The 101,396-nt window shown below is 45.4% G+C and overlaps 1 protein-coding gene across 6 annotated transcripts; it reads left to right on the top strand.

Annotated features, from left to right (window-relative positions):
• Positions 1-8,755: 8,755 nt before the first annotated feature.
• Nf2 (NF2, moesin-ezrin-radixin like (MERLIN) tumor suppressor) lies at positions 8,756-92,125 on the top strand. Of its 6 annotated transcripts, none has more exons than XM_063272883.1 (18): positions 8,759-9,377; positions 35,431-35,556; positions 37,609-37,731; positions 39,963-40,046; positions 49,152-49,220; positions 51,344-51,426; positions 54,165-54,240; positions 55,699-55,869; positions 57,524-57,658; positions 62,542-62,616; positions 63,719-63,832; positions 67,332-67,454; positions 68,779-68,996; positions 70,729-70,834; positions 73,601-73,728; positions 76,134-76,299; positions 77,789-77,833; positions 89,823-92,119. In XM_063272883.1, the coding sequence occupies exons 1-17, from the start codon at positions 9,264-9,266 to the stop codon at positions 77,822-77,824; spliced, it is 1,947 nt and encodes a 648-aa protein (XP_063128953.1). In that variant the 5' UTR covers positions 8,759-9,263; the 3' UTR covers positions 77,825-77,833; positions 89,823-92,119. The 6 variants fall into 6 exon arrangements, with proteins under 6 accessions (XP_006251250.1, XP_063128953.1, XP_063128954.1 ...); XM_063272884.1 differs by having other exon boundaries at positions 77,789-77,848; XM_063272882.1 differs by lacking the exon at positions 77,789-77,833.
• Positions 92,126-101,396: the final 9,271 nt, after the last annotated feature.

The raw sequence follows: 101,396 nt of genomic DNA, 5'->3' as shown, positions 1-101,396 counted from the left end.
CTTGCAAACCCGGTTCCCCAAGTTAATTGGTCAATAAAAGGCTAAAGCCTGTGATTGGGCAATAGATAGAGGTAGGCAGTTACCTGTCTGGAGGTCACAAGTAGAGAGAAGAGAGGAAGAAAGGACTCCGAGAGAAGAACGGAGTCACCAAGAGAGAGAGATGGACCGCAAGCAAAGGGGAAACAGCAAGGAACATATGGCTGGGAAATAAGTTAGAATAGCTCAAAATCTGCCCAATCTAGGCTATAGCTTCTAAAGAAAATACCTGGGTTGTGTGTGTTTTATACAGGCTAGCTAGAATTCACAACTCCTTTTATACCCAGCTACCTATGACACTGGGGGTTGAACCTAGCATGTTAGGCAAGTGCTTCACAGTCTCAGCCCAAGTCACACGTTCTTGCTATATCCCCACAGCTGTTCTCACACCCCTGTGTTCCAGCCATCTTCCTGCGTTGGCCTCTTTAATATTTAGGACCATAGGCCTACACTGCTTGCCTAGCTCCAGATGCATAAGTTTGTGATTGTGATTCTGAACACTGCATTGTAAAATGTCAACATTAAGGCAAGCTAAATGAAGGTATGGGAAATTACTGTTTTTGCAATGTTGAAACTTCACATTGGTTTATTTACATGTTTATTACCTGGGTAGTATCATTTTGGCTCCTGCTTCTTTTTTTTTTTAATTAATTATTTATTTAATGTATATGAGTACACCGTTGCTGTCCTCAGACACACCAGAAGAGGTCATCGGATCCCATTACAGATGATTGTGAGCCATCATGCACTTGCTGGGATTTGAACTCAGGACCTCTGGAAGAGCAGACAGTGCTCTTAATCACTGAGCCATCTCTCCAGCCCTGGCTCCTGCTTCTTTTTTTTTTTTTTTTTTCTTTTTCTTTTTTTCGGAGCTGGGGATCGAACCCAGGGCCTTGCGTTTGCTAGGCAAGCGCTCTACCATTGAGCTAAATCCCCAACCCCCTGGCTCCTGCTTCTTAAAACAAAAACAAACAAACAAACAAAAACAAAACAAAACAAAAAACCCTTCATTTTCTGTGAAGTGGTGGTGCACACCTTTAATCCCAGCATTTTGGATGCAGATGTAGGCATCTGTGAGTTCGAGGCCAGCCTGGTCTATAGAGTGAATTCTAGGACAGCTGGGGCTACACAGAGAAACCCTGTCTCAGAAAACAAACAAACAAATAAACAAAAACAAAAACAAAAAAAATACCCAACACCAAAATCACTTAGTCATTGATATGGTATAAAGCATTAACCTAAGAAAAACAAACAAGGGGTTGGGAGTGTAGGGCTTCCTTAACATGCACAAAGCCCTGGATTCTGTCTCCTGGGCCACATAAAACTGGGTGAGGTGCCACAAGTCCATGATCCCAAGACTCGAGAGGTGAAGTCAAGAAGATCAGTTCAAGGAAATCCCTCTGTCAGTTTGGGACCAGCCTGGGCCAAAAAAAAAAAAAAAAAAAAAAAGAAGTCCTCTCTCCCCTCCTCCACAGGATTTCTCTGTATAGTCCTGGCTGGCCTTGAACTCACTCTATAGACCAGACTGACCTTGAACTCACAGAAACTCACCTACTTCTCCCTCTCAAATCCTGGAACTAAAGGCATGTGATTCCCATTGCTCTACCCAAACAGACTTAAAACAAGATATTTATAGATTTAGAAATAGAACTGGCACAATGACTAAACAGCAAAGGGTTGGGAAAAACAATTGAAAAGATTAACAAGGGCAGAAAAAGTACAGTGCAGTCAACCTTAAGAGGCCCTGAGTTTCCTAATAGCAAAACCCAGGAAGAAAACAAGATTGCTTACCTGAGTCCTGTGTAGCCCTTAGAAAAATATAACATAGAATATATTCTTTTTTTTAAAGATTTATTTATTATATATAAGTATACTGTAGCTGTCTTCAGACACCAGAAGAGGGCATCAGATCCCATTACAGATGGTTGTGAGCCACCATGTGGTTGCTGGGATTTGAACTCAGGACCTCTAGGAAGAGCAGTCAGTGCTCTTAACCGCTGAGCCATCTCTCCAGCCCTGGAGATATATTCTTTTTTTTTTTTTTAAAGATTTACTTATTTATTTTATGTATCTGAGTACACTGTCACTCTCTTCAGACATACCAGAAGAGGGCATCAGATCCCATTACAGATGGCTGTGAGCCACCATGTGGTTGCTGGGATTTGAACTCAGGACCGCTGGAAGAGCAGTCAGTGCTCTTAACTGCTGAGCCACCTCGCCAGCCCTGAGATATATTCTTGACATTTACTCTTTCTTTTTTTTTTTAGCTTGTTGGTTTTGGTTTCTTTGAGACAGGGTCTTACGAAGCTTCCTTTGATCTGTGCGGTGCCTCTGGCCTTGGCTTCTCAGGTGCCGAGATTACAGGCAAACAGCACCCAGCTCACTCCATGTTAAGGACTAGAAAATCAGCAAATCACAAAAGAGTAAATAGTTACATGAATGCCACAGACCAGTGGATTATACATGTTCAAATCTGTTTTGCTTTCTGGTCACATCAAGTTCCCATTGTCACCCATGTAGCAAGCTGCTACAAACCCAGTGACTGAAAATAACTTATGCCTATAGTCATCCAGCATCATCAATGTGTGTAGCCATTCCCAGGCTTAGCTTAGCATGGAATTCTCCTCACAGAGCTGCAGGCATTGTGTCAAGGAAACCATGGTTTTTGTTTGAAGCTTTCCTTGGAGCTCATATTGCAGTGAAACCTCAAAGTCAGGACTGCAGGACTGAGAGCCTGTTTTCCTTAGCCGTTGGTCATGCCTAGGTCCCTGAGGCAACCCAGAATTTCTTGTTCTGGGCCTCGTGGGTAGTTTAAAACGTAAATATCTGCTTTCTTTCCAGCCAGCAGGAGTATGTTACTCTGCCTTCTTTCATCTTCTCCTTCTAGATCCCTTTAGGAGTTAGTTCAGGGTGCTGGATAGGTGGCTTGCTACTCTGGCACAGGACCCAGGTTCAGTTCCCAACACCTACATGGTAGCTCCCAGCCACTGTAACTCCACTGCCAGGATTTGCAACTCTCTGTGCCTCAGATAAAATAAAAATACGTAAATCTCTTTTTGTGTGTCTGTTTTAAGTTCATCCAAGCTAGCATTTCTCTCTCTCTCTCTCTCTCTCTCTCTCTCCCTCTCTCTTTCTTTCTTTCTTTTTTCCTTCCTTCCTTTCCTTCCTTCTTTCATTCTTCCTTTCTTTCTTTCTTTCTTTCTTTCTTTCTGTCGTTTTTCTCCCTTCCTTCCTTCCTTTTCTTCCTTTCTTCCTTTCTTCCTTTCTTTCTAAAATAATTATTGCCAGATGGTATTGACACACACACACCTTTAATCTCAGTACTCAGGAGGTAGAAGGAAGATGAATCTCTGAAAAAAATACATATATATAATTTTATGTTTATGACTGCTTTGCCTATATTCCTGTCTTTGAACCAAGCATGTGTGCCTGGTATCCTTTGAAGCCAGAAGAGGGCATTAAATGGCCTGAAACTGGAGTTACACACTGTTGGGAGATACTATGTGGGTGCTGGGAACCAAACCCAGGTACTCTTCTCTTTAACCACTGAGCTACCTGCCCAGTCCTCATTCTTTTTCTAAAGAAAGGGGCTCACTATGTAGCCCTAGCTGGCCTGGACTCACTATGTAGAACAGCCTGGCCTCCAACTCACAGAGATCCACCTGCCTCTGCCTCCAAATATGGGATCCCCTTTTATTTTTATTTGTCTGTTTGTTTTTGTTTTATGTTTATTTTTTTTTCTTTTTTTTTTTTCTTTTTTTCTTTTTTTTCGGAGCTGGGGACCGAACCCAGGGCCTTGCGCTTGCTAGGCAAGCGCTCTACCACTGAGCCAAATCCCCAACCCCTTTATGTTTATTTTTATATTGCTTTTTTAAGACAGGGTTTCTCTGTGTATTCTTGGTTGTCCTGGTGTCCTCTCTGTAGACCAGGCTGGTCTTGAGCTCACAGAGATCCATCTGCCTTTGCCTCCCAAGTGCTGGGTTTAAAGGTGTGCACCACCACCCGGCTCTCTGCCTTCTTTTCTAAGACTCTTAATTATTTATTCTTAGACCATTTCATACATGTGAACAACATCTTTGTTCATATCCAGCCCCAACTCCTCTCTCTAGACTTCCTGAAAGCATTCCCTTCCCCTTCCCTTTTGGGAGAAAATGTCTTGCTTCTACAGCACAGGCTGGGCGCAAAGTTGATGCCATATTTAGTGCCTCAGCCTTTTGACTGGAAGGATTACATGTCCAAACCACTAAACCTGGTTTCTATTTTTAAAAGATCTTACATCGATTACTTGGAGAATAATGTAAACCACAATGTGTCATTCAACAAAAAAGCGAACGGGTCACTAAAAATACAAGCAATGGGGGGTTGGGGATTTAGCTCAGTGGTAGAGCGCTTGCATAGCAACCGCAAGGCCCTGGGTTCGGTTCCCAGCTCCGAAAAAAAGAAAAAAGAAAAAAAAAATACAAGCAATGGAACGTGTTAAACTCACTACATGGTTGGGGATGACCTTGAACTTGTGACTCTCGTGTTTTCACCTCCTGAACACCAGGAGCGTAGGTTACCTGGCCACAGGCCAGGACTTGATGTGTGCTATGCAAGCACAGTATCAGCTGAACTACATCACCAACCTCTTGAAGCATATCTCTTCTAGGAGTGTCCACTGAAAGGATTCTCAGCTCGGGCTCACTGTGCTGTCCCGCCTGGCCTGGAACTCATAAGGTCCACTTGCCCCTGCCTCCTGAGTATTAAAGGTGTGTGCCACCAACACACACGGCCATATCTATTTTGTCAAAGGTACTTTGTTTTTTAATTAAAAAAATTACGCGTGTAGGTGTTTTGCTAGCATGCATTTCTGTGCGCCTGGGACCTGAGTTGGAGAGAAGAGGACATTGCATCTTGTGGAAATGGAGTTACAGATAGTTTGAGTCACCATATGGGTGCTGGAAAGCAAGCCAGGTACTCTAGAAGAACAACATTGCTTGGTTGTTGTTGTCAATATATATATTAGATAGGGCCTTTCCATGTACTCTATGTAGCCTGGGCTATCCTAGAACTCAGTGTAGCTGGCTTGGCCTTGAAGAACACAGAGACTCTCCACCTCTGAGCTCTGAACTTCTTTGTCCTCTCTCCAGCTCCTATTTTATTTTGTTGTTATTTATTATTGTTGTTGTTGTTGTTGTTTGAGGCAGGGTTATTCTGTGTAACCCCGGCTGTCCTGGAACTCACGGAGATCTGCCTGCCTTTGCCTCCCGAGTGCTGGGATTAAAAGTGTGCAACCACCAGGGCCTAGATTCTTTTTTATGTGTATGGGTGTTTTGCCTGCATGTTTATCTGACCACCACAGTCGGATGCCTTGGGACTGGAGTTACAGGTGGTGATGAGCCACCATGCAGGTGCTGGGAATTGAACCTAGGTCCTCTGCAAGAGCAGCCAGTGCTCTTAACCACTAAACCATCTCTCTTGCCACCTCACCCATTTTATTTTTATTTTTTTGAAAAAGAGTGTGTGTGTGTGTGTGTTAGTGTGTTGGTACCTGTGTGAGAGTGCAGGGGCCCAAGGAACCCAGCAGAGGGCATCAGGAGCTGGATTAATAGGCTGTTGTGAGCTACCCTACCTGCGAGCTGGGCATTGAATCCAGAGCCTGTGTAAGAGCACTAAGTGCTCTTAATCCTCGAGCCCCCCTTCTACTCCCATTATATCTATATTTTATTCCTGCCTTTCACTTTTGCAGTTCAGAACTACCTGTCTTACAAATGGACATCTTCCCGGGAACTTTAAATGGAGTATTTTGCAGATTAGCCCCCAGCCCGGCACCTAGGAGGTCTTCTATAAAAATGAACGATTAGATCGTCAGCCCTATGTTTTAGTTCCCGCTGTGTGATCTTCCTCTCACTGCTCCTCAGTGCGGTCGGTCGGTCTCGAGATCACTTATTTACTGGCAGCATCTGTGCGTTATTTGTTGTCTCTGCAGGATGCCCAGGGAAGAATCCAACCCGGTTCTCCGGCCTGCAGGGAAGCACTGAAGCCATGAAAAGAAAGGTGACTCTGGCCAAGCCCATAGCATCCTCAAGGATCACTTTGGTGGCAGCCTCTCTGGCGGGTCCAGTCAACAACTGGCCCTGGCTGCTGTGTCCTAGTCCTCCTGGGATCTCTCGCAGAAGAGCAAGACTTGTGCTCCAGGGCGGCTCTAGCAACGATGTCTAATAAGTACCACAGAATTCCAATCGTGTTATCTATGTATTGCTTCTTAAACTTTTATGCATATAAAATGGGCTCCATTATGACCCATTTTGGTACCTATAAATCCTTAGGCTTTGTCCTTGTTGGCCCCATTCCCAGTCCATATTTTTTTGAAGCTGCAACAGGGAGAGTTTAGAGCACTACATAGCACAGTGGTAAAGCCAGCGGTTCTGGCCCAGAGCAGGGCTAGGTCTCATTTCTAGCTCTGTCTCTCAAGATCTGGGTCAAGCATGAGATGCTATCATACTGGGCCTTGGTTTTGCTAAGGTCAGAGCAGGGAGGATGCTACAGAGATAACACTTACGGGGTGCTTATTGTTTAGTCAAAATACACGCAGTTGTCTCCGTGGGACCACGAGAACCAGTTAAAAATAGAATTTAAGGGGCTGGGGATTTAGCTCAGTGGTAGAGCGCTTACCTAGGAAGCACAAGGCCCTGGGTTCGGTCCCCAGCTCCGAAAAAAAGAACCAAAAAAAAAAAAAAATAGAATTTAAGCTGGGCTGGGGTGGCATGCACCCTTGTTCTAGCGCTCAGGAGATAGAGGTTGGTGGACTTCTCTGAATTCAGCGTCAGTCTGGTTTACGTATTGAGTTTCTGGACAGCCAGGGCTACACAGAGAGACCCTGCCCCCCACCAAACAAAACAACACATAAAACTGAACAAGGCCAACAAAACAAAACCCTCCCCACCAAAAAAACTGAAGTCAAGCCAGGGCTGTAGGTTTTTGCTTTTGTTTTTGTTTGTTTGTTTTTTCCTGAGACAGGGTTTTTTTCCTGTGTAGCACTGGCTGTCCTGTAATTCTGTAGACCAGGCTGGCCTCAAACCCACAGAAATTTACCTGCCTCTACTTCCCAAGTGCTGGGATTAAAGGTGTGTAACCAGGGCTATAGTTTTAAGACATTTCAAAGGCTGAGGTGGAGGACATGTTCTAGGGTTCTCCAAATAACACAGGGAGACCCTGTCTCAAAAGCAGACAGACAAAGGTCAGAAAGGTGGCTTAGTGCTTAAGAGGACAAGAGGACCTAGGTTCAGTTTCCAACGCCCGTGTGAGAGCTAACAACTGCCTGAATTATAGTTTCAGGGTGGAGTCTAGAACCCTCTTCTGGCATGAGTGCCAGGTCTGAATGGGACGCTCGTGTGTGCTGTAAAACACTTATACACAGAAATAAAAATTGTGGTGGTTTAAATAAGAACGGCCCCACAAGCTCATATATTTGAATGCTTGGTTACCAAGGAGTGGCCCTGTTTGAAGGAATTAGAAGGATTAGGAGGTGTGGCCTTGGTTGGGGATTTAGCTCAGTGGTAGAGCGCTAGCCTAGCAGGGGCAAGGCCCTGGGTTCCGTCCCCAGCTCCGGGGGGAAAAAAAAAAAAAAGGAAAAAAAAAAAGGAGGTGTGGCCTTGTTGAAGGAAGTCTATCACTAGAGGTGGGTTTTGAGGTTTCAAAAGCTTTTGGCAAACCCCACTGTCTTACTTTCTAAGCCTTTAGATCAGGATATAGCTAGCTCTCAGCTACCGCTCCATTACCACGCAAACTACCATGATCCCCACCATGATGATAACGGGATAAACATCTGAAACTGTAAAAAAGCAAAAGTCCCCAATTACATGTTTTCTTGGATAAGAGTGGATGTGGTCATGGTGTCTCTTCACAGCAGCAGTGACTGGGACATGTGTCTTTCAAACAAGTAAAAACTCTACAACTCCCCAGATAGTTGAAATTCTCCTAAGCATATTATACACTTGATGACATTAGGTACTGCAAGTATGAGGCTGGAAATTAAAAAAAAAGAAAAGAAAATTAAAGAAAAAAGAAAAAAGAGTTAAAATGAAAATTCTTTCACTTTTCTCACTCTTTTTGATCTACTTTTAGCCTAGTTTCATAGGATTCAACCTAGTATGTGTCAGATACCCCCCTAAAGCGTTCTTTATGTATTATGCAAGTTTCAACTCCTCAGCCATTTTGTAAAGTAAGGACAATCATGAATTCATGAATCCTGCGGTAATTTCCCTTAATGAGAAGCTGAAGGATCAGGCGGGCAAGTCGGGGCAATTTAAGAGGCCTTCCTTCCTACGTGTTTTTAAAGTTTGAAAAATACAGGTCAGTACATGTAATTAAGTGTCAAAAATTAATTTCGGCCGGGTGTCCCAGGTACGACTGATGCTCTGGGGCGACGCACTTCGATGGACGGAGTCTCTCACTGACCCGCGACAGTACCTCGACAGTACCTCGTGCGGTGCTGTCCGGGCCTCTACAGGTTTCCCGGGAAAGGAGCCGCCTGCACCTCCTCAACCAGTCTTGCTAGAGTAGGAGTATACTTTACGAACAAAAGCGTTCGGAGTGACCGCCTCTCCAGCCACTCAACGCCGAGAACAGACCGGCGGCCCTGGTTTAGTGCAACTTTCAATTGGTGGAGTAGGTCTAGAGGAGGCGGGACGAAACGGAAGTCCCGCTTCCTTGGGCGTTCCAGCCAATCACAGAGTCTTGAAAAAATGGGTTAGGGTGCATCAGTGTGTAGCGTTCTAGGAGTCCTGAGGGCGGGGCGGGGACCCGGCGGGTCGCTGAGGTGGGGGTTGGTAGAGGACGCTTCCCGAGGGCGCGCGGAGCGGAGCCGGTGACAGACACGCACGCGCGTGTGCGCTCCCAACTACTGCGCGGCCCCGCGACCCCCGTGGGTCGCTGAGAGGCCCGGCGTCGGCGCCACTGCCGTCTAGGATTTCTGTCTAAGAGGCGTCCCCGGCGTCCCCAGCCCGAATCTCCAAGCTCCGGGCCGCGCCCGCTCTTGCCGGCGTCCCGTACCCCCAGCGTCAGAGCCAGAGCCGGGTCCTCGCGGCCCATGCTGGCCGCTGGGGACCCAGGCAGCCTAGGTCTGTCTCCTGCCGGCCAGCCGGCCACCATGGTGGCCCTGAGGCCTGTGCAGCTACTCCAGGGGGGCTAAGAGACCCAGAACGCGGGCCTAGGGGTAAGGGGGTCCCAGGCCAGTACCCCGCGCCATGGCCGGAGCCATCGCTTCCCGCATGAGCTTCAGCTCACTCAAGAGGAAGCAGCCCAAGACATTCACGGTGCGGATCGTCACCATGGATGCCGAGATGGAGTTCAACTGCGAGGTAACCGGTCGCCAGCCCCGACGGGCTATGAGCGGAGAGCCGCGGGAGTTCTGCTTGTCTGGCCGCGGCGTGCGTCCCTACCCATGGGGTGCCCTCGCTGCGGTGACAGTCGAGGTGGAAGCTTGAAGGATTCCGTGTGTTTCATCTGGAGCCGGAAGCGGCTTTCTAGGGCCAGATTATAAGCTAGTTGTTGCTTTTTTTTTTTTTTTTTTAAAGTGGGTCTCTTGGTTTTGGCATTTCCTGAAGGTTGTTTTTTTCATTCATTTGTTACTGGAAAACTCTGGACTCTTCTGTAGTAACGAACTGGTTTACAGTGTGTAGAACTCGCGCCTAAAACTCCAGGGAGTTTTTCACTAGGTAACTGTGTTCCCTAGGTCTTAAAAGTTACACCTAGTTTTATTGGAAATTTGTACTTTTCCCTGTTCCAGATTTTTAAGTTCTTGGGAAAAACTCTTGGAGGAAAGAATGACTTACACTTACTTTCCCTAGTTTCTAACATGGTGATAACAGCTATGACTTGTTGAAGTGTGTGTGTGTGTGTGTGTGTGTGTGTGTGTGTGTGTGTGTGTGTGCGCGCGCGCGTTTTAAGGGGCTTGTGCATGCTTTGCAGGCATCCCATCACTGGGTTGTATCCACAACACTAAACACTTGCTAAGTGTCAGGCATTTACACATTTCACTCTCAAGAAACAAACAAAGAAAGCAACAACAGAAAAGCTAGTCAGATAGGTATCTGTGACTCTAGGATATACTTGATTTGGTTCTCTGGCCTATTGGTTCTAAAAATCTTTGGAAACTCCAAAGTATTAGGGTTTTGTGTGTGTGTGTGTGTTAATGAGTTGGATGACATTGCCAGGTTATAGTATTGTAGTTTTAGAAATCAGCCTGGTTTCCAGAAAGGATCTTTAATTGGGACTTCTCAGTTCTTCCCTTAAGGTGGAACTGAAGGTTAAGTTGATCTCTATTAGTCAACGACTTAATCAACAATGCCTATATAGTTGAGTCTCCATAAACTCCTGAAAGGATGAACATGTGCTTTAGGAGTGGGTATAAACTCTGCACTGTTTCCCGTATGCCTTACCTGATGGATTTAAAGACATCTTGTAATAGCTTGTGCCCCTTGTAATATCCTATGAAAAAAATAGGTAAACATGAGTGTTTTTTAATAAGTTCTGTGAGGGAGTTGTGGCCCTTGAGTTTGTAGCTTCAGAAGCTTGTGATTGGCCTCAGAGACAGAAGGCAGTCTTGTGTTATTGACACTTTTATCAGTGAGATATAACTTTCCAAGAAGAGTGTGTCAGAATTGAATTGAAGGGTATTCATCTGGTATCTGATGGCAGAGTTGTTCGATTGGTTTATGGTTGAGCGAAACCCCCATCTTTCTTATTTATATATTTATCTGTTCATTTTTTAACACATATTTTCAGCCAGGTGTGTCTACACACACCTGCAAATGCAGCGTTTAGGAAGCAAGCCAGAGAGGATTGTGAGAGGTCAAGTCCAGCTTGGGCTACAGAAGGTGGTGAAAGCCTCTTTTTTACAAGGTGGAAAAAAAAAAAACCCTCAATTTTTCCTTTATGCAGAATACCTCAAGATTTTGAACTTTAGACTGAACTTTGAGCCAGTATGATACTGACTCTCAGGCAGTGACAGTGAGTCAGGTGTGGCCAGCTTGTTTCTACACATGGCTACCTGGTCAGTCAGTTCAGCTGTGTGGGATTCTGTTGGAATGAAGCTCTTGAGCTTTCCTCTTCTATAGGATTGACGTAAGCAGGACAGAATCACAACTCCACTGACACACTCAGCCACAACTGGTAAAGACACTTCTCAAAACAACCTTTGGAAATGGTTGTAATCGTGACCACCAAAGGCAGCAAGAATGGGGACACAGTAAGGAGAGAGGCGGTAGTTGGAATCAAGACCGTTGATGCTGCTCTCCCCTTCCGGTGACATAGATTCCTCTACTTGTTGCTGAGGCTAAGTCCTAGGAAGTGCACTTGGATCATAGGGCCTTTTTTTTTCTATTCAATTACTACTTGTGGAACAGGATGTGGTGTACTGAGGTAATTTAGGACCTAACTGCTCCAGCACCAGGTGGCTGGTTATTTGATGGTAGGGAAAGCGAGTTGCAACCTCTCCCTGCTGTGTTTTTCTACTAAAGACTCAATCCTCAATTTGGTGGGGAGTGGGACAACTCAGAAAAAAGCTTGCATTAACTCCTTACCTATTTCTAGAATCCTGGTTCAATGACTTTTGCATGAGGAGTGGACCAGGCAGGACTTAAAGTTGCTGACTAGGGGTGTAGCTCTAATAGAGGACATAGAGAGCTCTATAGAGCTCTAATAGAGCACATTCAGGTGCTCCAAGAGTCAACCCAAAAAACAAGCAAAACCCAGATTGTCCTAATCTTCCCCCAAAGGAAATAATTCACCAGAAGCACAGTGGGAAAGTCCATACCTGAAGGCAGTCTTGAGAATACTAGGTGTTAGTGCAAGAAGATTGGATTGTTTGAAGATACAACCTGGACTACAGGTTTTCCAATTTGCAAGAAATTATTAGGGGATCCTCCTTAGGTAAGCATGAATATCAAACATTCACCTCAGGAGCAGTTCCCTCAGAGTAACCATAATTCAGTCGACTGGTTTGTGTATGAGTTGTGCCTTAGGGCATTGTTACAAATGTTACAATGTAACGGTTGCATGGTCATGGAAGAGAAGACTAAAACCATGTCATTCAAGGTAACTATCCAAAGCAACACCTCCCTGTGGAGAAATAGTATAGGCTTTCACACTGTGTAGATAGATTTTTCTTAAAATCATTCAAACAATAAATAGTAAGACTTAAAGATAGATTTGATGGTCTGTGTCTATAATCTTAGCACTTGGGAGGCAGAAAATGGAGAGGTCAAGGCCAACTTTTGCCTCAAAAACTCAAGGACAGTGATAGAGTGCTGCCCCTTCCTCACCACTGCCCCTTCCTCACCAAATAAAAGCCTTGACAGGGGCACTTGAGTCACCAAAATATATTATCTGAAATGTCCAAAACAGTAAAAACTGAGATATTCGAAGGGACTGGAAGGTATGGCCCATGCAAGGGAAGATGTGAGGATGCTAGCTACAGAGGTAAGAGTGAGCAAGGGGTCAGATTAACAAAAAAAGGCTTTGGGGGAGATTGTGCAGTCCATAAACTGCTTGCCATGACAGTATGAGGATCTGAGTTTTGATCCTGAACACCTATGTAAAAGCTGTGCTGGAGGCGGCTCATTGGAGCTTGCTGGGCAGCTGGTCTAACTAAATCATTTAGCCCCAGGTTCAGTGAGAGGCCTTGCCACCAAAAAAAAGGGGGGGAGATACTTGATATTGACCTTTGGCCTCTGAATATCCATATGCACTGTGTACCACATATGTACACATCTATACACACACACACACACACACACACACACACACACACACACACAAGATTTAGCCATTATAAATATATTCCCAGAACTTAAGGGAAGCACCAAGTAGTAAAGAAAGGTACCGGGGCTGGGGATTTAGCTCAGTGGTAGAGCGCTTACCTAGGAAGCGCAAGGCCCTGGGTTCGGTCCCCAGCTCCGAAAAAAAGAACCAAAAAAAAAAAAAAAAAAGAAAGGTACCATAATACTGCCAAATCAAAAGGAAATTCCTAACGAGAGGAATTATAAAAGAGAACCAAGTGAAAGTTCTAGAGCTGAAAAGTACAGTAGTTGAACTAAAATACTCAGTAGAGGGACCCCAGTTATAAATTTGAAATATGAGAAGAAAGACATTGGCGGCAGCAGCAAATGACTTTAATCCTAGTACTAGGGAGGCAGAGGCAGGTGAATCTCTGAGTTCAAGGCCAACCTGGTCTACAGAGCAGGTTCTAGGACAGCCAAGGATACACAAAGAAACTCTGTCCTAAAAAACAAAATAAAAAAAAATGAATAAGACAAAATAGAAGACCAACTAAGAATTATATCTAGCAAAGTTGGATATAGTTTGGTCATTGTAGAGTGGTGTATGAAGACAACAGATAACCAAAAGGAGGATTTATTGCTCAAGGTCCTGCCTTACAAGAAAGTGTTAAGGCGTTCTTTAGGCTGAAAGTAGGAGACCTCAGACAATAATTCACATGAGAAAATAGTAGAGGTAATTATGTGATTGTCCAAGTGCATATAATGCTGGGCATATAGCATGTATGTATTACACATGAGCTAACAATAACACAGAAAAGATGTGTTGGAACAAAGCTATAATAGACTGAGGAAATGACTACAGATGGAAAAAAAATCTCTGTAATAGTGAGTTACTGTGCGTGTAAATTTGATAGTGTATATACTAATACCACAGCAGAACATTTCTGACTCACTTAAATTAGTTTAAACCTGAAGTTGATTTTAGTAAGTCAAGATTATATGATAAGCTTTAGAGCAGCTACTAAAAAGATCTAAAACTATGAAACCAGGGGTTAGAGAGAAGACTCAGTGGTGAAGAATATTCACTGCTCTTGTGGAGGACCCAGGTTTGCTTCCCACTCCCACATGGTGGCTCTTAACCTCCTGTGACTCAGTGCCAGGGGATCTGATGCCGTCTTCTGGCCTCCGTGGGCATTGCATGCATGTGGCACACTTATAGGGATGTTATAGGCACGCTTACAGGTCCTGAAGATAGGACCTCATGCCTGATAGCAAATGAGAGTCCACTGAGTTGTTTGTTCTTTTTGGAGAAATAAGCAGCCCAAGGTTTCATATAGGCCAGGTTGGCTTTGAACTTGGTATCTAACTGCAGATGACCTTGAATTACTTATTTCTTGCTTTTATTTTCCAAGTGCTGGGATAATAGACATGTGTCTCCATGCTCAGCTGGAGAGATGCCTCAGTGGTTAAGAACATGTCCTGGCTGGTCAAGTGGCATACACTTTTAATCGCAAAAGGCACTTTAATCTCAGGAGTCAGGGGCAGAGTGGATTTGAGAACAGCCTTGTCTATATAGTTCCAGAATAGCCAGTGAGACCGTGTCTGGGAAGAAAAAACAACAACAACAACAACAAAAAAAAAACCAGACAATATTCTTCTGCAACTTGCAGAAGACCCTTTGGTTCCTATTTCTAGCACCATCTGTAACTCTAGTTCTAGACAGATCCTATGCCCCTAGCCTTCATGTGCACTTGGACTCACATACATTCATATCCCTACATTTATATATAATTAAAAATAGTAAAAGCCATCCTTAAAAACTGATATGTAGATGAAAAAAAATAACAGATAGTATGTTCAACTAGGGTGTGGTGTCTCAGTTTAGCACTACTGATGTTTGGACTGGGTAATTTTTGTAAGGGGAAGCAATACTGTGCACTGCAGTTTTTTTTTTTTTGTTTTTTTTGTTCTTTTGAAACAGTGTTTTCTATGTAGGACTTCTTTTTTTTTTAATTTATTTATTTCATTTATATGTAGGACTTTTTAAAAATTTCTTTATTTAATTTATGCGAGTACACTGTAGCTGTCTTCAGACACACCAGAAGAGGGCATTGGATCCCCAGTACAGATGACTGTGAGCCACCATGTGGTTGCTGGGAATTGAACTCAGGGCCTCTGGAAGAGCAGTCAGTGCTCTTAACTGCTGAGCCATCTCTCCAGCCCAGATGTAGGACTTCCTGGCCTGAAACTTACTCTGTAGTCTAGACTAGCTTCAGACTTGTAATGATTTCTGAGTGTGGATTACAGGCTTAGGCTACCAGACCTACAGGCATTATAGGATATTGATTCAAGTCCTCCAGCTTTTGATCCTTTCCACCCACCCACCCATCCATCCATCCATCCATCCATCCATCCATCCATCCATCCCAAGGAGAGACAAAAATATTTTCAAACATTAAATGTCCACCCCTGGGGGCTGGGGATTTAGCTCAGTGGTAGAGCGCTTACCTAGGAAGCACAAGGCCCTGGGTTCGGTCCCCAGCTCCGGAAAAAAAAAAAAAAAAAAAAAACTTTAAATGTCCACCCCTACCACCTCCCCCTCCCCCCAACGAGAACACTGTGCGTGTCTGTAGGAAGGGATAATAGTAGTAGCAGTTAGAGAAGCATAACAGTATAGCAGCTTTTAAACTTTTATGTATTTATTTTATTATATGTAAGTACACTGTCTTCAGACACACCAGGAGAGGGCATCAGATCCCATTACAGATGGTTGTGATTCACCATGTGGTTGCTGGGAATTGAACTCAGGACCTCTGGAAGAGCAGTCAGTGCTCTTTTTTTTTTTTTCCTTTTCTTTTTTTCGGAGCTGGGGACCGAACCCAGGGCCTTGCGCTTGCCTAGCAAGCGCTCTACCACTGAGCTAAATCCCCAACCCCTCAGTCAGTGCTCTTAACCACTGAGCCATCTCTCCAGCCCAACTTTCAAACTTTGATGGCACACAGATGACATGAAGATGGCAATGAAACCTGGGTTTCTCTGTGTAGCCCTGGCTATCCTAGAACTGGATCTGTACAACAGTCTGGCCTTGAGCCCAGAGAGTGTCTCTGCCTTCCCAAGTGCTACCACCACCCAGCCAAGATGTTGCCAATGCTGCTGGTCCAGTGAACACAATTTGAGTAGCAGAACAGTAATAGAAAGCACATGGAGTTTAAATAAGATAGACTGAGACTTAAAGTTCGCCCTTTTCCCTACCCACTTCTGCTTGGACTGAGCTTTATAGACCTCAGTTTCCACATTAGTAAAGTGGGACCAATAGTACTGACCCTGCACACTTGCCACAAGGATGTGTGATGCGTAGTCTCCCCAGAAAGAGGCAGCAGAGAGGCTGTAGCTGGCCTAAAGTAGGAGGGTTGCATCACTTTGAGCACTTCCCTGTTGCGGTTTTTGTTGTCATTGCATCTTCCTAAGACTTCAAATTATAGTGGAAACACCGCTTATAAATGATGTTTGAATATTTTGTTAAAAGTAATAATAGTTTGTTCTGTGGTATTAGAGCTCAGAGAAGCAAATCGTCTCATTCTCTGCCATGTCTTTGTGCCAAGTTTATGCAAGGGTTTATGCAAGGAGATGGCAGATACCTTAGGGAAAAAGAAAGCCAGTATTTGTAGAACTCTTGGCTTTGTTAAGGTCAAATGGCAGTGGCCTTCCCAGAAGGACGCGACTTTGGAGCCGGTGGTAGCTGCCATGTGAGTCATGCTCCCTTATGACAGAACATTCAGGACTTTTGCTGCAGAGATGGGGTGGACTCTCTTGATCTATTTGCTGCATTGCACAATTGGCTTGTTGCTCTAGAAGATTTTTCCACTTGAGAGATTTGATATTTGTCATCTTGAGAAAGTGGATGCTGAATGTAATTTGCCAGGAGGCTAAACGGTTATGTTATTTCTTATCTAGGCTGGAATTTTACTCTAATAATTCAATCTATCAGTGAGATGAGTCAGACATGAAAAATTTCTCAAAATTGAGTTGTGGGATATTCTAATACTGTATTACGTAAAAAACAAAGCCTTCTCATGTTGGTTGGCTTCTTAAATGTTTTTACCACAACCAAATGGGGTTATGATCAACTGAATGCCAACATTACAGGTCATTATACCATATAACAAGTAGACATAGTTTGTCCATAACGGAGAACCTTCAAAGAGGGGAAAACAGAAGGAATCATTCTGATATTTCTAGTATAGTCTTTATTCCTACAGAAACATAGGCATATAATAACACAGAATTATGGTTGCTATTTTATAGGTTGTAGGATATTAGAACTGCATGTGTGTGCACTAAGGACCTGTTACAGGACAAAGACTGTTCTTCTCTTGCCACCAGTGTCCTATGGATAAGGCAGTGATTTGAATGGTCTGTGGTCTGAACAGGTCAGAAGAAGGATGAGCTGGTGGGGAGGCAGGCAGCATTCTGGTTAGTGCTGCTGTTTTATGGACTTGGTCCCTGCCCTTTAGTGGGATGAAGAACTAGGGAATAGCAATGACTGCTTGATGTACAGTACTCAGTGGTTAAAATGCATGATTCCATTTGGTACAACAGGGCTTCATTTATTCATTCAAGAATAAATAGCCTGTGTTCCCACACAGGCTAGGTAGTCCCCATCACCTAGTAGTGATCAAGGTGTTTGGACATGCGTGTTATTATTTACTTTGTTTCCAATGGGGAAACAGGAGTAGACAGGATAAATAGCTTACTTAATGTCTCAGTGGAACCACTGTTGATTCAAGGAGGACACATCACTAAAACCACCAGCCATATTATGTCCCAGTCAACAGTGCTCTACATGGGTGGTAGTGTCCCCATAAGCTTCTGACAAAGCTGGAAGATTTCTGTTGTCTAGCATTTTTGTTTAATTTTAGGATTTTGTTTTATTTTGTTTTATGAGACAGGGTTTCTCTGTGTAGCCCTGGCTGTCCTGGAATTCACTCTGTAGCCCAGGCTGCCCTTAAGCTCAGATATCTCCTTGGTTCTGCCTTCTGAGTGCTGGGATTAAAGGTGTACGAACCTACCACCACATGGCTAGTTTTGTTTTTTGTTTTTTAAGCTTACTTATTTATGTATATGAGTACTCTATCTGCATGTACAACTTCGTGCCAGAAAAGGGCATCAGATCCCATTACAGTTGGTGTGAGCCACCATGTGGTTGCTGGGAATTGAACTCAGGACCTCTGGAAGAGCAGCCCAGAACTTTTAACCACCGAGCCAGCCCCTAGTTTTAGTTTTTTATTTTAATTAAACTTTAAAAAAGTATTACTGGCATGAAAGGGCATATATGGAAAGTCCACGTATGGTGGCCAGATGACTGCTTTTGTGGACTCCGCTCTCTCCTTCCATCTTTACATGGGTTCTAGGGCTGGGACTCAGGTGTCTCAAGCTGGCCTTGAACTTGCAGTGTAGCAGAGGATGACCTTGAATCATAGACTGGGGGACTTGGTCCTTGGTGCTGCCTCTGAGGAACTCATTCCTTTACTTCTCTCTTGGACCATCTGTAAGATGGGAATAATTGTGATTTTCTTGTAGGGAGTTATTGGGGAAAATACTAGGCCAATACCTGGCACAAAGTAAACGTGTACAAGGGCTTTTGAATAAATGGAGCTATGTCCTGAGCCCCTGTCCATTTCTTTGATTCTTTCAGCCTCTCCTACACTTCGTCACACACACTTTGCTCTGAGCCCATTGGCCCAGTTCCTCTCTCTCAGCTTCTGTTCACAGAGCCTCTGTATAGGTCTGGAACGCCCTTCTCCCTTGTGGCCTGGCACAAGGACACTAGTAATTCATGTATGTGCTATCCAGGCTTTCTTTTGTGCTGGGTGTCAGACTGCTGCTGAAAGGTGGGCCTGGGATTTGAATGCAGGGAACCAGTCTTCCAGGCGTGTCAGTAGGAACAGGCAGCCCTTTCTCTACCATGTGTGACATTCTGTAGGAGTCTCCAAGTGGAAAGAAGGAAACTTAAGTGTTTGGTAAATAGGAAAAGTGGAAATAACAGTCTGTCGAAAGAACTTATTACTAGAGACAGCTTATTTGTCTTTGTCATTATTTATTGAACTTGGTATAAGATTCTATCTCAATGCCATTTTGTAAACGTGCCAGTGGGCTTAGATTTTGTTGGGTAATGACATGACATCTTTGCTGTATTGCCTTGATGTCTGGTTTGTCCTTTGGATCACCTGAGCATTTTTTATAAGAGAATCTTTTTCAGTTGCCCATGATCAGCTTGGAATTCATGCTTTTGGCCTAAAGTAAAGCTTATTTTGCAATAGTTAAGTATTTTCTAGATGCATATTTCACATTCTTTATGGTCAGAGTGGTTCTTCCTTGGTATTCAACCTGTCCAAAACATGTGGTGTGCCCACAAAGATATCAACTGGTACCTTGTTTCTTTTTCTTTGCCTATTGGGGTTGGATCCCAGGGCCTGCAGCATGCCAGACTAGCTCTTTACCAAGGCCCTACACCCCCAGCATTGGTTTAATTTTCTTTAACATTTTAGAAGTTCACCTTTCCCTTCCCTCCAAGTGTCTCCATTAGTTCAGTTTTAGAGGAACCCAAATTGAGACTGACAGAATACAGTTTCTGTACAGTAAGAGGAAGAGGACTGCAGGCACATTGAAGTTCATGGCTCCTTTCAGAGTTTTAGAGGAACTCCTATGGGGGTGAGGGGGAAAAGACATGGACAGACAGACAGGGAGACCGACAGACTGAGAAACTGAGGAAAGGTACTAGTTTTTCAAGGTGTTCATGATCCAGATAGAGAGAGATGGAATACATAAGTTTTTGTATATGCAGATAAACAACAAATATTTGGATTTGAAATCACATTAAAATTGGGATAGAAGCTGTGTAGTGTGACAGCTACTTAGGAGGCTGAGACAAGAGGATTGTTTGAACCAGGATTTTGGGACCATCCTGGGTAACATAATACGGGTTTGTCCCTTTAAAACAAAACATAACAACAAAGAACAACCTTTCTTAGAAACATGAATATCAGTGAGTGCTGATACAAAACTAGACAGATGTATGGGTCTAATGTGTACCAAGGTCTAGCAGGGAGTTGGCTGGGCAAACCTGGCTACAGCTGGGCTCTGGAGGGCTACACAACTTCTCCATATGTGGTTCTCTGTCACGTGTATAAGATCACCGAGAGCCCTGAGTTGGGCTCTGAACATCTGGTGTCTAGGCTGAGCTCTTTTGGGCCCTTGAACCTCCTCCCCTAGTTGTTCATCTAACACTAAAGAGAAGAAGTCACATTTCAAAGGCCCTTAGCATCAGTGTCTGCCTTAGGACAGTGATTCCCTCCTTCCATTTTTGTGAGACAGCATCTTGCTGTGCAGTCTCAGCTGGCTTCTTTCTGGATCCTTCTGCTTTAGCCTCCAGTGTGCTGGGATTACAGGCATATACCACACTCTCAGCTTCTTTCTTTCTTTTTTCTTCTTTTTCTTACTTCCTTCCTTCTTTCTTTCTTTCTTTCCTTCCTTCCTTTCTTTCTTTTTTCCTTTTTTTTTTTTATGACTCCACTAGTGATTTGTGCTAGTTCTATGCTATTGTCTGAGAACATTGTTTGGTACTTATTTAGTTATAATTTCAGAGTTTAAAGCATTTGAGACTTAGAACTGCATTTTCTCAGAGCTACTGATCGTTCTAGCTAGCTGGTGAGGCTTCTCTGGTTTTCAGGATGATGTGTTCTATCCTCCTGTGTGTGCTTGTGTAGCTTAGAGTCTAAATCCACATTTTAGGAATACTTTTAGTATACAGAAAATTGTTAGTAGTGCTGGCTTCAAGAAGTCAGCTTGTTTTTATTGTGTTGGAGAGGGAAACCTACCATAGGCAAGCCCTCCTCTTTCTCTGAGTGACATCTCAGGTCTTAAACCTAAACTATAATAGTAGAGGGTTCTGAGAGGCTCAGTCTGCTTGTCCCAGTCGAGTCTCTGGCACCACTAGGTGGAGACAGAGACCGAGTTTGCTAAGACTTTTTTTTCCCTCTGCCTATTCGGGCCAAATAAGGGAAATTCACAGAAACTCTTTGTCATCTTGTTACCTACGGTCTTCGGACTCCAGTAGTTTGTTAGTGTGACTTTCAGATAACACTGAATCAAAGTAATTATGTATGGAACAGGAATTGTGGATAGGTCTGCCATTGTAAATTCCCCAGCAGTGCCTTTATCTGCTATTTACTCTTGCTGATTTCTGATTAAGTCAGTTTCATAAATATTTTTGCTAAAGTCTTCAGACCTTAGTACTTCTCACCCTTCTACAGAACTTTTTATCAACTCTACCCATTACTGTACTTTAGTATTGCTAAGGTCAATGTTAAATCTTAGAATCAGTGACTGGAGAGATGGCTCAGTGGTTAAGAGCCCTGGCTGCTCTCCCAGAGGTCCTGAGTTCAATTCCCAGCAACCACATGGTGGCTCTCAACCATCTGTAATGAGATCGAATGCTTTCTTCTGGTGTGTCTGAACACAGCTACAGTGTACTCATCTACATACATACATACATACATACATACATCTTCAAAAAAACTTTAAAAAAATCTGAGAATCAGAGACAGAATGTTTAAATTTTCTGGGTGCTGCATGAACTGGTTTTCATGAACTGATTCTGTTATCCAGTAGTTTGTTTGAAGGGCCGGAATGCTCTAGATTGGACCCATGCCTACCTAACTGTTGCTTTACTACTGAGTTTTGTCCCAATTACTACTGAGATGTTTTGTTTGTTTATTTGTTTAGGCTTTATTTTTGGTTCTTTGTGAATGTCACATTATATGCCTCAGTCCTACTCATCTCTTCTCCCTTTGTACCTGCTCTCTGCTTTTGCAACCTCCCCTCCAACAGAGAAAACAGATCTTATTGTGGAAGTTGTAGTGTGTCACAATGAATCCCACAGTATGTCCTTTTGTCCATACTTCTTTGCTTACAAATGTTCATTGCAATGACTTGGTCTGGTATGAGGCCTCTGGCTCCTGCTACTCGTTGAGTACTGGATCCTCACTGGGACTCTTCTCGGATATCCTGTTGTTGCCCTGTCATGGATTTTCTGCAGTTTTGGATCTGTAGGACCAGCCCCTTCATGTACTCCAGCAGTTAATTCATTGATGGGGTAGATGTTGGGTAGGTCATTTCAAAGCCCTGTGTCTGGACCTGAGAGGTGTCTGAGCTGGTCAGCCCACCAGCTCTCCTGCCCTTGGGGTCAGCTTATCCTCAGCTCCCACATCCAGGGCCAGCTCTACTGTGCTGCTCTGGTGAGGTGCAGGTCACTGAGAGGTTTTTTTTTTTTTTTTTTTTTTCTTTTTTCTTCTTTTTTTTTTTTTTTCTCAGAGCTGGGGACCGGACCCACACTGAGAGGTTTTTAAGTACTAGAGATTGAACCCTCGGCCTTGAGCATGCCTGATAATTGCTCTTCCACTGAGCTATATCTCTAGTCCTTTATTAATTTTACTTTTTATTTGGAAGATAGGGGTGTCAATAGTGGTTGTCTAAATAAGCCTTGAACTTATAATCTTCCTGCCTCAGCCTCCCCAATACATGCCATTGTGAGAGAGGTCTGGCTTAGGAGCTTTTTTTTTTTTTTTTTTTTTTTTTTAAATTTACAATATCCGAGAAGGAATAACCATTTAGATAATATTTTGCCATGGGTTGGTTGTATTTGATAGTCTGATAATTTTGCCTAATGTTGAGGCACATGAAATTTTGCCTTGTTGAAGCTAGATAGATGTTTCTGTGACTAGGAGTGCTGGCTACTCTTCCAGAGGACTCCAGTTTAATTCCTAGCAGCTACATGGTGGTTCACAACCATCTGTAATTCTAATTCCAGGGGATCTGATGCCCTTTTACAGGTACAGGAGTATGTGCAGGGAAAATACCCTTCACGTAATTTTATTTATTTATTTATTTATTTATTTATTTATTTATTTATTTATTTATTTATTATATATAAGTACACTGTAGCTGCCTTCAGATACACCAGAAGAGGGCATCAGATCTCTTTACAGATGGTTGTGAGCCACCATGTGGTTGCTGGGAATTGAACTCATGACCTCTGAAAGAGCAGTCGGGTGCTCTTAACCGCTGAGCCATCTCTCCAGCCCTTCTTTTCTTTTTTATTTGCAGGGGAGAGTCTGAACAATACACATCATGCATGTATTTATTTATTTATTTATTTATTTATTTATTTATTTATTTATTTATTTTAGCTTTTTGAGACAGGTTTTCTCTGTAACCCTGGCTGTCCTGGAACTCACTCTGTAGACCAGGCTGGCCTTGAACTCAGAGATCCACCTGCCTCTGCCTCCTGGGTGCTGGGATCAAAGGTGTGCACCACCACTGCCTGGCTCTCCCAATTTCTTAAAATTAAATTAAATGTAAAAAAAAATGAGCGTTGTATCTTTTTTCCTGTTTTTGTTTTGTTTTGCTCAGTCTCGTAGCTCAGGCTGGCTTCAGGGTGTCCTTTATCGTTCTGCCTCAGCCTCCTGGCGAGTGTTAGGGATACAGGCATCAACACCTCTTCTGGCTTAGGCTTATGTTTTATCAGTACCAGACAATCCTTACAATAGTAAGGATTGTTATTTTCGGTATGTTAAGTATTGTAATCATTGCTAATTGCATATTCTCCACAGCATGTTATTTGATGAAAATTTTACTTTTCAGCAGTATTTATAATTACCATTTTTGTTGAATTAGAGAGTTCATAATACAGTCTATGCAGTCAGGGTTTTTCTTTTTCTTTTCTTTTGAGAATGTGTCTCATGTATCTCAGGCTGGCCTTGAATTCATAATGTAGCTAAGGTTGGCTCAAACTCTATTTTCTTTATTTAAAAAAAATATGTACATTTTTATGTATATATATGTGAGGGTGTCAGGTCCCATGGAAGTGGGATTACAGACAGCTGTGAGCTGCCATGTGGGTACTGGGAACTGAACCCAGGTTCTCTGAAGAACAGCCAGTGCTCTTGTTTTTTTCTTTTTTTTTTTTTTTTCTTTTCGGAGCTGGGGACTGAACCCAGGGCCTTGTGCTTGCTAGGCAAGCGCTCTACCACTGAGCTAAATCCCCAACCCCACAGCCAGTGCTTTTTTTTTTTTTTTTTTTTTTTTTGGTTCTTTTTTTCCGGAGCTGGGGACCGAACCCAGGGCCTTGCGCTTCCTAGGTAAGCGCTCTACCACTGAGCTAAATCCCCAGCCCCACAGCCAGTGCTCTTAACCTCTGACCCATCTCTCTAGTCCCTGTTGGCTGAAATTCTTGATCCACCTGTGATGGGATTACAGGTGTACAATACCATTCTAGCTATATAATCCACTTCCGCTTGTGAGCCATAAGGATCATATTAGCAGAGCCCAGTGTAAGGGAAAACGTTCCAGAAAGTACACATCAATGAAGCATTAAGTATTAGTTACATTCTTAGAAATGATTTTAAGTGACCAGAATGGGTTGTTAAAAGATTGACAGAAAATTATTCCAACAATGAAAAAAGTACTATCTGATTTACACAAAAGCATCTCAAACTCGTGGACTCAGAGGGTGACCACTTGATGACTGCAGAGGTTGAACCCTGGAAGAGGTTAAGTGACTTACTCAACACAGCGGGTTGAAGTGTTTATGGCTGTTTGACAGAGCTATGATTGCTCTCATGTTGTGAGCTAACATCCTCAGATGGATACTGTCTTCTTGGCTTTTGGAGGACAGGCTCTATCTTGCTTTTAAAACTCTATAATTGTTTCCTTTTTGCTTTGTCATCTGTTTGTTATCTGACTTTGAAACAAGTACATCCCCCTTGCTCCAGCACAAAATCTTGAGGTTACACAGTCATGGGGGAGTTAGGCCTACTTAAACTAGGTCACTGAAGTCACAGGTTGGTTGTGGTGGTAGGAGGAAAGATCTGGAATATTGATCTCTGGGCTCACTGCTGATCCAGTAGTCACTCTCCATTTGGGTAGGGAAGATGCCAGCAATCACAAAGACTTTTACTCCCTAAAAACCAGTAACTTATTTTGTTTTGAAAGACTAAAGACTGAATCAGAGTTTAAAACCTATATTTTGTGGCTTCCTAAAGTGCTGTGAATTGTTTCTTCCTAGTAGTGCCTTTTGTTCTGTGGAAAATTTTCTTCTTTGGTTCTTTGAGGTTTAGATTTCTTTGCTAAGGTATTTTTAGAAAAAGGGAAACAGTATGTGTCACCAAAGGGGGAAATATGTATCTTAAGGCCTAGTTGTGTAATTAGAATTTTAATAAGGAGTGTCATAAATTCTTGCTTCATTGCAATCATTACTTAGGAGTGTTCTACTCAGAAGCTCATCTAGCTATCATCATCATTATCATCAGCATCACCAGCCAACCACAGCACTTATGGAGTGTCCACAGATTGTGCAGCGCTTGTTTATATTCTGAGAGACTTAAAGTAAGAGTGTGCGTGCGTGTGTGCGTGCGTGTGTGCGTGCGTGCGTGCGTGCGTGCGGCATACCCTTGGCTTTAAAGAATTGGTGGTCTGTAGAAGAACTGGAGAAAAGACTGGAATCTTGGGAGAAGATAAGCTGATTTTTCCAATATGTGAAATACGTACTAACTTTTGCATGATTTTGGGTGGATGGTGAAAAGAATTGAATAGTTCTTAAAAAGGTGTAGACGCATGTAGCTTTGCTGACTGGGGTATGTGTAGACTGAGTTATAATAAGGTCAGATAATTGGTTGAAGGAGAGAAAATGCAATTGCTGGAAAGCCTTGCAGCAAATAGTCCCCAGCTCCAAAAAAAAAAAAAATAGTTTATATATACTGAGCACAATAACAGATGATTGGAGGACTGGAAGAAGAAATTAATTGCTAGAGTTGATTATAGCAGAACCTGACAGGGTAGGAGATTGGGAGTAGGCTCGTTTGTTTTTGGTTATTTGGTTGGTTTTTAAGACAGGGTTTCACTATGTAGTTGGTCCTAGTTGTCCTGAACTCGTTTTATAGACCAGCCTGGCCTTGAACTCACAGAGATCCACCTACCTTAAGTGCTAGCTAGTATTAAAGGCATGCTCCACAGCCACCAGGCTAGATTGGTGAATTTTTAAAATTGTCTTTTTTTTTTTTTCTGCAAAGAGAGAGTTTTAGCTTGTGATAAGGGATATAGGCTTCAGGACTGCAGAGCAGCCAGAGCAAATCAGATTTTCTGTTTTGTTCTTGTTTCTATTTGTAGGATTCCTTGTTCCCTATGGTGAGTAGTAATGTCCACATGAAGGGATGTGTCCCTTAGTTGCAAGACCAAAATGCGGGCTGTTTTTGTAGTTTAAATTCAAGGGACAGGAAAACCCTACTTTTGTGGTATAGTCTTACTCCTTTTGTATTTTTCTTTGATTAACCAGATTTTAATGAAGTTCATTTTTCACCTATCACATAGCAAGTTATCTGTATAATGTTAGGGAGCAGGTTGCTGGGGATTGATATGCTTATGTCCACCGAGTTGCACTCCTGGCCCCTAATAACTCTCCATTGTGTGTGTTCGTTTTGGCTTTTGATTTTTTGAGATGGTGTTGCTTTGCAGCTTTGACTGGCCTACAAATTGCTATATAGAACAAATCTTCCTACCTCACAGGATTTATAAGGAGTGCACCACCTGGTTGGTCGGTCTCTCTCTCTCTCTCTCTCTCTCTCTCTCTCTCTCTCTCTCTCTGTGTGTGTGTGTGTGTGTGTGTGTGTGTGTGTGTGTGTGTTCTGGCCTGAAACAGACACTTAGAGATCTGCTTGGCTCTCTGCCTCCATGTACTGAAATTAATGCTGTATGCCAAAATGGCTGTTGCAATCTCTCTCTTTTTTTTCAAACCAGATAAATAAATAAAAGTTGTATTAAGACTTGACTCTTATACCAACATCTTAAATTCACAAGCCTTCTTTAAATTTATTCTCATAGGCTATTTATGACTATAAACGTCTGTTGTGGATAAACGTGGAGAAGAGAATCACATTCATCTTGAGCTTTCCATTTCTGAAGTAATGGCACACACGGGGCACAGGCCCTGAGCCAGAGAAGCCCAGTCCTTCTGTCACACTCTCTGTAAGGAATCTAACCTTTCTGCAGTTCTTATGGTAAATGCCAGAGCAGCTTGTGAGCTAATTGGAAGGATCTGATAACCAAATGGGTTCTCTGGTTCCGCTTCTCTCTCTCTCTCTCTCTCTCTCTCTCTCTCTCTCTCTCTCTCATATCAATAGCTAAACAGGCGCACTGTGTGGCTGCTGGCTGATGGCCCACCTTCATGTTTGTGAAAGCCTTTATCCTGGTTCTTTCCAGTTCCGAGTTGTGTGTAAACTCTGAGGTGTTCTGTGGGTTCTAATTCTTTGCCATTCACATCTAGCATCCCAGTTGGGCTTACTTCCAGAGTTGAACCCTTGTTTTGCTGTGGCCTTTCCTCAACCTGTGGCCTAGTTTCCTCTCATCCTGCAATGTAGTATCAGTGTGTACAAGGAGTTTGATTGTCAGGGGCTGCACAGTGCTATCAGAGAAAAGAAAAATGCAGCGTCGAGACTGACAAAGTCAGAAAACAAATGGCAGTGTCAGGATTTCATAAAACCCTGGCCAACTGGTGAGATGGTTGTCCCGGCTAATAGACTCCAATCAACTCCCCGGTTATTGGTGCCATTTGCTTCCTGTAACTGAAAAGTGCTGCATTCTAGCTATGTTCCCGCAGTGGAGGGTGAGTGTTCAGTGCTATTTACTTAAAACATTCTAAAGTTGATAAATGACAAGTGCTTCACTCTGGGTAAAGCTTGTAAATCTAATGCCTATAAAAAATAACAAGCCGACAGCACTTAGTCCTGTTTATAAAGTTCATACACATCTGTCTTTGATGCAGGCGCAATATATATCCATGACATCACACTGTGGCCTGTTACCATAACAGCCGTAGCCCTGCAGCTTCCCAAGGCCCTCCTTCCAGCCCCTCTGCCTGGAGAGCACTGTAAGGATAGGAGGCCTGCAGAGGGCATGTGTCTACCTAATGAGGCTGGTTTTCCACTCTTTTGTGCCTTTCTTTCTTTTTTTGCAAAGCACCCTCCTTCCTTGTGCAAAGTGAATGCCTGCCTCAGCCTTTTCCTCTTCTCTAGTTAAGACCGGGGAAGAAGGCTGCAGAAGTTGAACACTTTAGCCAGATGGAAAGAGATAGGTTTAAATGTACACCTCAGGAAAACCAGAGACTGTTCTATTTTTGACGAACTGTTCAGAAAAGATGATACACCTATACTTAAAAAAAAGCCTACAAACACCACACACTACACAGCTTGGCTCCTCGACTTGAGCAGGGGTGGTGAGGGAATAAAGAAAGGACAGACACTAAAGAAACGGTCAAGATGCACAGAGAGGCTGGGGTGCATGGCTGTGTGTGCTCTGATGGCACTGCGCTGAGTGTGACAGACTCTGCGTTTATGTGCAGCACAGGGTGAGTGGCTAGTCTGTGGGACATGCCTGGAGACAAGAAGTCTGAGGCTGGCCATATCCAGGGGGAGGAAACTGTAGTTGCTAGGTTTTGCATACACTGGTCAATCATTTTAAAATATTGGTATTTGGAATAGAGGAAGGCTTTGAATTGTAAGCCTCACAACTGTGGGAAGGCTTTCCCAAATTGCAGTGGGTCTGAGGTATTGATCCTTGATAGGCATGGCCATGTTAACAATGCATACTCAAGAGTTCATCTGCTATTTGCATGTTCACTCATTTCATGCTTCCTCAGCTCCCTGCATACAGGACTGGCAAGATTTTCAGTGGTTAGAGTTCCTTCACAACCTGAACATTTTTTTTTTATTAATTTTTATTTTGTGTGTATGCATGTTTTGCTTGCATGTGTTGTACGTGCACTGCATGTATATATGCTGTTCACAGTCAGAAAAGAGTGTCAGCATCTCTTGAAATTGGAGTTAAGGACAGTCGTGAGCTGAGCTGCCATGTGGGTGCTGATAACACAACCTGTGTCCTTTACAAGAGCAGCAAGTGCTCTTTACTGCTGAGCCATCTCTCCAATCCCCCTGATGATCTGAATTTGGTCACTAGGGTGCACATGGTGGAAGGAGAGAACCAACTCCCTAAGCTAAGCTGTCCTTTGACCTCCTCGTGTGTGTGTGTGTGTGTGTGTGTGTGTGTGTGTGTGTGTGTGCGCGCGCGCGTGCGTGCGCGTGCGTGCGCACCCCTCCCCAAATAAATGTAATTTAGAGATTATTTTAAAAGTCCGTAGGGCCATCTAGTGCCACCAGGATGATTTATTTGGCAGGTAAAGGTACTTGCCACCAAGTATGATGATCTCAATTCAAAAATTTTGGGGCCCACATGGTAAAAAGAAAGAACTTAACGAATTGTTCTCTGACCATATGCATTCACATATGTGTATATACAAATAAACCAAAACGTAACAAAGAAAGAGAAAGGTCTGTCATAATATAAATGTAGTTCTGAAAGGCTGTGTGTCATCAGGGGTTAGAAACACTGTTTTTTTGTTCCACAGTACAGGCTAGCCCAGAAATTTGTGTCCATCTTCCCAAAGGGCTGAGATTATAGGGCTTGTGTCATCAAGCCCTGGCTAGGAATGTTTTAATAGGAAAATAAATAGGAGACACAGCCCATTCATCCTAGCTTCTACTCCTGCTATTGTTAAATGCATCTCTGCTTTGATCTAGCGCCCTGACACAGCCTGGTCCCAGGTCAGTGCAGAATGAGAATTGTCACATGGACCAGGCCAAAGCTACATATTCAGCCCTGCATTGAACATTCAGTGCTACAGATTGGAAACCATGCTGTTTGTCATATCCTAGAAAAGTACAGAGAGCATTCCTTTACTTTGCAACAGCTTGGACCCAAGTAGACACACTGTTCCTTCAAGCTGGCATGACCTTCCTTTTGTCAGCTTTCTCCACGAGACCCAGCTCAGCCAGTGTCTCCTCAATGAAGCCCCCCTCCCTCAAGCCTCCTAGGCTTGACTTGTGTTCCCACAACAGCCTGTTCTGTTACCACGTAGCAGATTCGTTTTTCCTTATCCATTTACCTGTCTCCCTGTCAGAAAGGAACAGGGACTGCATCTTGTCCTGGATTCATCATTAATCTCCTGTGCTGAGCACAAAGACTAGGATGTAGTGGGTGCTCAATAAATGTTGTCAAGTGAGTGATAGTGTGGTTAGTTCGATGAGAATTGGGTACCCTTTCCCATCTGTCATCCATCACTGTGGTATGAAGTGGGGCTGGGAGGCTTTAAGCAGCACACCACTTAAGAATCAAAGGAGGGAGGCAGAGTGAGAATTAACAAGGGCTACCCCTTATTGAGTGTTTATTTGCTCCGGGCCCAGCACTGTCTTAGTCTTTTTCAATGTATGAATATACTTAATCCTTAGATCAATCTGCCAAGACAGGTTCTGCTTATTCTTCTTGTTAAAGCATAAGGAAGTCAATAACTTGCCCAAGGTCACACAGCAACAGCACTTGAGATAAATACTGGTGGCAGATAAGTCACTTATCTATACCTTTTTGCCTGGTTCCTGGAAAGAAGCCCTGATTTTTTTTTTTTTTCTTTTTTTTCGGAGCTGGGGACTGAACCCAGGGCCTTGTGCTTGCTAGGCAAGCACTCTACCACTGAGCTAAATTGCCAACCCCAGAAACCCTGATATCTTGAGGTATCCAACTTGTGTACTGATTTAACTTGCCTTCTGTATGTCTAGAATAGTACCGGTTGTGTTCTATCCTTAGGAGCCTAGAGGAATAGTCACCAGAGTATCTTCTGGATTCTGTGGATTAGATGCCACCAGTAGAGTTAGACAGTTGAAAAAACATCTTGTTTAGATGCTGAGGATTTTGTTGTTTTGTTGATTTTTTTGAGACTACACTATGTAGTCTTGGCTGAATTGGAATTCACTGTGTAGATCTGCCTGCCTCTCAAGTGCTGGGATTAAAGGCATGGACTATTACACCCCATGCCTGTCCCTTGTTTTTGTTTTTTTTGAGTCTTACTATAGCACTCAGGCTGACATTGAACACAGTCCTCCTACTTCAGCTTCTTGAGTGCTAGGATTACAGGTCTGCCAGTAGTTTAGTTCTCATTTTTTTCATATCTGATTGTGTGTGTGTGTGTGTGTGTGTGTGTGTGTGTGTGTGTGTGTGTGTATCCATGTGTATCCCAAGTGCAGACATAGGTGCCTCCAGGCTGGCATGACATTTTGACCACAAGACTCTGCTCAGCCAGTATGTCTCCTCAGAGAAGACCACTTCCCTCAGGTTTCCTGGGCTTTAAGAGAAAAACTCTTTTCTCTTGCCACTAGTAGGTCCTGAGGATCAAACTCAGATGGTCAAGCTTGGTGGCAGGGTGCCTTGACCTTTGAACCATTTCACTGGTTACTTTGGTTCTTTTGTAAATTCAGAAGTATTTTCCAATAAAACTAAAATATTTCATTTCTCCTAAGGACCCGTTTTTGTTCTAGACCTTTGTATAAACTGTTCTCTCTGCAACACCCTTTCTTTTTTTTTTTTTTTTTTGGTTCTTTTTTTTCGGAGCTGGGGACCGATGCAACACCCTTTCTTGCTATCATCTTCTCCAAACCCAATCTTGCTCTTGGCTTCTATTTTCTACCATGTCATTTCTGTGAAAAGGGAATTTCTTTCTTAGGAGTCCCAACAGTCCCTGGGTATCCCTGTCATATCAAGTGTTTCAGTGTTGTTCACTGTGTTGATCATCTGTTCTTGACTGACTTCTGCTCAAAACTACAAAGTGCAGACTTGTCCCTTGTTACCTGTTGGTTCTCTGTACCTTGGACTGTCCTCGGACACAATGTGTGTTCACTGTACAGTTGGAGAAGGAATGGTTATATGGGCTATGGTCTAAGCCTCTGAGCCTTGGGTTTTAACATGACCTAGTCAGTCATATTAGACAGCTGCTATAGGATGTGTCTTGTGTACTCTGTAGTCTCCATTGGTCACCGGGGATGATGACTAATGCCGCTCCTAGTTAGAGGTGCCTACAGTCTACAGAGACCTTCAGATGACAGTGAGTCATCTGAGCGTCAGCATAGTGCGGTACCAGACAGAAAAATTATCATGCTCAGCCAAGTCAGCTTGTACCCAGAGAGCCGAGCCTCCCTTCTACAGGAACTTGACAACTCTCTAGACCACCTCCGGCCAACAGTTCTTATGTGTGCAGAAACGGAAATTCACATAAGGAAAGTAAAGGAAACCTCATGCATTTGAGAAAGAACGTGTTGAAAAGCATGACCGTTTATAGGGTAACATGTGAAGATTAACCAAACAGAAAACTTGTAGATCTGTTTTGTTTTTATTGTTCTTGTTGTTTTGAGTCTCTCTGTATTGTTTCAGTATTGTTCACTTAGTTGTCCAGGTAGGGACAAAAGATTTGGAGATCACAGAACTGGGTCACACAGTGTGAGACTAGGGGTTTGCCTACCTTGGATCACCATGAGAAGAAGGGCCAATTGGTGGCTCAGTTGCTCAGGCTTACACCAAGGGCAGGAGTTCACAGTGGGTGGGTGCTGAGGCTCATTTTAGTTCTGACAGTCCATGATCCTTTGCACGATGTCAAAATATAAGTAGGAAAAAATGTAAGTAGGGCATTCTGAATTGTTCTGAGAATTGTTCCTCTTCACTTTATTGCAAGCTCCATGGGGGCAAAGACATTGTCTTTTTGCATTTAACAAAAATAGGTCTGCATTTTTAAAAACAAAGAAGTAGTGGCGCATACAGGATAAGTTAGTACAGTAGTATGTTAAGGTTTGCAGCTCTCCAGGATGCAGTCTCATTCACTGTCCCCTTGGGAGCTCTCCTTACAGTCCTCTCTCTGCTCAGCCTGCTTGTTGGCAGCCCTTTGTGCCAAGACCTGGCCTGGCCATGGCGCTGAGTTACGGTGGATCAGAAGTGATGTCCTGATCTTCTTGGCCCTTGGATATTTAACTTCTTCAAGTTAACGCCTGTCCTTTAGTGGCACATTATCTTGTGGCAAGGTAGGCATTTATAATTTATATACTGTGTCCTGCTTAGAATAGAGACAAGAGGACAGTCAGCATCCTGAAGCTTCCCGTTTTCCAGAATAACTTCCTTAGTTAAATCTGCTTGTAGGAATTAAGACCTTCCAAGGATTTTTCTTTTTTTAATGATTTTTATCAAGTCTTTTTTTTTTTTTTTTTGGTTCTTTTTTTTGGAGCTGGGGACCGAACCCAGGGCCTTGCGCTTCCTAGGCAAGCGCTCTACCACTGAGCTAAATCCCCAACCCCTCAAGTCTTTATTATATACACTGTCGCTGTCTTTAGACACACCAGAAGAGGGCATCAAATCCTATTACAGATGGTTGTGAGCCACCATGTAGTTGCTGGGAATTGAACTCAGGACCTCTGGAAGCGCAGTCAGTGCTCTTAACCGCTGAGCCATCTCTCCAGCTCCCTTCCAAGGATTAAAGAACCTCTCTGTCCAGTTGTTAAATGGGTGCGTCTATCACCTGGCATTGTAAAAGGGGGAGAGCAGTTGGGATTTAAAATAAAACTCATTTATTTTTTCCTATTCTAAAGATTTATATCATTAAGGTATTCTAGGGACCTCATTATAGTCAGAGAGGGCGTGGGGCTAAGGTTACAGAATAGATAGTATAAGTGCCTTGCTTGGCAAAAGACCAAAGTCAGTAAACCACTTACGTGCCGAGGTCTTGGTGTTCTACCATTTGGGTTGCTGATTCTGGCTGCAAACAGAGAGATGGCCTCTCCTGTTGATTTATCTGCAAAGGACTGTTCATTCACATCTATTAAAAATAGACTGGAACTGGGTGTGTGGCACAGTAGTAGGATACTTGCCTAAGATGTACAGACCCTGAGTTTGATCCCTAGCACTTGGGGTGGGGTGGTAAAGGGGTAGGCATGGCTGGTGGGCAAAGGTGCTTACCATACAAGCTTGTATGTAGAAAGGTGGAAGGAGAAAACCATGTTGTCCTCTGAGCACACAAGCATTGAGGTCAGCCTCTGCTTCCTCACCTTGTTTGTGCTGCTTTAGTTTTGTTTTGTTTTTTTAGTTTATTTATTTAATGTATCTGAGTATACTATCTTCAGATGTGAGTTCACTGTCTTCAGACACACCAGAAGAAGGCATCAGATCCCATTACAGATGGTTGTGAGCCACCATGTGGTTGCTGGGATTTGAACTCAGGACCTCTGGAAGAGCAGTCAGTGCTCCTAACCGCTGAGCCACTTCATGCTTCTAATTTTACTTCTTTGTTTCTCTCTGTCTCTGTCTCTGTCTGCTCCCCGCCCCCTCCCCCCCGTATGTGGGTCGGAGAGCAGCCTGGGCAGTCAATTCTCATCCTCTATCATATGGGAGGAGGTGGTCAGACTTGACAGCAAGAGTCCTTATTCAGAGAGCAATTTCGTGCCCCCCTCCACGCTTTAAGCTAGATGCCCACTGGGCCTTGAGTTCCTTTATTAGGCAAGTGTGCCACCCCTTACCCCACCCCACTCCACTCCTTCCATGCTGGGATTACAAGCAAGGGCCACCACAACCAACTCTCCATGAGTGCTGGGATCAAACTCAGGCTCTCATGCTAGTGTGACAAGCTCTTCACTGATTGAGCTATGTCCCAGTCGGTAGAGGTTTTCTAATGGGGGCGGGAAAGAAGCAGATGCTTCTGACGTCAGATGATTCCGTCATTCCCTTACATTTGAATCTTGGTTAGTCATGCATGTGTTTCATATGATCATAACTGTGCTCAGGCGGTGTTGAATGTTATCTGAGGCATGGCATGGGGGTAATTGGAATGAGTAACCAACAGTGGCTAAGTGATAAAGGAAAAACTAGTGGCTTCACTCACTCAGCTGCCCTGCGTCCTCTTACCGACGAAGATGTTTGAGCTTGCTTTTTCCAGCTTCACCCTTGAGTAGCAAAGAAAAGGTTTAGCAGCGATTCTTCAAGTCCTTTTGAAAGTGAGGCTATGGAGTAGACATACCATAGTATATTTGTGTTTTTTCATTGTGTGGGTTTGAACACTGAATGTTTAGAATTGTTCTTTGTGACATGAGCAACTGCTTGGGTCTAATGAAGCATCCTGATAGAGACCTGCAGTTGGCCTATGAGTCTCTCATGTTCTTCTGTTCTACAATTTGTGACTTTGTCACAGTTTCCACATATTTAATTTTTTTCTTAGTAATACTAGCTTTTTAAGTTAAAAAAATACTTAACCTTTTATCAAAAGACAGAGTCACGATTTAAAACAAAAATCAGCAAAAAAAAAAAAAAATCTCAAGGGAGTTAGTGTCTCACAAACTCACCATCTTCCTGGGCTAATTTGGGAGGCTCGCCTCTCCTAAATGAGGCTGCTTATTTACCAGGTTTCCTGAATTAGCAGCTCCAGGGATATTGAGATCTTATGGAACTGTCCAAGGAGATATTGTGTGTGCTCCGCTGCAATTAAACCATTAAGCTCTAATTGGTATTTTCCCACTCATGGTTTTGTGTGGGAAGCATTAAAATTATTTGGGAATTTAGTGTTCATCAGCCATTTTGGTGACAGGAGAGTACTGAGAACAGTTGTGTGTGTGAGCTGATTATGATTTTTGCTCACAGCATCCTTCCCTGTTGCTTTGCTCTATTGCAGATGAAGTGGAAAGGGAAGGACCTGTTTGATTTGGTATGCCGGACGCTGGGGCTTCGGGAGACCTGGTTCTTTGGACTGCAGTATACAATCAAGGACACGGTGGCCTGGCTCAAAATGGACAAGAAGGTTGGGCTAGATCTCGGGGAAGCCAGTGGGGGAGGCTCGTGCTTTCTGGTTGTCTGTTTGTTTGTTTTTTCCTGAGCATGCACTTACCTCATTGTTGAGGTGAGACAAGGACGTGGCAAAAAAAGGAACAATTTTTTAAATGAAGTCATGTATGTAGAAAACAGGTCCTATGGGCCTGTCTGTCCTCCACAGCCTCGGATATTGAACCACCAGTTAGGTTTTATGGATGACATTACCACTGTCTTTGTACTTTAAAACAACGACAGCAATTTATGTCTGAAGGACATTTTCCTAGGGCTCTTGTTCTTTCCAGTTGTTTTTTTTTTTTTCATTTTCATATAATTTATTTATTTTCCTGGTTTTTGTTTTTTAACAAGTCTTTGAGAACATCAGGATCCTACTGACTTACCCATTAATAAGGAATAAAGAGCCAGAGATGAAGGGGAATGAGCTTCTTCCTCAGAATTCTCTGTGGCTTCTTTTTTTTTTTTTTTTTTTTTTTCTTTTCTTTTTTTCGGAGCTGGGGACCGAACTCAGGGCCTTGCGCTTGCTAGGCAAGCGCTCTACCACTGAGCTGAATCCCCAACCCCTCTCTGCAGCTTCTTAAGTATGGAAAGGTTTGGGGTTGGGGATTTAGCTCAGTGGTAGAGCGCTTGCCTAGAAAGCGCAAGGCCCTGGGTTCGGTCCCCAGCTCCGAAAAAAAAGAACCAAAAAAAAAAAAAAAAAAAAAAAAAAAAAAAGAAATCTAGGTTTCTAGCAAACTGAAGGTGATTTGGAATGGATATGACTTAAGGAAGCTGCCCTTTAAGGGGTTCATATCCTCACACAGAGACATGCCCATCCATTTTCCTGGCTACCCAACAGTGAAGACTGCTGGAGAACAGGGCCTGAGGACCCCTGATTCCCAAGGTCAGTTCATGTCTAACTCTGACCCTAAATGTTACTGCTATCAGTGTTACCCCCAAAGTTATCCACTGCATAATATGATGACCAACAAAAGTCTCTTGTCTTACTAGTATTCAGTGAGGTATTCAGATTGTGTTCACAGCATATACGTGGTGAACTCCTTCACGTTTAGAACTCCTGTTGGTTGTCAGTTTCAAATTGTCACTCCAGTGACAAGAAACTCAGTGCCACAAAGAGCCAGTGTCTAGGAGAGCAACCTAGATTAGGTTTATTTTAAATCCCTTGGGGACTGCCACCGAAATTTGGGCAGGCACGTGGGGAGTTATATATCAGCGACGGGAAAGCTTTCTGTATCTTTTTATGATTCTCAGCAAAGTGAATTTTAAATCATACCTGAGTGTTAGCCAAATGGATATTAGATGGGGGCATCAGGAGTCATAGAACCTGCTGCTCAAAGGAAATGAATTATGACACATGTTCATGGAGCCTGGCTGCATGTTTATGTCCTGAAATGAAATTCACTCTGGAGACCAGATGGTCCAAACTTTTCAGGGGGTGGGTGGGATTGTTAGAAGATTAAAGGCGGACGGTGGTTTATTTACTGCACTGCAAGCATTTTGTGGACATCTCTGGAAGATTCCAGGAACAAAGCATTGTGATGATGGATATGTTTCACTCCTAGTATTCATAACATGTAAATGATCTCACAGAAACCTAGTTTACTGTGTTTAAGCTGTATTCCAGTGGAACCTATTAGAGTGGGCAGTAAGAAAAAAAGAATAAAGGAAGATGTTGTTTCTGATTTTTTTTTTAAATCTTCAGTCTTCCATAAATGATAATGCCCAAGATCTTTGAGTTATGGTTTCTAGTTTGTAACTATTTTCTGTGGTTTTGAGAATCCTGGTGCTGTCACTGCAGCTCCGCTCACCCGGTGAGTTATTGATTGATTTGGTTCAGAACCCCTATGTGAAGTAGATATTGTATCCTGCTACGGTTGGCTCTGTGAATGCTTCCAACTGTAGAAACACAGCCTTTAGGAATGTCACAGGGGAAGGGATTTTCTGCCTTCCCTGCAAAGCATGCTTTGAAGGCAGTACATGAAGAAGAGAGCCAGCACAGCATGTCTTTTGCTCTGCGATTCTGCAGGTGTTGGATCACGATGTTTCGAAGGAAGAACCAGTTACCTTTCATTTCCTGGCCAAATTTTATCCTGAAAATGCTGAGGAGGAGCTAGTCCAGGAGATCACGCAGCACTTATTTTTCTTACAGGTACACTAGCCGTGCTATCTCCCCTCCCTCCTCCCTCCATTCCAAGAGGACCAGTTCAGGTATGGTTTCAGAAGCAGACCAGGGCAACCCCTTGGAATTAACCACAAACACTTCCACACGGCAGAAAATGTTCTGCCTCCAAATAGTCCTTTGGTTCAGTAATGGAAAAAAATCTTCAGAGTAGAACTGGCCGAGCAATGAGGATTGGTGTCAGATGAGACCGCTGAGGTGTGATGATGAAGAATAGACAGAGACCCAGGATAAACCCTCCGTGAAGACGGACTCCTATTTCTTCTAGCTAACTTCAAAGATTTCTGACGTTATAAAGAAAAGCCCAGGTGCTTAGCAAGAGTTCCTTTAAAGTTCAGGATCTGGGTCATAGAGGCAGGGCTTCTGAATAGCAGTGCCTCTCGGTCTGTCCCTCACCTAAGGTGTTTCATTCAGCCTGCTCTGCTACTCTGGGTATGTGCTTCCTTTCCTCCTGTACTGGAATGCCAGCCGCTAAAGACAGGCTCCCTGAAATGCACTCGGTATTCTTCAGCTATGGTTGAGCTTCATGGCTGGCTGTAGTGACTGGCATGCTGCTCATGTGCCTTAAAATGCCCACTGTCCCGGATGTTGAGGATTGTAACAGGCCATTAATTACATTGATTCCCCAGAAGTCCGTCTGTGATCTTTTACACAGTCTTTGTACTCTGGAATCTCTGTGTACTGTGTTCATGATACAGCATGTGAAATGTAATATTACCCTCCAAATAATGTTGTTTAACTACACTGCCAAGGCTGGCCTTGAGCTTACGATCCTTTTCCCTCAGCTTCCCAAATGCAGGGATTATAATATGTGCCCCCATGCCTGGTCAAATAGTTTCTTTCACCAAAGAGATCTCTGTGTGTGTTTTAGGTTAAAAGGTAGCCCTTTCAGATTGTTTTTGTGTTATGGTTGCTTTTTTATCTCTTTGTAAAGAAACTAGGAGATTTGAAGGTTTCACTGCTTCAGAACAGCTTGGCTTTCATTTTTTCTTGGCTTTAAAGCCTGGGGAAAATTGTGTGTGTGACTGAAGCCACATAAAGATCCTTTGGGGGTTGGGCTGTAGCTCTTGATAAAACGCTTTCCTTGTATTCATGAAGCCTTGGGTTCCAACCCCAGCACTGTGTAAGCAGAACATAGTGTGCTTTTGTAGTCCACAGGAGAGTCAGATGTTCAGGGTCATCTTCTGTTATACAGAGACCTCAAGACAAGCTTAAGCTACATGAGACCAGACTACCTTAGTGTTATAAAAATGGCTTTCTTGTGAGTACTTGAGGCAGCACCTGTCCCTCTTGTGACTTTGACTTGATTTTCCTTCAGATTGAAATGTTAGATTGTTTTTGTGACCAAGCAAGGCAACATTTACTACTGTGAATCTGAAAAGACGGTTGGCTTTGTTAGTGTACCCCTACTTCATGCGGCCTTCTTGTCCTTGTGTCTGGAACAATACACACTGCACCACTGTAAGAAATTAGTTGTAATGAGATATGTTAACTCAACATTATGGCTTAGGAATTATATTTCCTGAGCCTCATGTGTACTTAAAAGTTGAATCGATCAAATTTTATTGCTTCCTTTTTCCTTAGAGCAGCACATTGGAAGTGATGACTTTTTTCTACAGTCATAATTTAGTAGCCTTGGTGACTTTTGTCTTGTATGAAGATTTGAAAGTACATTCTATCTCCTGCAGTACTGTGAGTGCGTGCACAGGGGCCAACACTGATAAAGTGCAGTGACCCGCAGCTCTTGTCATAGCCACCTTGTCAGTCTCTGCTGTAATCAAACAGATCTTTTTGGGGGGACCTGGGGGAGAGGTTTTTGTTGTTATTGTTGTTTGTTTGTTTGGTTTGGTTTGGTTTTTTGAGACAGTGTTTCTTTGTGTAGCCCTGGCTGGCTGGAACTCACTATGAAGACCAGGCTGGCCTTGACCTCAGAGATTCACCTGCCTCTGCCTGTGTCTCCCCAGTGCTGGGATCTAACACTAACACTGCCTGGCAAGCAGATCTTACTGACTTTTGTGCAGCTGTCTTACTGAAAGCTTCTTAGTGGCTGAACTCTCAACTGGTCTGCAACATTAAAATAAAGTTCCCTTTGTCAGGAAATCATTAACAGACTGCTTTGGCAGCCCTCATTTAGAATACCCTGTAGCCATCTGCTGTCATCCACACATGCCATTGCCTATCTCCCTCATTTCCCCTTTCAGGTGAAGAAGCAGATTTTGGATGAAAAGGTCTATTGCCCTCCTGAGGCGTCCGTGCTCTTGGCGTCATATGCTGTTCAGGCCAAGGTGGGTGCAAAGACGTGTGCTCTTCCTCTTCAATATTAACTCCACAGGATGGATACAGACTTCCACAGCTTTGAATTTGGGGAACTTCAGAACGACTTGCCTCCAAAAATGAGATGCCATGAGACTTGGCCATCTATTGTTGCTGCCTCAGTGTCTGTATATTTCGTATATGTGCATATGTGTTGTGTACTATGTGACAAGCATATCATTCTAACGACTTACAATTCATTCTAAGTGAATTCATTTAAAAAGATGGCTTTTCTGTGTAATCTCATTGTGCACATGTGGCTCATTAAATTCATCACATCAGCTTCATTCTATTAGTCAGGAAAAGTGAATTTATGGTCTCTAATTATGATCAAATGAGGCCTTTAGGTCAGAAAGACCCAGATCCTCCATCCAAACTCATCTTTCCAGAGACTACGTTCTTAGAAACCACACTCCTGGGGAGGTCCTGGTGGGCATGTTTTGTGTGTGTGGCTAAATACTGCAGGAGCTGGTTCTGCTGAGCCTGCTGGGCCAGTGATGCTGTCTCATTAGCCTAAAATCATTCATTTTTGCATAGACAGCAGACCAGGAGTTGTGGGAGAGGAGCATCTTTGAGTATTGGGTTTTCGTCCCATCTTATAAGGTCGGATAGAGTTTGAGCAAGAGTGTTTCATGACCCTTGGATTTCCTACCTCAATCACTTTTTTTTTTTTTCTTTTTTTCGGAGCTGGGGACCGAACCCAGGGCCTTGCGCTTGCTAGGCAAGTGCTCTACCACTGAGCTAAATCCCCAACCCGCCTCAATCACATTTTTAATGCAACTTCAGATCAAAACTAGGAATGACTTGCTTGTCATTTGGCTTGGGAAATGGGTTTTGAAATGTGTCTGCTGGTCAGGCCAGTAGAAGCACAGTGAGTTTAATCATGTGATGACTCATTAGTCTGCTGAGTAGTCACTGGGATGGAACATGGGGCTTGTTAGCTGTCAGATTCAGGCACTGGAGCAACTCCTGCCCTTGGTGATTCTCCAAGGTCATTGGTACCTTCACAGGTAAAGCTAGAGGCAGAGTCTATGGCTTTAGAATAGTATTTTATGCCTCCCTTGAAAAAGGAGTAATTGAGAAAACAGAAAATGGGCAGTGGTTCAAGTACAGCATATGCTCCTTTTATGTTTTGATCAAGAATATTAGTAAAAGGACAGAGGCGTCCTTTCAGTCCTGGTGGTGACGAAACAGTCATCCTCTTTTTTGTTAGATCCATGTACATGCCCCAGGGTTGACCCCTTCCTGCATGCTTTCTCCTGTCTGACTCAAACTCTCAAGGGTACTACTATCTCAGTCTCAAAGGTTTTGGGTCACCAATTCAAAGGCCACCTGTGTGGGGGCAGAAGGGTGTAGATCATTTTTCAAGGAACCAGCAGATGTTTGCTTGAACAGATTTCACTGTAGGAAAGCCCTACTTATTTGGCTTCTGCCAATTTAGAGATGAAAGTGATTCACAGACAACATATGTGGTTCATATGGAGGCGGGTGCTCTATTTTTTCCGGTGTCAAATTTAGGAGTCTTACAAATAAAGGTAATCTATCTTTTAAAGTCTGTATCTGGGCTGGGTGTGGTAGTGCACACCTTTAATACTAGGCAGACGTCTAGTCAGGTCCCCACGAGCTGCAGATAAAGAGAAAGACCCTGTTTGCATTCGGGAAGCCAGGGCTTACTGTAACTGTTACCAGTTTCTCTTGGACTTCTGCTTAATAGTAGGAGGGTCTTTAGGGTAGGCAACCTCTTTGTCTAACAAAGTTCAACAGACTGTTTCAGAAGATACTCTGTGTAGTATTTTCTGGAAGCCAAGGGTTGTACAAGCTTGTTTTCCTGGTGACAAGATTAAAGGTTAGAAGAGATGACTGATTTTTTTTTCAGAGTCACAGTCCTTTTACATTATCTCTGTGTATAAGTCTATGTGTGGGAATGTGCATAAGTATGTGTGTGGAAGGTGTGGACTGCTTTTTGTTTGGTTTTGTTTTCCTGGCAGGGGACTGAACCCAAAGCCTCACACATGTGAAGCAAATGCTTTACCTGCCTCTTCATGAAGAGCGAAGCAGACTGGGTTGGAGGGAGGGTAGAGCCAGGCTGGAAACCTAGGTGTCTGGGCTGCCTGACCCAGCACTGTGCTCCTGCCCCTCACTGTCTAGTGAGGTCTGTGGGGATCAGGCATTAACTTTCACTAAATTCTAGTTTTGTTTACAAGATAAAAGAACTTTCTCTGAACTTCAGTAAGCCATACTGTCTTCTTCTCTTATGTACAGTTTATTTTCTGCCCAACCCTTTTGAAACAGAAACTGTAGAAATATGGAGGGGAAATGGGATTGAACTCATTAACACATGGAATGTAATTATATGCAAATGCATTCATTACAGGATTTCAGCTGTTGAAATGATAAAGACACACTTAACTCCAAACCATAAAGAAACCATTAACTTCAAGGTGTAAATATAAATAAATTTAATCACTGGTTCAGTTAACAAGAACCACATGTCTTGGTTCAAGTTTGAGTTATGCTAGAATCAAAAGGATGTACGAATCACATGATAAGTGAATCAATCTTGCAATTTTTAAGCCACCTGTTGGATCTTATATAAACAATTTAGTGTTTCAAATGTGTTTTCCTTTCTTTCTGAAATATGTTGTTACTGAAAATTACTAGAAGACAATAGGATAGTATTTATGAGTCTTGCTGCTGCCTGTGAACTCTTAACATTCAGAAGGAAGGAAAGAAGAGTGGAAGATAGAGTTGGAGGTGGCCCAGCAGTTAGGAGTGCTCACTGTTCTTGACTCGGACCTGTTTGCCTCTCAGCATCTGCAGCTCACAACTGCCTGTAACCCCACTGCTCTTTTCTCTCTTTGAGGGAGGGTTCCTGCATGCAGATGGCACACATATACTCACTCACAAAGGCTCACACATGCACATAAATTAAAAATAAAGGAATCTGGCCAGGCATTGTGGTGCATGTCTTTAATCCCACCACTTAGGAAACAGAGATGGAAGTCACTCTCAGAGTTCTAAGGCTAGCCTGATCCACTTACCCAGTTCCATGACAGCCAGGACTGTCTTAGAACCAAACAAAAACCAATGGGACTCTAAAGTATCAGGGGCAGTAGCTTTTCAGTTCTGAATATGCAGTTGGGTTAAGAAGCTGAGTGTGTATAGAAGCACAGTGGAGGAGCTGAAGAGGGACGCTAAGGGAGCGGCTCGTGAAAGGTCCTAGCATTAGCTGGTGGATGTGCTGAGCCACTGAGGGTTCGTGCTTTGACGGAACTTTTGGTGGCTATGTAATGGACAGGTTGATTGATCAGGCACACACCTTTACTCCTGATACTTAGGAGTAGATGTAGATGGGTCTCTGTGAGGTAAGGCCAGCCTGGTCTACATAGCATATTCTAGGCGAGTCAAGTCTATAGAGTAAGACAGGTCTAGAGACAGCGAGAGCGATATATCTATTAAAAGTGACTGTTTTAGGCCCGTCAGGTAGTGGTTGGATATAGGAGGGGACTAACTTAAAACTGAAGGGCTAGGCATGGTGGTGCATGCCTTTAATTTTAGCACTTGGGAGGCAGAGGCAGGTGGATCTCTTGAGTTCTAGGCCAGCCTGGTCTACAGAATAAGTTCCAGGACAGCCAGGGCTACACAGAGAAACCCTGTTATGAACACTTCCCACCTCCACCCTCCAAATTGTCTGTTTCATTAGAGTACTTGCCTAGCATGCACTAAACCCTGGGTTTTATCCCTAGCAGCTTGTAAATGCAGAGTTGTGGTATATGTGTGTACTCCCAGGCAGGAGTATTAGGAGTTGAAAGCCTTCCTCTGTTATATAGCCAGCTTGGGTTGAAGACCAGCTTATATGATATGAGATTCTGTCTCCAAGTCAGGATGCAGACATATCTTTAATCTCAGCATGTGGGAGGCAACCTCCATCTCTCCGAGTTCAAGACCTGCCCACCTGTTCTGCATAGTGAATTCCAGGCCAGCCAGAGCTACACAGTGGGACTCTGTCTCTAGAGTTCAGTAAAGTTTGCATATGTAAAATTTTTTTCAAACGCTACAGAAATGCCCTCTAGAACTGTGTTCCAGTCTAATTCCCAGCAGCAGTATGTAAGAATACTTGCCTTTACACATTCTTTGCAACAATAGATACAGTCAGTCTTTTAAAGTTTTGCTGACCTGTTTCAAAAAATTGGCTTTAAAAAAAAATACATAAAGCGCAAGGCCCTGGGTTCGGTCCCCAGCTCCGAAAAAAAGAACAAAAAAAAAAAAAAAATACATAGTTTTGCTATGGAACTAAGAATCTCAGGGTTTAACTGGCCGTCTGCTCATTTTTCTTCCTCTGCAATGGCGGTTCATGACTTGCCCCTTTTCTAGGGTGTTTTTGTCTTTTTCTGATTAATTTATAGGAGCTCATCTATAATGATAGCAGCCTTTTGTCTGCTATTAGGTGTCAGGTTTCAGAATGATCTCACCAACCACTGTTGCGCCCTCCTCTGGCACTTTGATGGGTTTGTGTTATAGGTTTAAGTCCTCGATTCCTGTGGAATTATTGACTGTATAGTCGGAATCTTATTTTACATAGATGGATAGAAAGAAAGAAGAAAGAAAACCTATTCAGAACATCTGGTCTGGTTTTTCATTGAATGTACAGAGAGGAGTTTGGTACGAACTTAAGTGACTAGGCCTAGTAGTTCCTTGGGAGTCTGAGGCAGGAGAATTGCTTGAGCCCAGGAGTTTGAGAGTAGTTTAGACAACATAGGGGTTACCTAACTTTCTGCAGATAGAAAAAAGAAATACTCACAGGGTTGTGCAAATGGTCAGCTTTTGATTTTGTAGTACTGGAGGTCAGACTCCATAAACACTCTGCTACAGCCCCAAAGGAGCAAAGGCAAGCATTAAAGATTATTTACCCCACAAAAGAATTTGATCTTTAAAAAAATGTGATTGTATATTTATATGTTTATTATTGTGTGTGTGCGTGCCTCCCATAGCATGCATGTGGAGGTCAGAGGACAACTTACAGGACCCAGTCCTCTCCTCTTCCCCATATGTGTCCTGGGGATTGAACTCAGGTTATCAGACTTGACTTGACAACAGGCACATTTACTTGCTGTGGCATCTCACAGGTCCATGCTGGTTTGTGGGGGTTTTGTTGTTATTGTTTTTTGGTTTGGTTTCTTGGAGACAGGGTTTCTCTGTAGCTCTGGCTGTCCCAGAACTCATTCTGTAGACTAGGCTGGCCTTGAACTCAGAGAGTCATCTCCCTCTGCCTCCTGAATGCTGGGATTAAAGGCATGCACAACCCCCTGGAATTTTTTTTTTTAATATTTAAAAAGTTACATTTATTTATTTTGTTTGGCAGGATTGGGGTGTGTGATGGGACGCAATTCCTGTACCAAGGCATGGATGTAGAGGTCTGAGGACAACTTTCATAAGTCAGTTCTCTCACTTCACCATGGGTTCCTGGGCTAGACATACAGTTATTAGGCTCGGCAGCGAGCACCTTTAACCACTGAGCGATGTCGCCAACCTAGTGGTCGCATATGGGTGTTTTGCTCGAATACACATCTGTATACCATGTGCGTGCAATGTCCAGGCCAGAAGAGAGCATCGGATACCCTGGAACTGGAGCCACATACGGTTGTGATCTGCCATGCTGGGAGTAGAACCTGGGTCCTCTGCAAATGCAGCAAGTGCTCTTAACCACTGAACATTGTCTGCAGTCTACCCCACCACCCCCAAGAATTTTTCTCTTAATTGTCAGTTTCTCAAAGTGATTGACATTTGCTTAGCTTGTTTTAGTTTTAAAAATTGAACATGGGTCTCTTGCATGCTAAGCTACATCACTGATCTACATCCCCAGCCTTCCCCTTCTTGAATTTTTAAAAAATTTAAAATTTTATTTTATGTCCGTTGGTGGTTTGCCTGCATGTGTGTCTGTGTGAGGGTGTCAGATCATGGAGTTACAGACAGTTGGAGCTGCCATGTGGGTGCTGGGAATTGAACCCATGTCCTCTGGAAGAGCAGTCAGTGCTCTTAGCCATCTCTCCAGCACCTCCCACCACTTTGTCCCATTACTAAATTTAAATTCAAGTGATTTATAAGGGGCAGGGTAAGACCAGGTTTTATGGCCTCTTAAATGTAGGCAGTTTAGGGTTGGGTTTTTGGTTGTTGTTTTGTTTTTTCTATTTAACTTTTTTTTTTTTTCTTTTCTTTTTTTTGGAGCTGGGGACCGAACCCAGGGCCTTGTGCTTGCTAGGCAAACGCTCTACCACTGAGCTAAATCCCCAACCCCGTTGTTTTGTTTTTTAAAGCAGGAATGCCAAATGATGACTATAACGTTAAGCACAGTCCCACCTAGCAGCAGAGCTTTGAAACTCCAGGTTTCAAACTGTCAAAGTAAATTCACCTTGATCTAATCAGAAGCTTCTTTTACATAAAAAGATGAGGAATAGTCATTTCCTTCTATAGAGTGGTATAGCTTTCTTTTGTATTTACTGCCACAACACCCACAGTTTCCCCTTTGTTTTTTTTTTTTTTTTTTTTTTTTTTTTTTGGTTCTTTTTTTCGGAGCTGGGGACCGAACCCAGGGCCTTGCGCTTCCTAGGTAAGCGCTCTACCACTGAGCTAAATCCCCAGCCCCTCCCCTTTGTTTTTTAAACAGACATTTAAATAGACATCAAGGTAGCTTTAATGTTGGGAGAGGAGTTGGCTCGGTGAAGAAGCTCTTTGAGCAGACTCTCCACTGCCTCTGCATTGCTCAGATGTAATACATTTGATCAGTGTAGTAGCTGGGAGCTTGGTATAATTTAATAATGGGGGTCGTTAATCTTGCAAGCCTTTGAGCCCTGAATTTACAACTTTAACTTTGCATATCTGCTTACTTTTGCATTAAAATTTGGTTGGTGAGTGTTGGAAGGCTTGCAAATCCAACTAGCATGGCTCTCGGTCATAACCTGTGTAGTCCTCAGTAACACAAGACACCATAGTGCTCATCCTGACTTTCCAGGATCCAGCACCGACTGCCCCAGATGCTTGCCTCGATTCCTTTACTGTTTGATCCTTGCTTTATAGGCAAGGAGCTGTGCTTAAGAGAGGTGCCTTGTAGCAGCACTCCAGAGCTTTTTCTCCAGTGCTCTCATTTAAGAAGGAACTTAGACTTGGAAAGATTCTATTTTATTTTATTTTGAGACAGGGTTTCTCTGTGTATCTCTGGATGTCTTGGAACTCAGTCTGTAGACCAGGTTCATCTCTAACTCAGATCCACCTGCTTCTGCCTCCAAAGTGCTGGGATTAAAGGCGTGTGCCACCACCATCTGGCTTTTTTACATTTTTTTTTCTTTTTTCTTTTTTTCGGGGCTGGGTACCGAACCCAGGACCTTGCGCTTCCTAGGCAAGCACTCTACCACTGAGCCAAATCCCCAACCCCTGCTTTTTTACATTTAAAGAAAATTATTATTTTGTGTCTATGAATGTTTTGCCATGGTATTTGTGTGTGCACTGTATGCATGACTGGTGCCCACAGAGGTCAGAATAGGGAGCTGGCTTCCCTAGAGCCACATGGTGGATTATAACCACGTCCCAGCTACTACACTGATCACATGTATTACTTCAGAACAATACAGACATAGTGGAGATTCTGCTGAAAGAGCTTCTTCACTGGACCAGTTCCTCTTCCACCAATAAAGGTACCTCGGTGTCTATTTTAAAAACAAAGGGGAGTGATCCTGGTTCATTTCCCAGCACCCACTAGGAGGTTCATCACTTCCTCGGCACCAGGCACACATGTGGTGTGTAGATGCTCATGCATGCAGAACAATCATACACATAAAACATAACTCCAGTTCCAGGGAATCTGATGTCTTCTGGCCTCCAAGGACACCAGGCACACACATGGGGCATAGACACACATGCAGGTGAAAGGCACTTGCTGCCAACCTTACAGCCTAAGCTGGATCCCTGGAACTTACCTGGTGGAAAGAACGAACTGACTCCACGGAAGCACTGTGGCATGCACCACCCCCAAATAAATAAATACATATAGAAGAGAGCGAAACCATTGACTGCTGACTGATAAGAGATAGGCTTTGTGCTAGGCTCTATTTAGTTTTCTGTCTCTCTCGCCTATTTAGTTTTGTTTTACTTTGAGACAGGGTCTTACTATATAGGCTGACTAACTGCTAACTCATAGCTGCCTCTGCCTTCCAACGGCTGGGACTAAAGGTGTGCACCACCATGCCTAACCACCGTGCCTAACCAACCCAGTTTCTTTTTATATCTGGGGCTGGGGGTTGAACCTAGGACTTTCAGCATGACAGGCAAGTGCTGTCCTACAGAGCCAGATCCCAGCCCATTTAAGTTTGGATGATTCTCTGATCTAAGTTTTCTGGGAAGGAAAGGAATATTGTTTTTAAAACCCAGACAATAGACAGTAGAGTTGCTGCCCTGGAGGAGCAGTGTAGATCGCTGGCCCCCCCTGGAGGAGCAGTGCAGATCGCTGGCCCCCCAGTGATCAGCTCTGCAGCTCTGCCTCTATCAGGTAACTCTTTATTTTATTTGTTTCTTTGTGCAATAGGAATGGCAGTGTTGATATCAGAGCTTTCCAAAGCAACTTTCAGAGCCTTGAGCAAAAGTTATTAAAAATATTGCTTGCATTATCCTGGTCCCACCTTGCAATTGGCTCCAGTTGCCCGCTACTTAGAGGCGTTTGTTGGCGAGGCTCTTATCATACTTGGTAATCACAACCTTCACAGATGTGCTTTGTTGTTCCCTTACAAAGCTAATGTTTGGAAGCACTGCTTTCTTTGAGGGTTGGGAAACAGACGACATTTCCATACAAATGTCACATTCCTATTAGCACGGCACCCACCCATCCCTTGTGGGATTTTGCAACTCTGCTCATAGATGTAACCAGCTTTGTATTTTCTTTCAAGGATAACAAACTGGCAAGGTTGAAATCTTGTCATCAGAATTGAATTGCTGTCTGGAACTGGGAGGAGGGTCCAGTCGAATTGAGCCTTGATCAGAAATGACAGTAGTCCTTAGCCTCAATCACCCACTCTTGCTTTTCTTTCCAGTATGGCGACTATGACCCCTCTGTGCACAAGCGAGGATTTTTAGCCCAAGAGGAATTGCTTCCGAAAAGGGTAAGAAATCAAATTCTCTAGTTGGGGAAAATATAGCATATGTGGCTGAAGGAAAGCCACTGAGGAGTGCTGGAAGTACACAGCAAGCATTTGCAGAAAACTGTGCAGAATCTTGAGAAAGACTATGGAATCTTAGCTAAGCATATCAGACTGTGTGTGTGTGTGTGTGTGTGTGTGTGTGCTGCATTCCTGTGAGTGTGCAGGTGTGTGTTGTGTGTGTGAGTGTGCAGGTGTGTGTGTGAGTGTGCAGGTGTGTGTGTGAGTGTGCAGGTGTGTGTGTGAGTGTGCAGGTGTGTGTGTGAGTGTGCAGGTGTGTGTGCAGGTGTGTGTGTTGTGTGTGAGAGTGTGCAGGTGTGAGTGTGCAGGTGTGTGTGAGTGTGCAGGTGTGTGTGTGTGTGTGTGAGTGTGCAGGTGTGTGCTTTTACACATGCAGAGCTACCACTGTCTACCTCTATTGTCCTTTCCTTACTGTCTTGAGACAGGGTCTCTTGCCTGGAAGCTCTCATCAGCCTAGGCTGGCCAGCCAGTGACCTTTCTTTTTTTTTTTTTTTTTTTTTTTTGGTTCTTTTTTTTCCGGAGCTGGGAACCGAACCCAGGGCCTTGCGCTTCCTAGGCAAGCGCTCTCCCACTGAGCTAAATCCCCAACCCCCCACTGAGCTAAATCCCCAACCCCTAGTGACCTTTCAAGATCTGCCTGTCTAAGTGCTGTGGTTACAGGCATGTGTACAGGCATGCCTGAGCTTTTTTTTCAATGTTTTTATTCTTTGAGAATATATATTATATTCATATTATATATAATATATAATTAATTTATAATATATGTTTTAAAAAAAATTTTTTTTGAGACAGGGTTTCTTCATGTAACCCAAGCTGTCCTGGAACTTACTCCATAGACCAAGCTGGCCTTGAGCTCACAAAGATCCGCCTCCCTCTGCCACTTATGTGCTGGAATTAAAGGTGTGCACCGCCACTGCCACTACACAGCTTCTTTGGTCATAACCTTTCTCCTCCCCCAACTTCTCCCAGGTCCTCCCCTATCTCCTTACCTACCTAACTTCATGTTCTTTCTCTTAAATAACAACAACAAAAATAGTGGATTCCTTTTTTTTTTTTTTTTTTTTTTTTTTTGGCCACCTACTTCTGAGTGTACTGCCTGTGGTGTGGTTGATACACCCAGTGGTCATTCCACTCGAAAAAGTTTGATTTTTCCTCTCCCAAGAGCTATCAATTCCTAATAGCTTCTTCATGTGTCTCAGTACTGGGGACTCAGACTGAAGCCCCCTTGTCTGTGGAGCAAGTACTTTTCCATACTGAGCTTTCTCTCTAGCCCCTATTGTTCTTTGTGACAGGTTCTTGCTCTGTAGTCTAAGCTGGCTGTGGACTCACTATCCTCTTACCTCAGTTGGAATCAGTGTGCACCTAGCAGTTCACATCTGAACTCCCAGTATTGGAGGGGCAGAAGCAAGAGGATCACGAGGTTAAGGCCTGGCTGGGCTACAGAGTGAGGTTTGGTCTCGAAACAAAAATAGCAAGAGTTTGTAGAATTAATGTTGAAGTGCTGGTTGGATGGGGCGTATAGATACTTTTCTGGTGTGGCACTTTCTGCAAATGTTTGAGTGACCTTGGTCTAAGGGAGCCATGAGCTGTTTGGGGTGAAGATGAGTCTGGGAAGGGCCTTTTAATCCTCCATCTTGTTGGTTGTGTTTGGCAGACACAGCAGCCTCTGGCTGCTTCCCACCTTACAGCCCCACTTATCATCTGTCACTGGGTACAAAGCCCTTCCCCACCCTCCCCTGCCCTCCTGTCCTTCTGTGCAGTAGATGCCAGTGAGTAAGCCCTGATTGATCTCCTGTTGGCGTGGTCCCTGGGAAGAACAGCCCCAGCAGCAAAGGGACACTCCGGGCTCAGGAGTGCACTCAGGCTCGAGGAGCCCTGCAGCTTGCAGGCTGGCCCTCTGGTGGACCGGTGCTTGTTTACATACCCACCTCTGTGTGTGACTCCCGCATGCAGCTTTTTAAAAATAGCTCTGTTGTTTTGTAAAAATAAACCATAATTATAAAAATGGCAAACAAAACCCAGACTTGCTTTGCATGTGGGCTCTTCTTTTGCTGTCTTTTTGGTAGGTGATAAATCTCTATCAGATGACTCCGGAAATGTGGGAGGAGAGAATTACTGCTTGGTATGCGGAGCACCGGGGCAGAGCCAGGTGAGGCTGCTTCATCCTTGGTTTACATTTCTTCGTGCCTCATCCCTACTCTTAAAGAACTATAAACTAGGGCATGCTCGTTGGACAGAGTGCAGTCCTGAAGTACATGAAAGGAGAATCGAGAGCTGGGATAATGATGCTCTTCAGTTCTGTGTGCAGACTTAGTGTAGTGTGTTGCTTAAAAAAAGAAAAGGGCACATGACAGTCTGGCCATGTAGCTCAGTGGTAGAGTGCTTGCCTAGCATGTGCAAGACCCTGCGTTGAAACCCAGGATGTACAAACCTGGTACAGTGGCCTTCTAGTTTGCACTCTGTCTGAAGTCTGCTGTGTTTGCGTTTAGACATGTGTTGATGGCACTTAGAATATCTGCCTGCTTTTCACTTTCACGGAAAGCTCTGCAGTGCACAGTCTCACGTTGCCACACAGTTCACAAATCCAGAGGGTAGATTCTTGGAAACAGTTGGTGGTGAAAGGAAATGAACATTTTGTGTTTTGACAGGTGACACTAAATTGTTCTCTGAAAACATTTTTACCTTTTGGCCCATGTCTATCAGCAATATTAGTAGACTGTTTCCACCACTCTGTGTTTTTAGTCCATCTACAGTTTTACTAAATTAAAATTAAAACACAAGCTGGGTGGTAGGGGCACAGACATTTTATTCTAGCATTCAGGAGGCAGAGGTAGTAGGCCTTCTCTGTGAGTTCGAAGCCTGCCTGGTCTACAGAGCGAGTTCCAGGACAGCCAAGGCTACACAGAGGAAACCTGTCTCAAGAGAAAAAAAAAATTAATTAAAACATTAAAATGTGTGGCTTGTTTTAAGTATTCCCTTGGTAGCTTTAGATATTGGTCATCTTTATACCAGGCACCCTACCCCCGGCCTTCAAATCAGCTGCCTGCTATATTTTTCTTCAGATTTATTTTGTGTATATGGATGGTTTTCCAACATGTATCCCTGTGTGCCATGTGTATGCTTGGTGCCTGAGGATGGCCCTGGAACTGAATGGTTGTGGGTACCAGGAATTACGCAGGTCCTCTGGAAGAACAGTCAGTGCTCTTAACCACTGAGCCATCTCTCCAGCTCCTGTATCTTTATTTTTTTGTTCATACCCACAAAATAGACAGATCATGAGTATACGGCTTGATTATTTACCAGAAAATGGTAAGGAAGAAATAGACCATGACTTCTCAGTTTCCTTCCTCCCCAAAAATAACTAGTTTACCAAGAAAGCTTTTTCTTTTTGAATCATTATGTAGCTCTTGCAGTCCTGGAACTGACTATGTATTCTCCAAGTTGGCCCTCACCACAGAAATCCACCTGCCTCTGCTCAGTGCTGGGATTAAAGGCTGTGTAACCATGCCCAGCCCAGTTCCCCCAATTTCTTTTTTTTTTTTTTTTTTTTTTTTTTTCGGGAGCTGGGGACTGAACCCAGGGCCTTGCGCTTCCTAGGCAAGCACTCTACCACTGAGCTAAATCCCCAACCCCCCCCCCCCCAATTTCTAATTAGTGTTCCCAATGATTAGTGTTACCCATTGGTTTTTCTTTTCTTTTTTTACTTACCATTGTTACTATTTTGTAGTGCTGAGGTTCAAATAGGTCTCTCACATGCTCCACAAGTAACTGTTCTGTCACTGAGCTACCCCCATAAGCCACCATCACCCATTTTAAACTTTAAATAAATGAAGCCAATTTCTATTTTTAGTGCCACCTTTCCCTCCCGATCCTCTTGTGAGGTCTGAGTACATGTAGCGATATTTTCTCATTTTCATGACTGCAGAATTCCAGTATATTAATATAACAGATTATTATCCCTGCTACAGTTGAAGGACTCTTAGGTTGTAAGGTTGTTTCTTGGTTTTTGCTGTTATAGGTAATGTTGAACAGTTTCCTAAAGTAATTGAATCAATTTGCATCTGCAGTGTGTATGATTTCTGGTCCTTCCACCTGCTGGCCAATACTTGGCATTCTCTCAGGGTGAATTTTTTAAATCCATTTGAGAATGTTTTGAGATGAGAGAAAGGACAAGGACAAGGTCACAGGGAAGCTTGAGTTAAATTACTTCAATACTGTTGCCTCTCGGAGGGTTTTCTGCAAGTCACGCTGCATCAGAGCTTGCTTTAAGCTTGACTTACAGCACAGAAGTGTTCACCTACTGGCCTGGGTCTTATGGCCCTTGCCTTAACCTTCAGCAGTAACCCAAGAGATAAAACCAGGAAAGGAGGCGCTGTCGGCAAGCTTCTAGAAAAGCTTCTTTATTGAAGCCTCTAGGTTAAGAAAGTCCACAAAGATAAGACAATGACTTAAATCATTTGAGGCCAAAAGAACACACTGTAGCTTTGCTTTTTCTTCTTGCCAATGCTCGGGATGGAATCTAGGGTTTCGCACATGCTAAGTGAGTGCTGTACTCCTGAGCTGTACTCCCAGCCCCCACGTCCCCCCCCCCCTTTTTTTTTAAATCACTTGAGACAGATGTCACTATTTACCAAGGCCAGAGTGTGAAATTGAAGCCAAGAGTCAGTGTAATGAGTCTGTTTTCTTATTTTCACGGGGATGGGAAATTCTGCTTGCGTTTAATAAACTCTGGGTTGAGAAAAGTGTTGCTGGTGTCTGGTCTGTTTCATCTGCTGCAGGTCTCATTTATCTCACCATAGGCATGCTCAGAATATTTGGCTTGGCAAGTGTCTGTCCTTCATCCTTGTCACTTAGCCCTAATAATGGTATCTTCCGTTCTCCTCACAGGGATGAAGCTGAAATGGAGTATTTGAAGATAGCTCAGGACTTGGAGATGTATGGCGTGAACTACTTTACAATCCGGGTGTGTTGACTCCTTCCCAAGGTCCCTGGCAGTCAGAGAGGCCACATGGGCAGATGGGTTACTTCCTCACCCCATGGTAGTTAGAGTCTTTTATGGTTCAGTAGTGAAGAAGAAAGGGGGAAGATGGGGGTCCAGAGGCTGGTTTTTCATTGGGGCTTCAAATTAGGTCAGAGGTAATTAAGTGTCCGTGGTGCCCTGAGGGACTTAGGCCTGGTTCTCTTCTCAGCCGGACCTGTTGGAATGCTGGCCGTGTAATGTTTGATCATTCTGCCCTCTTGGGAGATTCAGGGAGCACCTAGAAATACTGTCTTTCCCAGGGGCCCCCTGAAAGTAAGGCTGCTCTTAGAGATTCCTAATTTGTTTGGATGGAACTCTTGTTCTCACTGTGAGGCTAATTAGTTTTCTATTCAGACCATTAATGGTCCCCAGGCCTCTGGGAACCCGGGCCTCTGCAGAGAAAGGTATTTGTGTTCTGTTCAGGTGGGGCCCTAGAGCATGTTTCTCTCCTGTTGGGGGATTTGGCTGCCAGTTCCAGCATATTCATGGCTTCTTCTAAGACATACATGCAACATACCAAAGCTTTTCCTCATTGGTGGATGAGTGAGTGTTAAGTAGCTGTTCAGAGGTCAGCTGCAGCATCCCCTTTACCGTCCAGCGTACTCTGCTTCCCTTTTTGTGTCCTACAGTCTCTATGTTAGCTTTGAGTAAATTGAATTAAGCATGACTCCAGTATTCTAGGATAGCTTTCTACACAATTTGTTTCCTAAATATAGGTTTTTGTGGATTTTTTTTTTTTTTTTGCATCAAAAACGGCACAGCGAAATGTACTACTGTAATAATCAAGTGCCTAAAAAGATACTTTATTTGCAGCAGGACCTGAGTTCAGTTTCCAGCTCCCAGTTTGGCAGGCTCACAACTGCCTGAAATTTCAGCTCTAGAGGGATCTGATGCCTTTGGCCTCTGAGGGCACTTGCAGTTATGAGCACATACACAAAAATACGGAACTAAAAAAAACCATAATAATAAAGACAAATCTTTAAAAAAAAAAAAAAGAATGCAGAAGGTTGTCTCTCATGTTTCTTGAGAGCCAGTGAGACGGAGGAGTAGATAGGCAGTTGCTGCCAGGCCTGACAATGCGGAGTTCAGTCCATGGAATTCACATGGTGAAAGGAGAGAACTCTTGTTCTTCCTGGGAGCACACTGTCCTATGAGCTTCACATGTGTGCTGTCCTATAGCATGCATTCATCCAACACTCACAAATTAGTAAATATTAAATAATTAAAAGCTTTATTACTTTGCATTTGTCATCTGTTTCTTTGAGGTTAGACTGATTTAATGCATTTCTCAACTTCTCTTGCCCACCACCAACATTAATTGTTTAAAAGAAAAAGCATTTGCAATCCTTAGAAAATGAGTTTCTTGTGCTGGGCAGTGGTAAAACAGACTTTTAATCTCAGCACTCAGGAGGCAGAAGCAGGCGGATCTCTGTGAGTTCGAATGTGAGTTTGAAGCCAGCCTGGTCTACAGAGTTGAGTTCTAGGACAACCAGGACTACACAGAAAAAACTCTCCAAAACCAAAACAGAATTTCTTGCAAATTTATTTTACTTAGAGGAAGAAGAAAAGTATGTATGTATACTTTGTTATATCTATTTATTTATTTGTGGTGGTGGGCAGAAGACAGCATGTGAGAGTTCTTTTCTTCTACCAAGTGGGTCCTGGGTCAGACTGAGGTCAGGTTCTCAGGTGTGTCAGTAAGCAAGCTGCTTCACTAAGCATCTCAGCAGTCCACAGCCAGCTCCTTACTAAGGAGTATTTCTACATTAACCAGATGAGCATTTACTCGTCTTTGTATGTTTTTTATGTTGAACAATAGACAAAGTTAAAGATACTTTGTGACTTTATGTTAGACTTCTTAAATTCTATCATTAATTAGGGAAGATAAATGATTAATACATTTTATTTAACTGATAGATCCTTGTACATATTAATGGAGTACGGTGTGATTAAAACAATTTCAGAGCTGTTAATTACACTACCATCTCTAGTCTCTAAAAGTGTCAGGGTCATAATGAGAGCAGAGGGTGGAATCCTTTCTATTTTTATTCAAACTAAATTATCAGAAGCATGAGGAAATACCTTATTTTCTGTAACAGGCTATAGCGATGTGAGAATACAAGCCTCACTCAGTCTGTCAGCACATCAGTTTTAAAAGCTTTGCAAACAGAACGCTCTTCCGGCTAGGTGGTAGCGCCTGATTTCAGGTGTTAGAAGGAGTAGAGAGATTTGTCTTCTAGTGCTCACCTCCCCCTCTAACACCTGCTGTTAGATTGGTACTTCTAGTCACAGCCCAAGCACCATCTCAGTTTGCAGATCTGCTCTCCTTCCCTGGAGTCTTTTCTCAATTTCCTTGTTGTCAGCAAGGGGTAGGGAGCTGCAGTGTCCTTGTGTGTGGGAGTAGTTCCAGCTCTCCCCGGCCTATGAGGACGGGGCAGTGACTCCACAGCTGGTCAGTAGCTTGTACACTGAGCCTTGACTGAAATAACTGTTGACCAGGACTGCTCTCAAAGGTGTAGCATTCATGTAGTTAACTGATGTTTTAAACAATTTAATTGAAGTGTAATTTTTATATAATTTATTTTTTAATTTCTTTCAGTGTTCAATTATCAAGCATTTGAAACATATGGGAAAATGAAGTTTTTAGTGAATGTCACATATACCTACCACCTAGCTACTGCAGTCAATACCACATTGGGGTATTAAATAGTAAAACTTCATGGAGCTGCATTTTAACCTACAATGAGACTGTTTAATTCCTAGACGTAAACATTTCTTCTAGAAACGCACCAGATCTCACGTGTGTACTGATGAAGATCAATCCAGGGTTCCATACACACCTGACCCTGTGATGTAAGACTACTACCATCTCCTGTAATGGGGAAACGCTCAAATGTGGATTTTGGCTCTCCCTTTGATAATCAGGTTACTTAACTAGTACTCACAACATTTAAATTACCATTTCTTTAGCCACCAAGCCAATGACAGGAGTCTGAGTCCACAGTAATACTTGCAGGGGACACACCAATCATAAAAATGGTATTGTTTTGCCTCTGCTTCCTCAAATCAAGAAGCTAGAAATCTCTTGGGGTTACAAGAGAGCCATGATTTCTGTTGGGACTTGTTGAAACTTGTCAAATATAACAGTGTGTGCCAGGTTCTTTAGAAAGTCGCGAAAAGTCCCCAGCTGGAACCTGACAAGAGCCACTCTTCATTGGCTCTGCAGAATAAAAAGGGCACAGAGTTGCTGCTTGGAGTGGATGCTCTGGGCCTTCACATCTACGACCCTGAGAACAGGCTGACCCCCAAGATCTCCTTCCCGTGGAATGAAATCCGAAACATCTCCTACAGCGACAAGGAGGTAGGACATGTCTGTTCTACAGGTGCCTGCAAAGGGTTTCTGTTTCTCCTCTTTACCAAAGCTTCCAAGCCAGGCCATCTCCTTGTTGGTGGAAGTCCTTTAATTCCCAGGCTTTAGAACTCTGGTTGTTGATTTTTAAAGTGCTTACAGGAAGTTTTGACATCCTTTTTTCTAAGAGCATGGCTAAACCCTACTATTGACTAACAAGAGAGTGAGCAGCTCAACCTGTCAGGGCTAAGCCCCAAAGAACAGAAAGAAGGAAAAAAGGAACATTTTCTGATTATTTGGCTTTCTGTTTCTTTGTATTTTAAGTGTGGTCTGTATTAAGCTCCCTGTGTACTGTGTTTGGTACATGTAGTGGAAAGCTGTGCATGTGTACCTGCATGTAAAAAAATTTTTTGTGGGGGGAAGAGGGGGCTGCTTTTTGTTTTGCTTTTTAACTGAGTTTCACTATGTAGTCCTGGCTAGACTTGGACTTGCTATATAGACCAGGCCAGCCTTCAACTCTGCTTCCTGAATGCTGGGATTAAAGGCATATACCACCATGCCAGGTTGATAGCTATATATTTATAAGGGGTGTGTTAGTCAAGATTCTCTAAAGAAACAACTGATGGGATGAATGTGCATATTAAAAGAGAATTAGACTGGCTTATAGCATGAAGTCCAAGTACTCCAACAATGGCCATCTCACACTGGCGAATGGAATGGAGAATCCAGGAGTGTCCAATCCACAAGGCTGGATCTCTCTTCAGTCTCGGTCTGTATTTAAGACCTGGAAGATTCCTGAAGAGCAGCTGTTTAGTTTGTGCTGTAAGCCCAATGAAGTTGGTTCTAACACTGTACGGAGTGAATGCTATAGCAACAGGGTAGATGAGCTTGCTACCAAGGGAGCCAAAGCAAACTCCTCCTTCTGTGTCCTCTTATGGGGCCGCTAGAAAATATGGCCAGATTTAGGCTTCATTATCTGATTAAGAAAACCCCTTGGGAGGGGTTGGGGATTTAGCTCAGCGGTAGAGCGCTTGCCTAGCGGTCCCCAGCTCCAAAAAAAAAAAAGTTGAAAAAAGAAAACCCCTTGGGGCTGGAGAGATGACTCAGTGGTTAACAGCACTGACTCCTCTTCCAGAGGTCCTGAGCTCAATTCCCATCAACCACTGAGTTGGGATCACAACCACCTGTAATGGGATCTGGTGCCATTAATGGGATCTTCTGGTGTGTCTGAGGACAGCAACAGTGTATTCATATACATAATTTATTTATATGAATGAAGATAACAGGCTGCCATATTTCTAAGGGTTACTTGAGAATAAAGTTTGAGGGACTTAAATAACATTAATTGGGTTAAAATATTTCTATGTAGTGCAAAATGGCCTATACTCCTACCTAGGCCTCCTAAATTCTGGGCTTACAGGTATGAACCACAGAGTTGATTCACATATTTCCATATAAGATGACTTTCTCCAAATGCAATAGTCCTGTTTTATGTATTAATTCTGTTTATGTTTACAAGATGGTGCTGGGGATCAAACCCAGAGCCTTGCTGCAAGGCAGTTATATTCCACTGAGCATCTCCCTGTCTTCCTACTCATTGATTTTTAAAGAAATGTGTTATTAATTACTACTACTACTACTACTATTACTACTACTACTACTATTACTACTATTATTTTGTTTTTAGAGACAGTGTTTCTCTGTGTAACAGCCCTGGCTGTCCAGGAAGCTCACTCTTTGACTATGCTGGCCTTGAACTCACAGAGACTCACCTGCCCTTGTTTCCTGAGTGCTAGGATTAAAGGCATGCGCCACCATGCCCAGCTTAAAGGAATTGTTGGACTTCATGCCAGGCAAAGATAGAGCAAACAGAGATGCAGAAAGTGAAGTATTAGCTCTCAAGGAAGTCTGGTTCAGAATGACTTGACTGCTCTAGTGCGTAAGTGCAGTGTGGGCTGTGAGATGGCCCAGCGAGTAAAGGTGCTTGAGACCCTCATGTTGGAAAAGAGGATGAAGTCCTACAGGTTGTACTCTGATCTTCACAGGTGGGCCGGGGAAGGTGCCTTCTCCTTCCATAAATAAATGAGTGAAGTGGAAGGGCTGGTAATGTGGTTGCTCTAGTTCTGTATGTGCTAGCCCTGGCTGTCTGATCAAGTCCTCAGAATTAACTTACTGTAAAGGCAGGGATACATTCAGTATCCATGTCACCAGAAAACAGATACACTGAGATCTTGTGTCTGATGAGGGAAGTGACGAGGACTGGGAGCTAAGGTGCCTGATGCCAGAGCTCCTGCTTATCAGAGTGGCCCAGAGTCTGGACCCTAAGAACGCAAGACACCAGGCAGGAGGCAGGCCTAGACAGTGAATAACAGGTATGGTTTATGTTGCCTGCTTTTGGTTTGGTTTGGTTTGGTTTGGTCCCCCCCTGACTCTCTTGACAGAGTTTTGCTGCATGACCTCTTGTCTCAGTTTTAAACGTTGGGGTTACAGGTGTGCATCATCACACCAAATTCAAAATGAACTGGCTTGTTTTACATTTATTTATTTACTTACTGGAGGAAGGGGTGTAGCATGTGCCAGGGTGGTTGTGTAGAGGTCAGGGGACAACTTGTTAGGAGTCTTTTTCTCTCCTTATATTATGTAGGTCACAGAGATGAAACTCAGTTTTGAAGGATTGGTGACACTCACCTTAACCAGCTGAGCCATTTGCCAGGCCAGTTGCATTTCTTAATCCTAGCATTCTGGCTGTGGTTTTTATAACTGGTTGTCCTGGGACGTGAGCCTTAGGTAGCTCTCCTCTTCAAGTTCTTAAATTGGAAACTCCACATGACTTAACATAGTGGGCGTGTCACAGTGGAACTGTTGCTTTACCCCTCAATTTCACAAAGGCTGTTCACTACACATCACATATATTTGCACATTAAATTTTCAAATATGTGTTTTTCAGAGAGCACAAGGATTAAGGTCCCCTGGTATGACCTGACACAACAAACTAATGTGCCCTCTCTAGGGGTAAGAGACCATCATGTTCCATCACATCAGTTCCTTATGTGGCAAGCAGACCCCAAGCTACCTTGGCATGCCATAATAGGAAATAGTTTTGGGAGTCTCTATGGCAGTCGTCCTGCTAAAACAGAAGTGTTGGTTCATTTTGATTCTTCTGTATGGTCTGGTGTGAAAAACAGAGCCTGGGGTTTCCCTACTACTTGTGTCTTCTTACTGACAGCTCTAGGGTTCTGTAGCAAGGCTAGAAATAAGCTTATGAAATTCATAAATAATACTCCATACCAGAGGAATACTATGACTAAATTAACTTGACCCAAACCCAAACTAAGGACTTTCTTTCTTTCTTTCTTTCTTTCTTTCTTTCTTTCTTTCTCTCTTTCTCTCTTTCTCTCTTTCTCTCTTTCTCTCTTTCTCTCTTTCTCTCTTTCTCTCTTTCTTTCTTTCTTTCTTTCTCTCTCTCTTTCTCTCTCTCTCTTTCTCTCTTTCTTTCTTTCTTTATTTATTTATCTTATTTATTTTTGGTCCTATGTGTGCTCATTTCTCGTTGGACAATATAAGCATGTAAAGAAATACCTTCCCTGTGAGTTTATTTGCTAAGCAACTCATTCTTTTTGTTTTGTTTTTCATTTTATATTTTGTGGTCCTTAGGATGGAAGCCACATACAGGCAAGAGCTGTACCTCTGGGTTAGTCTTTTTTTCCCTGCTTTGCTGGGGTGGCCATAAAATTCTTTCTTGGGAATGTGTCTGCACTTTTACAATGTTTGTAGCATATGCTAATTGTATAAAGTAATGGGTGTCATTATGACGTTTTCATATGTGCATATAAAGTACTTTGATCTAGATAGCTTGTTTCGTTTTGTTTTTGATGTGAGTCTTGCTATGTATTCCTGACTGACCTGGAAATCTATATAGAACAGTCTCGCTTTGAACTTGTGATCTTCCTCCCTATGCCTTCTACCAGTATGACAGGTATGTGTTACCATATCCAGCTTAGAGACACCTTCCAGGGACATCCCTGGAGTCGAGGATCATTCTGGTCTCCTCAGTGGTTGGAGTAGCAGTCGCTGAGTTTGTGTTTCAGTTTCCCTTGCTACATTGTCACTTGCTTTTCATCTTGATTTCAGAAACTACGCATTTCTCTTTTAGAGCAACCCCTTTTCTTCACACTATTCCTTCCCTTACATCTTTGACCACTGACCATGTTCAGAAATTACAGGAACTTGCTATATCGTGTCACATCCATTTTAAGCCCTCTGACTTTTTTTATTCTTCACCACCCATCAGCCTTCCTGTTTAAGCCTGCCGTATCATTGCAATTACTAAAAAGCTAATAAGGTTAACATCCCTGCTCCTTCCCTCTCACCGCCGCCGCCTCCTCCTCCCCCTCCCCCCCTTACTTTTCAGTGCTAGAGACTGAATTTATTTATTTGTCCTGTCTAGAATGCCCCTCCTTTGTATCTTTGCTATTCTGCCATATACTTCTAAGACCTGCCATTTGGACTAGGTGAGCTCCAAACCTATGAGATATTTGTGACATGTCCTACCAATGAGACACTAATATATGGTGTTCTCATACTAATATATTGAGTATATTGTTGGATTAAGCCCTACTGGACTGTGAGCTTTCTGAAGGCAGGGAGCTTTGCAGGGTGGCCTCCAGAGCAGGCCCATCCTGGGTTCTAACTGCAGGACTCCACTGACCTTTCCTCACAGCTGCCCAAGGTGGTCAGGTTATCAACTTCTGCAGCCCCAAACTTGGTACCCTGTGCTCCTCTAACTCATCCAGGCCTTATTCCTAGCACCAAGAAGCTAGGACCAGAGGCTGTGTGGTTGCTACTTTTGTGGATTTTTAGTTGGTGTCACAAGAAACTGTACTCTTTTCTTTCAGTTTACTATTAAACCACTGGATAAGAAAATTGATGTCTTTAAATTTAACTCTTCAAAGCTTCGTGTTAATAAGCTGGTAAGTTGAAACCCTGGTTTTCATGACAGAATTAACTTTTCTGAGAAATTGAGTGTGTGTGTGTGTGTGTGTGTGTGTGTGTGTGTGTGTGTGTGTAATTTTGCCCTTTTTTAAAAAGCCTCTCTACCAGGGATCTATCTGGCCCTAGTTTCTCTTGCTAAGAGATGTAAAACGATATTTGACCTAGTAAATACTTTTCTCTTTAGTTTAACCTACAGAGTTAACAAGTTAACTTTTTTTTTTTTTTTTTTTTTTTTTTTTGGTGTGTGAGGGGGCGGGAATGGAGATAGACTCTATGCTTTCCTCGTGCTCAGAAACATTCTACCACTGAGGTATATCTCAGCCCTCCACTTGCCATATTGATTTGCATTTTATAATTTCTAATGAAGTTAAATCTATAATCTGTTGACTAAATCTAATTTCCTGTTTAAATTCTTGTCTCATGTCTTGGCCATTTTCCTCTTGGGTTGGTTGGTTGTTTTCTTTATTAATTATTATCATCTTTATTAATTATTATCACCTTTATTAATTATTATCATCTTTCCTTGTAAGGTTCATCTTCCTTCTATATGATGTCATAACAAGTAAATTTTACCTTTCCTGTCAACACTTTAAAAACCTCTGTCATTTGTTCCTCTGTATTTATTTTTTATTTGAAATCTTTCCTTTTTCAGATTAAAAAAACAAAACAAAACTCTATCTTCAAATCTTTCAAAGTTACCTTTGAAACTGGAATCAGCTTTTGACATGAGGGAGAAGGCCCAAATATTTCTTTCCGCATGAATAGCCTTTGACCCCACCCAACTTTTTGGTTGGTCTTTCTGTCCTCTTGATTTGCCTTGCCATACCTTGGCTTAGGAGACTGTGGTATGTATGTGGGTGACTAATGGTGGCTTCTCCCACTTGAGATCTTTACTCCTGGATTCCCTGAGGCACTTGTATATGTTTCCAGAGAGCACTGGAAGCGTCAGCAAGGCTTTTGTGTTTTATTCCACTTTTGGTCTTCCCCAGGTTTACAAAGCCAGGATGCTATGACATTGTGGGCTGGGAGGCAGCCAAGTAAATTTACATGCTTAATATGTTTTTATTTCCTTGGCCACAGATTCTTCAGCTGTGTATTGGGAACCATGACCTATTTATGAGGAGAAGGAAAGCTGACTCTTTAGAAGTTCAGCAGATGAAAGCCCAGGCCAGGGAAGAGAAGGCAAGAAAACAGGTGAGAAGGTCTTGGTTGTCTCACTTGGTTTGTGTATGTGTGTCTATGTGCTCTTGATTTGGAGACCACAGGTCAGCCTGGGGTATCATTTCTCAAGAGCCATCTACTTTGTCTTTTGAGGCAGTGTGTCTCAGTAGACCAGGGACTCAGTGATAAATTTAAGCCAGCAAGCCTAGGATTCTGTCCGTCTCTACCTCCCCAGTATGCTGCCATGCCTGGCCTTTTTCCTGGGTGCTAGGGATCAAACCCATGTTTGCCTAGCAAGAGCTTTCTTAACTGAGATTTCTTCCAGTCTGTAGTTAGTTTGTTTGTGTGGGACACATTCTTGCTATATAGTTCTGACTGGCCATGTACACTCTGGCATTTAGTCAGGCCTCAAACTCGAGACAGTTTTCTTGCCTCAGCCTCTAATTCAGGGATCACTGACATGTGCCATCATGCCCAGCTCAGGTATGACTTTAGGGCAAACACGGTGGCAAGCTTGGCGTTGTGCATTTGATACCTGAAGGCCCTCGAAAGATGGAACAAGAATTAACTCGACAGAATTGTCCCCTGACATCCACCCCTGTGCCATAGGACATGCGCCACACATGCTTTCTCATACACATGACAATAAAGCAATACCTTGCTTTAGGGGTTGGGGATTTAGCTCAGTGGTAGAGCGCTTGTCTAGCAAGCTCAAGGGCCTGGGTTCGGTCCCCAGCTCTGAAAAAAAGAAAAAAGAAAAAGAAAAAAAAAAAAAAACCAAAACAAAACAAAAAAAAAAAACCTTGCTTTAATTGATATTGCTTTTGGTTGGTCTTGGCCTACAAGGTAAGGGATGGCTGTTGCCAGCTAGACTCTTTCTTTTCTTTTTTTCGGATCTGGGGACCGAACCCAGGGCCTTGCACTTGCTAGGCAAACGCTCTACCACTGAGCCAAATCCCCAACCCCGTTCCGGCTAGACTCTTATGGTTATAGATGTACCTGCTCTTATTACATTGCTAATGCCTGGATAGTGGGATGTCAGCTATAGAAACAAGCATGTGGGCTGTTAAGATGGCTCAGTGGGTAAAGGTTTGCTACCAAATCTGACAACCTGAGTTTAATACTCAGAGTGAGGTAGAAGGAGAAAACTGACTTCTACAAGTTGTCCTCTGACTGCCACATGCATACTTACATATACAAATAAATAAACATAATAAAAAGTTTAAGGGAAATTCATACTAAGTTCTAATTTTAACATATCTTAACATAATTTTAACATATCTTTTAAAAAAAAAACCAAGAACATTTCTGTACTTCAAGTGTGATCATAGACTGGGAGTCAGGCGTGGTTTTGTCTCTGTCTGTCTAGCTGTCTTTATTGTGGGTCTCCTCTGCCAGGTCAGTGCCCTTTCTAATTAGATGGTGATAGAATACAGGGCAGCATTTCAGTGTGTGCTGTGGAATGCTAATTAGGCTCTCAGCTGCAGTCTTCACTGCAGGTCAACCTGGGTACACGTGGCTGGCCCTCCGAAGGGGGTGCTGTAGCACCTATCCGCAGACTCTCAGGCCTTCTCTGCTCACTGACATCCACAGCTGAATTGAGCCTTCCTGCTGCGAATATCAATTGTGCTTGGGATGAACTGTTTGATAGAGTAGCTGCAGCTGCGCTTGGTCCCCCTCAGGACTTGAGTGCTCAGAGGTGTAATAATTAGTCTGTGTGGTATTCTCTGATTTGGGAGCCACAGAGAGGCTGGCTCCAAGCCCCAGGCTTTATAGAGAAATGCCCAATTTGAGCCAGTGAGCTGTGAGCTTGCCCTCTGTTTGTTGTCTGGGAGAGTAGGCCATCAGTTTGCTCTTTAGGGTGCTTTAAGAGTGATGGTGTAGGTTCTGTTGATCAAAAATGTGCTACTGAGCTACCATGGGGTGTAGTGATGACTTAAGAAGCATGCTCTTGGGGGCCCGAGAGAAGGCTCAAGGGTTAAGAGCACTGTCTGCACTTCTTTTTTTTTTTTTTTCTGGAGCTGGGGACAGAACCCAGGCAGGGCCTTGCACTTGCTAGGCAAGCGCTCTACAACTGAGCTAAATCCCCAGCCCCCTAGCTGCACTTCCAGAGGTCCTGAGTTCAATTCCCAACAACCACATGGTGGCTCACAACCATCTGTAATGAGATCTGATGCCCTCTTCTGGTGTGTCTGAAGACAGCTACAGTGTACTCATATATAATAAATAAATCTTAAAAGAAGATTGACTTGACTCTTAAGTAGAGAAAAGTTTAGAAATTAAACTCTAAAGGTATCAAGGGGAATGATGACCCCTGAACCCTAGCAGAGCATAGTGCAAATGCCACCTGACAGAACTTGGTGACCTTGCAGCTATATCTGTCATTTTGTATATGACTCAGTTTCCCTATCTGTCAAGTGAAGCTAGTGATGCCTCTTTCCAGAGGACAGATTGCACCCAGAAATCCTCTAAGTCATAACGTGCTTTAAAAACAGGAAGTCCTTTATTATTAGTGTTAAGGCTTCATGAAAAGTACAAGGCTGGGAACTGGGGACAGCCTGGTCCTTTTTTTTTTTTTTCTTTCCCAAAAGGAGAATGGAAATTGTATTTTAGTGGAAATTGAAGAACAGGTTGCCAACCTGTTCACTGAGGTCAAGAGGAAAATCAAAGAACTTTATTGCTTGTCTGTTTTGCATTCTTTCAATTAAAATGTGCTGAGGGGCTTCATATTTAGAAAGGGCAACCTTGTAGAAGTAGAGTTTGGTGAGATTGAAGCACAAAGGAGTAATTAAACATGATTTAGTTATCTAAGGCAGAAAATAGTACATTGGTCACTTCTGGCTTCTGCTTTCTGAACTCAGTGTCCTGGAGTCACAGGGAACTGTGCTGTCTTTAGTCTTGGTCCTCTTATTAAGCTTGGCAAGTGGCCCAATTAACACTGTGATCCAGAAGGCTAGGGGTGGCAGTAGAGACATTGTACTGTTTCCCCGAGGATGGATCTGTGTTCCTGTCTGAGTTGCCTCTACATGGGGCTGTACAAGACTGTGCAAAGCCACTGCAGCTTCCTGCTGGGACATTCTGTGTGGGAACTGTCATTCTCTGTAAGCAGAGGGAGAAATGGTGGCATTGTGGACAAAATCGTGTGTGGGGACTAGAAAAGTCAAGGTGTGGCTCATCTGAAGAGAGGAGAGACCCTTCTGGGCCCTTGTTTTCCAGAGGAGGCACCTGTATGGAGAATAACTGACGCTCACGGGGCAAAGCTATACAAGGGTTCCCAGACAACAGAGCACTGCAAGGGCAGGTTATATCCTGTGCAAGAGTGCACTTTTCTCTACATATGGTGACTGAGTTTGGATTTTGTTATTTGTATTTCTACTGGAATTTATTTGTACAGCTTTAAATTCTGCAGTTAGTTTAGGACAGAGGGCAGCAGGCAACAAGAATGGCCTAAAGTGAACACAAGAAAGGTCCAAGGTAATGAAGAGAGAGGCTCCAGAAACTGGCCGTTCTCGACCTGTTCTTTTACCCCTAGATGGAGCGGCAGCGGCTGGCTCGAGAAAAGCAGATGCGGGAGGAGGCCGAGCGCACGAGAGATGAGTTAGAGAGGAGGCTCCTGCAGATGAAAGAGGAAGCAACGATGGCCAATGAAGCTCTGGTGATTTCCGAGGGTTAGGGCTCCTGGAGGCTACACGGGCACTTGTGGACGTAGGCCTCCTGTGGGTCATGAATTTATTTCAGTTTTTTTTTTTTTTTTTTTTTGTTCTTTTTTTCGGAGCTGGGGACTGAACCCAGGGCCTTGCGCTTCCTAGGCAAGCGCTCTACTACTGAGCTAAGTCCCCAACCCCTTATTTCAGTCTTTAGAACATCAATGCCTTCTCCCTTTAGAAAATTTAGGATCCGTTCATTTGTAGCCAAACTCTACTTTCGCAACTGAGTTACCGTTGAATCAGGGACCTTGGCCTTGGCCCTACCAACTCTCGGGGAATAACACCAACCATTATCTGGGAGTGGTCCTCTGCTTCAAGGATATAGAGTCCCTGTCTCTACTGCTAGCTGCCAGCAGCACCACTCCAACCTTAAACATGTCCTGGGGCTGGGATGTGGCTCAGGGGCAGAGCTCTTCTCTAGCATGCCCATGGCTCTCTGTTTTTATTTATTTTTATGTCTTCGTTTGGGGCCAGGGCTGAGTAGGAAGAGGCAGGTTTCCGATATCCCAGACTTGACTTTGAACTCATTATATAGCCAAGGATACGCTTGAACTCCTGATCCTCCCTGCCTCGTTTACAGTGATTGCATAAAAGGCACACCTGCCACGCCCAGCCTACCTTGATTCTCTAGCACTGCAAGAAAATAGTCTCCAGACATTTTCATGGCAGTGGGCATTACAGACCTGCTTTTGAGTCACTGACTTAGAGGGTCAGGACCGAGTTTTAAGTTGAATACTCCCTCACAAGCATACCTTTAGCTGCAGTGCATTCTATACACAAATGCTTTTTCCTTTCGGTGGGCCCTGCAGGGCCCTGCAGAATACTTGTCAGACAGACCCGGAGTGTCTTAGCGGGAATCGCAGGAAGGTTAAGACTGGCTCTTCGCTGCTTGAGAGAGTTCAAGAGCACTGGCTGCTCTTCCATCGGACCCAAGTTCAATTCCCAGCGTCCACCTGGCAGCTCATCACCTTCTGTAACTCCAGCCCCAGGAGATCCGATGGCCTCTTCTGGCTTCTAAAGTTACTGCATCTGCATGTACAGGTGCACAAACATTTATGCAGGCAAAATACCTATATACATAAAAATAAAAGTTAGAATGCTAAAAATAAATAGAAAGACCATACTTAGGTTTTACATGGGTGCTGGGGATTTAAAACCAGGTTTTGTTGCCTGTGCAAGGAGGCCAGAGAAGCAAGTGTAGTGTCTGAGACTGCTCTCCCCACATGCAGCTAGGCACTGAGCCTATGCTGTCTGAAACACTTGCCTTCTCAGATGCGGTCTGAGGAAACAGCTGACCTGTTGGCTGAAAAGGCTCAGATCACAGAAGAGGAGGCCAAGCTTCTGGCTCAAAAGGCTGCAGAGGCTGAGCAAGAGATGCAGCGAATCAAGGCCACAGCCATTCGGACAGAGGAGGAGAAGCGCCTGATGGAGCAGAAGGTGCTGGAGGCTGAAGTGCTGGCGTTGAAGATGGCTGAGGAGTCAGAGAGGAGGTGAATGGTTGGTTGTCATGGGCACTGGGACTTGGTAAAGGGTTGTTTACCTGGTTTTGACCCTACGGGAGCTGGTTGTAGCATCTTCAAACTTGTCTGTTGTGGAACAGGACTATAAGACATCTTCCTTGACAGGCTGGTGGGATTGGAGCTGGGGGGTGTGGGGCATAGAATATAGGTTTCCAGAGAATCTCTGTGTCGTGCCTCCACAGCACACAGCTGTCCTTCTAATAGTGACGTTTGTGTGGAACATGTTTAAGCCCATTCATAGACTGCTTTGACCAAGTTGCTGCTTCAGAGAGGAAGAGGCTCTTCAACATTAACAAACAGTGTGTGATGGTCAGGTAAGGCCTGGAGAGACAGCTCAGAGGTTAAGAGCACTGGCCATGTAATTCCAGTTCCAGGGGATGTAACCTCCTCTCCGGCCTCCATGGGCACCAGGTATGCTCATGGAACACATGCAGGCAGATACCTTTATACATATTAAAATAATTTTTTAAGGGGAGGATGAGGGCAGGGAGATGGCCTACTCAGCAAAGTGCCTGCTGCACAAGTATGAAGACCTGGATTTTTATCCCCAGCACCCACATAAACCTGAGCCTCAACACAAGAGTTGAGAGTGAAGCCTCACTAGCCAGCGTGTCTAATTGAATTAATGAGCACATGCTTAGTGAGAGACCTCCACTAAGGTGGGGACCAGTAGAGGATTATAACAGGCACACAAGCACACCCACCCGCCTACCCTTGGTTTTTTTCTCTTTTGATATAGATCAGTGGGGCAACTATTTACTTCAAAGGGAAACTAAGTACCCATTTCCCAGTGGTTTTTTAGGCAGTTAGGAGAGCAGGGAAGCTGTGTTTTTTGACCAGGTTGCTGCAGCTTGTAGCCAGGTTGAAGGGTAGAACTGTTGTCTGTACTCTTTAGACTATTCTAGGCTCTGAATTGTTCTAGTCCTGCAGCCTTCCGATAAACACTGGCATATTCCCCACGGCATCTGGCTCTGTTGATTTAGAGCCCTTGAATTTGGCTCTTAACTAGGAAAGTACATTCACTACACTTTTTCTCACCACTGTCTGCATGTCACTCTGAGAATATGGTTCCTTGATGCCTGCCCACTCCAGGCCCCTTTCTGTGTATGGGTCTATTTCTAGGGCTAGACCTCTGGGCAAGCTTTCTGTGCTACTCCTAACCTGTAGAGCAGGGCTTGTGATACTCTTCTTTGCCCAGCCAGACCTCTGGGTCCTACCCACTCCTCCTCTTCTCCATCTGTTTTGTTGTTGTTGTTTTGAGACAGTGTTACTTTATAGCCCTGGCTGGCCTGGACTCAGTCTGCCCTCAAACTCAGAGATCTGCCTGCCTCTACCTTCTAGTGCTGGAGTGAAAGGCATTGGATACCACACTTGTTATTTTTGTTATTTTGAGATTGCCATCTGCCTGTGTTGCCCGGCTGACCTCTGATTCCTTGGCACAGACACAAACTATTACACGTTTCTGGCTTGCAGAACTGCCACTTTGGTTGTTTCCCACCAGTGACCCCACGTTTCAGTCTAGCTTTACCTTTAGGATAATCGGTTCTCAGGAATACTGTTCTTACTTTAGAAGTTCTGGCTTCCTGTATGTCCCTGTCACCATGTCCTGGTTTGCCTTTTTCAGTGCCATGTACAGGGTTAATCCAGGCCATCTCCCTGACCCCTTCTTTGGAGCTGACTTTTTTTTTTTCTTTCTTTGCAGGGCCAAGGAGGCTGATCAGTTAAAGCAAGACTTGCAGGAAGCCCGAGAAGCAGAGCGAAGAGCCAAGCAGAAGCTCTTAGAAATCGCCACCAAGCCCACATATCCAGTGAGCCTGGGCTCAGTCTGGCAGCTTTTGGCTGATTTAGTCTGGCAACTTTCCTAAACCTCCAATCCAACCCTTTAGTTTACCTCACATTGCCTTCTGGGCAACAAAGCAAGTTCAGGGCATGGATAGGACCTTCTTGGTCTGCCATTTAGCCTTAGGCTGACCAGTCAATTACCTCTCTTGGTACTTAGATAACAGATCATAGGGCCCTTTTCAACTTTCGAGTGTTTATGACTCTGCTATAGTCTACCCTCAAGAGAATTTGCTGTCTAGCTCCCTACTGCCTAGCTAAGTGTAATCTTCAGTTGTTGGTATATACTATATGTTACAGTGTAGTTCTGTGAAGGGACTGAGTATACACCTCAGACCTCAGAGTGAACTACTGTTGTGCCAGAACCAGCTGTCAACCTCCAATTTGGGACAGGTAGGATGACATGTACTAAGTGCAGTCACAAGACAAGTAGACCTTGCTCCCTTCTTTTCTTCTGTACATTCTACTCTGCAAAGTTTTCACTCACTTTTCTTCTATTTATATAATATCATCAACCGGAAATCTCTATCCTGACAGATATGCACAGGTGCCCAGACAGCCCAGCCTTGGAGGCAGAAAAGCTTGGCATGACTGACTTCTGCAGAGGAGCAGGGAAGAGAGGATGGAATATTCTAGGCAAGGATATAGTATATTTACACCACAGACTCATAACTCATTCACACATATGTTACACGCATACTGCATGGTTGTATACATGACAACACACTGTACATTGGTACACATGGTACATTCACAAATGGCACAGGTGCATTTAGGACGCAGAGACCTAAGAGCCCAGGGTTTGAGTTAGAGTTTGCCATTGCCACGTGTCCTTGTTATCTATCCCTGGGTAACAGATAACCCCAAACACCATTATTTGTCTCTTGGGCATGATGTGTTAATCAGGCTCATGTCTTCCCTCATGATCTCTCAGATGGTCAGTCAGGCGGCAGCTGAAGCTGTGGCAGTCTGAGCACTCACTCACCTGGGCTGTGCACCCGAAATACATGTGTCTAAAACAGACAGCTGTCAGAGCAAACATCACAAACCCCCTTCATTTTGCACTCTTCCTTAGCAATGTGCTGCAGGGGAGGATACACCAGTTGCTTCCTCAGATCACATTCCGTGGGTGGATTGTAACTCGGCTAGCCAGTCCCTATAGATGCACTGAACATCCCTGAACACATAGTTTTGCACACTATGTGACAGTTTTCATAGAATCAGTTCTCATAGGACTGTGAGGTCGGATAGTTGTGACACCTGCCAAGGAGGGTGTGCCAGTTTCTGCTCTCATTAAAAGGGTAACAGCTAGTGTTCTTCCTTTCTGGGAATTTTTCTGAAGTATAAGGTAAATAGACCTGCCTCAATTCTAACTGTCCAACTTGATGAAGTGTCGCAGACCAGACTCATTTACCCAGCATTCAGCCCTGAAAACAGTGTGTGTAGGACCTAGATACCCTGCTCAGGGCACACTTGACACACTCCATATATCCTACCTTAGACCTCACTGCCATAAATAAAAGTTGAGAGGCTCTGTTCCTTTCCAAACACTGTCCCAGACTCGGTAAAAGATCCAAGGATGAAAAAGACAGTCTGCCCACAAGAGGTTCACAGACATAGAAAGAAAACAGGCATAACCATGAGGGCCCTCTGCGGTGACAGAGGAAAGGGCTGTGCAGCACTGTGCACATCATGCTGAAGAACTGCCAAGGGTAGAGGGTGGGGGATCTCAGGGGCTTTGGTAAGAGACTGGAAGAGTTGAGAACTTTGAAAGGGGAATGGAAGTTTGCTGGGAGTTACGTCCTGTACCTGCAGTCCTAGCACTCAGAAAGCTATCACCAGTTTGAGACCAGCTTGGGCCATGTGGTGAGATCCCATCTCACAAACGAGAAGAAACAGAGAGGCTAGGGCTGGGGATATAGCTTAGTGGTGGAGTGTTTACCTAACATGCACACTCCTAGTTTTCTACAGAAAACCAGGGAAGGAGGAAGAGAAAGGAGAGCGGCAGGAAGGCAAAGAAAGGTCATGTGCTAAGTATGTGGGATAATGAGCAGTACTTTGTCTGACTTAACAGGACAAATAATGAGGGCACTAGAGAGGCAGATGGGGGCTGTAGGTTAGGTGACCTTTTGTTCTGGGCGAGAGGGTCCTGAAAACAAGTCAGCTGATTTCACCTTTCAAGCACTGTTCTGAATCTAAGCCTCTACCATACTAGCAAAGCCTTTCTGGTCCAAAGCCAGTCTCTTACCAGCCGTCCCACAGGGGCACTTCAGATGCCCAGTGCTTTTTCTTGGACCCCTCTCCCTGCCTACCATCATGCCTCTTGTCTGGCACCCTTCTCCTGTGGCTCGTTCACTGATCTGCAGGAAGCAGGACCCTAGCAGATCCCTCTCACTCCTCAGCCTCTGGTGCTCCTCTGGCTCATGTTCACTTTATTAAACTGTGAGGGTTTGCAAACACATCTGCTTCCTGAACAAGACTTGATCTGCTTATAGCCAGGAAGCCTGTCTTCTCTGTCTCCAACTCCTACCCAGTGCCTAAATGAGTTTCCTAAATGAAAAGCTGAGGGAAAGTCTGTGTTTGATTCAAGGAACCATAGAAATGATGAGATTTGAGGAGAGAAGGGTGACTTGTCTGATTGCGGTTGCTTTGGGACCACTTAGCTGGCAGAGTTGACTGTAGAGGGCTCTGTCTATGTAATTTAAACACCCTAACAGGAGCTTTCTCACTGACAGCCCATGAACCCAATCCCAGCACCACTGCCTCCTGACATACCGAGCTTCGACATTATTGGTGACAGCTTGTCATTCGACTTCAAGGACACGGACATGAAGCGACTTTCCATGGAGATAGAGAAAGAGAAGTATGTACCCTCTGTGCCTGCTTGGGGCTGTCATGGTTGTGAGTGAGACACAGTCATTACCCCTGCAAAGGTGTGCTCTGTTGTTACCCTCTGGAGAACAAATTAGCTAATTAAAAATTAAAGGCAACAGATCAAGGCAACAGTCAGGGTCCCGGGATAAAACTAACACTTGATTAAGATGGTGGCCTAGAATTTATAATGTTTCAAGCCTTGACTGAAAAGTAAGACTGGGTTGTAAAAAGTCCCGAGTTAGACTGTTGTTCGCACAGTACCAAACTACAGTTTTCTTCTGGTCACGTTCTTTCTTCACCAATGGTTCTAGAACAGTGGTAAAGAGAAAAAACTCCTAGGCTGAGCAAAGCGAGGGGCCAGAGGAGACCAGTTATCCTATGCCGCTTCTGTCAAGTCCCTCCCTTCCCTTTTTGGTCAGCAGAAGTGCAGTAGAGATGGAGGGAGGAGCCTGTTGTAGACAGAACTTAAGTAAGATCACGCTGGTTTCTTGAGCCAGAAGTAAACTGGTTAATAGTGTACAGCTGGCAGAGATCATGTGACACTATGGATCGACACCTGTGTCAACGCTTTTTAGTGTTTGCCTCACTCCCACTAATTAATTAACAAGCATCCCACCGGTGTCAAAGGCAGGTATTAGGGACTGGGTATGTAGCTTAGTTCATAGAGTGCTTGTCTGACATACACAAAGCCCTGGGTTCAGTCTCTAACAGGCGTGAGTCAGGTGTGGCAGAATGCACCAGTAATCCCAGTACTCAGGAAGTAGAGGTAGGAGCATCAGAATTTCAAGGTTATCTTTAGCTACATAGCAGATAAGTCTGACCAGGACTGCAGGGAGGCGAAATCTCCCAAAACATTAGTGTTCAGTTATGTGAAAGAGACTAGACACAGTTTGAGTTCACTCAGCATCACATAGCTAAGGAGAAACAGAGCAAGGACTGAAACCCCTTACTCACCGTGGTACTCAGAGTAGCTCTGAGGCCAGCGTGAGCCATTCTGAAGCAGACTAACCTCCTTTGATCCTTCACACTAAGAGAACAGCTAAGAGGTGGTCCAGAGCTATTGCTGAGTGTCCGTCTGAGTTCCTCTCTCCTTGTCCAGATGTACATGTTCATGTGCTTGTGATCAGTGTAGGGCCACATCCTGTTCTGGGTCCTGGTTTTTTATAGTTTGTATTTTCTTACTATCTTAGTGTGTTTCTATTATAACAGAATACCGAAGCTAGAAATCTTACAAACAACAGAAATTTACTTCTCATAGTTCTGGAGACTTAGAAATTCAAGATCAAGGCATTGTCAACTCAGAGTTAATGAGAGTGTTCCTCCTGGTTTATAGATGGCAACTTCTCACTGTGTGCTTGTATTCGCCAGTGGGGTCTTTCCCTCCTCCTCTCCCTCCTCCTCTCCCTCCTCCTCTCCCTCCTCCTCTCCCTCCTCCTCCTCTCCCTCCTCCTCCTCCTCTCCCTCTTCCTCCTCCTCTCCCTCCTCCTCCTCCTCTCCCTCCTCCTCTCCCTCCTCCTCCTCTCCCTCCTCCTCCTCCTCTCCCTCTTCCTCCTCCTCTCCCTCCTCCTCTCCCTCCTCCTCTCCCTCCTCCTCCTCTTCCTCCTCTCCCTCCTCCTCTCCCTCCTCCTCTCCCTCCTCCTCCTCTTCCTCCTCTCCCTCCTCCTCTCCCTCCTCCTCCTCTTCCTCTTCCTCCTTTTTTTTCTTTTAAGGATATACGTCCCATTACGGGCTGATGAACTAATCACTTCCCAGGGTTTCATCTCTTAAAGCATTGGTGAGTTGGCTGCAGCATGTGAATGAAGGTGACACAGACATTCAGCCTGTGGCTCTTTTTTCTGTACAGGCTGGCAGAGCCCATGGACTGGCTACCGTAATTCCTTCAGAATATTTGTACATTAGTGTTAGGTAGTTCATGTCTTGTGGTTAGACACTTGAGCCTCTTCAGGTAAAAGCAGAGATCTATGTCTTCCCGGTGTGGGCTGAGTGAACGCCTACCATCCTTCTCTGAAGGTTTCAGAAGAAGTGGGAGGGAAGATGTGGCTACTGGCAGAGATCTCGGTTTACTGCTTTACGAAGAAGGGTGGGAAGAGAAGAGTATCTGTGGCTCAGGAGTCTTGTGTGCTGTGATTTTTCATACAGAACCAAAAGCAGCCTGTGGCAGGGTTATTTGTAGAGCACTCTGAAAGTTTATACAGGTTTTCTTCCTACCCTTTATTTCTTCCTGAGAGGATGCCCTGTGATTGCTGTCCCACCTGTACTGATGGGGAAAGGGATCCATAGCAGTGAGTGGACAGCCCACGCTCCCTGGCTGCCACTGTGAACACCTTTAAGTTAGGGCTCTTCTCTGCCCTGCTCAGTGTCTGCCCTGCCATGATCAGTGTCTTTTTGCCACAGAGTGGAGTACATGGAGAAGAGCAAGCATCTGCAAGAACAACTCAATGAACTCAAGACAGAAATTGAGGCCTTGAAACTCAAAGAGAGGGAGACAGCCTTGGACATCCTACACAGCGAGCACTCAGACAGAGGCGGCACCAGCAGCAAGCATAACACCATCAAAAAGGTGCCTGGGGTCCCCTGAGTCTGCTGAACAGGACACGTGAGACTGGCATCTAGTTTCCTCATGAATCCAGTCGTTAGACTGTTGCCTGTTGGCTTAGTTAAGGGAATTTTTCTACTCCTGACAGAAAGAGAATTTCATCTGCCATTGAGGTGGAGGTCGAGCTTATGTTAAAAGCTCTGATGAGATGAACCCTTGTTTGAGGATGGGTTTGGATCTATCACTGGGCACTAAAGTGGTTCTGTCTTTAAAGCCAAGGGGACTTATGCTCAAGGAGCTACCTCACCTGATGGGAATCACAGTGAATTAGAGGCTGTTGAATGGAGTCCCTTCCAGTATTTTGTGTAAGGCCATATTCTGAATCTCCAACTTTTTAACACTTAAAAGGAAGTATATGGGAGAGCCTTGATGTTTAAAATAATGAAACTTATTTATGAGGCTCACAGAGTCCCATTTTTCTCTCCTGATATTTAGAGTTCTCACCTTTTTAAGGGTTTAGAAGTTACTAAGAACTCATTATCAGCCCAAGAATGTATGTGTCTCTTGTTTGAGCAAAGCAGAAAGATTTTCTGGGAAGTGAAGACTCTGCTTTTAGCTGATCACTCCTATAAAACAGGTTATAAAGGGATTGGTGTGGCAGCACACGGTGGTAATGCTAGCATTCAGGAGGCAGAGACAGGAGCATTGTAAGTTTAGGGCCAGGCTGGGCAATAGAACAAGGCCCTGACTCCTTTTCCTTGAGATTGGATGGTAGCTGATCTGGTTTAGTGTCACTCTTTACTCCGGTCTGTAAAGCAATCTCCAGCTCAAGGCCTGTGTTTTCAGTGATTCAGCTGTCACTGAACAGCCTAAGAAGCCTAAGTCTGCCTGCCGTCTCTGGTCTGTGGTTGGGAGCCCTACTTCTGCTGAGCATTTCACAGTGGACGCCACGTAGAGAAGGCATTGCTGCACTCCACACCTTCTTCCCTCGACTTCTGTTGTCTTCTGGGTCTCTTGTTTCAAACAAAATTATTAAACCTTAAAGGGGAGTTTGAAACGAGGCATGGTGACCCACAGAACTCAGGAGGAAGAGGAGGAGGCAGGAAGATGAAAGGTCATTTTTGGCTGCAACAAAAATTCATGTCCATCCGGTGTTACATAAGACTCTGTCTCATAAAAGTGGTGGGGTAGATGAGGGCAAAAAGGAGGCTCTTAAGCTAAAACATGGGCTAGTGAGCCAGTCAGCCCTTAGGGAGTAACCTTCAGACCCCTCATCCTGCTTCCTTGTCACCTGGCATCCTGAGCAGTCTCCTGTGCCACTGCTGCTGTGGTGAATTGGGCTCTCAGCTACAAACGCCTGGAGTGCTGAAAACCAGAGGCCCAGTGTTTGTTGAAGCTGTTTCCTAGTACATGAGGTCACTTGTCTCAATTTCTGAGGGTTGCAAATGGCACATGTGGCATTTTGATTTCACAGGGTATGTCTTTGTTTTTTCATTTTATTTTGCTCGTTTAGCCTCAAGCCCAAGGCAGAAGACCTATCTGCATTTGAGTCCTCAAAGTAGGTTATTCCCAGGTATTCTGTCTGTGGTGATGGTCCTACCGTCTGTAATACTAACCCATGCATGAGCTTGCCTGTCTCTGTCCTTGGGCCGCTCGGAGCCCTCCCGAGGGCAGGTGAAGCCTGGGGCCTGGCCACAGCATGCTTTGAGGGTGAGAGCAGGCATCCGCCCTGGGGGCCCAGATCAGTCTCCAGGGCCTAGAAGGCTGCCTCATTCTGAAGAGCATGTCATGGGGCTGCAGGACCAGTTGCTTTGTCTACTTGATGTCACTGGTTGGGTTGGGGAAAGTCATGACTTCCTCCTTTCCACACAGATCTATCTCCAAGTCCCTTGTCTTCTTGGTGGTATACTCCTTGATGGATAACTCTAGCATGGAGGTGGGAGTCGGTTCTGATGCTTTTAAGACTGATGTCTCTTGTATAAGATCACTCCTGCCCTGTACGGGTGTGCGCTGCAAACCTATCACAGCTGGTGGCTTCTGGGCGTGGGTCACTCATTCTCCTTTTCCCTCAAGCTTCCCATTCTCTGCACACCCCTCTTCTTTCCTAGGGCAGCAAACAGAACACTGGTGCATCTTTAAGCCAGTTGCAGTAAGTTGGCTGTCCCATGGCTGCTCTAAAGGCCACTTTGGCTTTTGCCCCCTACTGCCTGGAAGGAGCTGTGCATGGACGAGCTGGTCTGCAACCGCTCCATTGCAGAGACCCAGGAGATGATTTAGCAGCATTTGTGTTGAGTCAGTTAATTAAAGCATTACAGATTATTCTTTCAGTATGCCTAGGCAGTAGAAGATTATCAGGCCTGATATTAAAATGTAACCCTCCTCCCATTACTGCCTGGTCCCTGTCATACCCACGCCAGCCTGCCTCTGACACTTGTGACGGGTACAGGCTATGTCATTAGCATCCTCACTGCAGTCAAGTAAAGAACCTCTGAACCCTCTGCTCGGGACATTTCTATCTGTTCATTGTCCCGGCAGAGGAGGTTAGCTAAGTCCCAGGTAGATCTTTCATCAGGTGAATGAGAGCTCACAGAGGCTCCAGGGACCCATGACAAGAACACTAATTTTGACTGTCATTTGAGCCTGACTGAGTGAATGGGCTTCTATTTTTTCAGCTTCATGCCCGCTTTGGTGGTGTTACTCTGACATCATGCAGTGTGTGCTCTAAGCAGAATGTGGGAGCAGGCGGGCAGGTGACTCTGCCCAAGTGCTGACCCCATGGCACCAGAGCACCCACGTGGATCTGGTTAGTGCAGGGCAAGTAGAAAACCTTGATTTGTTTTAGCTCACGCAGCAGATGTCCCCTTGGTGTAATTAGGCAGTTTCACTGAATGTGGGCTCATCTGTGTGTGTGTGTGTGTGTGTGTGTGTGTGTGTGTGTGTGTGTGTGTGTGTGTGTGTGTGTTATAAAATATTTGCACTCTTCAGCATCCTAAGTTGGACCATCAGTTCTCACTGAATTGTTATAGACAAAGGGAGTTTCCTTTTTAGTCAGCTTTGTGTTGTTTTAGACATATAGCCATGGCCCGTAATGGCATGTACCCAGTGACAGATTGAGTGCACAGTGGTGGGTCTTTAAGTTTGTATTACCCAGTGGCATCACAGCCATCTTGGTCTATGATTTTCCCTTAGTGATAAGATCATCGACCAACACATTTCTCACAGCATGGCCCAATAGGCAAGTAGCTAGTGACTGTATTTGGAAGCACTTGTTCACTCATTCATTCATCCACTTATGTGAGTGCCTTAATGTGACAGTAAGTTGTTTTCAAAACAGGTTGCTAGGCTCTATTTAATTAAGAATTCTGATAACCCAGGGTTACTAAAAGCAAGAACTTGTCTTTCAATATGATACAAGTTCTTCTCAGCAATTTTAGACTAACTACTGGTGGGTTTGCTGTTCAGGAATTCTGAGGAATGTTTCATTTTCCTAGGTAGTGACAGTCCCTATAGCTAGTGGCTAGTGCTCCTGATTTATGGTCACCTGCCTGTGTAGAGGTGGCTCTTAAGTCATTCCTACTACTGTCTGAACCAATGCTAGCCTAGCAGAAAAGTGTCCCTTCTGGCTTTGGAAGTGTGGGTGCCTAGATGTCAAGGGAGGGAGTTGCATTTTGACATTGGGGAGTAGAGATTGCTTAGAGAGGTTTCTATTGCTTTGAAGAGATAACATGACCTTGTCAACTCATAGGAAGCATTTAATTGGGGCTTGCTTACTTTCAGAGATTTAGTTTAGTTTGTAATCATTGTGGCAGGAAGCAGGGCTGCACACAGGCAGACGATGTTTGAGAGGTGGCTGAGAGTTGTACATTTCAGCAGGCAGCACTGGACCTGGTTTGAGCATTTAAAACTCTAAAGCCCACCCCACTGACACACTTCCTTCAACAAAGCCAGGCCTACTCTAACAAGGCCACACCTCCTAATGCCTGATTCTCTCTAGAATTGGAGTTACAGGTGGTTGTGAGCCACCATATGGGTGCTGCAAATTGAACCATTGTCCTGTGGGAAAGCAACCAGTACTCTTGACCACTGAGCCATCTCTCCAGCCCCTGTCTTTTTGGTTTTTTTTTTTTTTTTTTTTAAATTTTTAATCTAAGCTATGTGTAGAGAGGCGTTCACTAACTTGATCTATCTCAGTGAGAAACTTGGTTTTTTTAAGAGACAAGAATCCTTAGCTAGGTGGTGATGACACACACCTTTAACCTCAGCACTCAGGAGGCAGGGACAAGCAGATCTCAGAATTCAAGGCTAGCCTGGTCTACCAAGCAGGTTTCAGGACAGCCAGGGCTACAAAGAGAAACCCTGCCTCAAAAGACTGGGGTGGGTGTGGGTGTATAAATTTGAGCTTTTACCTGTTAAAGATAAATCACAGATAAATCAAACCTGGCAATGGCTCACACCTATGGACCAACTTCTTAAGAGACTGAGGCAGGAGGATCACAAGTTCAAGGACAGCATCAGTAACAGTAGGATAAAGAAAGGGGACAATGGAAGAGTGCTTGCTAGCATGCATGAGGCCCCTGTATTAGATCCCAGCAGTATAGATATCAAAAACATAATCTTCTGCCACATGCAATGCCACAGACCTTTCATCCCAGGCAGGCAGAGCTTGGTAAGTTTCAGGCCAGTGGAAATACAGAGCGAGTGTCAGGACTTGGCCAGGATTATACAGTGAGACCCTGTCTCAAATCCTCCTTTCCTCCTCTTCCTTCTCCTCCTCTTCCTCCTCTTTATTCTTCCTCCTCCTCCTCCTCCTCTTCCTCTTCCTCCTCTTCTTCCTCTTCTTCCTTATCTTCTTCTCCCTCCTCCTCTTTATTCTTCCTCCTCCTGCCCCTCTCCCCCTTGTCTTTCTCCTCCTCCTTCTCCTCCTCTTCCTTCTCTTCTTCCTCTTCTTTCTCCTCCCCCTCAACCCCCAGGATTGTTGTGAGGTTAAATGAGGGCAGTCACACGAGGCACTTAGTGCACAGTGAGGGTTTAATGATATGAAAAGGAGCATCTGCTTGTGGACCGGTGATGAGGGAGGGAGGAAGGAGGAGGTAACATGGGTTGCACTACCTCATTTAAGCCTATAACTGGTGGTGAGCGTTAGGTGTGTTGAGTGATGTGATAGAGGTGAAAAACTAGTTTTTCTAGCTCCTTCTCCAGTTGTCTTTGGGCCTGCAAGCTTATGTTTTTTTTTTTTTTTTTTCTCCTCCTGCTCATCTGATGTCCCTACATTTTCCACTTTTCCCAATTGATGATCAGTGCAACTGGTGTGACGGGGCAGTCAGCTGCCCTGGGGAACCAGGATTCACTTCATTCTCAGAGGGAGTGAGATGTTCCTGGCATCTGAGCCCTTACAAGTTACAGAGTGAACCCAGCAATCCAGCTGCGTGAGCACACAGGGCACCGTAGGCCTGAATGTTTGCTCTTCAGAGCCATGGTGTTCTGGTCACAATGATGGCCAGGGGTAAGTTAGCTCAGCTGCCATCCTCTCGAGGTGAAAACATCTTGGAGCAGGCACATTTCAGGGCCCCCCTGTCATTCTCTCACAGTTCTTTAATTGTGTATTTTTACTTTATATGCATTGGCGTTTTGGTTCCGTGTATATCTGTGTGTGGCATCTCTAGTTCCCCTAGAAGTGGAGTTACAGACCGTTGTAAGCTGTCATGTGGGTGTGGGAATTGAACCCCAGTCCTCTGGAGGAACAGTCACCACTCTTAATCTCGAGGCCTCTCTCAACATTGTTAATTCAGTCTCCTGGTCTGGAGTTGATCCAAAGCCAGCAAACAGTCCTCATTTTCATGCCTGTGACCTCCTCCAGTGGAGCAGAGGCTTCCAAAGGAAAGCGGTGGATGAGAAGCTACGGAGCTGTGGGGCTGAGAAAGGTTACTTCATTTGTAGATGGTTTTGACTGCGTTTCCCACTGTGGAGGAGCAGGAAGGCAGGGCTTTGACGTTTATGGGGAGCCCAGCTGCATCTCCTGGATCAGGAAGACAGAAAAGTCTAATGTCATCTTCAATTTCTGCAGAGTCCTTTGGAGATTTAGGGCTTGTGAAATGAAATAGAACACTTCAGGCACCTGGAGAAGTGATAAGTCACAGAGAGAAACAAGATCTCCCGTGAAAGGTATCTTCCTCCATTAAAACGAGTAAGCAGGGCCTCCCTGGTTACCTCTGGTGTCCGTGGCCGGTCTCATTACTTGCTGCTAAGTAGTTTATTGCACAGTTCCTATGTCTAGTCTTCATTGTACACCTGTGGGCCAAGTGACCCCGATTGCTTCAGAAATCAGGCATCCTCTGGTACCACATCCTCAGATTCCACGAGCATCCTTTATTGCAGTCAGGGGAGAGGGAGAGAGAAGTGGGGTGGGAGCAGCAGCGAAGCCAGACGTGGGCACCGAGCACCCGGAAGGAACTGCACTGCCACAGGACCCTTTCAGCTCCCAGGCTCTGTGGAAGCCTTCAGAGCTGGTCTGCTTTGGGGTTTTGTTTTTTGAGACAGGGTTTCTCTACATAGCCCTGGCTGTCTTAGAACTCACTTTGACCAGGCTGGCTTCAAACTCACAGAGATCCACCTGCCTCTGCCTCCTGAGTGCTGGGGTTAAAGTCGTGCGCCACTACCACCACTCCTAGCTTGAAAGAGCTCCTTCCTCTTGGGCTGAAGCGCTGACTCGGCACTTAAGAGCACTGACTGCTGTTCCAGAGGAGCCAGGTTTGGTTTCCAGCACCTACATGGTGGCTCAAAACCATCTGTAACCCTGGCTCCAGAGGGCCGGCCATCTTCTTTTGACTTCCTTGGGCACCAGGCATATATATACATAGACACACATACAGGCTAAACACTTGTTTAGGTAAAATAAGATTGAAAAAGAGAATCCTTTTCTTGGTTTGCCATCCTGTGGACTCATTCCTAAAAACCATTTCTAACACATGAGTTTCCAAGGGTCCTGTGACTGCTGATGGCTCCGGTTTTCTTGCTTGTTTCTGGTAGGTCCAGATAGAAGGGTCAGCCAGGCACCATTTAAGACTACAGGGCTAGGAAGCTTTACCCTGTAAAGGAGTTTGCTTTGGGAAGTGTTGAGCCTACAAGCCCTGCCTTGTGGCCTAGATGTTTTATGACTATTTGAAAGTGCCTGCGGCCATTATTGGGCCTTATTTGATGCAGTAAAATATTCCATTTGGCCCCTTGGCTCTGAAGATATGTTTCGTTTCAGCACAGTGCTCCCAGGGCACCTGATTTGTTACTGCAACAGTGGGAGGGAAAAGCTGGGATGCAAACTCATTCTGCAGGCTCTGGGTTCTGTTCTTATGAGCCTTGCCATGATTTCTCTTTGGAGATTGGCAATTTAAAAGGAGCATCAGTATATCTGGACCTCTTTCTTAAGGCCCTCACCCAGAGTGCTGGGTAGATCGAATTTAGCCTCTACCTGCCCAGTGAGGTGAATCAGGCCGATGAGTTCATTCGTCAGGTGGAGGAACGGTAGCAATAGCCCTTCCAGCATCCTAGGGCAGCAGAGACACAGGCAGACATTTCCAGGCACGGTGCTGCTGCTTTAGGTCCCCAAGGATTAATACAGATCCATTCCCCAGGGATTGCCTGAGCAAATTTCTCTATAAAGGAATTTGATTTGTTTCTTGGGATGGCTGTGGCCCCTCATTTCACTTCTGTTTAGGGATAGGCATGTATACAGCTCTCTATGTGCACATCATGAAGACAGCATTTGGGTGCAAGACGTTACTACCGAGACTGCAGAAAGCTCAACATGCCCAGTTATAGTGGTGCCCTCCCTCTGTTGGCACGTCTACCTTGGCTCTGGGGGTTTAGGAAGGGGAATGAATGTTTATCACACCCCACACAAAGATCATGTTGAATTTGCTGGTGCTGGCTCTGTCACCTTTCTGCTCCAGAGTCTGCTTGTTCCCTGCAGGTCCTCGTGCCGAGAATCTGCATGTCCTTTTTTATCTCCTCCCTCCCCCGCTCCTTCGTTTTCAATATGTAGTGGCAAAGAGGACGTATAACATGATTTTAGGGCTTGCATTTCAATTCCACTGCATTTTTATGGGCCGAGCTGAGTCCCAGCCCTGGGAGTTATTAGGTTAGTATCTAAAATGGATTCGGCACTATGGGTCTTATTATTTAAAATGAATTAGACAGCCCCCTCCCACCTGCATCTTCTCCCTGGGGATAAGTGGATTGAGGCGAGGCCCCCAGAGACTAGTGTAAGGAATCCTGGTGCCCTGATTAGTTTTGTTCTCTCAGCTTAATTGTAGAGCTTCCTTTCTCCCCACTGATAACCGAAGGGCTCTGTCCTGTCCTGTCTGCCTCTCCACTCCCTTTGCATTAGGACAAGATTGTCACAATACAGCCTTGTGAATCAATTTTCTTTCTGTGCTGATGAAAGTGTAATTCATTCTTAATCAAGCAGCCTGGCTTCATGCTGGAATACATTTAGTTACCCTCCTGTCACTCTGGGAAATGGTACCCCAAAAGGACTTTGGAGGAGAGATGGGTAGTTGACAGTTTACCGTCTCACAGTGGATTTTCCAGCAGGGGGCACTCTTATCATCAATGTTGGAAGAACCCTTGTAGTTAGAATTTAATGTCCTAGGCCATCAGATGTCAACACTGGTCATAGGTACCTTCTAGGCTGCTGTCTGCCAACCCTGGAGCCGTTTCTCAGGAGCATCAAGCCCTTTTTGAAGGTGGGAAAAGCCAGTCTTTTGTTGTTTTGTTTTGTTTGAGACAGGGTAACCTCAGATTCAAAAATCTTTCTGTCTCTGCCCTTCTTTTTTTTTTTTTTCTTGGTTCTTTTTTTTCGGAGCTGGAGACCGAACCCAGGGCCTTGCGCTTCCTAGGCAAGCGCTCTACCACTGAGCTAAATCCCCAACCCCTGTCTCTGCCCTTCTAGTGCTGATTTTTAAAGGTTAGTGCCAGCAAATCTGGCCAATTTTTTTTTTCCTTATATTTAGTTTATTTGCTGTGATGGGAGTTAAACAGTAGGCCTTGAACATGCTAGACAAGTGCTTTACCACTGACCCAGCCCCAGTCTTATCTTTTTTTTTTTTTTTTTAAGGACAGTGTCTGCCCAGGCTCACCTTGAACTTACTGTTGAGAATACATTCGTCTCAGCCTCCTGAATGCTGGAATGACAGGCATGTGCCAATGTGCCTGCCTTAGCTTCTTGTCGTTTGTTCATTTGGTTTCATTTATTTGGTATTTGAAATAGGGTCTGGCTCTGTGGTTCTGGCTGGCCCGAACCCTGCTGTGATATGCCTGCCTCTCCCTCCCAAGTGCTGGGAATACAGGTGTGCATGCCTCTCCTTTTATGGAGACAGATTTATCTCCCAAACCCACACTTGTTTGGATTTGATGGTTTGTCCATTTTTGTCATTTAACAAATAGTTTGGGGAGCAGAGGGGGCTTCACTTTGCTGAGTGGCTCTGTCCTCTCTTTCTGCAGCCTGGTCATTTGTGGATAGGAGGGAAGGTGGTTCTGCCAGGGTCTGTCTGTGTATGCTGAGATGGGAAGGAAGATCAGAGGCCCACATGATTAAAACAAAGCCACATAGATCTGCTGCAGAGAAAGAAAAGGAAGTTGGTCTCTTCAAATTGGAATTGGATTAGTGACAGACTCGAACAGCCGGTTCAGTCAAGAGAGAACTTAATTCCTCCTGTATTATTCACAGGGCTGATTCTAATCAGATGTGAAGAGACAGCTGGAAGAGAGCAGCAGGTCAGCCCAGTGCCTAGTGAGGAGGCTGCATGTTCTTTTAGTCATCTTTAGGGAGGGAGCTGGCAAGAGCACATTGGGTTGGGCTCTTTGAGCAAGTTCCTCGTGGTTTCTAGCCTTCCCAAAGGAGCAAGGCCTGATTGTCCAGATGCCTATATTGACCTTGTCTGGCTCTAATGTGGGTTTTGAAGGTGTCTGCATGGCAGAGTATAGCAGAGTGGTCACTGCTCAGCACAGGCTCAGCTAGCTGGCTTATAGATTCAGAGAGGACACCAGACCTAGGCAGATCCCAGAATTGACCCAGCGTGGAACCCAGGACCTGGTAGCATATCCGTGTCATGAGCATTTTGGCCTCACTGCCTGATGAAATACAGGGCGGGCTCTCCTTATCAGTCTGCTCTCCCAGGTATCCTAGTGGTATGAGCAGAGTCTGCACCCACATTAAAGGGGTCTGCCTCCACAGCCACAGGGAGCATATTGAACTCTGGGATACTGCACCACACATTCAAATGATGGATCTCCACAGCCAAAAGCACATGTGAATGCTTTATCTGGGATTCCGCACCCCACATTTAAGGGATCCACCTCCACAGCCAAAGAGTGCACATGAACTTTATGGCTGAGGTTTTTGGTTGGTTGGTTTTTCAAGATAGGGTTTCTCTGTATAGCTCTGGCTATCCTGGATGGAACTTAACTCTCTAGACTGGGCTGGCTTCAAACTCAGAGATCTGCCAGCCTCACCCTCCCAAGTGCTGGGATCAAAGTTGTGTCCCACCACCCCTGACCCCTCAGCTGAGGCTGGAATCTTAGGGAATGGCTCCATGGCGCTCTCAGGATCTTAGAGGTGTTGCTGTGCTGTGTGCATAAAGAGACAGTCCTGTTACTGGACAACAGGACAGCCCAGGTGCTGTTGTGGGCTGGTGGATATGAGGAAGTTTGTTGACTGGTATTAATGAAGGGCTCGCCATGTTCCACTTTGTCTGAGCTGAGCCTTTCCTTTCATGAGCATCTCCTGCTTGATGCTCTTAAGTGTGGAAACCAGCCTTCTAGGATGACCCTTGCCTATATCAGAGACAGCAGGTGGAAATAGATCTCCTGGGTCAGCCTGCTCACAGAGTGCCCAGCCAGGAGCACAGTCAACAGAAACAAGTGGCAGTGCCCCAAGACAAGAGCTTCTTAGGTTCTGGAATGCCTCCTTCGTGGGGCTCAGCAGGTGTCTTGAGTGCATACTAAAAAAGGAGGCTCAAGGCTTCTCCCTGAATACCCTTGACTCACAGTCTGCCTCCCTCCTGCATGAGCTCTGCCCTCCAGTCCTGCCAGGAGGAGGGCATTTGATGTCTTAAGATAAAGGATACTGCTGAGGGAGCAGTCAGAGGGTGGCCACTGGAAGCGTTCCAGCAGTGGGAAGTGAGCACACACCGTAAATTCTTCAGACTGGGTTTCCTGATGGCATTAGTGCCAAGAACTGCGTGGTAAGAGCAGAAGGTGGGATAGCCTGTCAGGCCTCCCTTTGTACAGGGTGGTGACCGTAGGAGGCACTCAGTTGCCCTATGCAGTGGGTTTGTGAGCCTTGGGGCCCTGAAACGCAACCCCTGCATGTCTCGTAGTGTTGGCTGTGCTCTCAGCCTGTACTTGTGTGCACTGAGGACAGACACCCTTCTGATGAGAGAAGAGGCCATCTTACCCTGCAGTGCAGCCCTAGTGGGATTCTGGTAGGATTCCCTCGGAGAGAGCTTTGCACCCTAGCAAGCTCATGCTTGAGTACCTGGAATCCGATGCTGCCAAAACCCTCCCCAAGCACCTTGAGGGGACAGCCAACATGCTTGGGTAGTGGATCCAGGAATTCTTGGAGCCAACATTATTGAAACAGGCAAGAGACTTTCTGAGGCCCCCACTTCCTGGGCGTCCTGCCTGGGGAAGCAGCCAGGCCTCTCAGGGCAGTGTCTATCCTGACTCAGAGGCTGGCACGGTGCGTGGCCCTTCTGCCTGAATCTTACCCTAACCAGGACTCTGTTCTGCTGCCCCTAGATGGGGTTTGATGCCACCGTTAGGAATGCTAGCTGACGGGTTCTCAGCATGAGCCAGGTGGGTGATGAGCATGGTCTCTGCCCCCCTAGGAGAGAGCACTGCATCACCCTGTGTTACAGTCGTGCTGCTATAGCACTGTGCAACACTCACTGAAACTGGCCATGGGGATGGCCTGTCCCTGCCTGCAGCTCCTTATCCCAAGAAACCGCCTGAGGTTGGCCCAGAATTGTGGGGACAACTTTTGATTCCAACCCTTCCCAGAGAGGGTTTTTGTCCTAGATCGCTGGCACCATCTTCTCCTTTACTGTCCTGGTCCCCATTATCACAAGGCACACCCCGACTGGCCCCTCTCTGCTGGCACTGCAGGAGAGACCAGCCAAATGCAGTTCCCGTCTGAAGGGTGTTTGCCTGAGCAAAGAAAAGCTCTCTCCATTCCTGGCAGAACTAGGCTTCCATGGAGCTTCTGGAATTGGTTCTGCTGAAGAAAACAGCTCAGATGCCTCCTTGCATTCAGCTTGTTAGTCAGGAACTTCAAGGCCAAAAGATTTGGCAGGATTTAAAGAGTCGGCTCTCAAGCTGTCTCGTTTTGAGCACACTAATGCTGCCTGTCTTTTGATGGTAAAGTGGGTTCACAGTCTCCCTCTCCTGCCCTTTGTAGAGCTTTGGTAAGCACTGCAGACTTTTCAGAGTCGGAGACTGCTGAAGGGCCAGACCAGCTAGCCTGTCCCATTGCTTCCCAGCAGAGGAGCGATGTGCAGAGAATGCTGGGGTGTTTACTGAGGCCACACAGTGAGCTGGAATGGAAACAGACAGCCTCGTGTCTGTCTCCCATTTAGTTACAGTTGTGGCCCATTTCTCATTCAGTACACTCAGTCAACAAACTCTTCTCCCACCCAGAGCTGAGCACTAAGGTGAACGTTTTGGGGAATGAAGATGGACAGTGTGCAGCTGCTGACACACACTTCTTTCTGGGAAGGCCTGGGGCTGCGTCAAGAACATATAATCTTGCCCCAAGGGCGCCAGTTCAGCAGCAGCTTGAAATAGGTGCCTATGCCAGATGCGTCTGTCTGAGGAGAGGCTGGGAGACAGCCCGAGTCAGGGACTTGAGTGGTATATCTGCCTCTGCTCTTCTCCATTTTCCCAGCCAGACCTGCTTGGTGGTATCCTGAGAGGTGTTGGGGTGACCTGTCAGGCACTGCCCAGTGCACCTGTCCTGCTTGAGCCTGTCATGCATAGAAGAGTCTAGTCTCTCAGCTTCCAGGCCTTGGGCAAGTCTGCATTGGAGTCACCCAGAAGTAGGACCAGAGAGGACAAACTTCTCATCTCATACAGGCCCTCTTTGCCTGGTGCCATGCTGCCTTGCCCTAGGTATAAGAACTTTGAGGCTTGTGATTCCAAGCCTGGGCCTCAACCCAGAGAGCTGGTGCAGTACAGTGACAGTGGGAGCTGGCGTTTTGAGAGCCAGAAGAAACATGAAAGTCACAAGCTAGACTCCCCTTGGGCTGGGTTATATGATAGACATGTTTCTACTGAGTGTGTCTGTTCACCATCCATGCTTTCCTGCATGCCATCTGTCGGTTTGCATTTGAATCCTGGGATAAATCTGGACCCTTTTCTAGGCTTGACCACCAGTATCTTGAACATCTATTAAATGGGTTTCTCTGTCACTCAAGCCACCACTGAGGTTATTCCCTGCATCAAGATGGGCTGTGCTGAGACCGGTGCCCTTTCACCTTCTTCCCTTCTTCTTACAGCTTACTCTGCAGAGCGCCAAGTCCCGTGTGGCCTTCTTTGAAGAACTCTAGGTGACCCGACCACCTCCTGCCACATCTGCTGCTCCTGACACCAACGGGGTGGGCCTGACCCCAAAGGAATCATCAGTAGAGGGCTGGCTTGTTTGGGAACTCTGAGTAGAAGGCCTGATCCCCTTTGGGTTCAGTTGTTTTTGAACTCTGACCCTGCAGAGATTTCTCAAGGTGTTCTAGTTCTCCTAGCCTGCATATCTATGTCTCTCCTCCCTCCTCCCTCCCCACTCCCCCTCCCCTCCCTCCTCCCCCTCACTTTCCTCTCTCCTCTCAGAAATATTTGTTGTGTGTGGGCTGCCATTCTTCCTGCACCCTAGGCACTGTGGTGTAAGTGTCACTGTGCGTGCTGCTGACTTTGGTTTGAGAAGCGGCTGTGAGTCCTGTGTGGAGGCTGAAATCTACCATGCTGGTGCTACCCACTCCCTGACTGGGGTTCTGGGATAGGCCTCCCCTCCACAGTAAGGACCTGACTAGAAGCATGGACTGGCTTAGCTCAGAACCAGCAATGCTGGCTCCTTAGCCAGGCTCACCTGAGGCAGTGTTATAGCTGTCTGACTGGCAGGAAACAGGCAGAACAGCTGTGGCTAGGAAGAGACTTACGATAAAAGCTGCTGGGGGACAGTGTGCACGTGAGTCCCTTCAGTCTTAGCCACCTCCCTGTGGTGGGCCAAGAGCTTCCTGGTCACATTCCCATGAGTGCCTGGGAACCCAGCTGTGACCAGGACTTCCATCCATCTCCTCCCACTCAGTATATGGAACCCCAGAGCCCTGCTGCCCATCCATCATCTTCTAGTTCTCTCCAGTACCTAGGCCTTACTGTCATTGTCCTCGTCTTCCCCTGGGGGCCCAGAGATGTTCTTTTTGTCCCTCCTTCCCAGAACCTGACACAGGTATCAGGCCACACATAGCCAGCAAACTAACACTACTGCCTGCCTCCATGCTGGGCAGCACGTATATCCCATGTGGCTCGCACACTCCATAGGCTGGGCCTATCTTCTGTGTAACTGGGCTCACTGCTGTGGCCAGTCAGAGCCCATTGAGTCCTGACAGCAGGTGCTATGCCTCAGTCCACAGACAGATGGACATTAACTTAAGACAGTGAGGGGCTGAGCAGTGGAATGGTCCACAGTACCGTTTTTGAGAAACTGAGGCACACTACCTTATTCCCACTGGCTGGCTGTTATTAGGCCACTTTGCCATAGGCAGCCCGCCGAGTGTCACCTCAGCATCTGTGAGCACCTGGGATAGGACTCTAGTCTGGAACTTCAAGTTGAGAAGTCCTCAGGACTTGACACCTCAGCATTTGCCAAGTCTTCTCTGACCTGAAACTCTTCTCTGACTTTCTTTCTGTACACTTGATCTAACAGTGGCTGTGGGACACAGGACAGTGACGCTGGTTATAAAAATTATACCAGGCCTTGTTTTTTTTTTTTTATGCTTTATATTTCAAATTTGAGAAATGCCAAGTGACATAGCCACACGGGAGCCCTGGTATTTGAGGAGTGGTGGGTGTAACTTTCTTAAAAGGTGGAACCCACTCAGTCAGAGGTACCTCAGGTCCCCTCAAGAGAGAGAATTGGATCCCCAGAATGTCTCCAGCCTGCTTTGAGCCTGTAGCTGGGTTCTTTCTGGTAGACAATTTTAGAGTCAAAGAAAGACATCTGAAGTCCACAGTGAGCTCCAACCCTGGCTAATTCTAGTTTCAGTGGTTCTTGCAACATGGGCAGGGGTACCTTGGTACTGAAACAGTAAGTCACCCTCAGTGCAGGACACTGAGGTCTTGCTGATGGCCTGTGGCTGGTCACATACCCTGACTGAGGTAATATCTGAGCCGCCACAGCACTCTGACCCCAGATCACTGCCGAGCCTGGCTGGACAACACCAGCGGGCTTACCTAACACTACTTCAGTTACTGCTTTATCATCTTCAGACAGGTTTCTCACGCTCCTGTACTTTCAAAAAGCCCAGAGGCTGATACCCAGCAACAGTAACTAACTGTTCTTGCCAACAGGGCCAAAGCCTCAAAGTCCCTAGTGCAAGCAGCCTTCACAGGGGACCCAGCCTCTTCTGGGTACCTTGAGGCCAAGCCAGGGCCCATGGGCTTCCATTCCTGTTTTCTTATCAAACAGCTTTTCCTGGGAGGCCCATTGTCGCTCCTGTCAGGGCCAAAACATGAAGCTGTTTTTTGTTTGGGGTTGGGGGTGATTATAATTTAAGTGATTGTTTTAATAAAAACTCTAAGCTGCTCTAGTCTGTCATTGCTATCTTTTTTGAGCTTTATTATGTATATTTTGTATGCATTTGTACTATGTGTACTATGCGCACGCCTGTTGCCTGCAGAAGTCAGAAGATGCCAGGTCTGGAACTGGGATGATGGATGGTTGTGTCTTACCAAAACAACGGAGCTGTACCCCCAGCCCTCCATTTGTATGGGCGGCAGATTGCTAGTTCTAACATCTAGACGTAGCCTGGTTTCCCAGGCACTCAGATCAAGGAAACCACTCTGTATAAACTGGTCATTTTAGGCTGTCCAAGTCAGTATTTTTACCCGACTCTTAAAAAACACCCCAATAGCCCAGAGGGCACACTGACAGCCTAGCATCTCCATCAGCAGAGCGGGAACTGACAATATTGCCTGATATTCCATTGTTCTGAAACACCATGTAGTCCAGGCTGGCCCATCTTCCTGTCCCTTAGTGCTGGGTGGCAGGCATGCATCACTGCCTGTCATGCTCTGCCTAGCATCTTGCTATGGACGCCGCATTGTGGTGTTTTTATTCTAGCCTGTGACATCAGGTAGCTGTTGGATCTTGATGCTTCCTTGTGGCATTCGCATCCCAGTGCCATGCTGTCCACTGCTGTCATTGTGGTCTCCCCCAGCACTTCCTCCTCTGCCTCGGGCTTGAGTAGGGAGCACCTGGCAGCTGTCCCACAGGACTGTGCCCCACAAGACTTCATGGGGAGAATCAAGATTGGGAGTTGCCCATGTGTAGCGAGAACTGGGAGCCCAATTCTAGAAGGGGGAAAAGGTACCGGCAGAAAATTGCTGCAACCTTGTCTGATCTAATCCCTTGCAGTCTGGAGAGAGAAAGTCAACTGCCTTCACTCCTGTCTCCCTACAGACAGCCCAGACATCCTCTCCAGCGAGAGGGCTCTCCCGCCCCTCCCTGCCATGTGGGGCTCCCTGGCAGCCTGTCATTACTGCATTATGACAGGATCCTGAGGCTGCAGTCCCAGCCCTGTATGGAGAAAGCTTCAGCCATCAGTGTAGTGGCAGGGCAGTGGGAGCAAATTATGGGAGCGTTTATCAGCACAGCAAGGTCTCTATCTGACTCAGAGAGGACTCCCGCTGCTTCTCTCCTGTTTCCACTGGTTGCCCATTTCTCATTGGAATAGTGACCCCAGAATAGCACCTGGTCTGCTGCTGCTGGGCAGACTTCAGGGCTGCCTGAGAACCCTGAGGTGGGAGCCAGCCTTCACTCATCAGCTCTGCCTAGCTAGAGCGCTGCCCTTACCCTAAGGTTCTTGGTCACTTCTGTAAAAGTGGTTGGCAATGAGACTTTCAGAGGCATCTGGGAAGGTGAAGAGTGGAGACAGTACCTTAAAGCCACGAGAGGGCTCAGTGGGTAAAGACACTCCCTGTTAAAATTCCATCTCACGACCCATGAGGTAGTGAAAGGAGAAAGCCCACACTCCCATAAATTGTTCTCTGCCCTCTACCCAAGCATCACAGCTTGAGCATGCCAAACTGGAATAAATGTGCAATAAAAAATTTTTTAAAGTATTCCAATTTCTCAGAAAAATGTTGTACCGTCATGTAACCATAACTACATACGTGAAGAAACAATGTTTTTGTTCTTGTTTTTAAACAGGCTCTCCCTCTTGGGATAGGTGGCCTTGAACTCAGAATCCTGCTGCCTCACCTCAAGTGCTGAGAGACAAGAATGTGCTATCATTGGAGTCTGACTGCTTTGTTCTCTGAGACAGGGTTTTCTCTGTGTAGCTTTGGCTGTCCTGGAACTCACTCTGTAGACCAGGCTGGCCTCTCTGCCTCCCAGGCGCTAGGATTAAAGGCATGGGCCACCACTGTCCAGCTGGTATCTTCTTTTATCCACAGCTTCCAGCATTCTGGGGACAGATCTGGCAGAGGAGCTCAAAATCCTTCTTCACTCCCAACCCAGAAGGCCCGGGGCCCCGCACCTGCTCAGTACTTACTAGCCATTTCAACGGAGTTTTGGTGCTGTTCATGGGACTTTTAATGGCTTTATGGAGATTAATGGTGCCTAGAGACGCTAAGCACGGGACCTAGATGTGGTCACTTCAGGATGCTGGCTTTCTCTGAATGGTGCCTTCTGGAGGGCTGAGGCAGGAGGAAGCAGAGAGAAGACCCAGGAGACCCAGACGGAGTCACAGCCCAGAGGCAGCAGGCCTACCCACTGCCCCGTATGGGCCCCACCCCACCCACCTGCACCCTGAGCTTAATGACCATGCATCTGGCCTGTTTGTCCTCGATGTTTGCCCAGTGCCAGCTGCAGAGCCCACGAGATGATAGATAGCCCGACCCGGGGTTGCTCGAGAAGGATGTTACTGTACCACATTAACGCTCTCCACTTGGGTCAATAATTTACTGGAGGCTCAGGACAGGAGAGGCTCTGGATGAAGTGTGCTAGGTCTGCAGCTGGAGCTCTCAACCCTGTCCATGGCGCCTAGGTTGAAAGAACCATGCAGCAGACACTGGAAGGAGTGGCAGTGACCTAATTTTCTCTTATCTGGCATAAGAGAATAGTCTCCACAGAGCCTTGCCCATTTCCAGTATAAATAATGCAATTCTCCCCTTCCCCATTGGAGAGAAAGGGGCAGCCTTTGATCTGAAGGAATTAAATCAGTAAACAAAAGCAGAGGCTGTGGAGGTGTCTTGTGACAGGTACCTGCTGTGCCATCCACCCTCAGAGAGTCAAATTTGAACCGACACCAGGTCAGCAGAGATTGGCTCTGAGTTTCTCTTTAGCTGAGTCCGGGTAACACCCTCTGGGACTCCTGGGACTCACCTCTGGGAGCTAAGCATCCATGAGGCTGCTCCACCCTTTCCTCATCAGAGGTCCTGAGTGAGTAGTTCTCAGTGGAGAGTGATGCTCTGGGAAGCCTGCATGAAAAGCTTGACTGCTCTGGTGTGCGGCTTAGTCCAGGCCTGAGGCCACATAAGGGCTGCAGGCTGGGAGGGAAGACTGACAGAGAAAGCCCAGGAAGCTGCTGCAAGCTGGGCTCTGGTCCCTCCAGCCCCTCTGCTCTAGCTGTACAGCCTTGAGTAAGTCTTGTCTCCTCTCTGGTCTCCTCACCCTTGACTGTACAAAGTCAACTTTGCTCAAGAACTCTGGGATCCCCTAAGTTTCAATTCCAGACTCTTTCTCCTAGGTGCTATCGAAAGGATGTCACCATTTGGGGAACTTAAAAAATAAAGGAGATAGACTAGACTAGAATATCCACCTCACCCCATTCTCTCTCCTAGCCCTACACTCTTGCCCTGCACAGCTTGGGTGGGGGGGCTTTAGCGGTCCTCCAAATTAGTGGAGGCCCCAAGACAGAAGGTTGGCATGACCACTGCAGACTTTCCCAGTGCCCTGCCTCTTGAGTCCCAGCTCCTGTCAGTCAGGACAGGGGATAGGGGTGGCAGGAGCTGAGCTTCAGCCTGGCCTGCTATGACACTCGTCCTGCTTTGAAATCCATGGGGAACCACGCCCGATCCCCCTCCTCCCTCCTCCCAGCTTTCAGCTCCCAGGCTGAGATCCCCAGTTCCCTAGGCTGAATCTATTAAGTCCTTCATATTAACCAGCGAAGGGGTAAACAGCCCACTTTCATCTTAAGCGAATGAATTTGCATTAACACCTGGGGAGCTGTGTTTGCCTTGAGAAAGCCTATTGCTATTCTGGGCTGCACACACCAGCACGGAGTTAGTTGCAGCGGTCTATTCTTTCACTAATACAGCTTCTCTCTCCTCCCTCCTCTTTTCCCATGGAAGGGGTGAGTGGCAGGGGATCCCAGGGTTCCCCCACGCCAAGTGGGAAGGTCCCTGGATGCCAAGAATGAGAGGCAGGGAGCAGCTCCCAGTGGAACTGTGTCTTCCTGGGGAAGACAGCTGAGTGCAGCGCTCTCGCGCTCTCTCTCTCTCTCTCTCTCTCTCTCTCTCTCTCTCTCTCTCTCTCTCTCTCTCTCTCTCTCTCTCTGAGATCCTGGTGCAGCCCTACCAGCAACATTCAGCAGGTCCTGTTTGTGGCCAGTCCCTATATAGTCAGGACCTAGTGCCTTGAGAAATTGAAAAGGGAAAGGAAGAGAGTTGGAACGGGTGATGCCAGGAGGTAAGAGCTGCCTACCACTAACTCAGGGATGGTGCTGGTTGGTCTGAGTCCCCCAGAGAGCTCTCTATGTGGAAGTCACAGCTTTCTTGGGGGACCTGACTGGCTACTGAATGTCAGCCCCAAGGCTTCTGGCATATGCATAAGAAATGTTGGGTTGGGCTGGAGATGGCCCAGTGGTTTAGAGCACGACTGCTCTTCCAGAGGTCCTGAGTTCAAATCCCAGCAACCACATGGTGGCTCACAACCATCTATAATGGGATCTGATGCCCTCTTCTGTTGTGTCTGAAGACAGCTACAGTGTACTCATATATATAAAATAAATAAATCTTAAAAAGAAAAGAAAAAAGAAAGAAAGAAAAAAGAAGAAAGAAGTGTTGGATCCCGGATAGGTATGTGCTGTGCAGAGCTTTGCAGGTATTAGACTTGGTGACTGCGTTTCAAGAAGAGAAGGGGATACAGTGAGGAGTGAATCCCCCTCCCTTTTAATTTTTATTCTATTCTATTCTATTCTATTCTATTCTATTCTATTCTATTCTATTCTATTCTATTCTATTTTCTGAGACAAGGTTTCTTGTGTATCCCTGGCTGTCCTGGAACTCACAGGGATCCAACTGGCTCTGCCCTCCAAGTGCTGGGACTAAAGGCGTGCACGGCCAGCAGCCAGCAGTCTCTCCTCTGCTTTTATCTGAAATGAGTTGTCTTGTGCCCCCAAGTCTTCAGGGAGCCCCATTTGCCCCTGCAGCCTCCCTATCCAGGTTAAGCCAATGAGCCATGGAAAAGCAACATCCCGACTTCAGAGCAAACTCCCACCTCTTCACAATCCCCTGAGATGAGGAACGGGAGGCTGATCTGGGATATACTGGAGTAGGGACTGGGTGGAAGGCTAAGAGCCCACATAAGGATCGTGTGAAGATGGCCTGGCAAGAGTCATGTCTGAGCTCACAACGGGGGTTTCTCGGGGCCACCAGGGGCTTCCTGGTTCTGAGCCAAGGCCTGCTGTTTGCGAGAGTGTGAACTGTGCCGCCACAGATGAGAGCTATTTGCTCTTCTTGGATCAGTTATCAAAGGTGACAGCACGACGCAGGAAGGCATGGCCCCAGAGAGCGCTGTGTGGTTCTGCTTTCCATGCAGGAGCCCAGGGCAGCGGGGACCCCTTTGGAACCTCCACAAGGTGAAGAAAGAGACAAATGTGGCCAGCCGAGAGCCAGCTTAGAGTTGTGGGGTCAGGATTCCAGCCAGTGGTTAAAGTGCGCCCTAGAGGATGCAGCCACCCTGTCTGAGGGACCCTGGCCCTCCATCAGCATTCTCAAGGCATCCTCAGCCCCCACTGGCGGTCGGCCCACCCCCATCCACAGCTGGGCCATTGCCAGCATGTCTACTTCTCTCCAGTGACATTTACCAGCTGAGAAGTGGCCACCCAGACGTGAAATCAGTGTGGCCTGGAGCTAACTCACTTCATTAGAGTCTCCCTGCTCCGCTGGCTGGACAGCACAGCCCCTCCCAGGACTCCCTCAGCTCCTCACCACCCAGTCACTGCCAGAGCCTCCTCCCCATCCAAGCACAGAACCTGTGTTCACAGATCAGGGCCAGTGTCCCCTAAACTACCTGGTCTAGTCAGGCCTGGGGTGTGTAGAGAAGGGCAATAGCAGCCTATGTTGCCCTTGGCACTTTTTAAATTTGGATGTGGGGCGAGGGGGAGTATCTCATCTATCCCAGGCTGGTCTCAGATTTACAATGAACAAGAGGAAGACCTCGAACTCCTGATCTCTTGTCTCTGCCTCTACTGTGCCAGGATTACAGAGTCACACCATTCGTTTGGCATTCATTTTGCTTCCTTCCTTGCTTGAGATAGGGTGTCTCTGTATAGCCCAAGCTGACGCAGAACTCACAGTGGTTCTCTTGCTCCTCCCTCTGGAGTGTTAGGATTATAAGTGTGCACCACACACACCTAGACTTTATATTACATCATCATCATCACCACCACCATCATCATCATCACCGTCACCACCACCACCACCACCACCCCCACCCCCACCACCACCATCATCATCATCATCGGTGTGTGATGGGAGGGGATGCCTGTGCTGCAAAGTATACTTTGTGGAGTTGGTTCTGTCTTTATGTGGGTTCTGGGATTCAAACTCATGTCATCAAGCATGTGTGGCAAGCACTTTTACCCACTCAGTCAGTCACCTTGCTGCCTGCTGGCCTCTGCACCAAGACAAGGTCTCTCTATGTAGCCCTGGCTGTAATGGAACTCACTACGTGGACCAGGCTGGCCTTGAACTCACAGAGATCTGCCTGCCTCTGTCTTCCAATGCTAGGCTCACAGTCGTGTGTCACCACCCTAAGCAGCCTCTGTACTCTTCAGCAGGCCTTGGTCCTCACTGCAGTCCCAGGAGCAGGCTGGACACTGTGTACACCACAGCCCACTGACATGTGGCAATGCATCATGGGAGACCCCAGAAGGGTCTTTGTGTTCTGCTCATCTGTGTGGTGGGGTAGGGAACAGGCTCAGGGCCTGAATGACTTCTCATGGCTGAGTTTTGAGCCCTGTCACCTCCCAAGCCTGGGTTCATTCTGTCCTTCGCCTCACAGGAAAACCACTCTATCCCCACAAGATGGGAGTCCTTTCTGAGTTACCCATCATTCCTCAGGAGTGTGGGACAAGGCCAGGATGGTCAGCACTTCTATCAGATTCTGGAGGGACAGTCCCAGGCCTGCCCCACCTCCACAGCAGGGGCGCTGAAGAGGAAGGGGGTCTTGGTACACCCTAATAAAGTAGCATAACACAAGTTGTGAGCCCAAATGTTGCTCTCCTTTCTAGCTTCAGGATCCCCTCGAAATCCTGTCCTCTCTTTGAGCTTGGGTTTGCTCAGCTGGAAACAAGAACCCTTAATGTCTTCCATGGTTAAGCAAATGAAACAAGGGCCATGGGGTGGGCAGTGACTCCTGGTGCCAAGCAGTGCCCGTGCCTGCCAGGGAGCACCTGTAACCTCCCCTGTGCCCAGGGCAAGCAAGTGGCAGGGCCTGCTGCCTTACCCAGCCTCCTGGCCCAGCTCGGAGTCCCACACATGGGATGACGGTGCCTTTTGGCTGGGTGAGTCCTGGCTGGTGGATGGTCTTAGACTGGAGGGTCGGTGCTCAGCACAGGTGAAACAAGGCTCAGAGAGGACTCCACAACCACAGAAGAAACAAGAGCTTTCCAGAAAATGGGCATGAGCACTGGGAGAGGCAGCAGCATGATGTCCCCCAGGCCAGCTGCTCAGCCAGCTGAGCTGTGATCACCAAGGTCCTGGTCATCACTCGCTGACCCTCCCCCGGCCTCCCCAGCAGGAAAGGCATCCATCAAAGTCTCCTTCCCCCTGGTGGACAGACAATTAGTCCTGCCTGGATCCACTGGCCAGCAGCACTGGAAAACACCTCTTCCTCATCTAGCCTGGGGTCATGACCTAGCCTGAGCATCTTGTAATCCGCACTATGCTTATCTTCAGAGACTCCCCGAGGTCAGACCAGTGACCCTTGGACCTGTCATTCAAATGCTCATTGGTCTGACCCTAAAGCCCCCCATTTGAAATTTCTGTTGCTTCTCTCTAGGTCTCAGTTTCCCCTTTGTACTGAAATCCAGAGGACCTACCCTAAGAAGCCTGCGTTGAGGCCCTTGCCTATTCACCTCCTGCACAGGACAACTTGATGGATGGGGATCCCACTAGGGGCTGGATCGACACGCCCACACGCCTGCCACCTTCTGTGGGTGATGGATCCTCTCCTCTCCCTCCCCCCTCAGGGGCTCAGCTCCATCTGGCTAGGCACAGTGCCAGGCTGATGGATGGGCTGCCCACCAGGCCACCCTCATTGTCACTGCCACCTGCACTCACCGAGCTGCACTGGGGCATGGGGGAGGGGGCAGGAGGGCCGGCCTGCATCTGCCCATTCAATCATTCAACCAAAACACATACTTATCCAGGACCTACTGTGTGCTGGAACACAGTACTAAGCCTAACCGACTAGGACATCAGCTGTCCCCTCTCCCACCATGACTGAAGTGGCCAAGAGACAGAGGTGCCTGTGAAAGCCTCTCTGACCTCAGGAGAACAGGTGATGAGCAGGTCTTATGAAGTCCTAGAAGTGAGACAGGAAGTGACAAAAATGAGAGTGTGCTGGTGAGAAGGGGTGGGGCTCAGGAGAGGAGGCGTCAGACTGGAATCCACAGCAGTCCTGCCAGGAATTCTACCAGTCCCATTCTAGAGAAGCAACAGGTTTGGAAATGGGACAAAACTTGCCCAAGGTCACAACTGTGCAGAACTGGGCTGGAAGCGAGCGCTCTTAGTCCCTTCAGCTCCCAAGTTCCAGCCCCATCTGCCTCAGCCTAGACAGACTCGGACATCAGGACAGCCCCACCGGTCCGGCATCTTGTCACTTGTGGAAACAGCTGCCCCCCTTATGCCACCACTGACAGGAGCCAGGCAAGAAATATCACATCATTAAAATGACAAATCCCTTCACTAACTGAACCCGAAGGCCTGCTGCCCAGCTTCAGATCCCTGAGCCCCCTCATTCCCCGCCCCATGCTCATCTCCTCCCCCAGATGTCAGTCCAGCAGGAGAGCCTGTGCAGGGCACAGCCTGAGGTGCTCAGGACCATCACTCTGTCCCTGAGGTGACCTTGGGTCCCCAGCCCTGACTCAAGGAAGGAAGGAAGTGGTATTTAAAACCTCAGTGAAGCAAGAAGCTGGGAGGGAGGGGGACCACATTCCACACGTGAGGAAACAGGCCCTGGAGAGGGAACCCTCCAAGTGAGGTGTCCCCTCTGCAAAGGTGGTCTCAGGAAGGGACTCAAGCAGCCCTGCTCCACTCTAATGCTAAAGCCTTCTTGTAGGGCCCATCCATAGTGACAGTCCTTCCTTGGTTCCTGTACCCATGGAGGCCAGAAGAGGGTACCAGATCCCCTGGAACTGGAGTTACAGACAGTTGTGAGCCACCATGTGGGTTCTGGGAATTGAACCGGGTCCTCAGGGAAGCAGTCAGTGTTCTCTATAGATGAGTCATTTTCCCAGTCCTCATGGGGTTCTAACCTTGTGAGGAGGGCAGAGCAGGACTCACTTCTCTAGACGCCTACGCAGGATCCCAACAACCTAAGCCGGGCCTCTGACCTCAGTTTCCCCATCTGA

Source organism: Rattus norvegicus, chromosome 14 (assembly GCF_036323735.1).
Source record: "Rattus norvegicus strain BN/NHsdMcwi chromosome 14, GRCr8, whole genome shotgun sequence".
Lineage (NCBI taxonomy): Eukaryota > Metazoa > Chordata > Mammalia > Rodentia > Muridae > Rattus > Rattus norvegicus.
Note: the sequence above shows the minus strand (reverse complement) of the source record. Positions and strands in the feature narration are given on the sequence as shown.

What these genes read in the sequence shown, in the direction of transcription:
- Nf2 (XM_063272882.1), top strand. Translation starts at nt 9,264, where the DNA reads ATGGCCGGAGCCATCGCTTCCCGCATGAGCTTCAGCTCACTCAAGAGG. An exon ending in AAGAGAAGGCAAGAAAACAG is followed by an intron (nt 63,833 to 67,331) that starts GTGAGAAGGTCT and finishes TTTTACCCCTAG; the next exon opens with ATGGAGCGGCAGCGGCTGGC. An exon ending in GCTGAGGAGTCAGAGAGGAG is followed by an intron (nt 68,997 to 70,728) that starts GTGAATGGTTGG and finishes CTTTCTTTGCAG; the next exon opens with GGCCAAGGAGGCTGATCAGT.